Source organism: Corvus hawaiiensis, chromosome 2, assembly GCF_020740725.1.
Source record: "Corvus hawaiiensis isolate bCorHaw1 chromosome 2, bCorHaw1.pri.cur, whole genome shotgun sequence".
Taxonomy (NCBI): domain Eukaryota; kingdom Metazoa; phylum Chordata; class Aves; order Passeriformes; family Corvidae; genus Corvus; species Corvus hawaiiensis.
In genome coordinates, this window is record NC_063214.1 from 122,613,347 (window position 1) to 122,720,704 (window position 107,358).

At 58.0% G+C, this 107,358-nt stretch overlaps 3 protein-coding genes across 15 annotated transcripts; 1 reads left to right on the forward strand and 2 right to left on the reverse strand.

The window, feature by feature from the left end:
• Window positions 1–5,063: 5,063 nt before the first annotated feature.
• On the reverse strand, window positions 5,064–22,016 carry RRM1 (ribonucleotide reductase catalytic subunit M1). Of its 2 annotated transcripts, none has more exons than XM_048292419.1 (19): window positions 21,929–22,016; window positions 20,919–21,007; window positions 19,204–19,381; window positions 18,644–18,744; window positions 17,995–18,054; window positions 17,199–17,238; window positions 15,893–16,055; window positions 14,970–15,111; window positions 14,293–14,376; window positions 13,854–14,015; window positions 13,250–13,329; window positions 12,586–12,787; window positions 11,911–12,060; window positions 10,754–10,975; window positions 9,822–9,898; window positions 8,832–8,967; window positions 7,704–7,799; window positions 6,532–6,720; window positions 5,064–6,232 (listed from the first exon to the last, which is right to left on the reverse strand). In XM_048292419.1, exons 1-19 carry the CDS (start codon window positions 21,945–21,947, stop codon window positions 6,044–6,046), a joined length of 2,379 nt encoding a protein of 792 aa, XP_048148376.1. In that variant the 5' UTR covers window positions 21,948–22,016; the 3' UTR covers window positions 5,064–6,043. The 2 variants fall into 2 exon arrangements, with proteins under 2 accessions (XP_048148376.1, XP_048148371.1); XM_048292414.1 differs by lacking the exon at window positions 21,929–22,016 and adding an exon at window positions 21,663–21,798.
• A 4,927-nt stretch (window positions 22,017–26,943) lies between these two features.
• On the reverse strand, window positions 26,944–94,626 carry STIM1 (stromal interaction molecule 1). 10 transcript variants are annotated; one of them, XM_048292442.1, is made up of 15 exons: window positions 94,334–94,626; window positions 68,127–68,260; window positions 62,362–62,476; window positions 59,209–59,320; window positions 58,060–58,175; window positions 51,537–51,714; window positions 48,497–48,674; window positions 43,765–43,932; window positions 42,128–42,228; window positions 41,186–41,421; window positions 39,131–39,211; window positions 36,083–36,149; window positions 35,759–35,829; window positions 33,297–33,315; window positions 26,944–27,812 (listed from the first exon to the last, which is right to left on the reverse strand). In XM_048292442.1, the coding sequence occupies exons 1-15, from the start codon at window positions 94,467–94,469 to the stop codon at window positions 27,263–27,265; spliced, it is 2,262 nt and encodes a 753-aa protein (XP_048148399.1). In that variant the 5' UTR covers window positions 94,470–94,626; the 3' UTR covers window positions 26,944–27,262. The 10 variants fall into 10 exon arrangements, with proteins under 10 accessions (XP_048148399.1, XP_048148410.1, XP_048148421.1 ...); XM_048292453.1 differs by lacking the exon at window positions 39,131–39,211; XM_048292490.1 differs by lacking the exon at window positions 35,759–35,829 and having other exon boundaries at window positions 27,321–27,812.
• A 2,291-nt stretch (window positions 94,627–96,917) lies between these two features.
• Window positions 96,918–105,110, forward strand: RHOG (ras homolog family member G). 3 transcript variants are annotated; one of them, XM_048292516.1, is made up of 2 exons: window positions 96,918–96,959; window positions 103,841–105,110. In XM_048292516.1, exon 2 carries the CDS (start codon window positions 103,871–103,873, stop codon window positions 104,444–104,446), a length of 576 nt encoding a protein of 191 aa, XP_048148473.1. In that variant the 5' UTR covers window positions 96,918–96,959; window positions 103,841–103,870; the 3' UTR covers window positions 104,447–105,110. The 3 variants fall into 3 exon arrangements, with proteins under 3 accessions (XP_048148473.1, XP_048148483.1, XP_048148491.1); XM_048292526.1 differs by lacking the exon at window positions 96,918–96,959 and adding an exon at window positions 97,059–97,117; XM_048292534.1 differs by lacking the exon at window positions 96,918–96,959 and adding an exon at window positions 97,141–97,158.
• Window positions 105,111–107,358: the final 2,248 nt, after the last annotated feature.

A 107,358-nucleotide genomic window follows, 5' to 3' on the forward strand; every position in this document is an offset into this window, starting at 1 on the left:
ACGTGTCCAGCCTGCCTTTGTCCTGCCGGGAGGACGCTCCAGCTCCGCGCGGGACACGCTCCTGGAATGTCATGGAGCTGAACCGGCCCCGGAGCCCCAGGAGAGGCTGGGGCCATCCCACTGGAAAACCCGGATGCACTGAGTTTGGTTGGTCTCTTTTTCCTCCTTGTACTCCTGTAAGGATGTGATTCCACCCAAGAAGTCCAGGATTATCAGGTTTTGCCATGGCAACGCGTTATTATAAATGCAAATGGAAAAGGGGGAAGCCTTTGGTGCTCCTAATGAGATGACAAACGGGAATAACACTGAAATATTCCATGTACTTTGAAACTGGAAAAATCCTCCTCTCCTCTGCCATCTTTTTTTCTGGAGAGCTGCTCAAGAGGTTTTGGCTGGAGCCCGGGAACGAATTAATTTAGTTTAATTTCATTTTTATTTAGAGAGTGGTGGGGTTGACACTTCACCTGCACCACTGGAAGGGCGGAGTGGCTGCTGCTGGTTTGGGAATCTGCTCTCCAGAAGGGCAAGGAAAAGATCAGTGGGAACATCACTCCTTTTAAACGAGGATTTCATAAGCAGAAGCTGTTCTCCCCTGACCTTGCATTTGTATTTACAGCACCTGAGCCAATCGCACTTTCATTGGACATTTTCTGTGTGTGGAATAAGGAACTAATTGGGTTTAATTCTGACAAAGAGAAGCCTCAGCCTGTGTGGAGTTGATTAAGAGTAAAATGCTCTGCAGGACCTTGTACAGAGAGCACCTGCAGCGTCTTTTTCTAAAATTATCCATCAGTATTTCCCTTCTTCGCTTGTGCAGAAAACTTTAGAGAGTACCATGAAAAGCAGCACTGAGCAGCCTCAGTGCCAGCTCACTCCCACCTCAGGGGAAGAGGAGAAGTTCGAATTGTTGCACATGCCAATCCCAGCTACTTCTCATGCAAAAGAAAGAAAAAGCCCCAAAACCACTCTGAGGGCACCGGCCTGGTGCCATCCCAGATTTCCACATGTAAACAGCAGCGTGTGGGGACACCTCCCCTTTTGGGACTCTCCAGCAGATCCTGTTTGCACAGTAAGGAGCCTTTCCAGGGATTCCCAGTGGTTTCGGGCTGGTTACCAAAGCTGAAAGCAGCTGCTCCTCACTCCCCTGGTTTGTCTGCAAACCCCAGTCAGGCGTCTCCCCCCATTCACGGAGCCTCTTTCAAGGTCCTTTAAAAATCCATTTCTTTAATGCTCCTGCAAACTCCCCCCTGCCCACCCAGCATTTTTTTTTTGCTAATTTGATGAAGACCACACACATAAAATCAAATGCTTTTGTCATTTGCTTCTCATTGTCCCCTTTTGGTGAAAGGAAGCATCGCCTGCATCGTGTGATCATAAACATCGGAGTTCAGAGCTGGCACCTCTCCAAATGTTCATTTTTCAGGGCAGCATTTGGGATAATTGTGGGGCTTCATGGTAACTATCAATTATAGGACTGGCTGGAAGCATCAGGACAGTTCTTGAGTGCTGAGAGTGTCCAGGGCAGGGAAGGGAGCTGGGAAGGGGCTGGAGCCCCAGGAGCGGCTGAGGGAGCTGGGAAAGGGGCTCAGGCTGGAGCAAAGGAGGCTCAGGGGGGACCTTGTGGCTCTGCACAAGTCCCTGACAGGAGGGGGCAGCCGGGGGGGTCGGGCTCTGCTCACAGGGAACAGGGACAGGAGGAGAGGGAACGGCCTCAGGCTGGGCCAGGGCAGGCTCAGGGTGGACAGCAGCAGGAATTTCCCCATGGAAAGGGAGCTCAGGCCTTGGGAAGAGCTGCCCAGGGAGGTTTGGAGTGCCCATCCCTGGAGGTGTCCCAGGAAGGGCTGGAGGTGGCACTCAGTGCTCTGGGCTGGGGACAAGGTGGGCATGGGGCACAGCTGGGCCTGGCTGGGCTGGGTGTAACTCCCAGGGAATGATTTGAACGAATAACAAATGTGAAAACCATCCTGACTGAAATCTCACACACTTCTTCCCAAATCCTCGCAATTCACTGGTTCTGAGACAATCCCTACTACTGGACTGGGATCTATCCAGGCAAATAGGGAATAGATGGGATTTCATCTTAGAAAGAAAAAAGTCTTCACAAAACCACCAAATGAACCTGATGGAATGAAAAGGAGATGTTGTGTCCAAATGAGCAGCTGAGCTGGTAAAGGCTGGATGAGGTCCAAAGAGCTGATAAGAGATTGCAGTGGTGACAGCACCAGGACTCACGTGTGTCTCACCACTGCAGGAGTTGTAGCAAAGTTGGGATCATGGTCAGTCTTGAGGTTTTTTCCCAGGGCTTTTGAGTGATGTTACTCCTGCCAGACTCTGTGAATAACCCCCATGTCTGTACAGTGTTTGTATTCATTTACTCTGTTTATTCATTCTGCAGAAGGAATTGTCTCCAGAACTGTTCCCTCTAACTTCTAGGAATGACACACACAGGTGAGGCCCTTCCAGCTGGGAACATTCCTGCTCTCTGAAGATCCACCTGCTCCATGAAACATGGAGATTTTCCCATTCTCAATCTGTATTTCAGCTCCTCCCTTTTGTGCCAGGTGAACTGGTACCAGAAGCCTGGTGGGTGGGTTTGCTCTTTGGTTGGGAATGCTGCTGGAAGCGCATTTGGGATCCAATAAACTGTGACAAACCTGAGTCTGCTCCTCTAAGTGCTTAAAAATGGTCACATCCAAAAAAAAATTGCACTTAAACTAAGAACTTCAAGCCTTTCCCTCCAGTGTTTGCTGCTGGATATGTCATAGGAACAGACAGAGATCCCAGGATCCCTGAGGCTGGAAAAGCCCTCCCAGCCCAGCCAGGCCCAGCTGTGCCCGATGCCCACCTTGTCCCCAGCCCAGAGCACTGAGTGCCACCTCCAGCCCTTCCTGGGACACCTCCAGGGATGGGCACTCCAAACCTCCCTGGGCAGCTCTTCCCAAGGCCTGAGCTCCCTTTCCATGAGGAAATTCCTGCTGCTGTCCACCCTGAGCCTCCCCTGGCCCAGCCTGAGGCCGTTCCCTCTCCTCCTGTCCCTGTTCCCTGGCAGCAGAGCCCGACCCCCCCGGCTGCCCCCTCCTGTCAGGGACTTGTGCAGAGCCACAAGGTCCCCCCTGAGCCTCCTTTGCTCCAGCCTGAGCCCCTTTCCCAGCTCCCTCAGCCGCTCCTGGGGCTCCAGCCCCTTCCCAGCTCCCTTCCCTGCCCTGGACACGCTCCAGCCCCTCCAGGTTTCTCCTGAAGACACTGAAGAAACGTCTTCATTAAATCCTACCTTTATTTTAAATTTATTTTCCTTCCCTGATGCTTCTGAGCACAGAAACCCAAGCCAGCATCTTCCCCGAGCCAGTAATTCCAAAGGCTCAGCCAGGGAGACAGGTAACAGGATTCCCTCCCTTTGTGCTCCCCCGCTAAAAACTCCCCTTGCCCTGGATGTGGGCTCTTCCCAGCTTCCCAAACCTCGTCGCATGGGGAGAAAAAGCAAGCGGAGAGAAGGAGAGGATTCGTGAGCAGCAGTGCAGCCTAACGGCCACCACGGCACACACCCTGGGAAGCTGGAGCCACCCGGCTGCGGGAATGACCGCTGGGCACCTGCACAGGGGTCCCTGGGGGCACCTGGGGAGTTCCTGGGGGGCACCTGCAAGACGCTCCTGGCTCAGGAATTCCTCAGCATTTAGCCCAAGCCAGGCACAGCGAATCCCGGGCCAGGAAGCCCTGCCCGAGCCAGGACAGCCCCAGCGGCTCCAGAGCCTGGGCACAAAGCTGCCAGGAATGCACCACAAAGACCCCAGTGCCCTGTCCCGTCCCCCAGTGCCTTGTCCTGCCCCCCAGTGCCCATCCTCCCTGTCCTGAGCTGTCCCCGCAGTGCCCTGTCCCATTCCCACATCCCGCTGTTCCCATGCCAGGCAGCTCCGATGAGGATCTGCCATGCTTGCCCAGCAGCTGTGCCGGGTCCGTCCCCTCCAGTGCCTCCCAGTTTGCGGTGACAGAGCCGTGCCCCAGTGGCAACCGGAGCTGCCCGGGGACGCCAGCGGGGGCTGAAGAGAAATTCCAAGCACGAGGAAAACTCGAGCCATCTCCGTGTTCCGCCGGCTGTGTCCCAGCCTGGCCAGGGAAGCCGAACTGGAGAAGGGCAGCGCTGCCGGAGCTTCCCCTGGGAAGCAGCGGGAGATTTGGGGCGGTGGCTCGGGACAGGCATGACCCGAATTGCAGAGCCCTCGAGAGGAAACCTGGGACTGAGCCACAGCGAGCCCTGGGAGGTTTAGGGAGGTCTGAGAAGGTCGGGGAGGTTTGGGAAGGGCTGGGGAGCTCAGGGGCGGGTTGGGAAGGTCTGGGGAGCTCAGGGCAGGGCTGGGGAGCTCAGGGGAGCTCAGGGCAGGGCTGGGACAGGACCAAACCGGGACACCCGGCAGGGCCGGGCCGCGCTCCCCACGCCCCCGGTCCCGCTGCGCTGCGGCCGCGCCACCAGCGCCCCCCGGCGGCCGCGCGCGGAGCTGCAGGAGCCGCGCCACCCCCGGGACCGGACCGGGACAGAACCGGGACAGAACCGGGACAGAACCGGGACAGAACCGGGGTTCGTGTGCTCGGGACAGAACCGGGACAGGATCGGGACCGGGGTTCGTGTGCTCGGGACAGAACCGGGACAGGGACAGGATCGGGGTTCGTGTGCTCGGGACAGAACCGGGACAGGATCGGGACCGGGGTTCGTGTGCTCGGGACAGAACCGGGACAGGGACAGGATCGGGACCGGGGTTCGTGTGCTCGGATGAGAACCGGGACAGAGACAGGGACAGGACAGGATCAGGGTTCGTGTGCTCGGGACAGAACCGGGACCAAACCGGGACTGGGGCTGGTGTGGCTTGAGGCCGTTTCCTCTCCTCCTGTCCCTGTTCCCAGGGAGCAGAGCCCAATGCCGCCCAGCTGCCCTCTCCTGTCAGGGAGCTGTGCAGAAGGACAGTGTCTCAATGTCCCTGTGGAAAGCAGCACAGGAGCAAAACCACAAACCTGTTACCACAGATGCTCATTTTTCATCAAAAAAAAAAGTGTTCCCAAGATAGCACCACCCCTTCCTTCAACATTCCACGTTTTATTGAGTTTGGCTGGATTCAGGGTTGGTTGTGGTTCATGAGTTCAATAAATATTGCAGAACTGCCTGAAGCCCTGTTGAGTTCGAGCACGGAGTGGGTACAGGAGCAGTAAATTGATAAGAGGTGTAAAAGATCTAAGAACTACCTGGGGTGGAGAAATGGAGCTCTCTGAAAAGAGATGGCAGGTGACCTTCACCGATGGCATGTGCCCCTCACAAGATGGCACACAAGGACAGCACTGGCCCCCCTGCCAGGAAACTGCCTGAGCAGTTAGACTGAATCAGTGACTTTAATGCAGAATAAAATGCAGGGCAGCAGCTCTGCCTTTCCTGGCCCCACTGCAGAGGGATGTTCAGCCAGTGCCACGCTCTGCCCTGGCAGCTGAGGGAAGAGGAGCAACAGCCCGGGAAGAAACACCCCTTCCACCTGTCAGCTCCTCCCAAAGGCTTTCTGGGAAGACCAAAGGAGGGGACAAGGAGAGGGAGCAGCAGTGGGAGGAGGCTCTGGCAGGGTGGGAACACTCCAGGTGTGTCAGCTGGACACAGGTGCTCCTGTGCCCTGGCAGACACTGAACACACCTACCCCGGGGGGGTTCCCAGCCAAGGAAAAGGGACCAACCAGGGGTGCTGCCTCCTCTGGGCCACGAGGAACAGTCTTTGGTGACTGCAAGGCACAGTCTGGAGTGCCCAGGACAGAGCTGTAAGTGGCACCAGCACCTCCCTGTCCTCGGTCCCGCCTGCAGGGTTCCATGGAAGGCCACGCCAGAGCACGGAAATCCCTGGGAAGCCCAGCTACTGAAGCGATGCTCACCCTATCCCTGTGCCCCATCCCTGTGGATGGGGAAGCTACACTACCCCCCTCCCAGCCCCAGCCCTCTGCATCCTCACGTTATTCCGGACGCTCCCATCCCAGCAGCTCCGGCCAGACGGAATGGCTCTGCCGGAGCCGTGGGCGATCCCTTAGGAGCCACACATCAGGCACTCCTCCCTGTTCTCCAGGGAGCACACCATGGCTGCCTTGTTCCTCTCCTTCTCCTCCTCCTCCCTGGAGGCCTTCTCCCGCTCCCGCAGCTTCTCCTTGTTGAGGGTGAACTGGATGGGGTTGGCAGCCGGCTTTGTCCGGAGATAGTACATCCCGGTCTTGAGGCCCTGGGCACACAGCGGGAGCCTCAGGGCTGGGAGCAGCAGTGCAGGCACCCTCAGCTCTGCTGCTCTGGAGATACTCCAGGGGAAAACCTCATTCTTGGAAGGAAACAGCCATTCGCCCTTCCCAGAATCAGTGAGACCAACTTGCTGTGCCACATCTTACCAGTCCCTGTGTGCCAAACTTACCGGCCCCAGTTGTTGGGAACGAGCCCCTCCCCGTCCCAGGTAGTGCCCCATTTGTCAGGAACAAGCCCCCAGCCCAGCTAATGCCCCGTTTGTGGGGAGGAAGCCCCCTGCTGTACCTGCTTCCAGCCATAGAAGTGCATGCTGGTGAGCTTCCCATAGTTGGGCTCGGCGATGTGGATGTTCAGGGACTGGCTCTGGTCGATGAAGGCCCCTCTGTCTGCAGCCATCTTCAGGATGGTTTTTTGGGAGATCTCCCACACGGTCTTGTAGAGCTGCTTCAGGTCATCGGGAATCTCAGGGATGTTCTGGAAGGAACAGGAGGAGTTTCCCAGTGTGGAAAGCACTGACTGCACAAATATCCCCATTTATAACATGGAATTCTTCAGTGATTGCTGGGGCTCCAGCAGTCCTGACTGGAACTGAGGCTTGCACAGCTGAGCTCTATCTGAATCCAAACACAGAATCCCAGAATGGTTTGGGTCTAGAGGGAGCCTAAAGCTCACCTCATTCCACCCCTGCCATGGGCAGGGACACCTGCCACTGTCCCAGGCTGCTCCAAGCCCCAATGTCCAACCTGGCCTGGGACACTGCCAGGGATCCAGGGACAGCCCCAGCTGCTCTGGGCACCCTGTGCCAGGGCCTGCCCACCCTCCCAGGGAACAATTCCTGCCCCATCTCCCATCCAGCCCTGCCCTCTGGCACTGGGAAGCCATTCCCTGGCTCCTGGCCCTCCAGCCCTTGGAAACAGTCTCTCTCCATGTTTCCTGTTGGCTCCTTTAGGTCCTGGAAGGCCACAGTTAGGTCACCCTGGAGCCTTCTCTTCTCCAGACTGAACAATCCCAATTCTCTCAGCCTTTCCTTGCATGAGAGGTGCTCCATTCCTCTGATAACCTGGTGGCCTCCTCGTGACATCCTGTGTCTGCAAGCACCAAGCACACACGCAAACACCCTCAGCTCCCCCTCAGCAGTTCCATGTGGATAGGCTGGAGAGCAGGGAAAGGTTCTTCCCCCAGAGGCTGCTGGGCACTGCCCAGGCTCCCCAGGGAATGGGCACGGCCCCGAGGCTGCCAGAGCTCCAGGAGCGTTTGGACAGCGCTGCCAGGGATGCCCAGGCTGGGATTGTTGGGGGGTCTGTGCAGGGCCAGGGGTGGGACTGGGTGATCCCTGGGGGTCCCTTCCAGCACAGCAGATTCCATGACATCACCCCTTTATCATCTTTCTGGTAGAGTGGGAATCCAGAATGAGCAGCACCTGCCTAGCAGGAATCCCTGCCCTGCTCCCCCTATACCTGGATGGAGCCATTGTGGGCGATGATCTGGTTCTTCATCTCCTCGTTCCACAGGCCCCTCTCCGTGAGATCCTTCAGCAAGTGGGGATTCACAACCTGGGAGGGGCAGAAGGCAGAAGTTTTTAAATGGTTGAACAAGATCCTGCACATTCCTGACAGACTCTCACCCCTGGAAGTGCTCCAGGCCAGGCTGGACAGGGCTTGGAGCAACCTGGTGTAGTGGAAGGTGTCCCTGCCCATGGCAGGGGCTGGAACTACATGATCTTTAAGGTCCCTCCAAACCAGTTTGGGATTCTACTGGACATGGCAAATTAGAAAGGGAAGTGTATGGAACTGCCCTGCATGAGGAACTCCAAAAGATGGGAAAAGGAGAGATCTTGCTGTGCCAGGGCCACTGGGCACAACCTGAGTTCCTAAAGAAGGGTGTAAACAACAAGACTGATGTCAGGAGGGGAAAGAACAGAATAGGGGCAGGCTGAGTATCGGGAAGAAAACACAGCCACCTTTTCCTGCTGGGACTGGGGTCCCTGTCCCACAGCCCTTCCCTGCCCTACACAGGGAGGCAGGGCAACAATCCTGCTGTTCCACCTCCCCACTCCTGTCTGGGGTGATCCTGCAGCCAGGAGAAATGGAGAACACTGAGGGGATGGACACATCTCCCAAACAGGGACGGACTCCCCTTGTCTCCAGAGGGGTCTTTGCTAACTCCAGTCTCCTGAACTCAACTTGAACTCAGCTCCCTTCCCTAACCAACAGACCCCTCTGGGCCTGTGGAGCTCTGCCATGGCCCCTTCAGACTTCTGAGTGCTTCACAGCTCGGTCTCAGCTGCTCTTCCCATGTCCCTTCCATCACATCATCAGCTCCCCCCGAGCAGTTACTCCTACAGCCCATCTTGAGGCCCCACAAAGGTTTTTCCCAGACAAAAGCAGCACTTGCTTATAATTTCACCTATTCCACGGTGACTGTGGAACACACAAAGCTGGACTCGTGCAGCACCCAGTGCTCCAGGTCCCCATGGTGCTTGGACACAAACATCCAGCTGAACTGAGCCCCCACGTGTGAGGCCTCCCCTTGTCTTCCTTTGTCATAACAAATAAAGAAACAGCAAAGCTCTTCCCAGAGCTTACCTGGAACTCCCCTGAGAGGACCCTGCGTGTGTAGATGTTGCTGGTGTAGGGCTCGATGGACTCATTGTTGCCCAGGATCTGGGCAGTGGAAGCGGTTGGCATGGGGGAAATGAGGAGGCTGTTCCTGACACCGTACCTGGGGGCAACGGGCAAAGTTAGGGAGCTGCAGCCAAGGGAGACAGGACAGAGCCAGGAACAGCACGGACTGGGAAATCCAGGATAACCTGCAAAGCCTCACATCACTCACAGGGAAAAGGGAAGCACCACTGAATCGGCACTGTGGGTCAAGTGGAAGTGGAATTAAGGGCTTTGCTATTTTCATAAATGACTCAGTCACAGGATGGGGTGCAGGGAAGACAATCTGCCAGGCACTGCTCAACCCACAGCCCTGAGGCAGAACTGAACCAGCAGCCCATGAAGAGGCTGAAACCTCTCCACACACAGGACAGGGGACAGATTTACCACATTTAAAAATAAGAGCCAAACAGACAGAATTAGTCCATGACAGGCACTTCACACTTCAGTGATTCCTGTCTTCAGGATGTTCAAGGCTCAGCTTTTCCCCAGCAGCAGGGGAGAGCCCCCAAGCCCAGCACATGGCTCACTCCTCACTATGTTTGTTTGCTGATCCATCTGAGATGGAATTAGAGCTCAGCTAAAGCAGAGCAGTGAGGGTGGGCTCCTCTGCCTTGGAAGGACAAAAATGAAAGAAAGCCACCCAAAAAACAGCTCTGAGGAAAGATCTGCTGGGGTGGAGGGAACACATGGGGCTGTTTTTACACTTGGACCCTACCTTTAGTTCTCAGTAGACAGAACATACCAAATTCATAACCAAGGCCAGGCTGGACATTGGGGCTGGGAGCAGCCTGGGACAGTGGAAGGTGTCCCTGCCATGGCAGGGGTGGCACTGGATGGGCTTTGGGGTCCTTCCCACCCAAACCAGTCTGGGTTTTATCTCACATCTACTACAAACCGTGCAGGGTTACTCACTTGGCAATCTTCTCCTTCAAAGCCTTCCAATCCCAAAGGTCAGAGGGGGTGACGTTCCACATGTCATACTGAAGGATCTGAGGAACACAGTTTGGTCCAAATTAGAGAAGGCACTCTTTTCTCCATGTTTTATAAACCCCATTGGAAATGGACCTGTTATTCCTATTAACTCTTCTCTCCAACTAGCTCCTGTATGACCCAACAAACGCTTGATCTTGTGACTGCTCCAGGGCTCGTCTTTTCAAATCAGAGAATCACAGTGGGAAGGGACCCACAGGGATCACCCAGTCCCACCCCTGGCCCTGCACGGACCCCCCAACAATCCCAGCCTGGGCATCCCTGGCAGCGCTGTCCAAACGCTCCTGGAGCTCTGGCAGCCTCGGGGCCGTGCCCATTCCCTGGGGAGCCTGGGCAGTGCCCAGCAGCCTCTGGGGGAAGAGCCTTTCCCTGCTCTCAGCCTGAGCCTGCCCTGGCCCAGCTCCAGCCGCTCCCTGGCTGCTGTCCCTGGCCCAGGAGCAGAGATCGGAGCTGGCCCTGCGCTGCCCCTCGGGAGGAGCTGCAGCCCCGGGGAGCTCTGCCCTCAGGCTCCTCCAGGCTGAGCTGACCAGGTGACCTCGGGTGGCCCCTGCAGACCCTTCCCATCCTCCTGTCCCTCCTTTGGACACTCTCTTGGATCTTTCTTACACGGAGACACCCAGAGCTGTCCTCAGCACTGGAGGTGAGGCCGCCCCAGCCCAGAGCAGAGTGGGACAATCCCCTCCCTAGCCAGGCTGGTGATGCCAGCCCTGGTGTTCCCCAGGACAGGGATGGCCCTCCTGGCTCCAGGGCACTGCTGACTCAGATCCCACTTGCCATCAGCCAGGTCCCTGCAGCAGCCCAGGCACAGGATCAGCCTTCCAGAGCTTTTCCCTGCCCCAGTCCCTAGCACTCACCCCCTTGCTGACCGGAGAGCCCTCGTAGGTGTCGTAGGGGCCCTGCTCCCTGGCCAGCTCACAGCTGGCCTCCAGGGCCCCGTAGTAAATGGTCTCGAAGATGTGCTGGTTGAGGCGCTGCGCCTCGGCGCTCTCGAAGGGGAACCTCATGAGGATGAAGGCGTCGGCCAGGCCCTGCACGCCGATGCCGATGGGGCGGTGCCGGCGGTTGGAGCGCTCGGCCTGCAAGGACAGCACAGACAGGGTTAACTCCAGCACAGCTGCGGGGGAAACCAGGCTGGGACGGGCCTCTGGGAGCAGAATCTCCTGCTGCAACGTGCCATGAGCTCTGCATCAGCACACCTTCCATCCTGCCCAGGGCCCCCCTGTCTGCTGTTTGCTGAGACCCAGACTGAGTTTCTTAGAGCTCAGCATACATTGTGATTGTTTAACCCAGCCAGGATTTAGCAGTGAACACTCAGCACATTCTGGTAAATGAAGACATTTAACAGAGCAGAATCGCAGAGGCACAGAACCACTGAGGTTGGGAAATCCCTCTGAGCCCACCAAGTCCAACTGTTCCCCAGCAGTGCCAAGGCCACCACTGACCACGTCCCCAGGTGCCACATCCACATGGATATTAAACCCCTCCTAGGGATGAGGACTTCACACTGCCCTGGGCAGCCTGTGCCATTTTCCATTATGAAATTTTTTCTAATGTTCAACTTAAACCTCCCCTGGCACAGGTTGAGGCCATTTCTTCTTGTCCTGTCCCTTGTTCTCTGGGAGCAGAGCTTGACCCCCACCTGGCTGCCCCCTCCTGCCAGGGAGCTGTAAAACCAACCAAAATGAGTTACACCCTCTCAGGATCTTTCCAGGATCCTTCTCTCTGTTCCACTTCCCACTCTGTTACTAGTGCTGGTCTGTGCTTTATGGAAATTCTCACACATGAAAAAATTCCAATGGCAGAACCAGAGTGGGAGGCTTTTCCTACAACTGCTTCACTATGGAACTGCTCTGGGTTGAAGCTCAGGCAGGCACTGACAGGTCCCACCTGGGAACAGGTGGCTAACAGAGCTCCCAACAGATCTGTGGAGTTTCCCTGTGACTCCTTGTGTCCCACACTGCTCTGGGATTGCTCTGGGCAGGATTCAGCCCTGCCCCAGCCCAGCACTCACCTCTGGCACAGGGTAGTAGTTGATATCAATGATTTTGTTGAGGTTTCGGACTATGACCTTGGTGACCTCAGCCAGCTTCTTGAAGTCGTAGGTGTGCTCAGGGGTCACGTACATGTTTAGGGCGATGGAGGCCAGGTTACACACAGCCACCTGCGGGCAGAGACAGGGAACCATTGGGAATGGGCCAAGAACACACAGCTCAGCTCCACAGCAGCTCCCTGTCCAGACTGCACAGAAGCAACCCACCAGGGAACCTGCCAGGCTGGGAAAGTGCACCCCTTGATCCTCTGGCACCTCAGAAGTTGTGCAAAAGGTAACAACAATTCAGGAAAGTTCAGTAGAAATTGGTATGACTAGAAAAATCCTGCCCTGATCAGTTCTACTGCCTGGAAACCAGCCTTACACAGAATCCCAGAAGGGTCTGGGTTGGAAGGAACTTTCAAACCCATCTTGTTCCTTGTCACTTTCCCTTTGAAGGCTGTCTTGTGTCATCCCAAATCCTCCACAGGAGCGGGAAAGGAACCCACAGTCAGTGGAAGAGCTGTGAGTACTCAGGTCAGAACTTTCTCAGCTGCCTGCTCCCTTCCCCAAGCAACAGTCAGACACATCCCAGAGAGCTGCCACAGGAGCAGCCCCAGCTTTCCCCAACGCTCCCAGCTCCCGTTCTGCACCCACCTCCTCCTTGCTGGTGTATTCCACGATCTCGGTGCACAGGTTGCTGCACTTGATGGTGCCCAGGTTCTGCTGGTTGCTCTTCCTGTTGCAGGAGTCCTTGTAGAGCATGTAGGGGGTGCCAGTCTCAGTCTGGGACTCGATGATGGCATACCAGAGCTGCTGGGCCTTCACCACCCTGCGCACGCGGCCCTGCCGCTCGTAACTGCAACACACACGGAGCCCTGTCAGCCCCAGAGCCCCCCAAACCAGGGAAAGAGTCCTTTTAACTCCTCGGGGTCTGGGGCAGCCAAGGGCCTCCTCACTGCTGAGCTCTGAACTAGCATGGGGAGCCCTCACAGCAGGGCAGCAGCACTGTCCTTGTTGAAGGGAAACAAATCTGTCACTACAGCAGTCACACAGCAATTCCACACAAAGCCACGGAGTGCTTTGAGTGGGGATCGCTCCAGGATGTCCCTCTAACAGGCTGAAATGGTCACTCACACACAGCTCCACCCTGACAGGTCACAGTGTGAAGGACACATCCCCATCCTCACATATTTATCAATCTGACAATGAGCCCAGTGGCCACTTCTGAGCCCCCTCCAAACCTGTGCCACAGCCCCAGATCCTGCAGGCAGCTCTGGGAGAGGATGGCACCACTTACAGGTCTGCTCACTCTTCCTACCTCTCATAGAGCTTCTCAAATTCCTCTCCCCAGACATCATCGAGGCCAGGACACTCATTTGGGCACATTAAGGACCAGTCCTGTAAGGAGGAAAAATATTCAGAGGAAATCTTTAGGCACTCTGTTAATTAAAGCTGTGGCTGCCCCTGGATCCCTGGCAGTGCCCAAGGCCAGGCTGGACACTGGGGCTTGGAGCAGCCTGGGACAGTGGGAGGTGTCCCTGCCATGGCAGGGGTGGCACTGGATGGGCTTTAAGGTCCCTCCCAAGCCAAACCAGTCTGGGATCCTGTGAAATACAAGCAGGCATAGGAAGAACAGTGTACTGAGGAAATGTTGATGCTTTAAGGAAACCCCAGAGTCAAAACAGCCCAACAGTCCAAGAACACGTCATTGGCTGTAAGAAAGCAAAGTATCCCACTGGAGTTGTCCAGCTCCATTCTCTGCCTGCACAGCCAAGTTCCCAAACAAGGTGCAGAAGCTCTTCCAGGAAGGTCCTGGAAGGAACAAGGAGCAAAGCAGCTCTGCAGCCCTTCCTGAGGTCCTTCCAGGGCTGCTCACCTGCTCCTCCACTACCAGACCTTTTCTGTGCCAGCCAAGTTCTCACCTGGTTGGTTTCCACTCGCTTCATGAAGAGATCAGGGATCCAGAGGGCAAAGAACAGGTCCCTGGCTCGCTGCTCTTCTTTCCCAGTGTTCTTCTTCAAGTCCAGGAACTCAAAGATGTCCAGGTGCCATGGCTCCAGGTAGATGGCAAAAGCCCCAGGTCTCTGGGACATGGAACACAACCTGGATCAGAACAAACCGTCCTTGGAAAGAAACCTCCTGCCCTGCTCCTGAGCACACACAACACCCCAAACTAGCTGGGAACTGGGGGGCAACACCAGGGGAACACCAGACACCAACACAAGGGGAAAAATGCTCTTTTCTGATTATGTGTCACCCACAACCACTCCATCAGCTCCCTGATGTTCATGGGACAACCCTTCCCAGTGTGGAAACTCTCCCATTACCCGAGGCTCCCTTCTGGACCCTCCTGAGAGGTACCTTGTTTCCACCTTGATCCACGTAACGGGCGGTGTTGTTGTAGACCCTCAGCATGGGAACGAGCCCGTTGGAATTCCCGTTTGTCTGCAGAGGCACAGGACAACCATCAGCACTGAAAAGCAACTCCCTGCAGGGGCTGGCCTGCATTTCCTGTGGGTCTTTCATTGCTCTGCAGAGCTCTTATACTGATCAACGTCAATTATTTCCACTCCCATCCCCACGCTTTTTCTGACAAAAATGTATTTATCAGCTACGTGTCACAGAGCTAATAAAATGTCCCTTCTAACTTCTTGCCCCTACATTATGTCACCTAAAGGCTTGCAGGGTCTGCACACACTGTGACAAGAAACCCCAAACACACATCCACAGACAGTCTGGGGCAGCTAGAGACACAGACAGGCAAAGGGCTAGTGCACGAGTCTCTGGGCATATTGCTAGGGTGCCAATAGATAAACATTGGAATTGCCTGACCAAACAGTGGAGTAAGATGCTCTTTTTGGAAGGATTTCTATCAGGAAGCCAAACACCAAGGAAAACCAACCTTCCTGCCTTTGGCCAAGGGACTACAGAGGGAGGCTCACTGCTGTGTGAGCTGAGTGAGGAGCAGCACTGCTTTGGCAGCCAGAGGGAAGGCATTTCCTGGGAGCAGCAGGAGTGGCCCTGTGCTGGACACTCACCCCAGCAATGTAGCTGCCCGTGGCGCGGATGCAGCTCACAGCAAGGCCAATGCCCCCAGCAGACTTGGAGATGAGGGCACACTGCTTCAGGGTGTCGTAGATGCCCTCGATGCTGTCGTCCTTCATGCACAGCAGGAAGCAGCTGAAGGAAACAAATGGTGTCAGTGGACAAAGATGGGAAGGAAAAGTCACAAGTGTTTCACCAGGCTGCAACAACCAGGGCAAACATGAGACCTTTAATGTGCTCCACAAAGCAACCCCACAGGTGTGGAATAAAGGACAGCTTCAGAAAACAGCAAGAGCAATACTCGTACTGCTGATACCTCTGCTACCAAACATATTTAATCATAGGATCATGGAATACTTTGAGTTGGAAGGGACCTACAAGGATCAGAGTCCAGTTTCTGGTCCTGCACAATCCCAGCCTGGGCATCCCTAGCAGCGCTGTCCAAACGCTCCTGGAGCTCTGGCAGCCTCGGGGCCGTGCCCATTCCCTGGGGAGCCTGGGCAGTGCCCAGCAGCCTCTGGGGGAAGAACCTTTCCCAATACATTGATACAAACCTTTCTAAAATATAATCCTCCCTCTGATATATATGATCTCAGAAGTCTATCTGTTATGCTTGCTGCTTTTAGAAAAGAATTACCAGGATTCATTTGGTAACCTGCAGCAGACCATGCACATCAGGAACTTTCCAATATAATACAGCCATGGAAAGGTTTCCATTAGCTCTAGAGTTTACAGAAACATGGGTATTTTTCCCCAAAGACAGCTAAAACTTGACAGCAGCTGCTCAGAACTTCATAAAAACACGCACAGAAATTCAGCTGCTCATTTCAGAGGCTGTGCAAGTGTCTCACTCGAGCAGATGTGATTCCTAAGCCTTTCCCTGTGCCCAGGAATGCATTAAGGAGAGGGAGAGCACCTGGAGAGCTGGGGGCGGTTGGTGCCCGCGTTGAAGAGCGTGGGCGAGGCGTGGGTGAACCAGCGCTCCGAGAGCAGGTTGTAGGTCTCAATGGCGGCGTCGATGTTGGCCTTGTGGATGCCCACAGACACCCTCATCAGCATGTGCTGGGGACGCTCGGCAACTGCAGTGGAACGGAATCAGGGAATTCCATGGGTTGGGGTGGGAAGGAGCTTACAGCCCATCCAGTGCCACGGCAGGGACACCTTCCACTGTGCCAGGCTGCTCCCAGCCCCAATGTCCAGCCTGGCCTTGGGCACTGCCAGGGATCCAGGGGCAGCCACAGCTGCTCTGGGCACCCTGTGCCAGGGCCTGCCCACCCTCCCAGGGAACAATTCCTGCCCAATCTCCCATCCAGCCCTGCCCTCTGGCACTGGGAAGCCATTCCCTGGCTCCTGGCCCTCCAGCCCTTGGGAATTGTCTCTCTCCAGCTTTCCTGCAGCTCCTTCAGGCCCTGCAAGGCCACACTGAGCTCAGCCCAAAGCTTCTCCTCTCCAGGCTGAACAATCCCAGCTCTCGCAGCCTTTCCTCCCAGCAGAGCTGCTCCATCCCTCTGCTCATCCTGGTGCCTCCTCTGGCCTCTCTCCAGCAGCTCCACGTCCTCCCTGTGCTGGCCCCAGGGCTGGGGCAGCTCTGCAGGTGGGGTCTCACCTGAGTGGGGCAGAATCCCCCTTTTCCTGCTATCCACACTGGGGATCAGCACAGGGATTTTGGGATGCCATGGCATGTGGCTGGGGCATGTCCAGCTTCTCACCCACCAACTAAACCCAGAGAGCCAGGGAGAAAGAAGACTCCATGTGACAGTCACAGACAGACACAGCGGTCACGGCAACAAGCTCCAAACACTGTGCAGTGGGACACTGGAGAGCCAGAGTTTTCAGGGAATCACACAGTGATTCGGGTTGGAAGGAACTTGAGTTCTCCAGCCCAGCTCCTGCTCGAAGAGCACCAGGCCTGTTTATTCAGGACTTTATCCCATCAGGCTTTGAAAAATGCAAGGAACAACCTGCTCCAATGCTCAACGGCTCTCATGGAGGAGGGAAAAAGCCCCACCTGTACTAACAGTTAAATCCAATCAAATGTCCAGTCAAGAATCCAATCATGTTTCAGCTTTATGATATTATAATTAATCTCTGACCCTGCTGGTGTCCCAGGATTTCCAAGCCAACGGCCTGCAGTGACAGCACAGTACCTAAACTTAGCTTCAATTTAATTTAAATTAACTCAAATTTCTTAAGAAGTGCTCAGCACTAGGAACAGCTCTTACCTTTGGAGTTGATTTTCAGCAAGTAGGAGCGTTCCAGAGTCTTTAAAAGAGAGGATGGATTTTAGCAGACAGGCAGATTCGGATTTTCTAAAAAACCCTGTTAACTCCAAACTCAGTCATCTTCACACCCCTCATCCCAGGCTTCACCACTCCTGCACTCTGCTCCTCCTCTCTTTATTAGCTTAATTAGGTGATTAACAACTGAAAATACACAAGTCCACTGGAAGATTCCAACAGTGCTTTGGATTATAGAGTGTGGAGCATGGGCAGGAGGTTCCACACCGCCCTGAACCCACAAGAGCTCTCTGGAGTCCCTGGAGCTATGGAATAGTGGAGCCCTCCCGAGAGCCCTAAACTCGAGTCAGGCCCAAAACAAAGCAGCACAGCTGAGCTGGTGTGAGGGCAGCAGAGCAGCCCCTGGGGTGGTGTGGGGAGAGGCTCCAGCAGCAGGGGAGAGGATAAATGTGTGGCATGACACACTGAGAGAACTGCTCCACTAAACAGTGGGAAAAGCAGAAATCCCTTCTTTGCCTTATTAAGGATTAGATTATTTCCTTTAGGAAGGCATTTGACAACATTCAGTGTGATCTGCTGTGACTGCCCAACAGCTAAAATATTCCAACTGCAAGAAAACTCCACGATTTATCCCACTGGGCAGCTGCTCTGTGCCGGTCCCCCTCACCTTCACAGCCCCACTGATGTCCCACCTCCTCCCGTGCCCCCCTTTGCCCCAATCCAGACGATTCCACGAGCATTCCCACCCTTCCCAACAGACCCAGGACAATGTGCTCTTTACCTTGAAGCCAAAGTAGTTGTAGGAGAAGTCTCTGTCATAGATGATGGCAGAGTTGAGGCGCTGGCAGGAAAAAACAAAACTGACCTTTACAAGGTGTAACAATGTTATCCCTGCCGGCACTCCTGGCCCCAAAGCTCTGGTGTGTAAGGGGCACAGAGCACAGGAATGAAGCACCAACAGCACTTCCCTCAAAACAACAAAAGCACAGCTGCAACAACCTTTTTTCACTCAGTTTTTGGCTGAATGTTCTGAAATCTAATTGGACAATGAGAAACGAAACACAGAACCAAAGGACAAATGGAACTTCCCAGTAGGAATGCAGACCTGGAATGAACCCAAATATCTTCTCTCCCTCCTTGTGCTGCCTCACTTTTGCTACAGCACAAGGTACTTTTTCTCAAATAAATTACTTGTGCTGATTGTGGCAATGGGAACATCCAAGAAAACAAATTCTACTACAAAAATATCCTCACAGGAAGAAAATGCCTCCATCCCCTCTTACACGTTCCACTCATACCCTGCACTGGTTTCTGTGTTGGCTTTTTGCTCTAAAACAAACATGGCTTGCTTAAAAAATATGAAAAGCGAATTATTTAAGTATTCAAAATTGAGTGCAATCATTCAGAAGTGAAAAAAACCCACTACTTACATCTTTGTTGGCCAAAACTATGTCGAGAGTTTCTTTGGAGATCATTGGGGAGTGCTTCCCGTTGTGAGGGTTGATGTAGGTGTAGAGATCCTCCATCACATCTGCAAGGGAAAGGGACATGAACAGGGCATGTCCAGGCCTGTACCTGCAGCACCTGGCACTGGGATTCAGGGATAGAAGAGGCAGGAATGCCTGTCCTCGGACACAACCCCCTCCAGCCCCTCAAACACACAACTGCTCTTCTACTGCTCAGCACTGTGAACGTTAACGATGCACTTCTCTTATACATTCTGTTAAACCCCAGTGTAAGAAGCAACAAATGGGGAGTTAAGTGGGTACAACCTGATCTCAATCTATGACATTTTTCACCATTCCATTTCTACAGCTGCTTTTCACAAACCAGGCAATTCCATTTGCCTTGGGAAACTCGTGAGTTTCATCTCCATGGCATTTTCAGCCAGTCTGGGTCCTCAGGAACTCCCACTTGGGAGATTTCCATATTTCTGTGCTCCAAGCCTCCCACTCTGTCTCTCCCCCAGCCGCTGGAGACGTTCACCCACCACTGAAGACTTTCTTGGTCTCCTTGTGCAGGTTGGACACGGCGATGCGGGCGGCCAGGATGGCGTAGTCAGGGTGCTTGGTGGTCAGCGTGGCCGCGGTCTCTGCGGCCAGAGTGTCCAGCTCCACCGTGGTGACCCCGCTGTACAGCCCCTGAATCACCTTCATGGTGATCTGTGCCTGCAAGAGGGAAATGCCCCAGCTCAGGGACCGCCAATCCCCCTGGTTCAGATGGATCTCAGCGCCTGCAGCACGGCCTGCCGTGTGGGAAGCAGAAAGCAAACTGGGAGAGCTGGGAATGCTCACCTGGAGAGGGACTGGGGACAAGGCATGGGGGGACAGGACCCAGGGAATGGCTTCCCAGTGCCAGAGGGCAGGGCTGGATGGGAGATTGGGCAGGAATTGTTCCATGGGAGGGTGGGCAGGCCCTGGCACAGGGTGCCCAGAGCAGCTGGGGCTGCCCCTGGATCCCTGGCAGTGCCCAAGGCCAGGCTGGACATTGGGGCTGGGAGCAGCCTGGGACAGTGGGAGGTGTCCCTGCCATAGCAGGGGTGGCACTGGATGGGCTTGAAAGCTTCTTCTATCCCAAATCCTTCTAGGATTCTGTGTAAGGACAGTTTCCAGGCAATAGGATTGACCAGGCCAGAATTTTTCTGGCCACACCGATCTCTACTGAACCTTTGTGAACTGTTGTTACTTTTGCACAACTCATGAGATTTACAGCCTCACTGGGAACATTATCACAAAGTCTGGGAGGGTTACTGTTGGCCTGGGAAGCCTCTGGCACCAGCAGATCCAAGTCCCAAAGGAGAAACTGAGCTCCAGGAAGAGAGGTCACACACGACTGCAGAATAAATAAGAATTCAGAGGCACGAGGAGGCAGGAGGACTCGGAATTTCATTTCTGTCCTCAGCATCAACTTCCAGTCACTGAGGGCAAGTCAGGACACTTTGTGCTGTGGCCACCAAGTCACCAGTGTCCTCCTCCTGCTCTCCATCCCAGAGACTTTTGGGTACAGGACCAATGGCAGCTGTTTGATGGGTGGAATTTCAGACAGGAGAATGGATCATGAGAACTTGGGAGATGAGAAGAGCCTCAACTGGTGACTCCACATGGCCAGACTGGGTCTGAGACATGCATAAAAATCTCACAGACATCAGTGGATCCAAGGGGGAGTCATCCTGGGCACAGGCTTTGGAAGGAGAAGCTTCCATGAGTGGGAGCAATGCCCACCCCAAATCCTGCACAGGGCAGAAAACCAAGCAGGGGTGTTGCAATGACAGGGAGTTCTGTCCTGGTGTTTGACCAGGAGGGGATCCAGAGCTACTTCCATATGGCATTGCTCCAGCTTTGCAGACTGACACTGGCAGCAACCTGCCAAATCCAAAATATGGGAACTGGAGCAACAAAACCCTTTTTTTTAAGTACCAGGGGCTCAACAGCTTCCCCAAGGTTTGAGGGGAAAGGGGATTTTCTCCTCCCCAGTCTCTGCACCTGGGAAGCAAAACCCCTCAGAACACAAACATCTGGAACAAACACATTCTGGATGTGTTTGCCAAGAGTTCATGGAATTACAGAATATCCCGAGCGGGAAGGGACCCACAGGGATCCTCGAATCCAACACAGGGCACCCCAGGAATGCCTGCCCAGGCTTCCACCTGGCTTTTGCCCAGGAGAAGCTGGGGTCAGGGTGGGAAGGAGGAGGAGTGGGACTCACGGGATCCACGAAGTCGGCGTTGAGGCCGTAGCAGAGCTTCTGGATGCGTGACGTGATCTTGTCAAACATGACCCGCTCCTGGCGCCCATCTGGGGATAGAGCCCACGGCACACCAGTGCCACACCAGTAAGGACCAGTTCAGCACAGAATGCTCCGTCCCAGCCCATCCCGTGGGGGAATTCGGCGTGGGAATCACCAGGGACAGCCTGCTCGGGTGGGGTACAAGGAAAGGGGAGGCTCCCCCTCACCCCAAGAACTCCCACCTAAAACTGCACAAACCCAATTCCCCGGGGTGGGGACCCAGCTGAGGGTCACCCCCCACCTCAGCCTGGGGACCCCTCCCCTGGCCCAGCACCCCTGGGACCAAAGGGGTGGGGACCAAGCCCAAAGCTCCTGCCATGGGACCCAAAACAAACTGAGGAGTCTCGTCCCTCACTCTTGGTGTCCTGGGGGGAGCTCTCTCACTCTGGGCTCCCCCCAAAGCCGAGGGGAGCCCATCTCCTTGCACCAGGTACTATGAGGGACCTTCGGAGCTGAGGCGATCCCATCCATCCTCCCACTCTGCTAAAAAGAGGGGGGGACCCTATCTGCTCTCTATGGGTCCCATGAGGGGAACCCCCAAAGCAAAAGGGCGTCTCATCCCCTCACACCATGTGCCATAAGGGAATCCCAAAGCTGAAGAGGTCCCATCCCTCACGTGCCATGAGGGACCCTTCCAAAATGGGGCGATTCCCATCTGCTTACCTTGGGTGCCATGCAAGGGACCCCCAAAGCAGAGGCAACCCCATCCTTCCATGTGCCACGAGGAAACCCCAGAATGGGGGAGGGATTCCCCTCCAGGTGCCACGAGAGACCCCCAAAGCCGACGGGTCCCATGCCCACACACTGGGTGCCCTGGACAGGACAGTGCCCCCCATCCCCGACACTCGGTACCGTGAAGGACACCCCGAGGAGCAGGGGGACCCCCCCCCAGAGCAGCGGGGCGCCCCCGGGGCGGGGGGAGCGCTCACCCCGCTTCACGACGTGCATGGCGGCGGCGGCGGCGGCGGGTCCCTCTCGGCGCCTCCCGCTCCCTCTGGGCAGCTCCGCGCCCGCCGCTTCCCGCGCCCGCCGCGCGCGCCCCGCCCCTCTGAGGCCGCCGCCGCCGCCATCTTGCCTCCGGGCACGGCCCCCTGCTTCGCCCCCTTCCCACACCGCCACGCTCCCGGCGCTGCCTGTCGCCGCTGGCGGACACTAATCCCGTCCCTCATCCCGGTATTTCCCCCGCTTTCTCCCCGGGAATCGCCGCCCCGCCGGGGAACACGGCGAATCCCGCCCGCTTCAAAGATGGCGGCGCCAGCGCTGCTCCCCCCCCCCGTAGGGGAGGAGACGGAGGGACACGACAGGGCCGAGGGCGCCAAAGACAGAGCCCGCGAAGGGACAAAATACCCCCGTCCTAAAACGCCAAAACAATAACTATGTTAATTCTAATTACCCTAAATCAAGGGTCAGGCGTGGAATGTGCGATTATACTTTGGATCCCACTGCCCAGGGAGGTGGTGGAGTCCCCGTCCCTGGAGGTGTCCAAGGAACAACTGGACAGGAACAATCTGAGGCTTCTCTGTGGAACGGCCGCGGTGCCATCGGTCTCTGGCCCAGGGCGAGAGGAGCAGCAGGGAAAGAGCTGAAATGACACAAAGTTCTCTCCCAAGGTCAAAAGCAGCAAAGCTGCAGCTGCAGAGCCTCCAGCCCTGAGACACCAACATCAGGAGGATGTGGAGCTGCTGGAGAGAGCCCAGAGGAGGCCCCGGAGCTGCTCCCAGAGTTGGAGCCCCTCTGGAGCCAGGCTGGCAGAGCTGGGAGTGCTCACCTGGAGAGGAGAAGGATCCAGGGAGAGCTCAGAGCCCCTTGCAGGGCCTAAAGGGGCTCCAGGAGAGCTGCAGAGGGACTGGGACAAGGCATGGAGGGCCAGGAGCCAGGGAATGGCTTCCCAGTGCCAGAGGGCAGGGCTGGATGGGAGATTGGGCAGGAATTGTTCCCTGGCAGGGTGGGCAGGCCCTGGCACAGGGTGCCCAGAGCAGCTGGGGCTGCCCCTGGATCCCTGGCAGTGCCCAAGGCCAGGCTGGACATTGGGGCTTGGAGCAGCCTGGGACAGTGGGAGGTGTCCCTGCCATGGCAGGGGTGGAACAAGATAATCCTTAAGGTCTCCAACCCAAACCATTCCATGGTTCTGCAAGTCCTGTGAGGGCTCAGAGGCAGCAGCACCAAAGCACTGCTGAGGTTCCTGTGCACAGTCCAACCCTGAACACCATCAGTTCCTCTCCAATCCCAGTCTGAATGGCTCAGGAACCAGGAGCTGTGGCACTTGGGAGCCCAAACTGGCTGGAGAACATCTCCTGTTTATGGTTTGCAGCCTGTGAGGTGCCTCTTTCCCCGGATCTTGCCTGCCCGCAGGGTCGGGCTGAGCTGCTCCCACTTTGGGGGGAACAGGAAGCGGAGCCAAATGCAGCACCACACCGGAACTGTTGGGGTTTGCTCCACGAGAGAACAATTAACCATCAACGTGCAAATTACCCTTGGGCTGAGGCTGATCCTGAGAGGCTCAGAGAGAGAACCCAGGGCTCAAAGGGGCTGGAAATTCAGGTTCTTATTGCTTGTGGATGGGGCACTGTCCCTTCCCAGGTGAGGGCGCTGGTTCCGTTCAGATTCCAAGCCAAAATGCCACTGCGGGTTCCTCGGCCCCCAGGTTGGTTGGGAAGGTGCCCAAAGCACCGGGTGAGCCTGGTCCTGCTCAGAGAGAGCCCAGAGAGCCCTCCCCTCAAAGATGGTTCACGGGGAATGTTTGGGACTGATCAGGAAATGGGAATAAAGTTGGGGTGGTGTCTCTGTTTCATCGGAAAAGGTCCTGCAGAAGGAAAATAATCCCAAATGGCATTTTAGTCTGTTTGGAGCCTGAGCTGCACTCACAGATGTTTGCCCCTAAGTTCTTCTCCTCTGACTTTTACTCACCCTTTTCTGAAACCAGGAGCAGGCAGAGCAGCAGGCAGAGCAGTGCTTTCATTTGTGAGGCCGAGGGTGCAGAGGAAAACCACGGCGCTGCCCCGGCACAGCTTCCACGGGGTCCGGCCCAAGCACAGCACCAGCGCTGCAGAGAGGAGCCCTGGGCAGGAAACGGAGCCATTTCACCAACTCCTGAGGCCCTGCAAGGCTTCACCTCCGGCCAGCGGTGCTGGAGAGCAGCCTCTGCACCCCCAGGGAAATGGAGATGTTATCCCTGTCCACAGCTGGCAGGAGAGCCGGGGACAGAGCAGGTGTCCTGAGCCCTGCCGCGCTGCCAGAGCCGGCTGGAGATTCCCTGGATGCACACGTGGAGGCAGCCGGCCCTAATGAGTGTTAATGAGCGCTAACGAGCGCCAGGCTAAGGAGGAGCCAGCCCCAGGGGATGTGGGGTTTGAAGGAACCGCGAGGGCTGGGATTGCACCCGGAGAGGCCGGGCTTGGGCAGTGCCGATTTCTCCCCAGGAAAATGGGCTTTTCCAGAGCAAATGTGGCCAGGTTGAGGCTGCAGGGAGCAGATCTCCTCCGAGAGGGCTGTTGGTGGGACAAGGTGTGTGAAGGTGGAGATTTCAGTGCTGGAGGGAACACCGGGATCTGCCGGGGGCACGTCCCAGGGGATGGCTGCTGGCTCCCCTTGTGCCATCACCATCCCCCGTCCCGGCAGGTGCCGATCACCGACCCCAGTGCGTATTTCATTCTTATTCCTGGAAATGTCCTCCACCTCAGAGGTGTTTCTGGGGGGCTCTGTGAGCAGGACCCGCTGCCCATGGAGTTGTCACATCTCTTGAAGCAGTTTGGGGGTGGCTGTGTGTCCCTGTCCCAGCTGCCAGCAATGTCCCCATGGCAATGGCAATGACAGGATGACCCCGGGGTGGATCCCACCGGTGCCTCCCAGATCAGCTTGAGGCCAGCTCCAGCTGCTGCCAGTAAAGCTCCATTTTCTATTTTCCATGGCTGTGGGCTGGCCTGGTGCCCACTGTGCCTGTGGAGCTGTGATCCAATTCCCATGGGAGAGGACTCTGCTCACGGCTCAGGAATCGCAGGGCCCTGGTGCAGGGGGGAGCTGGGGTGTCCCTCTGTCCCCACTGACCTGGCCGGGAGCACATCCCCAGCAGGCCCCCAGTGCCCTGATCCCACTGTGCTGGAAGCCTGGGAAGGGCTGGAAGAAGAGGCCAGCAGCCAGCAGCTCGTAAAATAGACTACATGCTTTATTGGATTGAAAAGTTTTATGAAATGACAAAAAAAAAAAAAAAAAAAAAACAACCTTAAATCAAGAGTTGGCAGATGCGTCAACAGTTGCCGTTTGGTGGATCCCCAACCCCTTCTCCAGAAACATCCACAGGTCTCTGCCACCACAAGCAGCTCCAGCCCCGGCCTCCCTGGCCCCGCTCCCGGGGGGCCCTGCCCGTGATAGCGGGGTGCCCAGGGAATCAGGGTGCCAAGCCAGCGGCCGTGGGGCCAAGCGCATCCCCCCGTCCCCAGGGAAATGCAGGCACTTAAGTCATTGAGAGGAATTTTTCACTTATCCCAAAGCAACAGTGAAATTGTTTAACTCCCACCTACGGAACAAAAAACACCTTTGTAGCCCTTCCTGAATTGTCAAGACACAAATATATTACTCTGGCATAAAGCAAGGCCCCGGGGGCTCTTGGCATCCGGCCTGGCCTCCTCTTCCTCCCCCTGTGCATCCTCCTCTGCCTCGGCAGGAGCAGCCCCCTCCCCACGCTTGGGGACGTGTGGGACAGTGGTTTGGGGGCTGGGGATGGAGAGAGTGGTGAGGACAGGGACCCTGGGCTCGAGGGTCATGTGGTGCCAGGGAGCCGCCTCGAGTGGGGCAGGAGGGGGCCTGGGGGTTCCCCTGGCAGCCCCAGTGCTGGGGGATGCTCCTGGAGGGAGCTGGGAGAGGGGAGCAAGGGGATGGAGCAAGGCTCAGCCCTGGGGATGGGGCAGGGCTCATCCCTAGGGACAGGCTCAGCCCTCAGAGGGAGGAGGACTCAGCCACAGTTGCTGCCCTGAGTGGGGACCCCCTCGGAGGCCAGGGCTGTGATGGGGACACACCGAGCCGGGGGCTGTGAGCAGCAGGATGTGACCCACAATGTGCTGAGGGAGCACGGGAGAGCCCCTGCGAGCGGCTCAGGACGGACTGAGACCCGGGTCAGGCTGTGCTGGCACGGGCTGGCACAGCCAAGGACGCCGCGGCGTGTGGCCTCAGGGCAAGGGGGACACTCCCTGTGTGAGCCTCCTTCGTCCCTCGGGAGGGCACAGAGCCCCCGGCACCCGGCCTGCTCCAGGGGGTGGAGCCAGGACAGCGGGAGGACACTGTCACGGTCCGGCCACCCAGGCACAGCCCGTCCCCTGCCCTGGAGAGCCCCGCTGTGTCCTGGTCCCTCCCTCTGGCCCTGCCCAGCCAGGACAGGGGACACGCGACGGGTCTGCTCCCGAGAGCCCCCCCTCTTCGTGTGGATGTGGTGGCTGGACCTCGCTCTGCACCAGCACCCCTCGGGATGGCCCTTCCCTCACTGTCCCTTGTCACCAGGGTCCTCGGCCGGGTCCCTGGGGCACGGCGGGTTCGGAGGAGTCCAGGGGACTGGGGAGGGTGCCCGGGGAAGTAAACCCGGGGACAGGCGTGGGCTCCTCCCCCGCGGCGTCCCAACCTTCCCCAGCCACCGGGCAGAGCAGTGCGGGGACAGCCCCGTCCCCGCGAGCCCCCAGGCGGGACGTGGGGACCGGGAGCACACAAGTACCGGCAAGGGCAGAGTCCTCCCCTGCTCCTGCGTAGCGAGAGCTGCTCAGGAGGGGATCCCCCTCCCAGGGGCGTAGCCATGGGGGCCGGGGTGGAAAAGTGACTCGGAGAAATGAGGGAGAACCGCTGCGACCTGAGTCACCCCGGGCGGGAGCGCGGAGCAGCCGGCGCCGCCCCGACCCTCCATCAGCCTGTGCAAAAGTTGGAGGAGGCAGGAAAACAAATTAATAACAACAACAATAAAAAATAAAATAAAAAAATAAAACCACATTGAAACCAAACCCAAAGGCCGCGTGGCTGAGCAGAGCAGGAGTAACTGGAAGCCATGCACAGCAAAGCCGGGACCGCAGCGGTCGGAGGGGAGGGCAGGGGCGGCTCTTCTCCCGGGGTAGCCGGCGGCGTCGCGGTTTTTCGTCTCGGAGATCAGGAAATAAATAAGTTTAAATAGCTCCTCCCGTGCCGGCGCTGGGGGTGACTCGGGGTGCGGAGGGTGCCGGGGCCGCGCTGCGATCCCGGTGCACGGCCGGCCCCGGGCCCGGCGGGACGCGTCCGGGGGTGTCCTCCCCCTACTTCTTGGGCTTCTTGAAGATCTTTAGGGGGAACTTTTTCTTGCTCTGGCCGAGGTCAACCTCGTCGCCCGTCAGGCTGCTGTCCTCGTCCCCCGGACTCTTCTTGGCGGCCAGCTGCGGGATGCGGGTGTTCCTGGCGCCGCTGGGCCGGCAGTCAGAGATGGGGGAGGGGGTGTCGGGGTCGGTGGAGCTGGGGCTGTGCGACCGGGACGAATCCGAGTGGCTGGGCTTGCCGGCCGTCGGGTGGCTGATCTCCCCCAGGCTGGAGGACTTCTCCATGCCGTGGTTCACCATCATCATCTTCTTCATCACCATGGGGCTCTCGGGCAGCCGCTCCTGCAAGGCCGCCAGGGCGGAGGGCTCCCCGTGCCGGCTGCCGCCGTTGGGGGTGGGCGCGCCGGGGGCCGGGGGCCCGGGGACAGCCTCCTCCATGGACCTGGTCAGCAGCGTGGGCCGGGCAGCCAGCAGCTTGGGCGCCGAGCTGGGGATACGCTGGTGGTCGCTCAGGTGCGGGATGGAGGAGTCGGAGTCGCAGCGAGTTAAATCTCTGCGGTGAGAGGGCGGAGAGAGAGAGGGGCATCAGTGCCGGCCCCGCCCGGCCCGGCCCCGCACACACGGATGGACGCAGCGGCCGAGGGGGGCGTGGGGACCCCCCAGTGACCCCGGGGAGGGGGCTGGCAGTGAGCCCCTGCCCACCCCCGGCTGCCGCCCTGCCCCTGGCTCTGCCATCCCCGTGTGCCCCCAGGGGATCCCGGGACAGGGGCTCACCGCCAGCACCCCGAGCAGCTGGGAGGGAGCGGGGACGGGGAAGCCGGATGGAGGCTCATTCCTCCCCGATGGATCCCAGCGGGACCCGAGAGTGCTCCCAGCTCGCCCCAACCTCGGTGTCCCGCAGGTTCCCGGGAGGGCCCCTCAGCCCTCGCCACATCCGTGTGTGGGCCCGCGCCCCCCGCCCCTGCCCCTTTCCCGGCTCAGCCGGTGCCAACCTCTAATCCCGGCGGGAGGAATTAGAGGTTGGGCGCTCCCACACGAAGCCATGCCCAGCCCCGCCGCTGCACGTGGTTTGTGCCCAGCCTGTGCCTACCGGTGACGGCCAACGGGGCGAGAGGAGCTCCCGGAGCCCCTCTGGAGACTGGGAGGCAGGAGGACGGGGGAAATGACAAGTCACAGCTCGCTCCTCCCGGCTGGATGGGTGCTGGCCCCGCATCCCCGGGGCCCCTGCCCAGGTGCCACCGTGCCCGGGCAGCCGGGCCAGGAGCTCCGGTGCTTCCCCCTGATGCCACGGCAACGCCGGAGGCTGCCCGGACAGCGGGATGGGGTGAGGGGCCCCGGCCCTGCCCCACGCATAGGAAGGGGTGCAGAATGGGAGGCAAATGGAGAGGAAAGGAGCGAGGGGGAAGAGAAGCGAAAGGCGGTGAGAAGAGATGGGAGGTGCTGACCTGTCCCTCACCCCAGAGCCCCCTGATCTCTGCTGCTGGCACAGACCCCTGGACATGAGTCACCGAACCTTGCCTGGCACTGCACGAGGAGTCCTAGATCATCTCCTACGGTACCACCATCAACATCAGCCTGGAGGCAGCTAAAGAGACCAGCGAGACAAGGGAAAACCTCCTCAACAGAGCTGGCACCTGTGGAGACGTCCAGGCACAACTGGGGAGATGCTCAGGAATCCCAGACTGGTTTGGGTTGGAAGAGACCTTAAAGCCCATCCAGTGCCACCCCTGCCATGGCAGGGACACCTTCCACTGTCCCAGGCTGCTCCAAGCCCCAATGTCCAGCCTGGCCTTGGGCACTGCCAGGGATCCAGGGGCAGCCCCAGCTGCTCTGGGCACCCTGTGCCAGGGCCTGCCCACCCTGCCAGGGAACAATTCCTGCCCAATCTCCCATCCAGCCCTGCCCTCTGGCACTGGGAAGCCATTCCCTGTGTCCTGGCCCTCCATGCCTTGTCCCCAGTCCCTCTGCAGCTCTCCTGGAGCCCCTTTAGGCCCTGCAAGGGGCTCTGAGCTCTCCCTGGATCCTTCTCTTCCCCAGGTGAGCACTCCCAGCTCTCCGAGCCTGGCTCCAGCTCTGGGAACAGCTCCAGGGCCTCCTCTGGCCTCTCTCCAGCAGCTCCAGGCCCTTCCTGTGCTGCGATCCCAGGGCTGGGGCAGCTCTGCAGGTGGGCTCTCACCTGAGCACAGGGGCACAGGGGCACAATCCCAATCCCTTTCCTGCTGCCCGCACTGGGGGATCAGCCCAGGGCACGGGGATTTAAGGTCCCAGTGCTCATGGCCAGGGCCTGGGGAGCTTCTCCCCACCAATCCCCAGCTCCTTCCCCCCAGGGCTGCTCCCAATCCATCCTCCCCAGCCTCTGTTTGTGCTGGGATTGCCCTGAGCCAGGCGCAGGACCTTGCCCTTGGCCCTGCTGAGCTTCATGAGGCTGGCACGGTGCCACCTCTCCAGCCTGTCCAGGTGCCTCTGGATGCCCCATCCCTTCCTCCAGCGTGTGACCACAGCACCCAGCTCCGTGTCCATGGCAAACGTGTAGGGCTGCCCCGGATCCCGGTGTCCCTGCTGCTGATGAAGACGTTTCCCAGCACTGGTCCCAATCCTGGCCTCTGAGGAAGCCACTCCTCACTGCTCTCCACAAAAAGTGATGGCACACACCGGAGTCCTGGCTGTCCCAGCATGGGGAGGTTGGACAGGCCCGGAACACTCTCCTTGTACTGGAAAAAGTCTATTTCTTCTACAAAACCCATGGAATAAAGTTGGGCCCTCGTTCAGCAGCTCCACAGGAATACACGGAGGAAAATGGCTGGGATTTGGCCATGGATCTACTGGGGGAGCCCAGCTGTGGAGAACACCTCAGCTCTTCTTTTCCCCAGCAGCAAAGAGCCCTGGGCACTGTTGGCATTGTCCCTGTCCTCGCACATGGAGCTGAGCCCGGCCCATGTCCGAGCGCTGGAGCCGCATCCCAGGAGAGCAGCCGGGAGAACGGAACAATCCGGATGGTGTGAAATCCCTGGCTATTCTGAGGGAGCAGCTGGAGCCTCTCCAAGGGAGACAACTGCCACGGATCACACGTGTGGAGCCACTGAGCTCCCAAGGCCACCAGCAGATACTGCGGAAGGTCACCGTCACGGCTGGTGGCCCATGGCTGCCATGGGATAACTGGGATGACTGGGCCTTGGGAACAGCAGCAGCCATGGAATGTGGTGGGGCCGAACACGGGCTGCTGGAGCCGACTCCCAAAACATGGACATATCACACACCTGGGCTGGGAGGCCTCGGGATGCTGCCAGTGCCTGCACATGGAATGTCACTGCCATCACAACCTCCAACTCCTTTAAGGAATTCAGGAGTCTCCTGCTTTTACTGAATGTTTCTGGTTCATGGCTTACCACACCTGCAAAGGGGGAAAATTCACCTGGGAATTCCTGCTTGGACACTCCTCTCCCACCACCTGCACATGCTGAGCTGCTGCTGAGATGCCACCAGGGTTGAACCCCCACTTCCAGAGGTTTGTTTTCTCCACAAATCCCTGGAAAGTGCCCCTTTTCCAGGAAAACACAGCAGACTTTGGCTGCAGGGGTTGGCATCAGCCCGATGCCAGCGGCGGGTCTCAGCAGAGCTGGGAGAAGGAGCGAGGCTGTGGGGCAGAATCATGGCACAGGAATGGTGCTGGTTGGAGCCAGGAGCAGGAGCAGGCGGGATCGTATCCTGGCAGGAACGCAGCGCTTCCTTGGGACTCAGGTCACGGAGGAGGTGGGAGAGCCCCAGGGGACCCAGTGTGCTCTGGCTGGGGACAGAGGTACAGCAACACCCGCTCCCTTCACAGTCCATGTCCCAACTCCACTGAAGAATCTTCTTTTCCAGGAAATCCAACCCAACCCTTCAGGCTGCCACAATCCCACAGGGATCTGGGTGAGGGTCAGTGAAATAAATCCTTTAAAACAGCAAGAGAGCAGCAAATACAGCAAAAAAGGGATTCTTTTCAACTGAGTGGACTTCAAGGATGTGTGAAGAGGGTGAGCGTTCCTTGCTGGGCTCCGGGCAGCCGTTCCCTCTCCTCTAAGTCCTGCAGTTTTCAATCCAGAAGGGACCAAAGTGACCCAGCAGCGCTGGCAGCGTGTGGAGAAAATGACGACAGCAGATGGAGAGCCATGCTCTGCTCCGGGAGGATTTTCTTCCCGGAGCAGACGCCGGGAACCCGATCCCAGGACAGCTGGTCCCGCGCCGCGGGAGGTGGAACAGGGCCTTGGTGACACCACAGCCACGGTGTCACCTCCTGGGACTGCCCTCCCTGCAGCACAGGGCTGGGGCCATCCGGGGGCTGGGGGTCCCTGTCCCCATTCCTGGTGTGGCTGTTCCCTGGGATCCTCTGCCCTGGAGCGGATGCTGGCACCGCAGGGGTCCCACCTCGCTGGAGCCCCAGTTCATCCCCCTGGGCTCATCCAGGGGGACTGAAGGAGCTGATGCCCAAGAGCACACAATTCCCAAACATTCCAACGGTCTAAGCTAACCCTCCTCAAACACAATCTCTCCAGCTGTAACTCAGGAATATATTCCTGAAGGATACAGGGAAGACCTGGTGACACCAGCACCCACCAGAGCAGCAGCAGTGCCCACCCTGCTGTGCCAGGCTCCAGGGACATCCCGGCACACAGGACACCCCCACCACGCCAGGGACAATCCAAGGGACACCCGACAGACCAGGACACCTGGCACAGGGACCTCCTGCATTCCTACTGTGGCACCCACGGGCTGATTTTGGGAGCTGAACACCAGTGGCTGGGAACTTCGGCTGGGATTTTCTTCAGCCCCAAACGAACCTTTCCCTGGTGGCTCCCACAAGGAAGTGCACGACAAGGGGGACAGGATTCCTGGGATCCCGCTGGCTGGGTAGGAGACAGCAAGAGGAGTGGACACTCCTGAGTCCATGCCAGGACAAGAGGGAGGAAAGAGCATTCCCAGGATACTTCCAACATCCCAGATGAGGCTCAGCCAAGGCCTGGCCTATATCCCACTGATTTCCATGAGGATTATGCTCCTGAACTGCTGCAGCACATTTTCAAGAGGAAAAGCTATCCCAGGACACCGCTGGCCTCGACGGGATCCCAGGAAGGGATCAGAGGAAGTGTTTCTACGGAGCAGCAGGAGCCCCTGATGGCTCAGCCCTCCTGGAAACCATGGACCAGCAACTGGACAGGGAAATACCTGGGAGCCTGAGCCTTCCTCCAGCCCAGCAGTGCTCACTGCTCTTTTCCACGGATCCAGGCACTCCTACGACCTCCAGACCAACCCTGCCAGCACTCACCTGCCTGAGGCAGGATGGATCTGCTTTCTCCTGTGCTTCCTCCCGACCCACCAGGATTCACCCCAGCCCTGAGGGAGGGAGGGGTGAGGAGATGGGGATGGCAAACAAAAGAAGCAGAGAGCAAAGCATGGAGTAAGGAAAGCCTGGGAGTGGAGGAGGAGCAGGGGAAGAGCAGGAGGAGGATGGAGAACAAACACCTATTTTTCCCCGGCCCTGCAGCCCATGAGGGACTTCTCCAGGGGTTCCCACTTGGGTACAGCCTGGCATGGCCCAGGAGCTGCCCTGGAGTGCTCCAGCAGCCAGGGAGCCCTCGCTGCCTCATCCCTCCGTGCCCTGGGAGCACCCTCGTCTGCTGGGCTCTGTGCATATGGCACCAGGGACCAAGGCTTTTCTTAAGGCAAATTCCCAAATTTGCTGTGGGACTGAGCTTGGCTCTGCCTCAATGCAAACCCAACAGCAGCTTCCTCCCTTCCACCCTGAAAGAGCTGTGAATTACTCATTTCCCTGGATTCCTGACTCTCTCCCCTCCCTGTGCTTTGGCTGCCACCTCCCTTCCTGGTCGGAGAAGGGCCTGGGCGTGTGGATTTGGTCCTACACTCCCATCTCCATCAGTTTTATCCACCTGAGGCAGGCACTGGCAGCAGAAACCTCTGTGCACACACAGCCCCCTCCAGCCCCTCTCCCCCCGGGGACCCCCCGATCCCGCAGCCGCCTCCGGCCCGGAACCGCTCTGACCTTATTGGCGCTGGATCCTCTGAAGCCAATTGCAAAAGAGAAGCAAAGAGTGAGGAGTTGAGGGAAGCGGCTCCCTGCAGGGATAACCCCAGCAGGATTCCGGAGACAGCGATCCCCAGCCTTGCTCGGGGGGCAGCTCCTTGGAGATGGTTTCTCCTGTGAGCTCTCCCCAGCCTTGGCATCTGCTGGATGTGGCACAGGCTAAAGAGCTCCAGCAGCCCCCACAATCAGGGTGGCACATTCTTTCTACCAAGGGAGCCAGGAAGCTTTGGGGTTCTGCTCTGGTCCTTGGAGTGACTCCCTGGAAGGCCTTTCTGAGCCTCCCCAGCCGTCCTGCCTGCCTCCCCAGGAGGCTGTGGAGCTCGAGGGATGCATGGAAAGGCCTCCAGGACCGAGGATATCAAGGAGGAGCAGCAATCCATCAGCCTGGCAGCGGTGCTTTTGGGGATGCATCAAAGCAGGATCTGCTAATGATGCAGTTGGATAAAACAATTAACAGCGACAAACCCACATCTTTGGGCACCCAGCTCCTCATCTCCGCTGCCTGGGGTGAGCAGGGATGGATGAGGGGGGGGGAGTCGCCTGCTCTGCTGTAGCTGCAGCAAATCCCAGGTGGGAGGTTCTGACTCCATCGCTTCTCCTGCATCACCGGCCGGGTTTGGCCACAGGAGCAGGGTGAGGACAGTCCTGCTGTCACCCAGTGGTGACCAGCTGGGTTCTGACCAGGGGGAGCCCCCACTTATCCCCTCCTAACGACCTCTGGCACTGTCCCCTTCCCTTCCTGGGGGCCCCGTGCCAGATCCCGTTTCCCTCTGCTACTCTCGGGGAGTCTGCAGGGACTCAGGCTTTGTCCTGGGCAGGAATTCTGTGTGTCACGGGCCTCAGGTGGGAGTAAATCACATTTAAACAGCGGTTTTGCACACAGGACATGAGCCCCGGGCTGCCAGGATGAGCCCTCCCTCCTGCAGAGTCAGGGAGGCAATGGAAGCAGGGAGCAGCAGCATTCCCGGCTTTTACCAGTCCAACTGGGACAGCTGCAGTTGAGCTCCCACTGGGAGGAGTTAATTAATTACGCTGCTTCTCATCATCCCCAAACAACCATTACTGAATTAACTGAGATGCTGCTCTATAGTTCTCCATTGTGGAGCAGGTGCAGGAATTTCCCCCTCAATATTCCAGATTCCAGAAAGTGCCTGGGGCTGCTCAGCTTTGAGACACACGGGGCAGGGAGGGGGTGGAACATCCAAACCAGAGACGTGAACAAGGCCAGGAGAGATCCCAGCACCTGAGGGCAGAGGGACCCACAGGTAAGGAAATAATGGGACAGCGTGCTGGGATGGGTGAAGATGTGGTGACTGGGAATGTTTCCCTGCCTGGAGAAATAATGGTGGAAGGACATTTCCCCTATCCTCTGCCTCACCCACAGACTTCCAGCCTTCTCCCAGCAGTCTGCTCCCCAATAGTGAGGATTAGGAGACTGTTTTTAATTTGGCATTGGAGAAAGCACGGAACAGAGATGGAATGACCTGTCTGGGGCCACAGGCAGCACCTGGCAGGGACAGGACTCCCTGCTCCATCACAGCCCTCCCACCACCCTGATCGCAGGGGGTCCCACACCCGCAGGGACACAACACCTTGGGACTGGCTGCATCCATGACCCCGTGGGACAGGGATGTCCGGGATCTCGCTCGGATGAAAGCCACCCGAGGAACCTGATCCTGTGCCTGGGACACACAACATTCCTGTCAGGGCCCCCTCGGAGCACCCCGGCAGGATTCCTGCTCCTCCCTATCACCAGCGCACTGAACTGGGACAGCTCCGGGATTTAGGGCTGGAGGATAACCAGTCCCAGGGATGCACCAGGTCTCCAAAGAGCCAACGGAAAGGGACCAAGCTAAAGCCAACAACAGAAGCTCCAACCCCCTCCTCAGACATTCCTTAGCCAGAACACCCCCATTCCTCATCGCTGCCAGACCAGTCACTCTGAAACACATTCCTGAACTGCCGCTCCAGCACCTCTGAAAACCATCCCAAAATTCTCCCACTGCTACCTCGTGGTCCCCACCCATCATGTTCCCTTTGCAATTCATTTGTGAGGAGCCCAAGGAAGCCCAGGCTCCAGATCAGGTCAGGTTTGGTGATCAGTTCTGTTACCTCCTCACATCCCCTTGTTCAGGGAATAACAAGCACCTGGGAATTCTCCTTTGCTCAGCTACAGTGAAACAACAGCAGAGCACCTTGGGAATGCCCCACTGAGCTGGCGGGCATGGGGATGGCCATGGAATCCTCCTTAGAGGCTCCAGCGGCAGGGGAGAGCAGTGGAAGGAACAAACGTGGATAAATCATGGAATAAAGGCCCGAAAGAAAAGGGCAGGAGGAATGTGGGAGAACGAGCACCCGAGCAAGCGCCAGCTCTGAGGCACAGCAGACAGGAGGCAGCTAGAAAAGAAACAGCAATATACCCAAAGCTCCCAGTGCGACAGCGAACTCCAGAGGTGACATCAGGAGGGGGCAGGTCGGGGATGGAATCCATCTGGAGGAAATAAGAGGTGGTGTGATGGTAATAGATAGGGTGGACATGGCAAGCAGGAGCAGGTGCAGTGGTGGTGGATGAGGAGCAGGAAGTGGAGGAGGTGGAGGCAGGCGATGGGCTGGAGCCGGGCAGGTCGGAGCTGAAGGACTGTCCGGAGGTGAGGCTGTGCATTCGGCGCAGGGACACTCGGCCCGCCCGGAACGGGGCCGCGGGGCCCGCCTCGGGCTGCCCCGGCACGTGACTCTCTACCAACCTCTGCGATCCGTGGCCGTGCTGCGGCTCCACCAGGCGCTGCCGGACTGTGCTGGGCAAGGCCGGAGCTGCAACGAGACACAGTAGAGCGCTGAGGCACGGCCTGGCCCACGGAGCGCTGGCACCGTCCCCATCCCACTGCTCCTGTCCCACCGGCACCATCCCACTGCTCCTGTCCCACTGGCCCCATCCCACCATCCCCATCCCACTGCTCCTGTCCCACTGGCCCCATCCCACTGTCCCCATCCCACTGCTCCTGTCCCACGGGCACCATCCCACCATCCCCATCCCACCGCTCCTGTCCCACAGGCACCATCCCACTGCTCCTGTCCCACTGGCACCATCCCACCGTCCCCATCCCACCGCTCCTGTCCCACTGGCACCATCCCACCAGCACCACCCCACTGCCCCTGTGCCACCAGCACCATCCCACCAGCACCACCCCACTGCCCCTGTGCCACCAGCACTGTCCCACCTCGTGCCAGCAGTTAAGGGCTGTTTAATGCAGAAGCAGCTTTAAGCTGATGCTGAACATGCTGGATTAATGCCCAGCCCATGGAAAACTCCAACATTCCTGAGGTAGGTGCCTCTGAACACCTTATCTGAGCATCTTGCCTGATGCAGAGAGCGGCTGTGTGATTCATCCCACCTGTGATTCATCCCACCTGGAGCCACCATCCGGCTCCTGGAGAGCCAAGGACTGGGCACTTCCAGGGCACGGGCCATTCCAGCCTCACAGACATCTCATGGCCACAGTGCTGCTGCCTGGGTGGGACCTTCACAGCCCAAAGCAGAGCCCCAGGTGAGCAGGTCAGTGATGGCACCCAAAGCTCCACTCCCAGAGCTCAGCTCTGCTCCGTTTCTGGCATCGCTGTGCCGGGGCAGCACTGGGAGCATGGAATCATACAGGGGATTGGGCTGGGAGGGACCCCAAAGGGCATCTCTTCCCACCCCTGCCATGGCAGGGACACCTTCCACTGTCCCAGGTGGCTCCGAGCCCCAATGTCCAACCTGGCCTGGGATACTGCCAGGGATCCAGGGGCAGTTCCCTGGTTGGTTGAAAATATTGGAGTTGAAGACATTGGGCAGGAATTGTTCCCTGTGAGGGTGGGCAGGCCCTGGCACAGGGTGCCCAGAGCAGCTGGGGCTGCCCCTGGATCCCTGGCAGTGCCCAAGGCCAGGCTGGACCCTGGGGCTTGGAGCAGCCTGGGACAGTGGAAGATGTCCCTGCCCATGGCAGAGCTGGAATGGGATGAGCTGTAAGGTCCTTCCAACCCAGACTTTCTGGGATTCATGCCTGATTCCTGCGTGTGTGAACTGGTGACTCTGGCCCCAGAGTGGCCTCACCTGCTCCCAGCCTGTTCCATGACCACTGTGATTCATCAGAGACCCTCCATCTGAAATATTCTCCTCTGGTTGCCAATTCCCCTTGGTTTGGGGAATCACATGGGAATGTCCTTTGGAGCCCCAGCACCAGCTCCTGAACTGCCTTCGAAGCTCCTTGGGATCCCTCCAGCCCCGTGGTCACGCCTGGCTGGAAATGGAGCTCAACAATCCCTGAGCAGCTGCCTGTGCCCCACACCTGCCCCCGGGCTCACCCCAGAGCCAGGGGAGGCCCCTTCACCTGCCCGGAGCCTTGGGAATGCTCCCCTCCATCATGGAAAACGGGATCCCAGGGCTGCAGCCCCATCCCGAGCCAACCAGGCTGGCTTTATCTCATCCCCTTGCTGCCATTCCGTACAAGATGTTCCTCCTTTGGCAGGAGATAAGGTGTTCAGGAGTGTTCAGGACTTCTTATGTGCATAAGAAATTAATGTACAAATGGGTTAAAAAGATGCAGACAGGAAAGCTCAGAAATGGAGGAGGAGGAGAGCTCCTTTGGGAATGGAAGAACCAGCAATCCCTGCTCTGGAAACTCCCAGCTGGACACACAGGGCTCCTCTGGCAGAATGACTCAGGACTGAGGGATCCACAGGGACATACTTCCAGTGGAAGGAGGAGTAAGGAGTAATTCTGGCAACTTGGCTGCTTCCACACCCCCAAGGTGAATCCCAGTCCTTCCCACTGCTCAGGTTTGCTGCTCCTTGTTTCCTACACTGCCCATCCGTGAGCCTGGAATTTTACACCATCCACCTTCTATTGCAAGATTTTATTTTTCAGCTCCAGAGCTGCAATTTCAGTTTGGGAATCTCATTGTGGAGGGTTCACAGGGATCTGACTCCAGAGTAACTCATTGGGGTGATGGCTTTCTGCTCCAGGTTTCTCTTTCCCTTGGGCCATGCTTTTTTCCCTACAGATTCCCTGATTTTCCTGGTGTTCCACCCCTCATTTACCAACTCAGGATTTCCCACTTCTCTCCTTCTCCAAGACTTATCCTGCAATGAGCTCTGGAGCACAGGCTGGGGCCTCGCTTCCCAGAGCCACCACGTCCCTCCAGACACACGTTTTACCAACACTCCCCAAATTATCTGCCCAGCATCCCAAGGAAAAGCCCTCCCTGCACTAGGCTGGACGCCCTCCTCCTCCCCCATCCCACGACAGCCGGGGCTCGGCTGTGCTGCCAAAGGGAAGGCTTCCAAAGGCAGCCAAGGCCAGCAGGCTGTGTGCCATCCCCGTGGCACTGGGGCACCAGGGGACAGGTGTCCCTAAGGGGTGGCACTGCTCGGTTTATTGAAGGAGTCTGAGGGAACCCAGCACCAGCAGCACCTGCGGGGAAGGACGGGGAAGGAGGTAGGATGGGACAGGGAATGCTGCCACCTCCTCCCGGCCTCACTGGGTCCTTCATCTCCACCTCAGGGGTAAAATGGAGAGAGTCCAAGTCTCCAGATTCCGTAAGTGCACCCGGGAGCACACAGGAGCTGCAGCTGAGATTCTTCTTCATCCCACCAGACTCTTCCCGGGTTAGTACAGGTGGTGATGGCTCAGAGAGGAGAGATACGCTCATTAGTTCCCGTGCCAGAAAGATGGAAAATTGGTGGATGTATTTTAGTCCAGAAAGAGGCCAGAGGGCAGAATAAAAAAATGAAAATATAACTGAAGAGAACCAAACCAGGGTATTTCCAGAGGGACTGATCCTCCGAGGACAGCGAGGAGCGGTCGCTGAACCTGCGCCCGAAAAGCCAGGCTGCATCTGGGGAGGGCAGCCAGGTGGGAACAGGAGAGAGAGAGATGGGATTTACTGGGAGAAGACACGGGTCCTCAGCAACACATCTGGGCAGGAGAAACTCGGCACTGCTCTCCTGAGGCAGGGTTTGTACACAAAGGACAAAAATCCTACAGGGAAAGGCTCCCTTGCTTTGAGACCTTGAATGCCCAGTGCTTGTTGCAGGGTGCATCACCTGCAGGAGGTGGGTGGGCAGGAGGGTGGGCAGGCTCTCTGCCCAGCTCTGGGGTGATGGAACTGGAAGTGCTCCCTGGAAATGTCGCACTCAAGTGCAAAGAAGCCAAGGCTGAAATCGGGGCTGAAGGCTCACACCTGGCCCAGCTCAGGTCCTCAGGTGTCACCTGGGACTGTCCCAAGTGTCCCTGCCATCAGTGCCCAGCTGGGGCTGTGCCAGGGCTTTATCAGAGCTGTCCATCTTGATTCTGGTGGTGACTGGTAATGATAAAGAGCTGGAGGTCTCCATTCCCAGAGGCTTTAATGGCCCCAAGCACACCTGATCCCACAAACTCTGGCTCCAGCCCCCGTGTCTGCTGAGCCCCGGAACACACAGAACACCCGTTCCTCCTGCCCTACCCAAACCCTTCAACTCTGCCTCTCCCTGGCCCCTGGCCTGAGGCCCCCTCAGCACCTGCCCCCAGACCTTCCCAGCACCACAGCCAAGCCCCAGGCCGAGGGGATGTGGCCATGGCACACAGGGCATCTCCTGCAGCACACGGAGCCAGCCCTGAGACCCTTCTGCTCCTCCCTCCTCCTCCTCCTGCTCCCCTGAACAGCCCTGGCTTGGAATAAATCGTGCAGAGTTGCCCAGAGCAGCTGGGGCTGCCCCATCCCTGGAAGTGTCCAAGGCCAGGGGCTTGGAGCAATGTGGGACAGTGGAAAGTGTTCCTGCCCATGGCAGGGGATAGAACTGGATGAGCTTTAAGGTCCTTCCAACCCAATCCACTCTGTGATTCCATGGAAGTGCCCAGGTCAGGGTGCTGTGCCCTGGCCAGGTGCTGCTCCTGTGCCCCCAGATCCCTGTCACTGCTCTTCAGCTCTCCCAGTCTCTGGTGCAATAGCCCGAGATGGGAAACTATCTGGAAAATGCCCTTTTGAGAGAAGCAAGGCAGGATCCGGGCCAGCTAAAGGCAGGAACAGCAGCCAGGGCTGACTCACAGCTGCTGCAGAGAAGGTGACAGTGCCACCCAGCCCGGGAGCTCAGCAACTGGGGGGTCACAGGCACGGGGTGATCCATGCTCAGCCCTTCCTCCGTGCGAGCTGGGCTCGGCGGAGCAGGGACAGCCACCCGGGGAGCTGATGCTCTCTGTCACCAACACAGAGGGACCGGAGCTCCCTGTGGGTGACCCCGAGCCCTGCACAGAGCTGGGGATTGGGGGTTCAGCCTCTGCTCCAGGGAATGTTTAACAGGTCCCTGAGGTTGGCACTGCTGCTCCCACCTGGAATGGTGCAGGAAGCAGGTCCAGCTGTGCCTCAAGAGGGGGCAGCTTTGAGTCCTTTAAATCCCAGAAAAGTGCTCAGGCCAAAGGGACATCAGGATGATCCCTTTTCCTGTCTCACTACCATGTCTACCCGTGCCTTTGGTTGGGGTTTTTTGGTAAATGCTTAAATCAGTGAGTTGACCAGAACAGCACAGATAGAATGAAGCAATAATTAACAGTTTCTAAATTACCAGTTCTGCTGAAATTTACAGGCTCCAAGCAAGCCCAGCAGTGGGGCCTGGCCCGTAGGGATGTTCCTGACCCTGACGGACCAACTGTGGTCTCAGGGCACGGAAACCCCCACTTGGATCAATCAATCCCTCCTGATGCAGGTGAACTATGGATCCAGGTCTGCTCTGTGTCACAGCCCCCAACCCCAGCAGGCACAGCCCCCCTTCCCAGAGAGCCCCCAGAGCCCCATTCCCAGGGAGCCCCTGGAGCCCCATTCCCAGGGCTCACGTACATTGGATGGACATGGGCGACACGAGCTCCTCGTCCAGGTCGTCCACGTCGTCAGTCATGATGAAGTGCGAGGGGTTGGGCCGGGGGGTGCCCATCCAGCCGGGGTCGATGTTGAGGGCCGAGGCCAGGGAGTGGATGCCGGGGTTGTTGACGATCTGGAAGCCGCAGAGGAGCTCGATCTGCTGCCAGCGGTGCAGCCGCTCCCGCAGCGCCGCCGTCACCTCGCTCAGCGCTTGCCTGGGGACAGGGACAGACAGGGACAACGGAGGCAATGAAGGGAAAACACCCCCTGAATCACCTGGAATAGACTCCATGGGGTCAGCTGTGTGTCCTGAAATTTGAGACACTTTTCATTTTAATTCCAGGAATATGGGAATTAAAAAACGCAGCAGCAGCTGAAGTACCCAGGGATAATAACAAGGGGGAATGGCTTCCCAGTGCCAGAGGGCAGGGCTGGATGGGAGACTGGGCAGGAATTGTTCCCTGGGAGGGTGGGCAGGCCCTGGCACAGGGTGCCCAGAGCAGCTGGGGCTGCCCCTGGATCCCTGGCAGTGCCCAAGGCCAGGCTGGACATTGGGGCTTGGAGCAGCCTGGGACAGTGGAAGGTGTCCCTGCCCATGGCAGGGCTGGCACTGGATGAGCTTTAAAATCCCTCCCAACCCAAACCATTCCATTCCAATCCCTTAGCATCCTGCAGCCTCCTGAAACCTTGTTTTGACAGGACTTTTAACTGCTCCACATAACTGTGACCCCTTGTTTCTCACAGGTAAAACTAGAAGGTTATTGATGAAGAGGAGGGAGTCCAAGCCCAGGTCATGGAGGACAACAGAAGTTCAGCAAAGTGAGCCCCACAGCCCCTGTGCAGGTGAGGACACTCCTGCCTGGGACAGGAGAGGGGTGAGGAGGGAGGCAGGGACAAGGGAGCTGTTGAGCAGACACTCACTTTGCAGTTAAGATTTTATGGTCAACATCGTCCAGAGAGGAACTGTGAGCAACATGGAACGTCCCAAAAAGGGTGTTTCGCTTCTTTTTGATCTTTTCAGCCTGGAATATCAACAGAGAAAGTCACAGGAAGAAGACAACCTGATGTTTCCTCCAGGCCACGAACATCCAGGATGGGCTGAGACAGGAACAGTCCCTGCAGCTGCCTGCGCACGTGGGAGTAGTGGGAATGGTGGTGTCACTGAGGAATGCTGTTCTCCCTGACACTGGGGTGAGGAATTCACCAGCAGCAAGTAGCAGGTTGGGGATTTCATGCTCCCTTCTCCCAGTTTCCCAAAAAGCAGAGGGAACTGAACTGAAGAGGCTGAACTTTCAGGGCAGAGTTGGAGTCCCCATCCCTGGAGGGATTTCACAGCCCTGTGGATGTGTCACCTGGGGACATGGGTCAGTGGTGGCCTTGAAGGTCTCCAAGGGTTCCTCCAATCCAAACCATTCCACGATTCCATGATCCAGGTACTTCACACAGTGAAGGGCTCTCACACATTGGCTTGTCTCTCCCATGAATGACCACCAAACACAGCCCAGGAATGTCCAAGGGATCTTGGGTTGGGGAAGATTTTTGGTTTGAGGTTGGGTTTGTGTCACTGTATCTAAAATTAAAGTCTCTGCCCACAGCTCTGCCATTCCCAGCTCCAGTGGCATGAACCTGGGACTGGGAAGGCCAAGGATGTGGGTGCAAGAACTGACACAGCCAAAGGAAAACTGCTGGACTGTTAAAATGTTCCAAATAAAAGCAGATTAAGGCAGACAGAGTTCTCCCTCCTGCCAGCTCTGCTGGCTCCATGTGGCCACAGAGACAAGGACGTGTCACAACAGCTCCCCGGGCTCATCCCTCAGGGCTGGCACACAACATCCCAGATCCCCTGGGCTCATCCCTCAGGGCGGGCACACAACATCCCAGATCCCCTGGGCTCATCCCTCAGGGCTGGCACACAACATCCCATATCGGGAATGCGGCGATGATTCATCCAGATCTCAGGATTCCACTGCCTGGGCACGCTCATCACCTGGAGTGGGATTGTGCTGGAGAGGTGCAAAGCCTCTGCTCACTGAGCACCCAGGGCAGCAGTCCCTGTCCCTGATTCCCAGGGCTCCAGGCTCTGACAATGCCCAGGGTGGGACCTGCCTGCCCCAAGAGCCCATGGGAGCATCATCCTCATCCTCATCCTCATGCTCAGCCCCTGCTCACACCTCGCTTGTGCTGCACAAGACGCAAATTTAAGGCATGAAAAGAGAAACTGCCCTTGAGCTGAGGGAGGGCAGGGCTGGATGGGAGATTGGGCAGGAATTGTTCCCTGGCAGGGTGGGCAGGCCCTGGCACAGGGTGCCCAGAGCAGCTGGGGCTGCCCCTGGATCCCTGGCAGTGCCCAAGGCCAGGCTGGACATTGGGGCTTGGAGCAGCCTGGGACAGTGGAAGGTGTCCCTGCCCATGGAATGCGATTAAGGTTCCTCCCAGCCCAACCCATTCTGGGATTCCATGATTCCACGAAACAAAGAAGGTGCAGAGAATCCAAACTCTCCAGGCTTCACTCCCCAAACCTCCCCACAGACCCAGCACGAGGCCGCTCCACCTCTCACCCCTTCCTTGGCCACCAGCAGCTGTTTCTCTGCGTTCTGCTTCTTAATGTTGTAGTACTGCACCTCCACCTCATGGGTCAGCTGCAGCCACTTCTGCAGTGCCTCGGGGGCGGCCCAGCTGCAGTGGGACTCCAGCTCCTTCTCCGCGTTCTTCAGCGCCATCCGCACCTGGGGAGAACGCCCGGGACACCGTGGAGCGGCCGTGGGGACACAGCCCTCCTGCAGCTCATCCCCCCTCTGCTGCCAGCCCCGCTTCCTGGGCGCTGGGAAACGGGAAAACACTTCCCAGGCAGCTTCATCTTAGTCCTGGCAGCAGGAAAAGTCCTCTGGAGGAGCGGTGGCACCCTGGGCACTGCGGGAGAGGAGCCACCCACACGCCAGGCTGCTGCTCCAAGCACCAGAACCACCCACGGACGATTCCTGTCATCTTACAGCTGAGCTCCTTTCTCAAAAATTCCCAGCCAGCACCATGCTGTGCTCCCTCTCGACCCCTCCACATCAGCTCCTCTGCCACGAGCCACAGGAAAACCCTCTGGAGCCGATGGCAGGGTGCACGAGGTTGTTAAAAGGGAATTAGGTTTGCAGTGAGGATGCTCGGGGTTTTTTGCAGCCTCTAGAAACCTCTGCAGAGCTTCCTGCCTGTCTGTAAATCCCACAGATCCTCCTGCGGAGGCAGAATCCCTGACAGGACCGTGCAGGCGATCCCTGTATCACCACAGCTCCGAGCCAAGCCCAGGGAGCTTGTCAGGAGACAACTTCCACACTGGAGCGAGGGAGAAAAATATTTAGACACAAAACATGTGCTGCTGGTCAGGAAAAGAAACAGCCTGGCTGGATCAGCCATTCCTGGGGTCTCTCCTTCCACCCCAGCCCAGGCTCCTGCGCAGCCTGACATCCCACAGAGATACAGGATTAGAAGGGAGTGGGTGAGAAGCCAGCTGAGGACACTCCGACCTCACAGAAAAGCCTTTAGTGGCAGAACCCATCAAGAATTAACTCCTCTCTGGCAGTGCCCACCCTGGGGAGAGGCTCTGACAGCCCTGGGGCCTGACAAGCCCTGCAGGAAGGGAACGTGTCCCACCCCGGAGCAGCGGAAGGCTGGGCAGCGCAGTCCCGGGACTCGCTCCAGGGATGGGGCCCCTGTGCCAGCCCAGCAGCGCCGGGCGCGGGGGCTGCGGTTCCGCACGGCACAGCAGCTCTGCCTCCCACCCAGAGCAGCTCCCGCAGCCTTCCCTGCTCCTGCACAGCCCAGCCCACGGCCGCAGCCTTTCCCTCCCAGCGGTGGGCGGACGAGGAGCAGCGTTTCTGTGAAGGATTGCTCACACCCGGAGCTCTGCCCTGGGTGTGTTCTGTAACTCGGTCGTGTCTCATCGAGCCCAGCCTGGTGGGCTTCAGGGAGCCAGGAGCCCCGGGCTGCAGCAGAAACTCTGAAATTCCGTATTTTATCGGGAAGGACCATCCATCCAGGAGCAGCCCCAAGGCACCACGCACAAGAGGTCAAACAGTTCTACCACTTGTGTGTGATTTAGGGTTGTCCAGTGTGAAATTGCCTAAATCAGTCCCAGAGTGCCAAATTCAAAGTCACAGACCTCGGGTTTTTCCTGGCTTTTCCCGTCGGACACCAGCAGCATCCGGTGCTGCTCCCACCTCAGCAGAACTCTGACCATCACCCACAAGCATCTGGGATTTGGGAATATGGAGAAAGAGCGGGTAGGGAATCTGTCACTGGTTGGTTGGGGTAGAGGAGTGCTCATAACACTTACAGGAACAATGTTTTTAGGGAATCGTGGGAAAGGGAAGTGGTGGTGAACAGGCAGAGACCAGTGGCTAAAATGAGTGTCCACGACCCAAACCCTTATGGTTCTGCAGGGAATCCATGCAAACAGGAGTTATTTTGTGTGTCTCCTTTCTCCTGGGAAGATCTTTAAGATCCCAGTTGCATCACTAAGAGCAACAATTTATAATGAAATTTATAAAAAAGTTATACTTTGCCCCGGGGTGAGACCCCCCCAGGGTGCTGGGTCCAGCCCTGGGACACCAGCATCAGGAGGATGTGGAGCTGCTGGAGCCAGTCCAGAGGAGCCACAGAGCTGCTCCAGGGCTGGAGCCCCTCTGCTCTGGAGCCAGGCTGGGAGAGCTGGGGGTGCTCAGCTGGGGAAGGGAAGGCTCCAAGGAGAGCTCAGAGCCCCTTGCAGGGCCTAAAGGGGCTCCAGGAGAGCTGCAGAGGGACTGGGGACAAGGCATGGAGGGCCAGGAGCCAGGGAATGGCTTCCCAGTGCCAGAGGGCAGGGCTGGATGGGAGATTGGGCAGGAATTGTTCCCTGGCAGGGTGGGCAGGCCCTGGCACAGGGTGCCCAGAGCAGCTGGGGCTGCCCCTGGATCCCTGGCAGTGCCCAAGGCCAGGCTGGACATTGGGGCTGGGAGCAGCCTGGGACAGTGGAAGGTGTGGAATAGGATGGGGTTTAAGGTCCCTCCCAACCCAGACCAGTCTGGGATTCTATTCCACAATTCTCTCAGTGTTCTCCGGGCCCGTGGCCCCACTGGGGTCATGGTCTGGGGAGGGTGACCCAGTGAGGAGAGAGGGATGGAAGAACAGCCTGGGAACAGGACACTTCTCCATGCCATACACCCAACTCCAGCAGGACCATCCAAACCCCCCAGTGTGGCTTTAGTGATAAGAATCAACTGGTGCAGAAGGAGGTCTTGGTTAATATTCCCTGGGAGCAGGGAATATGTTGAACTGGGAAGAGTTGTGGGGTCAGAGGGGGTGACCGGTTAATGTCACGAGTGTCCTCGAGCTGCTGGGACAGTGCTGGGGTTACAGTCACACAGTGTCAGGTGGGACACTCCAGTACTCACCTCCCGACAGACTGAGGAACCACAGAGGCCACGGCAGCTCCAGCTTCCCGGGCTCCTTACAGATGGGAATGCAGGGGGAAGTGGAAGGGATGAGAGCTGGGCTGGCTCCCCCGGAGCCAGGAGGGCCGGGGACACCTGAGGCCACCCAGCCCGATCTGGTGGCCCAAAGCACACCAGCCCAAAGTCTGTGTCAGGATGGACATCCCAGGGCGTGTCCTGGAAGGGAGCTCAGCGGCCCCGTGGAGAGGCTGGGTGGCCCCAGGAGGGAGGCTGGAGAAGAGCACTCCTGGGAACGGGCACCATGGGGCTGGGGGCTGCTGCTGCTCCAGGCAGGAGGGGAATTTGCTGTTTGCACCCCTGCACTGCCCCGGGGCTCCCAGGACACTTGGTCCTGCCTTGCCAGGGGAAACCCTGGATTCCTGCCTTATTTTCTTCCCGGTCCTCCGTGGTGGCAGCAAAGACTGGACACAGCTGGGAGGATACACCCATGGCCTTGGGACATCCAAGGAACGTGCCCAGCTCATGCAGTTCTGGCTCCCAGTTTGAGTTTAAACTGATCTGTAACTTAGAGTCAGGTGACAATGGCCCCTCAGGTGAGACAAGAAGCAGCTACTGGAATTGAGGGTTTGGACTTTCTTGTAGGTGTGGGGAGGTTAAGGTTGGACAATGGGGAAATTTCTTTATGGAAAGGGTTGTCCAGCCCTGGCACAGGCTGCCCAGGGCAATGGTGGAGTTACATCCCTGGAGGGATTTAACAGGATGTGGCAACTGGGGACACAGTCAGTGGTGGCCTTGGCAGTGCTGGGGATGGCTGGACTTGACAGTCTCAGAGGGCTTTCCCAGCCCAACCCTTACACACCCCTCTGATCCACGAGAAAACATGGGAAGCACAACTGAACTCATGCTAAATCTGTCCTAAAACCATGAATACAAACAAAGACAGACTGTATGGCTTGGAGAGGGAGTCAGAAATCCCAGAGCGTGCAGCTCCAGGGCAAGTCCAACCCCTCTGCTCCTGCTGGGACCTCACAAGGTGCCAGCACCTGCCCTGTCTGGCAACAGCGACTGGGACGTGTAATGGACACCATGGAAAAGAGACTTGGGGCTTCTCCTCCACCAAGGGCAGTGGGAAAGCAAAGGCAGAAGAGCAGCAGCATCAGCGGGTTCAGGGGTGGTGAAGAGCAGTGAGGACTGGTGTTCCTCGGGAGCCAGGGCTGGCACCGGCGCTGGGAAATGTCTTTGTTGGTGACACAGACACCGGGATCCGGGGCAGCCCTACACGTTTGCCATGGACACGGAGCTGGGTGCTGTGGTCACACGCTGGAGGAAGGGATGGGGCATCCAGAGGCACCTGGACAGGCTGGAGAGGTGGCACCGTGCCAGCCTCATGAAGCTCAGCAGGGCCAAGGGCAAGGTCCTGCGCCTGGCTCAGGGCAATCCCAGCACAAACAGAGGCTGGGGAGGATGGATTGGGAGCAGCCCTGGGGGGAAGGAGCTGGGGATTGGTGGGGAGAAGCTCCCCAGGCCCTGGCCATGAGCACTGGGACCTTAAATCCCCGTGCCCTGGGCTGATCCCCCAGTGCGGGCAGCAGGAAAGGGATTGGGATTGTGCCCCTGTGCCCCTGTGCTCAGGTGAGAGCAGAGCAGCTGGGGCTGCCCCTGGATCCCTGGCAGTGCCCAAGGCCAGGCTGGACATTGGGGCTTGGAGCAGCCTGGGACAGTGGGAGGTGTCCCTGCCATGGCAGGGGTGGCACTGGGTGGGCTTTGAGGTCCCTCCCAACGCAGACATCCAGTGTTCCCGTGGTTTCCCAGAGGGATGGAGCAGCGCTGCCCTCAGTCTCTGTGGAGGTGCATCCCCCAGGCGAACCCTCACCTGCTCCAGCTCCTGCTCCGCGTATTTCTGCCGGCTGAGCTCGTTCTCAGTGCCCTCGCGGAGCTCCCGCAGCCTGTGTGCCTCCTGCTTGGCAATGCTGATCTCGTCCTGCAGCTTCTTCTCCAGGTGCACCTTCTCCACCTCCACAGAGCGGTGTTCCTCCTGCGCCTTCTGCAGCCTGCAGCACACAGAGAGCCAGAGCCAGTGCCGGGCCGGCTCCCCGGACACCACAGGGAGCCCGGGCACCTGGGTGCCCACCACGGCCCAGCCCTGCTCCTGCCTGTCCGTGGGGACACCAGGGAGAAAGTTCACCTGGCCAGGAAGAAAGGAAACTGTCAACTGCTCAGGGTCAGCTCTATTCATTCACCGAACACTCAGGATGCATTTTCTTCATTTTCTGAAACACATCTGGATTTCCTCTAATGAGCCTCAAATTAAGCTGAATTTTTGGGGTTTTCACCAAAGTGAAGACTTTGATAAAACAAAGCAGAGGAAGATCTGCCAGAGCACATCAGACCACCCAGACAGGATGGCTCCATGTTCCCTCCCCAAAATCCTGCAAATTCAGACATGTCTTAATCTTGCCTGGATGTTCCTATTTTTCCTCATGACAGAATTAAATCAGCAGGAATATATGGCAACAACTGAGAAATGGTGGCAACAACAAAACCCTGGATCTCCATGGATCTGTGGGATCTTACATGAGGAGCTGACCTGCACTGAGGCTCCCAGCAAGGCCCCTGCTGCACGTGGGTTGGGGCAATGCCTGAGTCACCGACTCTTCCAGGTCAGAAGAGACCACTCCCAGCACCAGGAACCAGCAGGTGAGACCACCCCTGCCATGGCAGGGACACCTCCCACTGTCCCAGGCTGCTCCAAGCCCCAATGTCCAGCCTGGCCTTGGACACTGCCAGGGATCCAGGGGCAGCCACAGCTGCTCTGGGCAACCCGGGGGCTTCCACACAATCAGCTCTTCCATACAACCCATACATCTCCAAAACAGAGCTGCCCACTCCTTTCAGGCATCAGTAGGATGTGCCAAGACTTGATGATCTTGATGAGTCACTTAATGGACTGGAAAGTGTCACTGCTGAAGGATGTTCTCAAAGGTGCTTTGAAGATGAATAAAAGCTGGGGTTTTGTATGAACATTCCCAACTCCTCGGGAGCGTGTCTGAGCTGCTCAGCAAATTCCAGCAGCAGTGGCACTGGAGAGGTATCCCATGCCTTCCAGAGGTCTGTTCAGCACTGAGCTTCACCCAGCCAGCACAGCAGGGTCCTTCAAGCTCTGGAAAAGAAGTCTCTGAGCAGAACTTCAGCACAGCTTCTCCACAAGTCCGGGAGCACTGGGGCTGTCCGGAGGTGGGGCTGAGGAGCCCAGCTGAACCCCGCTGGGGAAGCACGAGGAAGGGAAGGAGTATTTCCCCTCAAGAGGCCTCTCAAGGTCCCCAGTTCCCCTCGCAGTCCTTGAGCTCCTGCTCGGTGCCCTGTGTGGAGGACGGGCCCTCTCGAGCTGCTCCGGCTTAAGGCTGTGCCGAGCACAAGCGGTTTTGTGTTTCTTCCTGAGGGGCTTTAGAGCATTAGTTGAACTTCCCAGGAACATCCACTTGTTTACGTGGCTCTACCCTCAGCAGCAGGGCCAAGGTCACTCCCCACAGGCACATTCCCAGTTCAGAGCTCAGAGGTGAGCCCAGCCGAGCCCTCCTGCCCCAGACACTGCTGCTCCAGGGGATGGACACAGAGAAGGGATTCCTGCCTCCTCCAGATGCAGAAAAAATAAATCAAACTTTCATTGGGAGTATTTCCAAGCTGTAACAAAACTCCACGAGGCTATGTGGAGCCAGCTGTGGATTGCAGCTGGCAGAGGGGAGTGGACTTTGTGCCAGGGGAACGTGCCCAGTGCGGCTCCATCACCTGGGAGCTCCCTCGGGTGCTCGCTCTCCTCAGACCCCAACTGGTCCCATCCCACTGGGGAACAGGAGGAGCCTTTCCAGCACCACTCAGGGGCAGGATGGATCCCTGAAGGCTGTAACGAGCACGTAGGCAAGGAATGGGGCTGCAGACCTGCGGATACATCGCACAGATCCCCAAAACCTGGCTGCCTGCAGGTCTCCTGACACCCCCGGGACCCTGGTGCTTGCACAGGGCACTCACTGCACCCCTGTGATAGGCCAGGACGAGCACCTGGGATTGAACCCTCTGTTCAGAGAAGTCACTGGGAATGCAGCCCCCAGCTCACAGGGCAGCCTAGCTGAGGTTTATCCTCCCAGACTCCACTGAAACCTCACAGAAAATCGTTCTAGCCCCAGACTATCCTGCTCTGTTATTTGCTAAATCTGCCCTTAAAATATTCCATTGCCAGAGCACCCCATGGGTTTGGCATCACCAGGGCTGAAGGCTCTTCCCTGTCCCAGAAGATCCCTGTGTTTAGAGGGTCTCTTGGAGCACGTTCTCCCATCAGTAGCTTTACTGGAACCATTGCAGTAATTCCTGGGAGCAGAGACCCCATTCCCGAGGCTGCAGGATTTGATCCATATGCCAAAAGCCCAGATATTCCTATTTAATACTTCAAAATGATGTATTTTTTTCACTTTCCAAGCAACACTCTTTGATTTAGGTATTGCTTCCCCACACAGTGGCAAGAACTCAAGAGGGGATGTGTAAATCCTCTGATTGCTCTGCTGTTCCAACATGCTTTTTCCCCATCAAAAGCCAAGGTGAAACAACCTTGGATGACAAATTCCACGTGAGCTGGATTGCATGGCAGGAGGTGGGACTGGATGAGCTCTGAGCGCCCTTTGAACCCAAAGCATTCCCTGGCTCTGTGACTGTGAAAGAACACACAGATCTTTACACACAGCCATTCCACGCATCCCTGCAGGAGCCAGGCCCCCACCCCAGCTCCAGAGTCCCTCAGGAAGGGGCTGACTCTGGTGTGAGGCACCAGGACAGCTAAAATAAAGTATTTCCTGAAATCTAAAGGAATAGGGACCGTGCAGGAAGAACTGAGTGCTCCAGCTGGATGGACAGTGGAAACCTACCTCTCCTGTAGGTCATGGAGAGACTGCTCAGCCCTGTGGAGACCCTCCAGGTCCTTCATCATCTTCTTCATGTGCTCCTTGGAGTAGCGGTTCTGGATGTAGGCGAACCAGCAGCCGCCCACGCCGATGACGATGGACACCACCAGCATGAAGTCCTTGAGGTGGTTGTGACGGGTCACTGTGAGAGACCAGAGACACTGCTGGATTCAGAGGATCACAATGATTAACCCCAAAGTGCTTTGCCTGCACCACAGTGGGACAGGAGGACTCAGGAGAGTCTTACAAGGAATTGTGGAACAGGATTCACCAAGGGAAAAGTTGAGCTATGTTGACCATTAAAGGGAAAACCAGAAGCTTGAAAACATTTATTCAATTTGGAGACACAACAACAACAACAACAACAACAACAAGATGATATTCCAAGTCTTCCAGCTCCAATTTGCCTGGCAATAAGTGGTACAGGGGCAACTCCACATAGGAACCCCTCCAGAACAGCTGTGATCTCACAGGGCAGCACAGGAAACTAAGAACAAAATAATTACTTGAAAAAACCCTGCTGAGATCACAGAGCTGGGGCAGCTCAAGTGTCCAACTGTCAAGTTGCCAAACTTCCCATGAGAATCACAACTCCATGTGGAAACTCCCTTTTTCAACAGCTAGTTCAAAGAAAGGTGTTGATGCATGTGAGAGGATGAAGGTAATTAAGTGGGGGCTCAAGTGCAAAACAAAACCCAAGATGAGTCAATCAGAATTTTTTTCCTGTAACTCAACCAAGTGTGTGCTGAAAGAGCCACAAATGAAAGAGCAGCTCAGTCCAGAGAGCTGGGACTCAACGATCAGGATGCACTAGTTTTGAACCAAAAACCAGGTGATTCACACCAGATACAGGGAAAAAATACCTGTACTGAGAGGGGGAGGCCCTGGCACAGGGTGCCCAGAGCAGCTGGGGCTGCCCCTGGATCCCTGGCAGTGCCCAAGGCCAGGCTGGACATTGGGGCTTGGAGCAGCCTGGGACAGTGGAACAGGGTGGATTAGACAGGATTTAAGGTCCCTCCCAAGCCAAGCCGTTCTCTGATCACAGCTAAACCACGTCTGCCACACTGGCAGAGCTGGGGGCACACGGGAGGGGACCTGGGAGGTGGAAACTCGAGTTGGAAAGGCAGAGCACAGCCCAGAATGACCTGGCTCGAGGGCTGCCCAGCAGCCCCACACCAGCCAGACACGCGGGGACAGTGATGCTGCTCCTCTGCCCACCATGGAGGGGCATTCCCACAGAGGGAGAGGGCCAGGACCCCTCCCCAAAGGCCCAGGAGACACCCAAGCACCATCTCCCCACCACATGTGATCCATCACTCCCTGGAAACACCCAGTGTAAATTCAACCCTCGGAATTAAACAAGGTGAGCGCTGGCGCCGCTTCCCCTCCCGGATGGATTATCACAACATCCTCTTCCGAGGGAGCAGATCCTGGCAAGTGGCTGCACATCTCTCAGTCTGAATCCTCTCAGCTCCCATTTGGAGAGCAGCGGGGCTGAGAGCTCAGGTGGTTTGTGTTCCACCCTCCCACAGCCACCACAGCTTTGTTCTCCTGCCCCAGCCAGAGCTCAGGCACGTCCAGGAGCTGCCTGGAGCAATCCCCACCAGCCCCACCCTGCCCTGACCCCTCTCCTGCTGCCAGTGCCAGCCGTGCTCAGCTCCAGCACAGCAGCACTTGGACACACCCTTCCTCTTCACCAGCACTTCCAAAGACACGTGGATGAGGAAACTGAAAACTCAGCTTGGATGTGAACGTAGAAGCATGGAATCCCCGACTGGTTTGGGTTGGAAAGGGAGCTCACAGCCCATCCAGTGCCACCCCTGCCATGGGCAGGGACACCTCCCACTGTCCCAGGCTGCTCCCAGCCCCAATGTCCAGCCTGGCCTTGGGCACTGCCAGGGATCCAGGGGCAGCCCCAGCTGCTCTGGGCACCCTGTGCCAGGGCCTGCCCACCCTCCCAGGGAACAATTCCTGCCCAATCTCCCATCCAGCCCTGCCCTCTGGCACTGGGAAGCCACTCCCTGTGTCCTGGCACTCCAGAGCAGAGGAGCTCCAGCCCTGGGAGCATCTCCATTTTCCCACCTTCATTGTAAAAGCTTTTTTCTGGTATCTCATCCAAATCAGCTCTCCTGCAGTTCCTTCTCCCTTGTTGAATCATTTCATCTTCTTTCAAACACAAAGCCCGGGCAGAGCTGCAAACCCAACAGGACATCAAGTCCTGCAGTTGAGCAGAACAATCACTGATAAAACTGTGCCTGTTCTCCCTCCTTTCCCCAAAAAAAGGAAATAAGAAAGGGAGAGAAGTCAGTTTGCTGTGGTGTACGTGGCTTTTCCTGCAGTCTTTGCAGGTATAACATGTGCTCAGGTCTGCCTGGTGCTGAGAGCAGCCAAGGCCACACGGGTGCAGGACAGGTTGTGCCAGCCCCACTGCTGGCCAGGGACAAATCCAGAGGGTTGAAATCCCAATAAACTGGACAGGAACAATCTGAGGCTCCACTGTGGAATGGCCGCGGTGCCATCGGTCTCTGGCCCGGGGCGAGAGGAGCAGCAGGGAAAGAGCTGAAATGACACAAAGTTCTCTCCCAAGGTCAAAAGCAGCAAAGCTGCAGCTGCAGAGCCTCCAGCCCTGAGACACCAACATCAGGAGGATGTGGAGCTGCTGGAGAGAGCCCAGAGGAGGCCCCGGAGCTGCTCCCAGAGTTGGAGCCCCTCTGGAGCCAGGCTGGCAGAGCTGGGGGTGCTCACCTGGAGAGGAGAAGGATCCAGAGAGAGCTCAGAGCCCCTTGCAGGGCCTAAAGGGGCTCCAGGAGAGCTGCAGAGGGACTGGGGACAAGGCATGGAGGGCCAGGAGCCAGGGAATGGCTTCCCAGTGCCAGAGGGCAGGGCTGGATGGGAGATTGGGCAGGAATTGTTCCCTGGGAGGGTGGGCAGGCCCTGGCACAGGGTGCCCAGAGCAGCTGGGGCTGCCCCTGGATCCCTGGCAGTGCCCAAGGCCAGGCTGGACATTGGGGCTGGGAGCAGCCTGGGACAGTGGGAGGTGTCCCTGCCATGGCAGGGGTGGCACTGGATGGGCTTTAATGCCCTTTCCAACCCAAACCACTCTGGAAAATTCCATGTTTCACCTCAAGTTGTGCTATTTTGTGCCAGATAAATTCCTGAACCACAGGACAGGACCCCAAAGTGACAGACACAGAAGAAGGAATCACCTCACCTTGTTTAGATTACAATTGTATCACGCTCCCTCGCACTTGGATAATTTCAGAGCTGAAGTGGTCAGACCTGTTTGCTGTAGGAAATGGCAGGGCTGGAGTCTGGCAGCAGGAACCAGACCTGGAGGGATGGCAGGAGCCTGCAGATCCACATAGCAACTGGCCATGGAAACTGGCTGAAACCTCTGCCATGAGCCAGACATCCAGCCCTGGAGCGGTGGGTTGGGAAAAGCTTCACCCAGCAGCAGGAACAGCACCATGCCCACCTGCTGTGATCCCCACAGACAGCGGCATGGCTCTGGATTCAGGAGCCTGCAGGAGCACTGAGGCTCCAATCTAGGCTGCTTTGATTCAATGCTTTTATACCTGTGGTGAACAGAGCTTCAAGAGAGGAGACAAACCCTTGAAACTCTGTACCTGGGCACCACATCGCCCTGCCAGCAGCTCAGAGACCCCCAGAGCCCAGATCCCCCCCAGAGCCTACTTTACCCCCAGAGCCACCTCCCCTGACCACAGGAAAGGAGCTGGAGCAGGAACACATCTGAGACCACCACAACACCACGGTGTAAAAGCAGCCTCTGCACCTCAGAAGGTCACCAAGCACTTCCCGAAGCTGCTGATTGCTGCTGGCTCCTGAAAGGTGTTTTGCAATCCACTCCCGAAGGAACTGGTTTAGATAAACAACCCCTCCCCATGACTGGAGACAAAGCCATGCAGATGACCAGAAACCAGCAAATTTTACCTTCTGAAAAGGGATAAATCTCTCCCTCAGGTGCAGATTTAAAGTGCATTTCCTCTCCTCACATAGCCTGTATATAGTCATAGAATCACAGAATGGTTTGGGTTGGGAGGGACTTTAAAGCTCATCCCATTCCACCTCCTGCTGCGGTCAGGACACCTTTCACTCGCCCAGGCTGCTCCAAGCCCCATCCAGCCTGGCCTGAAAAGCTTCCAGGCACAGAGATCAGAGGGGTGTGAGCAGCCCTCGGCCCGGAGCAGCCTGACCGCCGCGGTTCCCTGCACTCTTTGATCTCCGTGACCCAGGGAGGCTCAGATCCCAGAGCCAAGGGAGCCGCAGGGCAGAACGGAACAGCTCCAGAACAGCCATTAATTCCAGCCAGTACAAGCCATTCACTTTGCCATTTACACAGCACTAAGAACTCCAGAGAAATTCCACCCCCAGCAAGGAGTCGCTGGGCTGGAGTCACTGTTGGAGGAACTCACCCCGGACGGCTCCACCAGTCACCTCCACGGCCACCAACTCACCAAAAAACTTCACTTTTAACATGGGTAACAAATATAAACCAAACTGTGCCTGCACAAAAAGAGGCTTTTCAATAACTGTGAGCAAAAATGGCTGATGGTACAACCCAGGCTTGTGATTCCTTTGCCATGGCTCTGCCAAGCCTCACACTGGGGTTCACACTGTGCAGGCAGTTTTCCCAGGATTGGGTGGGAATGGCTGGAGAGCAGCCCTGGGGAGAAGGACCTGGGGGTGCTGGAGTGGGAGAGGCCAGACGTGCCCCAGCCACGAGCACTGGGACCCCGAAATTCCCATGCTGATTCCCCGGGATGGGCAGCAGGAAAGGGGGAATTCTACCCCTCTGTACCCAAAACCCAGGAGAAAGCCATGGCAGAGAGGGAGAGAGCCAAAAGCACCTTTAATAGGGAGCAGACAGGAGCCAGAGGGAACAGATGCAAAGGGAGCACCTGGAGCGTGGAGATAGGCATCAGAGAGCTCGAGATGCTGATAAAGCATCAAAGGAGCCCACGCCTTCATATCAGCCATCCTAAACTCCTTCTGATCCAGCCTGCTGCTCCTTCCCTCCTCCAGAGGTGGGAAATTCACAGCCTGAGTCACCAGCAGAGCCTCAGGACATAAGAGCGGAGCCCCAGGAAAGCCCAGGACACAGTGACAGAGCTCCAGAACATGGTGACAGAGCTCCAGGACACAGTGACAGAGCTCCAGGACACGGTAACAGAGCTCCAGGACAGTGACAGAGCTCCAGAACATGGTGACAGAGCTCCAGGACACAGTGACAGAGCTCCAGAGCTCCAGGACACAGTGACAGAGCTCCAGGACAGTGACAGAGCTCCAGAACATGGTGACAGAGCTCCAGGACACAGTGACAGAGCTCCAGGACACGGTAACAGAGCTCCAGGACACAGTGACAGAGCTCCAGGACACAGTGACAGAGCTCCAGAGCTCCAGGACACGGTAACAGAGCTCCAGGACTCAGTGACAGAGCTCCAGGACATGGTGACAGAGCTCCAGGACACGGTTACAGAGCTCCAGGACACAGTGACAGAGCTCCAGAGCTCCAGGACACGGTGACAGAGCTCCAGGACATGGTGACAGAGCTCCAGAGCTCCAGGACATGGTGACAGAGCTCCAGGACACGGTGACAGAGCTCCAGGACACAGTGACGGAGCTCCAGGACACAGTGACAGAGCTCCAGGACACGGTAACAGAGCTCCAGGACACAGTGACAGAGCTCCAGAGCTCCAGGACTCAGTGACAGAGCTCCAGGACATGGTGACAGAGCTCCAGGACACGGTTACAGAGCTCCAGGACACAGTGACAGAGCTCCAGAGCTCCAGGACACGGTGACAGAGCTCCAGAGCTCCAGGACACAGTGACAGAGCTCCAGGACACGGTAACAGAGCTCCAGGACACAGTGACAGAGCTCCAGGACATGGTAACAGAGCTCCAGGACACAGTGACAGAGCTCCAGAGCTCCAGGACTCAGTGACAGAGCTCCAGAACATGGTGACAGAGCTCCAGGACACGGTTACAGAGCTCCAGGACACACTGACAGAGCTCCAGAGCTCCAGGACACAGTGACAGAGCTCCAGGACACGGTGACAGAGCTCCAGGACACAGCAGCAGCTTCCCTGGGAGCAGGCAGGATCACTGCCCTCCAGCAGCTCACCCCCCACCCTCAGCACCACAGAAGGCCAGCAGGCTTTACCCTGTGCACACAGGAGATCCCAGCAGGACAGGATGGTGGGTCTGCACCTCTGGGAGCAGCCCTCTGAGATGGGAATGCCAGCCCAGCACGCCTCCAGCCTACAGAGCTGCTCCCATAAGCCCAGAGACAACCTGCTCCTGCTCCAGGGGAACCGTGCTGGGATGAGCTCCCTGGGTGAGGCTGCACTTTGGGTCCTCCAGGCCTGGCTCTGGTGTCCAGAGTGAGCAGACACAGATCCTCATGGCCAAGGCCTTGCTGGCCTTGGGGGTCTTTCCCAACGCTGGCAATGGGAACCTGGGTACTCACACAGGGGAGGCCCGAAGAGCACCGTGTCCAGGGCCTTGAGCTGCAGCTTCTGCCGGTGGCTGCGGTCGGTCATTTTCAGCACTGTCCCCATCATGGTGGCGTTGTTCACTGCCAGCCTGCACAACAGGGGAAAACAACGAGCTGTGGGCACATCCACCAGGACCAGGAACACACCAGGGATTAGGGAGATACGGGAGCAGGGCCTGGCAGCTCCCTGCTACCAGAACAAAGCCCTCACTGTTGTTGTCTCTGAGCCAGGGTGTCTCTAGGACACTTTGCAGCAGCATTTTTAGGACTGGGAGAGAGCAGGAGAAACCAAGGCCAGGCCTAATTCATTAACCTGACAGCATGAGGGACTGCTTTCCCATCAAAACCCATCTTTTGGTGTCCTACCAATCACTTATAACTATTTTTAAACCAAATCTCCATTGCCTTTACATCCTGTGACACAGACCATGAACCACAGTTCTCCCTTGGAAGAAATGTGGGCACACATTGTGCTGCCTCAAAACCACCCTCATTTTATCCCCAGTAATCCCTCCTTCCCAGTCAGTTTAAAAGCCCCTTTTTCAGTGACAGGAACCTTTATCCAAAGAGCTGCACTGAGATTCTTCAAACCTGTTACAAGTTTAGGCCAACTCCCAGCCAGTGTTTCTCTTACACGGAATCCTGGAATGGTTTTGATGGGAGGGACCTTCAAGCCCATCCAGTGCCACCCCTGCCACAGCAGGGACACCTTCCACTGTCCCAGGCTGCTCCAAGCCCCAATGTCCAGCCTGGCCTTGGGCACTGCCAGGGATCCAGGGGCAGCCCCAGCTGCTCTGGGCACCCTGTGGTGGCTCTGGGCACCAGGGCCACCCTCCCAAGGAGCAATTCTTTCCCTGTATCTAACCCAAATTTCCCCTCTTTTCACTCACAACTGGAGCAGAACAGGAATCAGGCTGGGCACTGCACATGCCAAGGAACTTAAGGTGATGAGAGAAGCTGACCCCTGCCAGGCCCTGGTTCTCTCCCTGAACATGTCCCATAGGAACACTGGGCACTGACCTGGGCACTGCACTGACCTGGGCATGGCACTGACCTGGGCATGGCACTGACCCTGGCACTGCACTGACCCGGACACGGCACTGACCTGGGCACTGCACTGACCTGGGCATGGCGTGGCCGCTCAGCTGCAGCTTCCGGAAGGTCTCCTCGTACTGGGGCAGCTCCACGTAGGAAATGAGCCACTGAACCACCTCATCAACCGTCCAGTTGTACACTGAGGAGAGCACAAACAGCTCGTTAGGGGTACTGAGCCACTGGAACCGTCATCAAACATCAGAGTCACAGGTTTGGGTTGGAAGGGCCCTTAGAGCCCATCCAGTGCCACCCCTGCCATGGCAGGGACGCCTCCCACTGTCCCAGGCTGCTCCAAGCCCCAGTGTCCAGCCTGGCCTGGGACACAGCAGATGTTTTTACTGGACAGAGGGGGCTTTGTTACACCTTAATTTATCATCCTCTGTCCCTGCTCAGCTCCAGCCGCTCCTCCCCAGCTCCAGCAAGCCCTGGAGCTGCCCTGGGAATCAGCCAGTGGTGACAGTCCCCTCCCGACACCCCTGTGCCCACAGCCCTGGAGCCCTGCTCCCCGGGCAGCAGCTGGGTGAGGAAAAGGCCCCTTTTGGCCAGCTGTGGGCACGGCTGCAATGCCAGCACCGACTGGGCCCACGAGGATGAGAAAAGAGGGCTCCAGGGAGCCCAACACCTCCCACAGGGAGCTGAGGGACGAGGGATCTGGGAGAGATGAGGGATGTGAGAAAGATGAGGGAGCTGAGGGAGATGAGGGATCCGGGGGACATGAGGGAGCTCAGAGAGATGATTGATCTGATGAAGCTGAGGGAGCTGATGAAGCTGAGAAAGATGAGGGAGTTCACAGAGCTGAGAGGGATGAGGGAGATGGAGCTCAGAGAAATGAGATGAAAGAGATGAGAGAGCTCAGAGATGGGTTACTTTCCACACGTGACCAGGAACAGCAGCAATGGAAGGGAGGAAAGGCAGTGGCTGGAAAATAAATGCAACAGGCCCAGCCACCCCATCCCTGTGGGATGTCAGTGCCCTTCACAGCTGCTTTTCACACCCACAGCGCGGAGCAGACCTTTCCTACCAGCCTGGTTCCAGCTTCATTACTTCAGTTCAAGCTCCAAAATTAGGCTTCAAATATCCCTGGAAGTGTTCCAGGCCAGGTTGGATGGGGCTTGGAGCAACCTGGGACAGTGGAAGGTTCCCTGCCGGGCAGGGGATGTGACTGGATGGGCTTTAAGGTTCCTCTCATCCCAAACTCTCCATGATTCCATGACATCAGACCACCCTTTAGAAACCAGTAACTCATTCTATCAGCCAGATCTACAAGATGATGAAAGGGAAAACAAGAGCAGGAACTAAATCCAGCACTGGGACACCCACTGTGCCACGGCAGCTCTGCCAGAGACGTGGCAGGTCCTGCATGTGCCAGAGGCAGGGCCAGAGCCAAGGCAGCTCAGTAATTAAGGCGCCTGGGGAGTATCAAGAGATGTTCTCCTCCATCCCTTAATGATTTCTACCCTTTCCCAGCTGACATTAAGATACATGCCAGGCAAAGCCATCTGTAAACAGGCCTGTAATGAGATAAATATTTCTTACACAAGGCGTTCCTTGGACACAGGACACACAGGGACTTGTTAAGAGTCATGGAATCACAGGATCCTGGAGGCTGGAAAAGCCCTCTGAGCCCAGCAAGTCCAACCATCCCCAGCACTGCCAGGGCCACCACTGACCATGTCACCAAGTGCCACATCCACAGGGCTGTGAAATCTCCCTGGGATGTGCTTCCATCCCTGTCCTGGGAAATTGTGCCACTCCTAAGTGACTTGGACAAGAATTTTCAACACATCCCTGTCCAACTCCATGGGGGAGAGAGTCTAGTCTGGGACACACAGCTCTGGAATCATCACACAGAGTATCACAGGCTGCTTGGGATTAGGAGGGACCTTAAAGCTCATCCGGTGCCACCCCTGCCACGGCAGGGACACCTCCCACTGTCCCAGGCTGCTCCCAGCCCCAATGTCCAGCCTGGCCTTAGGCACTGCCAGGGATCCAGGGGCAGCCCCAGCTGCTCTGGGCACCCTGTGCCAGGGCCTGCCCACCCTCCCAGGGAACAATTCCTGCCCAATATCCCATCCAGCCCTGCCCTCTGGCACTGGGAAGCCATTCCCTGGCTCCTGGCCCTCCAGGCCTTGTCCCCAGTCCCTCTGCAGCTCTCCTGGAGCCCCTTTAGGCCCTGCAAGGGGCTCTGAGCTCTCCCTGGAGCTCCTCCTCTTCTCATGCACAGCCCCGTTGTGTTTTCAATCCACCCTGCAAAGGCTGCACCTCAGTGTCCATTGAGTCCCCCTGAGAATGGGAGGGATTGCTGCACTCCCTACAGCTGCATCCACAGAACTCTGGAAACACAGAGCACATCCCACCCAGAGCAATTAAAGGGCTAAGACAGAAAAATCAAACACAAACAGGACACAAACAAGAAACTGAAACTGATGAACTGATTAGAAGACTGAAACCCAGTATTTCAAGGAATGGACATTGACGGAACTCTTTTAGAGATGAGAGCATTGGAAAAAAAAAAAAAGGATTAAATTCTGTGGAATTCTGTGTGACAGCACTGGGGAAGCACTTGCCAACCTTCAAAGTTTGTTCCAAGATTCCCAGGAAGTTTCTCACCAGAGGCTGAACTCCCACCACGTCCCTGGGTGCTGGGATGAGTAACAGCATTTTGGAACAGCGTAAAGTTATTTCTGCATGGACTGTAGTTACGACACTCCCTGGATTTTATCCTCCCTTCTTTTCACTGTGTGAAGGAGCTTTTCAGGTTCAGAAAGTTTCTCCTCAGGAAATACAGTCTGCAGGAAAGCTCCCATGCAGCTCTACTGAATATTTAGGATGTTAGCATCCCATTAAAATTCCATCTGACACTGGGTGCTCAAAGGAGAACCTGGAACTGGGCAGATTTGGCTCTGTTGAACACACACGTCTAGGGCAGAGGAACAAAACAATCCCTGATACTTTGGTGGCCACGCTCAGGTGCAGCACTGACAGTTTGGAAGCACAACCCCGAGGAAATCCTGGAAACCCACACCTGACAAAGGGAGCTGGAAGAGTACAAGGACTGGTACAAGGCAGGAAAAGCAGCACATTCCTCCTGAGAGCTGCACACTCTGCCCAGGGCAGCAGAAATCCAAACTCTTTGGCACTCTTGGGAAAGGATTTCTTGGCTTTTTGCCCTTTTTTTACCTTCAGATGTTTTCCAGGCCTTCCAGAGATCCTCCACACTGATGAGTTTGTCTTCTCCATGGAACGTGCTGTGCTTGACTGCGGGGTCATGGTAATTCAAGTCTTCCCTCAAGAACTAGGAGAGGAATTAACAGCAGGATTAGGCTTTGGCTCATCTTCCAGGGACATGAGGAGCACTAAAAAAAATTCTGAATAGTAATAATTTTGATGGGAAAGTCCTAATAAATCTGAATAAATAAAAAAAATTATTAATTTATTATTATTTCTTAAAAAATAAATATAAAGGATATATTCGATATATAAGATACACACATCTGTATTTTATATAGATATAAGTATATTCCCTGCTGTAGCCCTGAATATTTCTGTTCCTGGGAAGACTAGCCAGGAAATACTCAGTAAGTAAATATGTTAAATTCATTTCAATACAGGGAAGGGATAATTAATTAGAACCCTGGGACTTGGGATTCCAGACTTTTCTTTGAATTATAGTATCACCAAAAATTCACCTAAATGGCACAAAGGAGCCAGCTTTATGTCAATGGAGTAAGAACCCAAAAATTATTATTGGATTTGATCTGCACCTTCAAATCCAAGCTAGAACAAATGCCACAGGCAGGAGGGGAGGCAGTTCCACTGCAAAATATAGATAAATATCTGTATCACAGCTCAGTGGGTGCCCAGAGCAGCTGGGGCTGCCCCTGGATCCCTGGCAGTGCCCAAGGCCAGGCTGGACATTGGGGCTTGGAGCAGCCTGGGACAGTGGGAGGTGTCCCTGCCATGGCAGGGGTGGCACTGGATGGGCTTTGAGGTCCCTCCCCATCCCAAACCAGTCTGTGAAATCCCCCAGCAGACTCACATTCCAGTGCCCAACAGGGGGAACCAAAGGGTGATTCCCCATTCCCGCCCCTCAGGACACGATCCCCACGCAGGCAGCTTCATCCCGGGCTCCTCCACGTGCACCAGGATTATATCCACACCCAATGAACCTCTCTGGATCTGGACACGGTGCTTTAACATCAGACAGGGCAGGACAAAGATCTGGGCAGCTTTGAATTCCAGGCTCCCTGTAAATCCACCGCAGGTGCTGCCGAGGCCACCGAAGGTCCCGGCAGCTCCAGCTGGGGCTCCCTGCTCTGCTGCCCAAAAGCTGCCACGGCTCTTCCCGCCCGGGAAAAACAGGGAAGATGGGAGAATTTGGGAGACTTGTGGTTTCAGCAGGTGACTCAGGGCTCCAGCTGTGCCAGTCCCTGGCCGAGAGGCGATGTTGACCCCTGGTGGGTGACGCCGTGACCCAGCGGGAACGCAGCAATGTCACCGACAGCACCGGCCCTGCTCCAGCTCCGGCCCGCAGCAGGATCAGCTGCTGCTCTGTATATTTAGCACGGGGAGCACAGAAAGGAAAAGTGATCCCTCTGCTTCTCCTGGGCTCCCCATCGCCACAACAAACGCCAAGGACTCGGCAGAGGGGACAGAGCTGGGCTGGGGGGACGTCCCAAAAAACGAGCAGGGAAAGGATGCAGGATAGGGCTGTGGGAGCTGGGCTGTGCCCACCAAAGCCCAAAGAGACCTTGAAGCAGATTATCCATCACTGCCTTCGGGGGAAAAGACAAAATCATGGAATCCCAGACTGGTTTGGGTTGGAAGGGACCTTAAAGCCCACCCAGTACCATCCCTGCCATGGCAGGGACGCCTTCCACTATCACCAGATACTCCAAACCCCAGGCAGAAGAACCACTGTGCGAAGTATTGACCTACTTGCAAACCACTAAGAAGCAACACTTCCAAGTGTTAAAGATCCCACTGATCCCAGGCCTGGAGTCACCCAAAGCTCTGAGCCCTGGGCAGGGGCTGGACCAGACCATTTGCAAGGTCCCACACGGACCATCTCCAGGATCCCATCCAGATCACCCCAGCCTCAGCCAAGCTGTGAATCCATAAGGACAGAAGGAAACTGAGTCAATCCCAAGTCACCCCACCAAGTTCAGGGAGAGGCAAACCATAGTCAAACCAGCCAGAAGCAGCAGGACCAGAAGAACCACTGCTTCCAACACCAGGATGAGCTGGGGTGGCAGTGGGAAGACTTGGCTTGGGAATGCTGATGTTGGTGCTCTGGGGCCTCCAACATCAGGAAAGACATGGAGCTGCTGGAGAGAGTCCAGAGGAGGCCCTGGAGCTGCTCCAACAGCTGGAGCCCCTCTGCTCTGGAGTCAGGCTGGGAGAGCTGGGGATGCTCACCTGGAGAAGGGAAGGATCCAGGGAGAGCTCAGAGCCCCTTGCAGGGCCTAAAGGGGCTCCAGGAGAGCTGCAGAGGGACTGGGGACAACCTCATGAAGGCACACTCAGAAATGAGCAGATCCACAAAATGGGATTTTTGGGAGGACTTTTTTCCACAGAATCACAGAATCTCCTGAGCTGGAGGGAACCCAAAAGGATCATCAAGCCCGAGCCCTGGCCCTGCACAGCCCCGACAATCCCACCCTGTGCCTGAGAGCATTGTCAAAACTCTCCTTGAACTCTGTTTTGTGGGGCTTTTTATCTGCAGAAATTCCAACTACTGAAGCGATTTTTCAGACCTTCCCATCCCTCCCACATCCCTGGATCTGTGCCACCCTCCCTCCCGAGCACCAGCTCCCGCTGTGCCGGAGCCAAGGGCCAGACCCGGCCACGTGCTGGGAGCTTGCTGTGCTCCCCAGCCTCAGCAGCTTTTCTGCACTACCAACTCCATCAGAATTACAGACAGCTCCTGTGTCCAAGGCCTCTTCCCGCTCAGTGACTCCAGGCAGCAAGACCAGGGCTTGGGAGGAGCCAGAGAAAGACTGAGCAGCAACACAAACCTTGTTTCCTGAGGAAACCAGGCTGGCAGCATCCGAGAGCCTTGGCACTGGGAGCCCACATCCCAAACAGCCGGAGCGGCCTTTGGTGTGAGCATGGAGACAGGAATAGATCCCTAATTAGAAGATTTCCCCATAAGGGACAGTTCTTTCACTGTAATCGAGGCCACTGATGTCATCTGAAACTTCATTGAAAATTAACTTCCCAACAGGAAAACTGCAAGGATGATTTATGGACAGCGTGAAATTGTGGGACAAAACTCCACCCACTATTTATCTTAAAAATACCATTGTCTGTCTGTCCCCTTCTGCCCAGGCAGGGGTTTCATTTCAAACAAAATATTCCCATGACTTACCCCCAAAGGGCAGGGGCCAAAACAGTAAATGAAAATACGAAGTTCTCAACCAACCAGAAAAATGCCCATCCCTGGAAGTGTTCCAGTCCAGGCTGGACACTGGGGCTTGGAGCAGCCTGGGACAGTGGGAGGTGTCCCTGCCATGGCAGGGGGTGGCACTGGATGGGCTTTAATGTCCCTCCCAACACAAACCATCCTGGGATTCCATGAACCCCGTAAAAGGTTTAAATTTGAGCCTCCTGCATTCTTCCCAATAATCCCCCAGCAGCTGTCCCACCGTGGCCCGGAGTTAAACCTGACTGCAGGGTCCATGTGGGGGGAGAGTGATAACCTTGACAGGGAGAACCCAGCAGGAGCCAGCTCAGAGAGGGAAATTCCTGGAATGCCTCATTCAGTGGCTCCAGAGCTTATTGAAAGGTGAACTTAATGCAACTTCAATAAAAGCTGAGCAGAGGTAAAGCAGCAACTGCATGTACAGAATCCCAGGGACAGGAATCACTGAGGGTGGAAAAGACCTCCAAAATCACTGAGTCCAGCTGTAAATTCAACACCCCAAGTGCAGGTGCCTCTGGCTCAGGGCAATCCCAGCACTAACAGAGGCTGGGAAGGATGGATTGGGAGCAGCTCTGGGGAGAAGGAGCTTGGGATTGGTGGGGAGAAGCTCCACAAGCCCAGCCACAAGTGGTGGGACCCGAAATCCCCATGGATCCCAGGCTGATCCCCCAGTGCAGGCAGCAGGAAAGGACTGGGTTCTGCCTGCCTGTCTGCGCCGCTCAGGCTGGACAGTCCTTTCCATGGGGAAATTTTCCCAATATCCACCCTGAGCCTCCCCTGGCCCAGCCTGAGGCCGTTCCCTCTCCTCCTGTCCCTGTTCCCTGGCAGCAGAGCCCGACCCCCCCGGCTGCCCCCTCCTGTCAGGGACTTGTGCAGAGCCACAAGGTCCCCCCGGAGCCTCCTTTGCTCCAGCCTGAGCCCCCTCAGCCTCTCCTGGTGCTCCAGCCCCTTTTGCCAGCCCTGCTGCCCTCCTAAAAGCTGAGGAGAGGAGCTGGGAGCAGGAGCAGGAGCAGCCCTGCAAGGGCTCAGCACTGCTCAGATCCAGCTCGGAGGGGCTTGAGGAGCAGCTGTAACAGCACCAAGGCAGCGATTCTGGAGCCTCTTAGGAAACCCCATTGAATCCCTCCTACCCTGGCTGTGTCTCTGTGCCAAGGCTCTGAGCACACATTCCCAGCAGTGTTGTATACCAGGAGCTCCCAACAACTCCGGTGGGAGTGAGGGCAAGACTTGCTCAGAGACATAAAACTGCCAGTTCTGCCCAACCCTAAGGACACGAGGCTTATTCGAATGTAATGCCAAGGAGCAGCACACATGGGCTGAACTGGGCTGCCCGAGGCTGCCCCAGTCCCTGGGAGAGGCTGAGTTGCAGCTCCAGCCACTCAGTGCAGGGAACTGCCTCCAGGGAAAACACCTCATGGTGGAGGAAATGCAACTGGAAGCTTTTCAACTGTTTTCATTACTCAGTCAAGTGGGATTGAGGCAGAGGGAACAGCCCTCCAAGCTGGGAACAGCCACCCAAAACCAGCAGCTCCTGGCACCAGGGGCCTGTGCCGTGTCCCTGGGGACTGTCACCGCTCCAGAGGAACATTGTGATGGCTGGAGTTGCAAGAGCAGCTGGGGCTGCCCCTGGATCCCTGGCAGTGCCCAAGGCCAGGCTGGACATTGGGGCTTGGAGCAGCCTGGGCCAGTGGGAGGTGTCCCTGCCCATGGCAGGGGTGGCACTGGATGGGCTTTGGGGTCCCTTCCAGCCCAAACCAGTCTGGGATTCTGTGACCTGGGACTGCAGAATTACCTGTGAGTGCCAGCAGATCCCTGCACCTACGTGCTTCCTTTCAGCCTCCAACACTTTGATTTTCCTGTTTGGCTGCCAGCTCTCCCTGGAAGACAGAATTCCTCACCTCCAACGAGCACCCACCACAACTGAGGCAACATTACAAAGAGCTTTCCCTTTTCCAGCAGACTCTTATTTCCATCGGTGCTCATGTAAACAAAGAACAACAACTTCCTTTCTCTTCAATCCTTTATCAGCTAAAATGTCCAAGGCTGACACAACAAAAAGCTGCTCCTTTTTTCGAAGTGAGCACACACGGACTGGAACTGTTTTAGCTGGGTGCTGGAAGAATGTAGTAAACATAAAATCATGGAATGGTTTGGGTTCGGAGGGACATTTAAGCTCGTTTCATTCCACCCCTGCCACGGGCAGCGACACCTTCCACTATCCCAGGCTGCTCCAAGCACCAATGTCCAGCCTGGCCTTGAACACTTCCAGGGATGGGGCAACCACAGCTTCTGTGGGCAACAATAAAGTGGCTACAAACCCCCAGCAGTGAGGAAAAGCCCCCGCCAGCACTGATGACAGTGTTGAGACCGCTTGGATCATCTCGAGGTGACATGTGGCCTCTGTGATGAGGAGGAGGTACCAAGCCCAACTCCAGGCCCTGGCCACACCAGGCTGACCATGAGAGCTGCCTCCAGCACTGGCCTGGCCAGGGCACTGGGCCCAGCCCGGCCCCAGACTGACCTCGTCGCTCTCCTCCACGTCCACGTTGCCGTTGGCGTCATCGTCCATCTGTTTGTGGATGTTGCGCACGGCCTCGAAGCTGAGCTGCTCGTCCTCGTCGTGGCACAGGGCCTTGTCGATGCGGCAGAACTCTGCTGGGAGCAAAGAGCAGCAGTCAGGCAGTGAGTGGGACAGAGCACCGACACCACGGGCACTTCCCAGGGAACGGGGCCGCTGCGGGAGCCACGGCGGGCTGGGGCAGCAGCACAGCCCCCGGCCCGCACGGTGCAGGGCAGGGCAGGGCAGGGCTGCTCCTCTCGCCCCAATCCCGCCGCCTTCCCACCCGGGACAGCTCCCCCAGCAGGGGCTGGCTCCTGCCCACGCCCCCAGCTCCACATCTCCCTTGGAGGTTGTTGGTGTTGGCACTGCTGCAGCCGGGATGTGTGCGGAGGATGAGCTGTGTGTTTGTAAAATACGGCAATTAAAAACCCTTCCCTCCTTCCTGATTAGGGAACGGGCTTTTCTGGCTGCTTTTCACATTGTTTTCTACTTTCCAAGACTAACACTTTAAGTTTTGCTGCGTGCCCGAGTCCATGCAAGCACCCATGGGGGCCGATCCAGCCCTCCCAGGGCACTGCCAGGTGGTGACCTAGGGATGGGGAATCCTGAGGGACCTGGCTGGGTTGGAGAGCCGGGACCATGCCAAGGCCATGGAGTTCACCAGGGCCAAGTGCAAGGTGCTGCACAGGCTGGGAGAGCAGGGAGTGTTCACCTGGAGAAGAGAAGAGAGACCTCAGAGCCCCTTGCAGTACCTCAAGAGGCTCCAGGAGAGCTGCAGAGGGACTGGGACAAGGGAATGGCTTCCCACCGGACAATGATGAAGCCTCCTGCAGAGGCAGGGCTGGTGTCCTGCTGCTTCCCAAACCTTGGAAGTTTATTCCATGCTAATTCACAGCTGTCCATGTGGCCAGGGGAGTCCAGCAGCCCTGTGAACTGGTGACCAAACCAGTGAGTGAACTGGGAACCTTTCCCAGGGCTCTCCTCTCCCCCAGGCCACTCCTGGCCAGCTGCTGAAGGATGCTAGCAGCGGTAAGGCACGCCGGGAATCACATGGACCTCAGAAGAACACTGGAGGCCCTGAGGTTGATGTGGCGAGATTTGGGGTTCCTCTCCTACCCTGCAATAGTTTTCTCCACAGTCACTGCAAGAAGAGCTCAGAACTTCGGGCTGAGCCTTGCTGTGCTGGCTCCTCCTGTTATCTCCGAGGCAGTGAGCAGGGACACAAGATGGTCTCTGTGTTTATGCTGCCCTTGGACCTGATTCCAGAAGGAAAAACTAAGCCAGGCTAAAAGATATCTCCCAAAATATTCCACGGTTATCTTGTTCTGAGCCTGTGCTTGTTGTTACAGGGAAGAGCGTGGCAACGCTGTCGCAAAGTTTGGATTCTAGGAAGGGAAGGTCGTGTTATTGTAAGAATGGGTTTATTCAGATTAACACCCTCCTGACCACGGAACTCCTGAGCCCTGGCTCACGTCTGTCCAAGGGGTTCAACCAGGGCAAGAGACCTGAAGGGATGAAGTATGGAAGGGATGAAGGACTGGGGGAGTCAAGGATTGAGGGGATCCTGCCCAGATTTCCTGCCACCCCAAGGACAGCCCTTGGGTATTTCCAGCAAAAATGCCAGCAGTGAAGATTGACTGAGAGCAGCAGCAAGAGCAATAAAACAAGGCCTAAGAGCTGCCAAGTGCTGATAACCAACTACACCATCAAGAGCAATCAAACCAAAAGCAGGGAGGAATTTGGTGCTTTCATCAAGACTAGAAAGAGCCTGAATATGGGGCACAAGTGATTTAATCAGCAGATGACTCTGAACTGGTAACAGAATGGTCCCAAAATTGCAGCAGCCAGGATGGGCTATTCCTCTCCCTGTTATCTCCCTTCCTCTCCCTGTTATCTCCACAGGCTGCAGCTGCAGTAATACCCAAATGAAGGAACAAAGACCAGCACCAGCCACTTTGCCTAAGACTGATGCAAGATTAAGCCTAAAGATCATAGCACAAAATCATCCTTGGGTGGGAAGGGACCTTAAAGCTCATCCACACCTTCCACTATCCCAGGCTGCTCCAAGCCCTGTCCAACCGGGCCTGGAATACTGCTATCAGGCTATTCCAGCACACCTTCAGCGAAAAACGCCTCAAAATTAGTGTGAAATTGGCTTTGTTTAAGTAAATCTCCCTCTCCAGCAGGCCCAGCCCTGATTTTTGCTCCTACAGCTTTTCCCCAAGAGACACTTGCTGCCTCGTCCTCTCCAGGGCTGGGACTCCAGGCGTCCTTAGGAACAACACCATCATCTTCACTGCCACCCCGCCTCTCTGGGTCATCGGCAACCTTTTGTCTCCACCTCGCTGTTTGGTGCCTCCAGGCCTGGTCTTTATCGCCCCACTATCAACTCGATGGCTGCATCTGCCCGGCCTTGCAGAACAAAGAGTCCCTTGTCCCTCCCAAGGGGTGTCCTTGATGGGCCATTAACCTGGGCACATCAACACGGGCCGGCCCCCCATCCCTCTGCCGGCCCTACATCCCTCCTGCTGGCCCCCCATCCCTCTGCCGGCCCTACATCCCTCCTGCCGGCCCCCCATCCCTCCTGCCGCCCTCCTGTCCCTCCTGCTGGCCCCCTGTCCCTCCTGCCGGCCCCCCATCCCTCCTGCCGCCCTCCTGTCCCTCCTGCTGGCCCCCTGTCCCTCCTGCCGGCCCCCCATCCCTCCTGCCGCCCTCCTGTCCCTCCTGCTGGCCCCCCCCATCCCTCCTGCCGGCCCCCCATCCCTCTGCCGGCCCTACATCCCTCCTGCCGGCCCCCCATCCCTCCTGCCGCCCTCCTGTCCCTCCTGCTGGCCCCCCATCCCTCCTGCCGGCCCCCCATCCCTCCTGCTGGCCCCCTGTCCCTCCTGCCGGCCCCCTGTCCCTCCTGCTGGCCCCCTGTCCCTCCTGCCGGCCCTACATCCCTCCTGCTGGCCCCCCATCCCTCCTGCCGCCCTCCTGTCCCTCCTGCCGGCCCCATATCCCTCCTGCCGGCCCCACATCCCTCCTGCCGCCCTCCTGTCCCTCCTGCCGGCCCCACATCCCTCTTACTGGCCCCACATCCCTCCTGCTGGCCCCTCATCCCTCCTGCCGGCCCCACATCCCTCCTGCCGGCCCCCTGTCCCTCCTGCCGGCCCCTCATCCCTCCTGTCCCTCCTGCCGGCCCCACATCCACCCTCCCCTCGGGGCTCGCTGTCCCCACCAAAGGCACTTTGCAAGGAGCAGCCTCAAAGGTGCCACCACCCAGATCTTCAATGGACACTGAGGCCTAAGTGCTAAAGTAGAGCTGGAATTTCATGGAATCATCGAGGCTGGAAAAGCCCTTGGACACCACGGAGTCCAACTGTTCCCCTGTGCCCACGTCCCCAGGTGCCACATCCACAGGGCTGCGAAATCCATCCAAGGAGGTGACTCCACCACTGCCCTGGGCAGCTGTGCCAGGGCTGGACAACATTTTCCATTAAGGAATTCTCCCCAGTATCCAACCCGAACCTCCCCAGTGCAATTTGAAGCCACTTCCATCCAGCACGGAAGGCAGTTTGGGGTGGTTTTACAGCAGCTGACAAAGGTGTGTCTTACGGTGGTCCCGGCTGGCACAAGCTGCCCAGAGAAGCTGCGGAGGCTCCAGCCATGGAGACACCCAGAACTCAACGGGACACGGCCCTGGACCAGCAGCTCTGGGCAGCTCTGCCTGGGCAGGGCTGGAGAGGACGAACTCCAGAGCTGCCCTGTAACACCATTTCATTCCAGACCTTTCCTTTCTCATGGGAGATTCCCTCTGACGAGAATTTTGTTTGTTTAATTTCCCCTAATTTCCTTCTGCGAGGTCCCATTATCTTCAATAACGCCCCAAGCTCGTTAACTGCAGCAGCAACAGCAGCAGCAGCCGCTGTAGGGACAGCACTAAACAGCAGCTTAATTATTACAGTTGTCATTTACATAACTGGCTTTTATAAACACCGGGAGGGCAGCCAAGGAAAAAAGCCCTATATTTGGGGAAAAAGGACTGTTTACATATTTCACCCGTGTAAACAAGGGCTCGGATGAACTTCCGTGCTCAGGGTTCCTCCCCTGGAACTCCGGGTTTCAATTAAAAAATGCCAAGGACAACTTCAGGAATTTTAATGAAAGCATTACACTGGGAGGGATGTATCCAGAGATTTCCATTCCCTCTGGAGGGGTAAGGAATAGCAAGGGGAACCCTGGGAACCCTGACATCTTGCAAAGCTGCAGAGCAGCAGCACGGAGAACAAGGCTAAAAGGGCACAGTAATAATCCTGGGCTTCCAGCTCTAATTCCCAAACAGCAGAGCCTGATGGAGCTACGAGAGTATCCAGGCATTCCCACTGTCAGGAAAGTACTCAGAGTGTTTTTATACTTCAAGCTGACACCGTACAGCTGGAAATTGTTTACTACAGAGAGAACTGTCAGACTCCAGGTCTAACACACCACACTTGGCCACACGCACATGTAAAATTCACATATAAATCCTTGGTTTTTTTAAAAAAAGATATGGATTTATTGAACAGAATTGGGATTTTAGCACATGCTCATTTTCCTATTCCTTTTGACCTACTTTCTCTGGCAAACTCCTTCCCTGGGAGGTGCAGAGTCAGGGCACCAAGTCTTGCCCTGGAAGGCAGCAACCCAGAGGGCAGGGCTGGATGGGATCTTGGGCAGGAATTGTTCCCTGGGAGGGTGGGCAGGCCCTGGCACAGGGTGCCCAGAGCAGCTGGGGCTGCCCCTGGATCCCTGGCAGTGCCCAAGGCCAGGCTGGACATTGGGGCTTGGAGCAGCCTGGGACAGTGGGAGGTGTCCCTGCCATGGCAGGGGTGGCACCGGATGAGCTTTAAGATCCCTCCCAACGCAAATCAACCTGGGATTCCAGTGCCCAACATGGATCTCATCCATGTCCCCACCCCCCTTAGAGCCTGGGAAGTCCCACAGTGATTCTCGCAGCAGTTTTGAGATATAGAACCTGGCAGCTGAAGGGAGTTTGCTCACTGCAGACAAAGGAGAGCATTCAAGCATCTGCTCAACAAGGAATTACTCCTGTGCTCTTGCTCCTGTGTTCCCATCGCCCCCGGGACAGTGGGGTCTGGAGCAGTCCAACAGGAATTCACTGCACTCCATTTTTTCACTTCATGGAATCCCACATTGGTTTGGGTTGGGAGGGACCTTAAAGCCCATCCAGTGCCACCCCAGCCAGTCCCAGGTTGCTCCAACCTTCAGTGACTACGGAAGTTTTAGCAGGAGTTCAAAGAGGCTTTTTTCCTCTAAGGGAGCACCTTGCACGACACAAAAAACCAAACCCTTGTACCCAACTCCGATTAAACAGTCTGGAAAAAATGTAAATCCAAGCAGAGGTTGGACTGTTTGATCTCTGAGAGAGTTTTGAAGAAGTACCAACGCCCTCGGGTGTCTCTGCTGGAAGGTCCAACCCTAAACGTTCACAAACCATTTAATAACAGTGCCCAGGGAAACAGACTGTACCCAGTTCCCGGGGCCAAATCTGTCTCCTTTGTTCTGGAAGTCCCCTGATGTCTCAGGATCAGCATGACAAAGCCACACAGGGTCACACAGATGCAGGAGGAAGCCCTGTGTGATCCGGGGAGCCTCCGGCACCACCGCAGCTGAACACAGCCACAGGAAGGAATTAAGCAGCAAAGTGAGGTTATTGTACAGTCATGAACTTACACTCAATTAGAACCCTAAAATTCCTTCCCCAAATGGGCTCCTCTCCTTGGCACATGCTCAGCATTTACTTACTACCATCCATTCTCTCATCACCGAGTGCAATTAGCCTTTTTCATCCTCTCCACGCACCAATCTACTGATTTAATGCCAGCCCATTGCTTCCCAGCACCCTCCCCCCTTCCCCGCAGCAGCACAGCCCTTTGATCCCCGGCTTCCACCCAGTCCCCTCCACCGGAACTTTGTCACCCTCCTGTTCTTCAAGTGCTTCACTCCTTCCACCCCACTAGAACAACACACCCCCCCAAATCAGACACAACTCCCAAAAAACAAGGCTGTTTTCTGTTGGAGTGGGAAGCACATGCCACCATCCCATGCCATCCCAACCCATCCCAGGATCTGCCTGTCCTGGCAGTGCCCACCCCTCCTCCCGCCCATGCTGTCCCAGAACACGATCCACTTTATCTGTGAACAACCACCCCATCTCCAGCAGAGTTTTTGGGAATGACTCCACCCTCCCTAGAGCAGATCTGGGCACCCTGGCTTGGGTGCTCTGGCCTCCAAGTGCCAACTTCACCCATTTCCTTCCGGAGGGATCTTTGTTTGCTTTCCTCAGGCCCAAGGACTGTGGGTATTTCTCCTGGGCTGAACAAATAAGATAGTAGAGGCTGTTTTGGTACCACCCTGTCAGGCACAGCGGCTCTGCCCACGAGCAGCTCCAAAATACGTCAGGGCCTCTCTGGAGAAGCAGCAGAAGCCAAAATATCCCGTGGGCAGGGAAGTTCTAAGGAGCTGAAATAACTGGAGATTGGGTTACTTCATAACCATAAACCAAGTAATCTGACTGCTGCTGACACATTCCTGCCCTGCTGCGCAGAACAAAACTGAATCACTCAAACTGCAGCCACAGCCAGGGCCACCCAAAACTGATGGGAGAGGGACTTCTCAGAGGGGCAGACAGTGACAGGACATGGGGGAATGGTTTTAAACTAAGAGAGGAGAGAGTTAGATTGGAGACTGGGGGGAAGTTCTTCCCTGTGAGGGTGGGGAGGCCTTGGCCCAGAGAAGCTGTGGCTGCCCCATCCCTGGAAGTGTCCAAGGATGGGATCTGGAGCCACCTGGGACAGTGGAAGGTGTCCCTGCCCACGGCAGGTGATGGCACCAGAGGAGCTTTGTGGTTCCTCCCAACTCAAACCACTGCAGGATTCTGTGATTCTGTGAGTTGGGAATGCTCTGCAGAACCCTGGCAGTGCTGGGGGCAGGTGGGGGCACAGACAGAGCTGTGCACCAGAGGAATCCACAGGACTGGACAATCCTGAGGCACCTGCTCCAGTTCCCAGGGACCCAGGATCAACATTCCTGCCCTGCAAAGAGACACGATTATCCCATGGCCCACACCAGCTTTCCAGTGATTTTCACACAATCCCAAAATGGTTTGGGTTGGGAAGAACTTCAAAGATCATCGAGTCTCACCCCTGCCATGGCAGGGACATCTCCCACTGTCCCAGGCTGCTCCAAGCCCCAATGTCCAGCCTGGCCTTGGGCACTGCCAGGGATCCAGGGGCAGCCACAGCTTCTGTTCTACGTACTCTGAAAGATTCCCAGTGAGGGGTGGGAAGAAATCCAAGTGCCTCTGAGCCCCCGTCCCAGCCGTGAGTCACCGCTCCAGGCAGCCCCAGCCCACGGCACCGAGCGCCGGCTGCCACACACCGGGATCCAAGCTCATAATCACTGAGTGAAAGAGAAACTGCCAAAGTCAGGAAACCACAGAATGGATGAGTGAGTCATCCCTGCCTGAAAAATTGAAGGCACCAGAGAAAGCTTAGAAGAAGTCAAAGACAAACCCACAACATTCCTGCAGTTCCATCCCGGCACCCCTGAGCCAGGAGATTCATTGCTGCGGCACCGCCTGCCCAAAGCCAGGGATTCCCAGCGCCAGCTCTGGGCACGGGGTGTGTGATACTCACGGCAAAAAACACCCGGAGCAGGAAGAGCCCGAGACACAGAAGCAAAAATTTTGGTAGCTCTGACAAGGTGACAGAAATACAGAATTCCCCTCTTGCTGTCAGAATTTATTGAGAAATCATAGAATGGCTGAAAGGCTCATACTGGGAGGGACCTCAAAGCCCATCCAGTCCCACCCCCTGCCATGGTCAGGGACACCTTCCACTGTCCCAGGAAGCTCCAAGCCCCATCTAACCTGGCCTCTGGCACTGGGAAGCCATTCCCTGGCTCCTGGCCCTCCAGCCCTTGTCCCCAGTCCCTCTCCAGCTCTCCTGGAGCCCCTTTAGGCCCTGCAAGGGGCTCTGAGCTCTCCCTGGAGCCTTCCCTTCTCCAGGTGAGCACCCCCAGCTCTCAGAGCATCTTTGCAGCCTCCTCTGGACTCTCTCCAGCAGCTCCATGTCCATTCCAAGCTGGAGGCCTGGGATGGAGAGCTCAGAGCTAATCCAAAATCCAGGCTCACAGCCCGGTTCTGTCTCACCTTCACAGCCTCACAGGATGGCTGATGGAGCCCAGTGCCACACAAGCAATGTGGACATCCAGGAGGGCTCTTCCCTGCATTTCCTGGCCTCTTCCTGATCCTCCCCAGCAGCTCAGGCTCCGAGGACTCCCCTGGTCCCTTCCCAGACACGCTGCTGTATAATTAATCCAAGGGAAGAGGCGCCATTCCCACACTGCCATACAAGGACAGCTTCTCCCAGTTTTAGCCTTATTTATCCCTCGTGTCTCACCAAGAACTGATGATTTCCATGTTCACAGGAACCCTGGAGAGCAGGAAACAGGGTGACAACAGCCGCTGCCTTGAACATGGCACACGCTGCACAATCTGCCTTTCCTACAGCCAGAAGGAATGAGCTGGTCCCAAACCACCCACGCTGCGGGATAGGGCCCTGCTGCAGCCAGCTCGTGGCTTTCCCACCAAAGTCTTTCCCTTCCACTGAAGAACAGGACTCCAAGAGGGCAAGGCCCTGCCAGGGAGAGGTGCCGCCTGTTCCCAGATTCCTACAGCTGATCCCACAGGAAATCCCTAACCCTAACCTCAATTATCCAACCTCAACAACAGCCTGTGACCATCAGCTTGACTTCTTTGGGAATAAAAACGCTTCCCAGCGATCCCGTTATCCTTTACTTCCCCAAACTCAAGCAAAGCCACTCTCCTGTACAATTCCCTTCCCACAAGGATCAGGACAGCAGCAAAGGGGGACCCGAGGCAGATGTGGATCCTGGCACACGGTGGAGGAGAAAGTCAAAGGCATGGGAAGAAAGGGAAGGAAAGAAGCAGGAGGAGGAAGGAGCTTGTGAATAAGGAACACGAGTCTGCAAAAAAGCCAAGTTTTGTTATTCTTGGTGCTCACAGACCTGCTCGGTTCCAGGCACAAAACGGCAACAGTCGGGAATCCCGGAACAAGAACGGGATCCTGGATGTGCCAGGCACTGCCTGTGCAGTGCCCTCAGCAATGGAATGCTACCAGCTCCCACCTGTGACAAGTTCCTGACATGGCAGGACAAGGGATTAGAGGTAAATGAGGAGGGAAGCGACATCTCTCAGCAGGACAGGCTGCAGGAGAGTGGTCCCACTGCTCCCGAGGGAGAATCCCAACCTCCACTTGTCCACGAGGAGGAAAAAGGCTCTTCCCAGAAAACCCCACTTTTTTCCACTGAGTGTCACTATAAAAGAGGACACTGAGCCCCAGGTACTTCCTTTCCCCACGACCAGTCCATGCCAGGGGACACCATGCAGTACAGAGCGTGACAAGCAGCAATTTAGGGGCAGCACCAGTGGCACAAATGAAAATAAATCCCTGTAGTAGCAGGCAAAGATCATCCACATTAGGAAAACAGCAGTTTTAAAATATTTTTCCTTCCCTGCCAACCAAACATGAGCACTTTGGGTTACATCAGGGCCAGAAGAATGAGAGAATCACAAAATATCTTGAGCTGGAAGGGACCCACAGGGATCACCCAGTCCCACCCCTGGCCCTGCACGGACACCCCACCAATCCCAGCCTGGGCATCCCTGGCAGCGCTGCCCAAAGGCTCCTGGAGCTCTGGCAGCCTCGGGGCCGTGCCCATTCCCTGGGGAGCCTGGGCAGTGCCCAGCAGCCTCTGGGGGAAGAACCTTTCCCTGCTCTCCAGCCTGAGCCTGCCCTGGCCCAGCTCCAGCCACTCCCTCAGGTAGAAAAAAATCATCTGTGGATAGGATGGGCAAATAGCAATGATCCCAAAGGTGCTGGCACAAGGCAGGTGTTCCTGAATTTTAATCCTTTCACCCCAAAGTGAGAGCTGCTGTTCTTTAATCCAGTGGGAAAATGAGAAGCCCCCCTCTCTGAGCAGCACCGTGCTGGCAGTGAACGAGCCCTGCCTGCCTGCCTGGAGCTGAGCTGGTGCCGCCTCACTGAAAAGGTTGTTACTAAAAAAACAATTGAAAAAGAAAGACTTGAAATGAGTCACTGTGGAACCAGGGTTAAATTGGGAATTTTATGGTTTGCTACACTGGAAGATGGAAATGCTGCTTTTGGAGGAGAGAGTGGGGAGATTCACCCCTCAGATAAGAAACACCTCTCCTCAAGTGGCTGTTTTCTGAGGGTGACCAGGAAAGAGGAACTTGCTAGAACAGATACAGACCAAGAGCAGCACTGCAGCCCTGAGGCTCCTCATCCCAGCAGGGTCCCAGCAGTGCTGGGGCAGCAGAAGGTGACACAATACACGAGGTGTCAGCTCTAGGCCATGAAACCTGAGGGGTGGGAGAAGGAGCTGCCAAAACCAGAAGGGAACCCCAGAATCCCTGAGGCTGGAAAAGCCCTCCCAGCCCAGCCAGTCCAACCTGTGCCCGATGCCCACCTTGTCCCCAGCCCAGAGCACTGAGTGCCACCTCTAGCCCTTCCTGGGACACCTCCAGGGATGGGCACTCCAAACCGCCCTGGGCAGCCCCTGCCAAGGCCTGAGCTCCCTTTCCATGGGGAAATTCCTGCTGCTGTCCACCCTGAGCCTGCCCTGGCCCAGCCTGAGGCCGTTCCCTCTTGTCTTGTCAAGGGGGAAGGAGAGAAGGAAGGGAAGAGGGAAGGAGGGAATGCTTTCTAGTGATGACAAATGTGATTCCATCAGCTCAGCAGCTCCTGAAACCTCACCCTTGGCCTGAAAAATCCACATGGAGAGGCAGCTCCCACAGCTGGCTTTTCCCTGAGGACCAGGAGACACACGGCCACTTGTGCTTTAGGAACAGCAGGGATTTCAGAGTGATCCCAAACCTCAGATGCTCCTTCCCTGAACACAGACTTTCCAAAATCCTCCAGGCTCTTTGCAGTAATAAAGAGGCTTTAAAAGACAAGCTGGGAACTCCTTGGACAACATACTCTTCACCCTCAGCACTCAGGGAAGAGCTCTGGCGTGATGCAATCCCTGCTGCAGTTCAGCACTTTAAACTGATGTTGTGTAAGCAAAAACCCAAGGAAGGAAACCCCCAAACCCTTCCTGAGCCCAGCTCCAGTGCCACCACAGCTGCTGCTCCACTGCCTGTGCTAAACCCAGCTTAACCCTCTCCGAGCCTGCCCAGAGTCACCTGGGAACAGAGTGTAGAATGTGCAGAAAATCCTCAATTTGAGCAGATTTGGGGTTCCCTCCCAGAAGGGCAGCTCACCTTTTCCCCATCATTCCTAAGCCATGATTTAGCTATGGCTTCCCCCCAGCAGCTGGAGAGGCACTGCAGGGTATGGAACATGCCCTTGTCCCGAGCCCTGTGTGGAGAGGAGTCAGTTTTACGGAAGTTGAGGCAGGAAAGGGGCAATTTTCCAAACCCCAGTGACTGGCAGTCAGACTATGACAGCCCAACCATGGAATTCCAGACTGGTTTGGGTTGGCAAGGACATTAAGGTCCATCCAGTGCCAGCCCTGCCATGGGCAGGGACACCTTCCACCATCCCAGGCTGCTCCAGCCCCAGTGTCCAGCCTGGCCTTGGGCACTGCCAGGGATCCAGGGGCAGCCCCAGCTGCTCTGGGCACCCTGTGCCAGGGCCTGCCCACCCTCCCAGGGAAGAACTTCTTCCCAAGAACTCCTAATCTATCCCTGCCTCTGTCCCTTGTACCTGCACATGCACCTTTTACTGTCCCAAGTGCCCCATGAGGCCCCAGGGCTGTGGGATGGGGGTTCCAGGTGCTATTTCCACCTGCCCCATGGCTCACTGCATGCCCAGACCCCACCCTCCCTGCTGCCTGCCCCACAGAGCTCCGTGATCCGTGTCCCCCCGTTATTCCCAAGCGCCGAGGAGCCATTCGAGGAGCCATTCGGAGCACCCTGGGCATGGAGCCAGGTGAGCAGGGTTGGGCCTGACCCCGTCACCACTGGAGCTGAACAAACAGATCCTTCCCACAGCCAGTAAGTCAGTAAGAAAATGCCCCACGGAGGTTCAATGAGAGGATAAATCACTCGGGAAGGGGATGGCAGAGGCTGCTGTGAGGGGCCCGAGCCGCAGTCCCAAAGCCGGTGGCCCCGGCACGAATCCACAGCACAGCCAGTGCTTGGAGCAGCACTCCCAGAGCAAACAAATAAATTCCTCAGGCACCTTCCTCAGCACTCCATAAATCCTGCAGGCACACGGAGGCAGAAGGTGGGAGCTATGTGCATGGCTGAGCCCCGAGCAGCTGCTGCTCACGGAGCCGTTCCCAGCACAGCTTCAGGCCTGGTTTGGGATTACAATGGCTCTCTCTCCCCTCACACCCCTGGCAGAGCCTGGGATCACAAAGCACAAATGGAAGAGCTGTGAGTGCTCAGAGGGGGCTCAGTGCCATGGAGGGGGGCTCAGGGAACGGGATCCCACTCCTTGTTCCCATCCCATCCAGAGGGCTGGACATGCTGCACTGGGAATATTCCCTGTGGGAACAGTGCCCTTGGAGTAACAGCTCTCTCTCAAGGAGCTCTCTTGGAACTTGCAAGCCCCTCAGCAAAGCAGTCTGAGTGTGGAACACACAGACTGCAGGACAGAAAGCCCAAGTTGGATCAAACAGCAGCCTGGGAGAGTCTGGGACCAAGCCAGGAACCAAGCGCAGCGTCCGTGGCTGCCATGAACACAGAACCCTTCATTTACTGGAGATTAATGAGAGACCAGCACAGCTTCCAGCGAGCTGAGGCTGCCTCGGAGATGTGCTGCAAATCAGAGAAACCAGCCTTGACTTATTAAAAGAGATTCTTATCCCTAAACAAGTGGGAGGGACCAAGACTTTCTGCACGACATCAAACACCAAACTTGAGAAAACAGCAGCTTTCCATGTGCAAATTAAAAGTAAAATATTGTCATTACTGCACAACAAAAAGACTTAACAGAATGTTATTAGTGACACGAACAGCTTAAAAGTTAAATTCTAAAAAATTCTGCACCTGGTTTCTTCTTAAAAGAGACACAGAAATCCACCCAGTGCCACCCCTGCCATGGCAGGGACACCTTCCACTGTCCCAGGCTGCTCCAAGCCCCAATGTCCAGCCTGGCCTGGGACACTGCCAGGGATCCAGGGGCAGCCCCAGCTGCTCTGGGCACCCTGTGCCAGGGCCTGCCCACCCTGCCAGGGAACAATTCCTGCCCAATCTCCCATCCAGCCCTGCCCTCTGGCACTGGGAAGCCATTCCCTGGCTCCTGGCCCTCCATGCCTTGTCCCCAGTCCCTCTCCAGCTCTCCTGGAGCCCCTTCAGGCCCTGCAAGGGGCTCTGAGCTCTCCCTGGAGCCTTCCCTTCTCCAGCTGAACACCCCCAGCTCTCCCAGCCTGGCTGCAGCTCTGTGGCCTCTCTGGGCTCTCTCCAGCAGCTCCAGGTTCTTCCTGTCCTGGGAGCCCCAATCTGGAGCAGCTCTGCTGTGGGGTCAGCCCAGGGCAAGGGGACTCTGGGGCTGGAGCTGCTGTTCCTGCTGGAGGAGAGCAGAGCCCATCCCAGCCAATCCCACTCCCCAGATCACCTCACTGGAAGCTCTATTTGCCAAGAGTTTTGGCAACTTCACTTGGAGGGAAAAAAGCATTTGTGGGGAAAAATGAATGTTACTTTTTCAGTCTTATATTTTCAGGCTACATCAGCTGATCAGCATATCAGCTGATCTGAAAAAAATCCCCAAAACCCATAAAAGGAAGTTGAGTTTCTCTCTATCAGCTCTCCTGACCAGCACCAGCACAGGACACAGCCACAGGCTGTACTGGTGATATTTCTTTCCCAAGAGCAGAAGTGTCACTCACCTCTGCAGCATTTCCCCCCCAGTCAGAACACACAGGACTAAGCTTAGCCATCGTTAGGCCACAGATAAATCCCTCCTAACCCCTGTCCTTTCCCAGGGCCAAGGAGGCACCAGCAAACCAAACCTACAAAGAGCTCTGCATTCATCCAAATCTGACTCCTTAAACTCATTATTCAGGGCTAATTCCTTGCAGCTCTTCCAAGACCGGAGGAGCAGCAGCCCTGGGATCTGAGAAGCAACACTTGAGTACGCTGGGCTGTAGAAATCCTGTCAGTGTGTGAAATTCTGGGTTATTTCTGTGCTGACTCAGTGTTCAGCACCAGCCACAGCCACGTTTAAGGACTGTGTTTACCAAAGGGATAACTCTGGCTACCAGGGAAGCTGCCTGCCAAATCCTAACACAAACACACAGGTGACTCAGGAAGACGAGCCCGGACTCCTCTGGATCTTTTTTAATACCTCATTAATCAGGAAAAAAAACACTCTATACCCTCCAGGCAGAAAATATTCCTTCCAGCAGCAGCATGAAGGGGAAAAGGAGCCACGAGCTTTCCTCCCTCCTCTGCTGCAAAAAAAGTCAACTTCCCTGCAGCTTCCCTGAAAATTCTTGTCCAAACCACTTACAAGCAGCACAGGTTGCCAGGGCAGGGATTGAATCACGTCCCTGGACAGATTTAACAGCCCTGTGGATGTGGCACGTGGGGACATGGGTTAGCTGAACTCTGCAAGGGCTTTTCCAACCTAAATAATTCCATGATCCTCTCCACTAAACTCAGCCCTTTCTCACCTTGTGCACCAAAGCCTTCATGAGTATTTCTACCAACACTCACACAAAGACTCTGCTGAACAATAAAACCTTTTTCCTCCTTCTTTCCAACACAAATTCCCTTGTTTCTTTAGGACAGTTGTGTCCTGGTGCAATGTCTGAGAAACCCCAGCAGTGCAGGTGCAACCAACCTGGTCTGCCGTGAGCAGGCACAAGTGACTTTCCTTAAGGATTTGGTCATTTCAGAGGAATTCAGCCACAGAATCATTTCGATTGGAAAGCCCTCCTAGATCATCAAGTCCAACCTCGCTCCAGCAGCTCCATGTCCTTCTGATGTTGGACCAGGCCTGGGGCAGCTCTGCAGGTGGGGTCTCACCCAAGCAGGGCAGAGGGGCAGAATCCCAATCCCTTTCCTGCTGCCCATGCTTGGGATCTGTGGACCACAGCACACAGGGCTGGGATGAGTTGATTTGAAGGGTCACAGATCCCCCCTCTTGGCTGTTAAGGATCAAACACTGAACTCCTGTTCTCTTCCCTCCCTGGCACACACACGGCAGGTCCGAGGTGCCTGATCCCACCAGTGGCAGATTCCAGGCAGATCCACGTGTCCCCAGCCCCGCTGGGAGCCCGGAGTGAGCAGCAGAGCTCAGCCTGGTTAGTGCTGATTCCCAACCCCTGCCTGCTGCTCCGTCTGGGCACATCTCTGGCCCAGGGGAAGAGGGGACGCACACCAAGGTGCTCAATTAACTCCCAGAGCCAGGGCAGGTCTCAGCGAACCCCCAGCCCTCCTGGGAATGCTGGATGTGCCACAGGCTGGGCCACCACGCTGCCCTTGAGAGGGTCCCAAGTCCCTGCTCTGCCAGGTGACTTCCAGCACAGCAGTGACGTCTCTGCACTTTAATCCTGCCTTGGGAACAGGAAGCCTGGTGCTTCCACATCCCACAGCACCACAAGGTTAAACATCCCAGAGCCATGAGGAACCCCGAGGAGCTGGATGTGACATTCCCGCCGCAGGTGTTTGGCAGACACTGGAGAAGCCACCCGAGTTTGAACCACGGAGCAAGACTTGGGTGTGGTTTAGCAATTCCTGTTCCCTGAGAGAACAGCAGCTGGAGTTTCCCCCAAAACCAAAGGAATCACGAGAATGAACCCATTTTCAGTGGGAATAAGGATGAGGTGGGGTGAAATGTCCCCCTTTTCCCACATCTCAGGCAACCTCCACCCCAGTTCCAATGCTCCTGGCAGGATCCAAGAGCAGCACATCCCACATCCCTGTGGGCACAGCAGGGCTGTGCTGATCCCTGCCTTTCCTGCTGCTTTTCCCATGTAGAGCTCGGCTGTGTCCTGGATCCTCCCCACATTCCCAGTCTCAGCCCCTCGGGAGGGCACCAGGGCCATCACGATACTGGGATTTGGGGCTCCCTGTGCTCAGGGTGCCTGTGCAGAGCCCAAATTGCTCTTCCAAAACCCTGAGTGGTGCCAACACAGCAAAGAGCCAAAGGTACTGCACAGATCCCAGCTGGGATAAGGTGGGACAGCAGGATACCTACTCCCAGCAGAGTCCCAGGGAGTGGGAAAGCATCTCAGCCATTTCACCTTGTTAGGCTGAGCAGCTGAAAATAGCCCAGGGATGAAAAACAAACCAGCTGGACAAGTTCTCCAAAGCAGGAGGCTCCGGCCAGCAGCGAGCAGAGCCCTGTCCTGCCCAAAGCTCTGTCCTGCCCCTGCCCAGAGCTCTGTCAGCCCTGTCCTGCCCCTGCCCAGAGCTCTGTCCTGCCCTGAGCTCAAGGGGTCACTGCCGAAGGAGCATCCCCCCAGGCCAGCCTGCAGGAAGGGAGGGGTGGCAGGGAGAGCACTGCTCCATCCAACACCTCTGAAGATATCCATCTCGCAGGATGGCACAGGAATGCCAGACATTCCAGTTATGGGCTCTGACACGACAAACTCCAAGGGCTGAGCCTCACCCTTTGAAGCATGAAATATTTTTTCTCCTTTCCCAAGAGGAAAAATAAAATATGGGAGAAAAAATAACCAGCAACCCCACTTTTCACACCAAGTGCTGTCAGGAAAACTTCTCTAGGAATCATCCTGCAGTGTGGGAGAACAGCACCAAGTGCCCCCCGTATCCCTTTCCACCCTTTTTTTTGTGTTAATTATACGGCAAGTGAAATGAGGAACAGGAAAACCTGTTTATCTCCAAAACACAGAGTGCAAATCTCCAGGAAACAGCGTGGTCCATGAGAAACCTCTGAGAGCAGCAGGAGCAGAGGCCAGGAGGACAGTGCTTGGGGTGGGACAGGGACAGCCCCCACGGTGAGATGAGAACAGCCTTGGGATGAGATGGGATGAGGACAGCCCCCTCTGCCAGGTGTGCTGCCATCACCACTCCCACAAAACCACCAGCATCTCCAAGTTAGTTTCCACACTTCCCGGTTTCACAGTTTTGGAGCGTGTCCTCTTTCATCCAGAGGCCCTCCAGGACACAGCTTAATTAACTGACTGTCCCCTCAGCAGGCCAGGCTGCAGGAGTGCCACCTCCATCTGCCATCCCTGAGGGAAGCTGAGGAACCTCCTCATCTTGCCAGCACTGCAGCAGGGTGTCCCACTCACACCTCTCGGGACACCCACAGCCAGAGCCAGCCCGGGCCCCGGGAGGGAGCTGGGAAGCTAAAAAGTCTGAGACACTGGGCATCAGAACAGAGCAGAGATGGGGCTGCCCTGGCAGAGCCTGGCACAGTCCAACCCCCCTGGGAGCATCACCAGCTGTGCTGGGTTTGTGCCCCAGTCCTGGCTGGGGACAAACTGACCTGAACCTCCAGGCAGAGCCACCTGGATCCACATATCCCACAGACAAGAGCACGGCATGGACAAGAACTTCCTTCCTGATGCTTCCACAAGTTTGACAAGCAAACAAAACCTCCTCCTGATTCTGTGGTTTGCAGGCCAGACCCACCGTGAAACCCCGGGAACATGGAACCGCTCCGAGATGCTCAGACCCTTCATCAGCCCTTGCCCCACCAACACTCCATCCCTGCTTGCTTTCCTTTCACCTCCCACAAGCACTGCCACTGCTGAGGGGCCCGACTCGGATCCAGCTCCAGGAATGCCAGCCAGAGGAGGAGGCTGGGAGGCTCCAGGAGATGGGATCACTTCCCTCAGCAGCAACCCCTGAGCGCAGCCCCATCAGGTGGGAGAAGCCATCACACATGGGATTAAGAGGAAATAACCCTTCACAGCCTGCCTGGCCTGCAGGTCTCCTCACCTCACCTGCAGTCCTGGAGCTGCTCTGTGACAAGCACGAGGCCTCCAGGCCAGCACGAGATGCCAAACCTGGATTTTTGCCTTCCAAGGGCCAAGCAGCCGGAACAAACCCACCCGGGCACCCTTAACAACAGCAGCTGCTTGGAGCAGAATACTTCCAGAATTATTTCTATCCCCCCAAAAATGAGTTTCTATCCTCCATCCATCTCTATCTAGTTAAAAAATAACTTTTTTTCCCTTTGGCTTACTCACCCATTAATTATGTCCTGGCACTCTTACAGATCTAAACACAAGCATTGCTTAGCAGCTTTAATCCTGAATTATTCCTCCCTTCCCTGCAATCCAAAGCCTCCCTTGCCTGGGAAGGGGCAGGCTGTTCCAACCAGCAAGCTGTTCCTTTGTAACTCAGAGAGGAACATTCCTCAAGTTCTCCTGTTTATTGTGTTTTTATCCTCCCAGAACAGCCAAATTTACAGCACCAGAGCTCCAAACCTGCAGAGAAGAATTAAACTGACCTTAAAACTCCGTCCTTCAGGGAAAAACAAACGCTTGGCTATAAAAATAGTGTCTTGCCCTGCAAAACGTGTGTGTGTGTTACCAAACATCCCCGTTTCCAACTGCATTGCTGCTGCTTCCACTTTCTGAGAGCCGCTGGGATCAGCAGTTCCCAAATCCCGGAGGAGGTGAAGGGATGGTGGAACTGAGAGCATGCAGAGCTCCTCGGTGGGATAAAGTGCACTTCCAGGGAAGGGCTGTATTTGCCTCTGTGGGTCCTGCAAATGTTTCTTACAGCAAACCTCAGCAAGGTGTAGAGATAGATAGATAGACAGATAGATAGGTAGATAGATACATACATAGATATAGATATCTATACGGGCCAGAGGCAACCACTCGGGCTGGTGAGAGACTTCCAAGGAGCACTTGGTGGTTCCCAAAGTCAGACTCCACAGATGTCTGTGACACACAGCGAGTTAATGCATTTTCCAAAGTGGAAAAAATAGGTTACTTAAAAATAGGTCCATAATCCAAACAAACAAGCACCCCGGTACTATTTCATGGAGGGAAAACAAGCAGGCAGGGACAATCCAGGGACAGAACCACGTGCGGCTCCCGAATGACTTCCTTATGCTCCTCTGAAGGTTTTCCATCAATTGCAGGGCCAGGGACTTCGGCCAGGACTGCCAGGAAAAACTCCTGTGCCATCACTCCTTACCATTAGTTGTATTATTAGGATTATTGCAGAGACCTCAGACCCTTAAAGGGCCTAAAGGGGCTCCAGGAGAGCTGCAGAGGGGATTTCACAAGGGCTGGAGGGACAGGACACAGGGAATGGCTTCCCACTGTCAGAGGGCAGGGCTGGATGGGATATTGGGAAGGAATTGTTCCCTGGGAGGGTGGGCAGGCCCTGGCACAGGCACAGCATGAGGCAGGAGCTCCTCAAGGCCCCCATGTGCTGCAGGAGTGGCAGAGCAATGGCTTTAATTAAAGAGTCCTTCATCCCCACCAGCACCAGCTCCTAAAGCTGAACCAGAGCTCTGGAGGTGGCAGAAAATTAATCAGGCACAGCTGCAGGGGCTGAGGAAACGAAGGTGAGGGAAAATTAAAGTGTTCCAGAGAGCCAGCTTGGATCAGCCACGGGAGCAGAGCAGACGACTCAGCACGACAGCACTGCCTCTGTGGGAAACATCCCCAGATTCCAGCAGCAAACAGAGTCTGGAGGGTGGCAGGGGGAAGCAGCAGGGTCCAGGGCTGCACCTGCTAACAGCAGAATGCAGAAAAGAGGCCAAAACCCCCCATTATTCACAGCACCCCACACTGGTTTGGGCTTGGAGGGATCTTAAAGCCCATCCAGTGCCACCCCTGCCATGGGCAGGGACACCTTCCACCATCCCAGGCTGCTCCAGCCCCAATGTCCAGCCTGGCCTTGGGCACTGCCAGGGATCCAGGGGCAGCTCCAGCTGCTCTGGGCACCCTGTGCCAGGGCCTGCCCACCCTCCCAGGGAAGGATTTCTCCCCAGTAGCACTTGACTGACACAAGGAGGGGCGATGGAATCTCCTTCTCCAGCTGGGGGCAGGGGGCATTTCCCAGACCTTCAGCCAAGAGCAGTTAAGGTCCCATCTCCCCTTTCCAGCACATTCCTGCCCCTCCAGTTACCCACAGCAGGGCTCCACACAGCTGGACCACCGGGAAAAGGAACCCCCAGGTCCCAAAGGGCCTTTCCAGTGGGAATCCCAGAGCTGCCCCATGAGAGCTGCAACTCTCCCGCTTGCTCTGCCTGCTCAGGAGTTTTTTTCTCTCTCTCTGGATTTAAAGCAAAGCTAATTAATGAAGGAAACAGCTTTCTTAACACTAATAAGTTTGTGCAATTAGGGCTCTGGGGAGCAGAATGCCAGGCTGGGCACAGTCCAGCACCAAAGGGTGCCCAGGCCTGGCACCGACCCTGGGCTTGGAACCACCAGGGACACGAGCCACTGCCAGCGCCTTTTCCATCGGCACAGCCTCCAAGTGGGACAAGCAGCAGGTGAGGGATAACCTCAGGGAAAAGTGCTGCTTTTCAACCACCTGCTCATAGAAAGGGATTTCCAACTAACAAACCACAGAATCCCAGGATCCCTGAGGCTGGAAAAGCCCTCCCAGCCCAGCCAGGCCCAGCTGTGCCCCATGCCCACCTTGTCCCCAGCCCAGAGCTCTGAGTGCCACCTCCAGCCCTTCCTGGGACATCTCCAGGGATGGGCACTCCACACCTCCCTGGGCAGCCCTCCAATGCTAAATCCCTGTGGAATTATACCAGGATGGCCTTTTAGGTCCCTTCCCTCCCCAAAGCCCAGGCAAATCATGAACTACCCCTCACTGGAGGGTGACTCAGCCCCCCTGGGCTGTCGCCGGACACTGACCCGTCCCTCCATCCCCTGCCCAGAGGAGGAGAGAGCTCTCACAGGGAACTGTGATGCACCAACACACACAGGCAGCCACGAGCCAAAGGCCAACTGAGCAGGCCAGAGGAAAGCAAAGTGCTTTTCCTCCTTGCTCCCTTTGGGATAAGGCTCCGCTCCAGGACCACCAACGCACCCCAGACCCCGCAGCCACAGCGCAAGGGCTGTCAGGAGGCTCCTTCCTCACACATTTACTGCTCCATCCCCTCCTGAGAGCAAAGGACGGAAAGGAGAGAAGGATTGCTGCCCTGGACTTCCCACGTGGATATGTGCCTCCCTGCCCCACTGTGGGCAAGGCCAACTCCAAAAGGCCACTCTGGAGCAGGAGATCCAGCTCCCTCCAGGCCAGGCAGTGTCCCAGCAGCTCCCCTTGCACCGCTCCCCTGGGAAGGGACCACCCGAGGGGCACAGGAGACATGGAGAGAGCCGCTTTCCAAGGCAGTAAATAAACAGATCTAACAAGAAATTAAATTAAGATCCTCTCTCTGATCCAGCTGAGCATTACTCCAAGTTTCTGGGCCAAGCAGGGAAGGGAATGAGCTGGAGGGAGCCAGGAGCTCCCCAGCAGCCCCAGTGCTGCCTAGCTGGCCCCGCTGCTCCTCCTCCTCCTCCACATGAGGCCAGTCTGCTGCCAAAACACAATTTTTCCACCTCTCAGAATGGCAATTCCTCAAGATGAGTTTCATTCCTGAAGGAAGCCAAGGCTGTGCAATCCACTGGGGCTTCCAACTGAGCTGGGGAAGAACATGGACTATTTCCTGGCAGAGTCTTCCAAGTATTCTCACAACTGCCTTGTCTCCCTTGCCTAACCCAAAGCTGCTACTCACAGGTGCAGCTTCTACTGAAATGAATTAACTGAACAGCAAAACCTTCTTAAAGGGCACCTTACCAAAGCAAGGAGAGCACAGCAGGTTGCTGTGTCCCATGAGCTCTGCCAGGCCTGTGGAAGGACGGGCTGCAGGAGTTACTCCAGGGCAGGTGTGTTCAGACCAGGCAGGCACCTCCCGGGGGCTGGGGTCCAGGGCAGGGCCTGCAGGTTGAAACCCTGCCCTGGTTCTGCTCCCACAGCCCTGGGAGGGTACCAAGTGTCAGAGAGCAGCTGGATCACAGAATGCTGGAAGAGATCTCCAAGATCACGGAGCGCACCCGTCTGCAGCACCTGGATCCCCATCACAGCTCCTGCCTGACCGCCTGCCTCCACGCACCCAGGCCTCTCCAGGGCAGCTCCCGTGGCACCCTGCTCGCTGCAGCCCTGGAATCAGTAGCTCTGGAAAGGGACAGAGCCCGGACGTGGCTCCCAGTGACACAAACTCAGCAGTGCCAGGGAGCTGCACCGACCTCGCGTTTCGCTCCCTCAGCGACAGAAGGGTTTAACTGGGCAGATCAAGGAGAGCCATCCCTGTTCCCGCCTGCAGGATGAGCCATCACTGAGCTTCCAAAAGCTCCACTGAGGCCATGTCCTGCTCAGATGCCAAAAGCTTTCACTGCAAGTTTCAAGTCCAAACCCATCAACCAACTCCCAAGGCAGAGGCTTTGCAGCGAATGATTCACTTCCAGTGAACTTCCAGTGATGGCAAGGACAGACAGGGCTTGGGCACAGCCCCTCACACAGAAATTTGTGCTCTCTCCCTCTGGAATTAGTAGTGACAGTTACAAGCCTGTGGCTGCAGCCCCCTTTCCTCACACTGACCTTTGTCCCACGGGACGTTCCCTGGGTTCAAGGTGTTCCAGGCAAACACAGAAATAGCCCTGGGCACAGCCCTCCAGCTTTGGACACGAAACTATCAGGATATTTTTTAAACTTGTTTCTTAAACCAGTTAGAAAAGAGCAAAGATGACTCAAAAAATGTTGTGATCAAGGAACCACGACAGGGAAGCAGGAGACAGGGCAGGAGAAGGAGAAAGGAAGAGAAGGAGGAGCTGCTGACCTGTGCCAGCCCTGCACCAGAGTCCAGCCCTCGCCACCCCCTGACACACGAGCTCCACATCACCCAAAACCACCTCAATCCCAACAATCCAGAGCCCACCCCTGAACTGCTGCAGGGAAGAGAGCCAGGGACGATCCCTGACTTGCCTCAAGGATGCCAGAATGGGGACCCACACGAGGCCCCAGACATGGAGACACGGCCCCACATCCCTGTGGATGCCAGACCACAGGAAGGAATTCCAAATAAAATGAAACAAGGCTCAGGGCAATGCAGACTCACACCACTTCCATATTATTGCAGGGAGATGGGGCAGGTCTGGATCTGTAGGTGAAAGGGGTAACCATGAAGGGAACCAGGGATGACCCCCAGTCATCCAAATCCCTGCCTCTTCACGGTCAGTTTTCCTTGGATCTCCTCCAAACACACCTGAAAGTGCCCACCTGTGCTGGGCTGTACAGAGGACAAACAATTAAAATAACAGTAATAATCCTGAATCCCATAGACTGGTTCCAGGTGATGTGATTTAAGGAGGAAGAGCCAACTGAGCAAGGTTAGTATTTTAAGTAAGATGAAATTTCAGATTTTTGACCCAAACAGTGGGTCACATTTTTGATGGCTCACATAAAACTTGTGTAAAATATTGGCCACAGCTCTGAAGGATGTTCTGATAAGAAAAAGGACCAAAACCTGGCTGATGGGAACAACAGCCAGACTACAGCAAATGAGCAGAAAGAAGGGGGGGGAAAAATCCCTGAAAGTCCAGTTTGTTCCTGAGGAGACTCGTTTGCCCCTTTTAGGGGGTGTGAAAAGGTCCTGGGGTCGGGCTGCAGCCTGACAAATTCGGGCTAAAAATAACCAGGGCGGGTGCAAACAATAACGTGGGGCCGGTCACACATCCTGTGACAGCGGCACCGGCACCGGCAGGATCCCAAAGCTGGGCTCAGGGCACAGCCAGGGAGCTGCGAGGGGCCCCTTCTGCCTGGCCTGGGCTCCAAACCCCCCACACCTTGTGAAATGGCTCCTGTGCTGCCGAGAGGAACCAAACTTCAATCTGAACCCAGCAGGAAAAGATTAGAGATCAAAGATTAAGGCCTCAATTCGCCTCTGAGTGAGTCAAAGCCAGGAGAAAATTTGTTTTTCCCCGGGGTTCAGTCACCAACTCTGATTTTCCTGCGGATGAACTCACCCGTTTCAAACTCTCGCTTAAAAAAAAAAAATCCCAGGAATCGGGATCATTCACTAATCCTCTATAAAACCTGCTGATGCATCCCCTGAGTGTGCAGAGGAATCGCAGCAGCCCGAGAAGTGCTGCAGCTCAGGCTTCTGCTCTCTGCAAACACCTCCCTGCATCGCCTGAAAAACTTCCCCGCTGATGACATTTCATCATTAAAATTCTGCCATCCTAATTAAAGAATTAAAAAAAAGCACCTTTGCACCTCGGAAAATGTGTCAAAAACGAGCACTTTCACTTTCAAAACGGCGTCCAACACTCACCTCTGCCTCACACCGAGCAGCCAACACAGCCGGCACCTTCTGCTTCCAGGGAAAACATCAGGAAAAGTGTCTCCTGTGCCGGCTGAGGACATCCCTGCTGTGAACTGGGAGCAACAGCTCAAAGAGCTCAAAACCAAATGCCAAGAGACCTCGGAGGACGCCCTGAGCTGTGGTGGGAGAGGGCGAGGAGCGCTCCCGACCCGCCTGGCTGCCCCGGGGAGGGACACGGATCCCTCCCTGACCACGCTCCCGCACGTTTGGGGCCCCAACCTGTAGCCAGTTATTAATCCCTTGCAGGTTTGGGAAGCCAGCAGTAACCCAAACATGGCCCGGAGTGACCCAAAGCACTCGTCCTGCAGGAACAGCCGTGCCGGGGGGAATTGATGGGAGCCCAGGGCCTGGGGCTGCTCCCGGCCCGGTGCCGGCGCTGCCTCCGCTCGCCGCCGAGAGCAAAGCCAGCAGCTGAATCACCCAGGCTGCCACACTTCTGCAGGGCCTCCAAAAATAACTCCGCTGGAAATTCCTTGGAGGCACAAACCTTGCTTCACAAGGACTGCAGAGATCCAGTTTCCTCAGTGGAGCAGACTGGATGCGAACCGGCCCGAGGGTTTGGGAGCACAAGGGAAGGGGATGAGGAGCCCCTTCTCCCGGAGACAGAAAACAGCGAGCCACAGAACCCATCCCTGGCCAGGACGGAACAATCTCCCTGCCCAGGGCTCACACACCGAGCTCCCGACGGTTCTGCCGATCCCACAGCTCCAGGGCCTGCTCCTTGCCCCGTTCCCACCAGCAAGCCCCGTGCACAAAGCCGATCCCTTCCCAGAACGCCGCTGCGGCGCCTTTCATCCAGATACCCACCATCCGAACACCCTCCCGGCACCCAAACCCCCCGAGCTGCAGCCCGGCCCCGCTCCCACAGCCCCGAAGGGAAGCTTCTTCCCTGTCCTCAAGCAGGGCGCGGTGCAGGCGGGACCCCGGCGCGGCCCGGGGGAGGCTGCGGGGGCTCGGGGGTCCCAGGGGCGGAGCAGCAAGCGGGGCTCAGCACTGCCCTTCCCGGGAGCTGCTCCCGGCTCCGGGCACCCTGTGCCCCTCGGGGGCCGGACCCCAACACGGCCCCGCTGCGGGCTGGGGGTCCCGGCCCGCTCCTAAAGTTCCCAGCGGGATTTATGGACCGGCTCCAGCGCTGACCTCGGGCACTGTCACAAGGACACAGAGCCCACGGAGGCGGCACCGGCTCCCAGCGGCGGCCACAGCCGGGCTCGGGGGGCAGTCCGGGAGGCTCGGCTTCTCCTGCCTTCTCGGCTGGGGGTTGGGTTTTGGGGTGGAGGGGATGGAAATGGGGGGAAGCAGAGTGGCTGGGCCTCAGGTTTTTGCTGCCTGTACTCCTCAGGTGGGACGCGCTCGTCCCTGGAGCGGAGGGGAAGCAAGTCTGGGGGTCCCACAGCCGGGAATGTCCCTAAAAAACAACTAAACACCGGAATTTTCGGCACGATCCCGAAGTTCCTGCCAGACTCTCATTACCAGAGGGCAAACAAGTAAAATAACACGAATAATCTTAAATCCCGCGAACTGGTCCCAGCCGATGCGATTTAACGAAGAAGAGCGCAATATTCTAAATGAGCTGAAATTTAAAACTTTTGACCCAAACAGCCGGAGCCCGCTGCAATAATAAACACGGATAATTTCAGTCCTTGCGAGGCCTCGAACCAGGGCCGGGTCGGAGATCACTGCAGCTCTTGCCCGAAACCCGGAGGAATGGCCCCAAAACAGGGAGCGGGGGGGGCTGGCAGGGCCCTCCCCGGGCAGCGCCCGAGCCCGGCGGGGCGGGCAGGGGAACACCAGGGGTGTCGGGCGGGGGCTCACCTGCGATGGCCGAGTCGTCCAGGTGGGAGCCGGGGGCCCGCTCGGCGCGGCCGGGATGCTGCAGCAGCAGCAGCAGGAGAAGGAGGAGGAAGAGGCCGCACAGCGCCCGCACGGCCCGGCCCGGCCGCAGCTCCATTTCCGCGTCCCCGCCGCCGTCAGCTGCTCCTCGGCATCGGCACCGGCTGCGGGCCCGCGGGGTGTCCCGGTTGTCCCGGTTATCCCGGCTATCCCGGTACTGCCGCGAGCTGCGGCCGCGCACCGGCTACCGGAACCCTCTGCCCCCCCCCTGCCCGCAGTGGTCTCTCCCAGGACAGCTTCCCCCCCCCCCGCCGCAGTGGTCTCTCCCGGGACAGCCCCAGTCCCCCCGCCCTCAGTGGTCTCTTCCCGGGATCACCCCGCCGGTCCCTCGCCTCTCTGCCGGGATAACCCTTCTCCCCGCCACCTCCGTTAGGGTCTCCCCGGCCCGCTCCGTCTCTCCGTCGCCTTCTCACAGCGGTGCTCCCCGCAAAACCCCGCTCTGTCTGTGCCGGGACAGCGCCGCACACCCCCCCCCCCTCCCCGCCGCGGTGGTCTCGCCCGCCGCCCTACGCACCGGGCCCTGGCGCCGCCGCGCGCGCGCTGACAGGGGGCGTGGCCTGACGCCGCGGGGCCACGCCCACGGGGGGGCGGGGCCTACGGGGCGGGCACGTGCCCACGCCCCCACTACCGCCCGCGCGCGCGCGGCCCTGGCCCGCAGCGACCTCTGGCGGCGCAGCGGGGAACGGCGGGAGCTCAGCAGGGCCGGGACCCTGCCCGAGGGGGGACCCTGCCCGGGACACCCACCGAGGAGACCCTGCCCAGGGGACCCTGCCCAGGGGACCCGCCTCTGGCCCCGGGGAGCGCGTGTCACACAGCCCGCCGCGCCAGAGAGAGCACCCCGACATGTCACAGCAGCACCCCCGCTCTGCGGGCAGAGACTTTCTGAGGTCCCAGCACGTGGTTCCTTGCTCGCAGTGCGGCCGAGGAAATTTCAACACCTCCTAGGGCTGTGACACCTCCAGGGCCACGTGCTCCCGGTGGCATCGCTGGACTTGGTGCCACCAGTGGCCGGAGCCGCAGCCTACGGGGGGGACGGGAAGCTCATATCCTGTCCCACTCCGCACATCCTGTCCCACTCCGGCCAGGATGCTCCAAGGAGTGACACCCTTGTCCCTGGAGCAGGCTCCTCCCAGCCAGGTGCCCCACGCCCCCACTCTGGGATGTGGGTCCCAGGCTGGTCCCTCGGGGGTCCCGCCGAGGGGGTCGCGCCGGGCCAGTTTCTGTCCCCGCTCTGTCCCGGCAGTTGCCAGCCCCGCTCCCGCCCAAAACTCCGCTCCTCCGGCACCCCCGTTATCCCCGCTGTCCCGTTATCCCTGGACCCCCGTTATCCCTGACGGTTCCGTTATCCCCGGCGGTCCCGTTATCCCCGGACCTGAGCTGATGTCCGGGCTGAGGGGTCTCTGTTGGGTGCCAGTTGTGGTCCCCGTGCTGGCATTGGGGAAGATGCCCGGTGTGTGCAGGGGGGTCCCACACCTGCAGACCCCGAGATGAGGATGGGGACAGGCCATTCGCTCCTGGGAATTGCCTCCCCTCCATCCCTGGGTGACCCCCACAAGCCCGTCCTGCTCCAGGGACGCTCATGGGCTGCAGGTGCTGTTGGGGGGGACCTGGCCCTTATGGGGACTCCCAGCATGGGGGACCCGGCCCTTGGGGGAACTCTCCCAGCACCCGGGCTCCTCTGGCCCTGACCCAGCAGAACAACGCCATGCTCGGGGCGGGGGGGGCGGCACTCCCGCAGTAGCCCCGGGACCCCCCTGTTCCCCCCTGGGATGCAGCAGGGTAGCCCCAGTTCCCCCAGGAGCAGCTGGTCCCCACTGTGCTGTCACCCCATCCCCACCTACACCCCGAGGCAGCCCGAGGGCAGGGGGTATCACCCCCCGCCATCAGCCCCCGAGTCCCCAGGGAGCCCCGAGTGGGGTGGGCTGCCCTCCCTCGTCACCCCCTGCACCTCTCAGAGCTCTGGACCCCCTGGGCTGGCAGTGGCCGTTCCAGTGCGTCCCTGTCCGCAGCGGTCGGGGTGAGTGGCGGGGGGCCGAGGGGGCTGTCAGGGGTGGGGCGTTGAGAGGGGGGGGTCAGGGGTGAGTGCCAGGGCTGGGGGGGTCAGAGGTGGCGTCAAGGGTGGGGGGTGGGGGCGAAGGAGGAGGGTCCCTGCTCCCAACCCGGCCACGGGAGCTGCGGGTCCCTGCTCGGGGCCGTCCCGGGGGGCGCAGGGGGACGCGGGGGTCCTGCCCCGGGGTCCTGCCCCAAACCCGCCGCAGCCTCAGCCCGCAGCCCCGTCCCGGTGCCCGCAGCCCGGGGCGATGGCGGAGGGCGCAGGGGCTGCGCTGCCGCGGTCCCGGGACCGGCCCGGGCCGAGGAAGGAAACGGCGGGCGCGGGGGGCCGGGCGCGGCGAGGGAAGTTTCTCCGCGGGACCGCCCGGGGCGGCGGAGGAGGCGGCCGCAGACTTCCTCCTCCTCCTCCTCCTCCTCCTCCACTTCGTCCTGCTCTTCGTCCTGCCGCTGCCGCTGCCGCCCCGGCCCCGCGCCCGCCGCCGCGCCATGCCCCGGGGTGAGTACGGGCCGGGGGCAGAGCAAGGGCCGGGGGTCCCCGCCCGCCCGGGGTCCGGGTCGGGGGGCGGGAGGAGCCGCCCGTCGGGGCCGGGGCGGGGCCGGCAGCAGCGGGACCCGCCCGGAACGGGACAACGGGGGATAACGGGACCGCCTGGGGTAACGGAGCCGCCGGGGAGAACGGGGCTGGGATAACGGAGGTCTGGGAATAACGGGACCGCCGGGGATAACGGAACCGTCAGGGATAACGGGGGTCCAGGGATAACGGGACAGCGGGGATAACGGGGTGCCGGAGGAGCGGAGTTTTGGGCGGGAGCGGGGCCGGCAACTGCCGGGACAGAGCGGGGACAGAAACTGGCCCGGCGCGACCCCCTCGGCGGGACCCTCGCCCTCACCGCCCCCGGCCCCGCACCCGCCGAATCGGCAGCCGCGCCCCCGCCCCGCTCCCGGGCCCGGCGCTGCAGGGGCTGCGCTGACACCGGGGGGCGCTGCACGGCCCGCGGGACCCCCGGCCCCCGCACGGACCCGCGGACCCCCTGCACTGACCCCCCTTGGCCCCCCTGCACTGACCCACGGCCCCCCTGCACTGACCCCCCTTTGGCCCCCCTGCACTGACCCACGGCCCCCCTGCACTGACCCCTCCTTGGCCCCTCTGCACTGACCCACGGACCCCCTGCACTGCTCCCTACTGCTCTGACCCCCCAATCCCCGTGCAATGACCCACTGAGCCCCCTGCACTGACCACCGCTGCACTGACCCCACTGACCTCCCCAGCACTGCTCACTGCACTGACCCTCACTGACTCACTGGCCCCCCTAACCTGACCCCTGCACTGACCCCACTGACACCTCCAGCCCTATTCCACTGCACTGACCCCACTGATCCCCTGCACTGCCTGCCCCCTGCACTGTCCCCACTGCAAGGACCCACTGACCCCCTCTGTACTGACACCCCTGCTCTGGCACCACACTGCCCACTGCCCCCATTGCTCTCCCCCCCTCACCACTGCTCTTCCTCCGCCTGCACTGATCCCCCTGCAGTGACCCCGCACATCCCTTGCAGGTGCTGTCACACGTGTGCAGCAGCCAGGACACACCAGGGCTGTCCCCGGGGGGGGTGCCTGCAGTGGCTGCTTGTCATGGGCCCCCCGGGGTCTCCTCCAGGGTCACTGGGTCAGTCAGTCAGCGCGGGTCCCCTGGAGCCTGTGGGGGGTGTGGATGGGTGCCGGGGCTGGGGGCTGCTGGGCTTCCTCTGCTTGGCTCGGGGGAAGGAGAAGCCACTGAGGTACCATTGGTGGCCTGTGGGGACAAGCTGTGGTGGGACTGTGGTGGAGGGGGCCCACGGGGACGGGCTGTGGTGGGTGTGTGGTGGGAGGGGGCTGGCACTGGGACCGTGGGCGCCGGGACCATCTGTGGACAGTTGAGGTGGTGCCAGGAGGTGCTGGCTGCGGGTGCAGGTGTGGCTGTGTGCTCGCGCGTGGCAGCAGGTTTGGTTTGGTTTGGTTTGGTTTGGCCATGACACAGAGAGGTGCCGGGGCAGCGCCGTGCTGCTGCCCAGCACTGGGACCTGGCGGTCGGTGGCAGGGGGGTCAGGAGGCCATGGAGCCTGGCCTGGCTGGCTCCATCCATCCCTCCATCCATCCATCCATCCATCCCTCCATCCGTTCATTCATCCATCCATCCATCCCACCATCTGTTCATTCATCCCTTCATCCATCCATCCCTCCATACGTTCATTCATCCCTTCATCCATCCATCCCTCCATCCATCCCTCCATCCCTCCATCCATCCCTCCATCCATCCATCCATGGATCCATCCATCCATCCATGGATCCATCCCTCCCTCCATCCATCCATCCCTCCCTCCATCCCTCCATCCATCCCTCCATCCATCCATCCATCCCTCCATCCTTCCATCCATCCATCCATCCATCCCTCCACGATCCATCCATCCATCCATCCATCCATGGATCCATCCATCCATCCATCCATCCCTCCATCCCTCCATCCATCCCTCCATCCATCCATCCATCCCTCCATCCCTCCATCCATCCATCCATCCATCCCTCCATCCATCCATCCCTCCATCCCTCCATCCATCCATCCCTCCATCCCTCCATCCATCCATCCATCCCTCCATCCATCCCTCCATCCCTCCATCCATCCATGGATCCATCCATGGATCCATCCATCCCTCCATCCATCCATGGATCCATCCATCCATCCATGGATCCCTCCATCCATCCATCCATCCCTCCATCCATCCATCCCTCCATCCATCCATCCATCCCTCCATCCCTCCATCCATCCCTCCATCCATCCCTCCATCCATCCATCCCTCCATCCCTCCATCCATCCATCCCTCCATCCATCCACGATCCATCCCTCCATCCATCCACGATCCATCCATCCCTCCATCCCTCCATCCATCCCTCCATCCATCCATCCCTCCATCCATCCATCCATCCCTCCATCCATCCATCCATCCCTTCATTCATCCATCCATCCATCCCTCCATCCATCCATCCATCCCTCCATCCATCCATCCATCCATCCATCCATCCATCCATCCATCCATCCATCCATCCCTTCGTCCATCCCTCCATCCATCCATCCATCCATCCATCCCTCCCTCCATCCATCCATCCATCCATCCATCCATCCATCCATCCATCCATCCATCCATCCCTCTACCCCAGGATCCCCCTGATGCCAGCACTGTGGCTGCTGGGAACAGTGGCCGGGTTGAGGAGGGGGTCACCACATCCCCTCGAGGGGCCTGGATCTGGCTCCTGCCCTGGAGCTGCAGAGCTTTGGCAGCGCCTGGAGCAGAGGCCAAGGGCCGGGAGTGGCTGTGGCCATGGCGAGGGGCAGAGTGGGACCCGGCCTGGGGGGGAAATAAAAAGAGGAAATTAGTCACGACAGCTGGAAAATGAGGGAAATCAAAATCCTCCGACTCAGCATGGAAGTTATTTTAGCTGCCACGGCAGAGCCTGGGGCAGAGCTGGGGGGCCCCTGGGTCCCCACCACAGCCATGGACCCCTGTGGGGTCCCTGCTTGGGATTTAGAGATTTTAGTAATTTTAGTAATTTCCTCTTTGTGCTGCTGATCTGGCGGCAGGGCCGGGGGGCCGCGCTGTCCACGGAGCAGGAGTGACTCCAGTGACTGGGGCTGGTGACCCCCGGCCGTGGGGGAGCCTGAGCACGTCCCTCGGGCCGGGATGGACGCGGCGGCTGGGGAGGGGTGTCTGGGTTCGGGCGCCCGGGACAGGGTGCGGTGCACAGGGTGGGGTACGGTGGGGTGTGAGGTGCCCGAAGTGGGGTGTGCCGGCGGTTGTGGTGCGGGCAGGGGGTGCCTGGGGGTGTGGGGTTGGTTTAGGGAGCTCGGGTCAGGCTTGGGGGCCGTGGGACAGGGAGTTCACGGGGGCGGCTGCTGCACTTCCCCGGCGGAAAACCCCCGGGGGCTGCCCCGACCGGGAGTGCTGGCAAAGGGTTTTGCTTCCCTTTTCTGCTGAAGAGATGAGTCGCTTTTCCCGTGCCGGGAGGTGGCGATGGGAGGGGGGCACCTCTGTGTGCCACCCACAGCCCCCCTTGCCCCCGCCGCCCTCTCCCCAGCACCCCAAAAACACCCGAGTGCCACCGCAGTGAGGAGCGGGGCCGGGTCCCGCCGGGGCCGGGGTGCCGAGCCCTGGGCTGGACACGGTGCAGCCTCCCCGTGCTCCCACCCTTCCTTCCCCGGGTCCCCTCCGGGAAGGGGCAGGTGCCCCCATGGGCTGTGTCCCCCGCGGGCTGTGCCCTCAGCCCCACGAGGCCACTTCGCCGCCGGCATCCTGGGGCCCAGAAGGGGTTAAAGGCGCTGCCGGGCGCGGATTTCCTGGGAGAACAGAGCTGGCCTTGTGCCGGCAGCGGAGCTGGCAGCAGGCGAGGGGGCACACCAGAGCCAAGGCACCCCCCAGTGTCCCCTGGCTGGCCCAGCCAGGCCCCCAGGGCAGCAGCACCCTCGGAGCCCCAGCGTGGCTGCAGGGACACGGGAGATCTCCAGCCCCTGCCCGGCACCACGGGGATGCCGCCGGGCAGCCCCCAGCCCTGTCCTGGAATGGGGTCCCCTTGGCAGGGCTCCTGCCTCCCCTGCTGTCCCGTGCTGGGGGACACAGGGGCCCAGGGGGTCAGGAGTCGGGGCACAGGTTCCTCCTCATCGTCCTTGGGAAGATGAGTGTGGGCCGGGGGCTTGGCTGGGGCCGTGGGGACCGGTTGGGACTGTGATGTGGTGGCTGTGGCTGCCAAGTGTTGGTTGTGACAGAGCTGGAGCCCCTCTGGCACCCACATCCCCCTCCCTGGCACCCAGACGGACTTGGAGCTGCTGTGGGGGCTCTGCCCTACACAAAGCTCCCTCCTCAGCAAGACATTTGCCCTGTGAGTGTAGGCCGTGCCCACGGGTCCCCTCATAGTGCCACCAGCATCTTGTACCTGGTGCTGGCAGTGCCAGGGCTGGCAGGAGCCAAAACGCTCCTGTGTGAGCCCTCGGGTCCTGCCGTGGCCCCTCCACAGGCACCACGAGTGCCCACATTTGCTGTGTGCTGGTGACAAACCTGGGGCTGCTCTGGGCTTCCACACCCCCAGGGGTACTGGGTGATGGAGAAGTGACTCCTGGCCTCTGTCCCCTCCTTCTCCTCCTTTTCCTCCTCCTTTTCCTCCTCCTCTCCATGTCCCAGGGGTGATGCTCTCGTGGGCATGAGTGTTTCCTCTCAGATTTCCTCTGCGCCAGGATGAGGATGGGGATGGTTCCTGCTGGGTGCCAGCTCATCCCAGGGTGCCCACGGCCAGTTTGGGGTGCAGGGTTTGGGCTCAGCATGACCAGTGTGTGCCATGTCCCACTGTGGGATGGACACAGGGGCAGGCTGCTGCTCAGGGCTGCTTCAGGTCCTGACTGAATCAGATGGGCCAAATGGGGCCTTGGGGTGACAGGGGCAGCCGTGTCCCGCTCCAGGGGCTGCCCTGGGGGCCCTGGGCAAAGAGATAGGGTGGCTGCAGGACAGAAGGGGCACAGGGGACATGGGTGGCAGTTACAGCCCCTGTGGAACGTGCTCGTCCCTAAGGGTGGCCCTGTGCAGCCACAGAGGGACCTTGGTCTCCCATAGTCGTCATCCTGGTCCCATGACCGTGAGCCTGTTCCTCCCACTGTCCTACTCCTTCTCCCTGTGCTCCTGCTCCCATCACCCTTATCCACTTCCTTTCCCCACTGTCCTGCTCCAGCTTCTCCTGATCCAGCTCCTTCTCCCACTGTCCTGCTCTCCTTGATCTTGATCCCACTCTTGATTCTGGTCCCATCCCCATCACTCTCCTGCTCCCCTGCTCCTGCTCCTGCTCCCACCCCTGTGTCCCTTCTCCCACTGCCCCGGCTCTCTCGTGCGCCTCTGAGCCCCGCAGCCCCTGGGGGTCCCACTGCCTGCGCTGCCCCGGGCTGAGCAACTGGTGCAAACTGGTGTGAGAAAACCTCTGGGCTGTTCTTGCTCCCGAACTGGAGGCCAAAGGCCGGGACTGTGTTTGTGGCCCCCTGGGACCCTGCAAGCGGCTTCCTGCGGGGGTGGGGATGGGGGGCCGCCTGTGCTGCTCCCCGTTCACATGCCAAGGAGCCGGGGATCCCCTGCCCGGGGAAGCAGGTTTGCAGTGGGGAAGCTGAGGCACAGCAGTGCCGTGTTCCTGGCAGCCCCCTGTGCCTGTCTGGGGGTCATGGCGCAGCCAGGCAGGGCGGGGGTCAGGGCACAGCCTCAGCCGCAGGAAGCCGCGTGTCAGGGCGGGAAGAGGAAGAGCGACTTCCCCATCCGAGGGGGCAGGGACCGGCAGGGGCTCGGGGCGGGGGCTCGGTCCCTTCCCCCTTCCCCAGCCCTGCAGACCCAGGGGGCTCCGGGGAACGGGGACCCCCAGCCCAGGACACTCCAGGACACTGCGGCATCTCTGCCCGGCACCTCTGCTCCCTGCCTGTCACTGGCACAGGAGCGGTGCTCCCATCCTCCCGGTGGGATCCATGGGTGGGCACCAGCTGCCCATGGCCGGGTCCCGGTGGGAACGGGGCTGCCGGCCCCAGGGTGGGCACCTCCCGCCCCAGGACTGCGGGGTGCCCCTGCCTCGGCCGGGCAGGGCTCTTGGCAGCACCGGGCTCTGGCCAGCAGCAGGAAGGGGAGCAGGATGCAGCCCTTAATGGGAATTGCAGAGGGAACCTGAGGAAGGAAAACGCGCGCCGGGACTGGAGATAAACACAGCTGCTGGAGCGGACGTTGGCTCCGGGGCCAGCCCAGTGGCCACACTCCAGCCACAGCACCGGCCCGGCCTCTGCCTGCCGGGACCAGCACTGGCCCTGCTTGGTGTGGGCAGGATCAGGGTTGGGACAAATGGTGACGGCCCACAGGCTGCCACAGCGCAGATATGGCCCTGCTCCTTGCCCTGGTCCCGTCTGGAGGCACAGCTCCCGTGCTGGAGGCACAGCTCCCGTGCTGGAGGCACTGCACAGCATGGCACAGCACGGCATGGCACAGCACGGCATGGCACGGCACAGCACGGCATGGCACAGCACGGCATGGCACAGCACAGCATGGGATGCTGCCCAGCCTGGCTGCCATGGATGCAGCACCCTGGGGACAATGCGGTCCCCGTGCACACGGGGCGTGGTGGCCCACGCGTTGTCCCTGGGTCATGGCAGGCAGATCCCCTTTGGGGGTCTCTGCTGGGGGGATGTGCCTGCCTGGGAAGCTCACGGGGCGGTGGGTTGGCTGGTGAACCAAGGGGGTGTGACCCCTGTGCAGCCACCGGCCTCGGGGTGTCGGAGCGGGGGGACCACGGTGACCCAGCCCTGGAATGTCCCCCCTGAGCCTCTCCCCTTCCCACAGGCTGCTGAAGGGGACGCCAGGGCCGCCAGGATGCAGAGCATCAAGTGTGTGGTGGTGGGTGACGGGGCGGTGGGCAAGACCTGCCTGCTCATCTGCTACACCACCAACGCCTTCCCCAAGGAGTACATCCCCACCGTGTTCGACAACTACAGCGCCCAGAACACGGTGGACGGCAGGACTATTAACTTAAACCTGTGGGACACGGCCGGCCAGGAGGAGTACGACCGCCTGCGGACGCTTTCCTACCCCCAGACCAACGTCTTCATCATCTGCTTCTCCATCGCCAGCCCACCCTCCTATGAGAACGTCAAGCACAAATGGTACCCTGAGGTGTGCCACCACTGCCCCAGTGTGCCCATCCTCCTCGTTGGCACCAAGAAGGATCTGAGGAACAACCCCGAGACCATGAAGCGGCTCAAGGAGCAGAACCAGGCGCCCATCACCACCCAGCAGGGCATCAGCCTCTCCAAGCAGATCCGCGCCGTCAAGTACCTGGAGTGCTCGGCGCTCAACCAGGAGGGCATCAAGGATGTGTTCACTGAGGCCGTGAGGGCCGTGCTCAACCCCGTCCCGGCCAAGCCCAAGAAGCCCTGTGTGCTCTTGTGACGGGGCTGGCGAGAGACGATCCTGCCCCTGCCCCGGCCCCGCCGCCCCCAAACACCTCCTGCCCCCCACCCACCCACCCCAGTGCCTCCCCGAGCCTCGGTGGGCCTGGGGCCGCCAGCCCGAAGCCTCCAGCTTTAATAATACAGACCTTGTTTGCACTAACTGGCCGCCCGCCCTGGGGGCACCGGGGCTCCCCCGCCCCAGCTGTCAGTGGTCACTTTTGGTGATGCCTCTCCGGTCCCGGCACAGCAACGCTTCCTGAGAAGGGGATGCCTGGGGTGGGCAAACCCCACTCCAGCCCTGAGCACCCCACAGAGACCTGCCACTCCACCCCGAGTCGTCCGTGGGGACCTGCCACCTGCACCCTCTCCACCAGCTGGGGCACAGGGGTCTCCATCCCCTCTGTGCCAGCCCTGGCGCTCACCCAGCCTGGAGCATCTCGCTGGCACTGTCCCGTCCTGCCCCGGGATCCCGGTGGCAGTGCCGGGACCTCCTGGGGGGTGTTTGGGGTGAGCCCCACACCAGGGACCTCCAGCCCTGCCGAGAGCGGAGCCAGTTTGGCCAGAGTAGAGTTCCTGGTGCTGGAGCTCCCCAGGGCAGTGGGACTTGCCTGTAACCAGCTGCCCCCAGAGTTGCTTGTCCTTAAATAAAAACCTGCCCAGGCCCCCTGTGTCCTGTGCTCTCCTGTGCGCATCCACCTTTCCTGGGCATGGGGACACTCCTTGGAGGGACATGGGTGTCACTGGCCCGAGCTGGGCTGGGACCCCTCACCCGGCCAGGGCCAGGGCCAAGGCGAGGGTGCTCATGGTGCCTGCCAGGACTCTGTTCCAGGGGGAACTGCAGCCAGGGGAAGCTTGGAGTGTCCCTGCCATGGCCAGTCCTGACCCCACCATCCCTGTACCCAGCTGAGCTCCCGCCCAGGAGCTTGGGACGTTGTAAAGGACAGGAATGGGGACATTGCACTGGGTGGAAATGGGAACACTGGGGATGGGGACATTGCAGGAATTGGCACACGAGTGGGGTCCCCACCTGGGGAGCCCCCGGCCACCCCAACCCCAGTGCTGCCTCTAGAGTGGCAGGTGGAGGGCAGAGCCCCGTGTGCCCATGCTCAGGGGTGTCCTGGGGGTCCCTGTGTCCCGTGACTGGCGATGGCAGCAGCGAGCGACTGGCAAGGGCCCGGTGGCATTCGCAGCCGCTCTCGCCACCCCCCTCACCACCCCCCGGCACGTGCTGGCGGGTGGCCGGATCCGGACACGGGCCCCTTGTCCGGCCCCGGGGCCTTCCTGCAGGAAGGGCAGAGACCCGGCGCCCGCCACAAGCCGCCTTTGTTCCCTGCTCCCGCTTCCCGGCCAGAGCCGGGGGCAGGCGTGGGCGGCGGGGCCGGGGGGCTCCGGCCACAGCCCCTCCCAGGGCCGCGCCTCGTGGAGCCTCCCGGGGCCGCTGCAAAGCCTGGCCCCTCCAAACCCCACCCTGGGAGCCCGCGGCAAGGAGACACGGCTCCAGGGGGCTGCAGAGCCACAGGGTCACGGGGGCTGGCTGCACCAAATCCTGCTCCCACCGTGGGCATCCAACAGCCCTGTCCTGCTCTGTCCGTGGGAGGATCTCCACAGCCCTGTCCTGCTCCCCCTGTGATGGATCCCCATGGCCATGTCCTGGTCCCCCTGTGATGGATCCCCATGGCCATGTCCCGGTCCCGCTGCAGTGGATCCCCATGGCCATGTCCTGCTCCCGCTGTGATGGATCCCCATGGCCATGTCCTGGTCCCCCTGTGATGGATCCCCATGGCCGTGTCCTGGTCCCCCTGTGATGGATCCCCATGGCCATGTCCTGCTCCCGCTGTGATGGATCCCCATGGCCGTGTCCTGGTCCCCCTGTGATGGATCCCCATGGCCGTGTCCTGCTCCCGCTGTGATGGATCCCCATGGCCGTGTCCTGGTCCCCCTGTGATGGATCCCCATGGCCGTGTCCTGGTCCCCCTGTGATGGATCCCCATGGCCGTGTCCTGGTCCCCCTGTGACGGATCCCCATGGCCGTGTCCTGGTCCTGCTGTGATGGATCCCCATGGCCATGTCCCAGTCCCGCTGTAGTGGATCCCCACAGCCACGTCCCGGTCCTGCTGTAGTGGATCCCCATGGCCATGTCCTGTCCCACTGTGGGGCTGGCGAGGTGCCGCCCCGGTGGGGCTGGGTGGAGAAGGGGGTGCTGGGATGAGGAGGGGACCCTGTGCTGCCGCGAGCGGGACACAGCCCTGCCCTGGCCCAGCACAGCAGGATGAGCTCATGGCTCTTCCCCTCCCAGCTGCTCCCGGGGCGGCTGCAGTGAGGGCAGGGCCCCACCATGGCCCGGGAGAGGGGGAACGGAGCCCCCAGCAGCTCCCCTGCCCCTGCCCCCGCCTAGCCCCGGCAGTGCCAGCCCCAGCCCTCCTGGCTCCAGGCTCTGTCCCCGGGGCTGTGCCGGCCCCCGGCCCCGCAGCATCTGTAAGATCCACAGGATCCGAAGGCAAGGCCCCCCGGGGCTGGGTGGGGAGCGGGGCCGCCAGCTACGGGGTGGGCTCAGTCCCACGCCTCCAGCCCGGCTCCTGGCTACTTCCCAGCCTCGCTCAACCTCCCCAGGCTTCATCCGGCACCCAGGGGCCATGTCCCACACTCCAGCCCCAACAGCCAGGATCCAGAACCCGCATTCCAGAGATCCACATCCTGCACCCTAGCACCCAGGATTCGCATTCCACACCCCAGAGATCCACATCCTGCAGGGATCTGCATCTTGAGGCCCAGCTCCAGGGATCCACACCCCACACCCCAGTGCATGTTCTGCACCCCACCTTCAACACCCAGGATCTGCAACCCACATTCCAGCCCTACACCTCAGGATCCACATTCCACACTGAGCAATCCACATCCTGTGCCCCAGGG

Excerpts from the sequence above, each read along its gene's own strand:
- RHOG (XM_048292516.1), top strand. The coding sequence starts at position 103,871 with ATGCAGAGCATCAAGTGTGTGGTGGTGGGTGACGGGGCGGTGGGCAAG.
- STIM1 (XM_048292427.1), bottom strand. The coding sequence starts at position 94,469 with ATGGAGCTGCGGCCGGGCCGGGCCGTGCGGGCGCTGTGCGGCCTCTTC. Across the intron at positions 51,715-58,059 it reads GCTCTTCGGGCCTCCCCTGT|TGACCCGTCACAACCACCTC; the intron begins GTGAGTACCCAG and ends GGTCTCTCACAG. Across the intron at positions 43,933-48,496 it reads CGGAGCAGGAGCTGGAGCAG|GTGCGGATGGCGCTGAAGAA; the intron begins GTGAGGGTTCGC and ends CGTTCTCCCCAG.
- RRM1 (XM_048292414.1), bottom strand. The coding sequence starts at position 21,714 with ATGGAAGGATGGGGTTGCCTCTGCTTTGGGGGTCCCTTGCATGGCACC. Across the intron at positions 21,008-21,662 it reads TCCCTTGCATGGCACCCAAG|ATGGGCGCCAGGAGCGGGTC; the intron begins GTAAGCAGATGG and ends CTCTATCCCCAG. Across the intron at positions 12,788-13,249 it reads TTTGAGAAGCTCTATGAGAG|TTACGAGCGGCAGGGCCGCG; the intron begins GTAGGAAGAGTG and ends TGTGTGTTGCAG.